The 132,465-nt window shown below is 39.2% G+C and overlaps 1 protein-coding gene across 7 annotated transcripts; it reads right to left on the bottom strand.

Moving 5' to 3' along the window:
- Positions 1-22,171: 22,171 nt before the first annotated feature.
- Positions 22,172-124,109, bottom strand: LOC120552159 (RNA-binding Raly-like protein). Of its 7 annotated transcripts, XM_039789942.1 has the most exons (10): positions 123,371-124,109; positions 123,173-123,273; positions 79,409-79,682; positions 36,627-36,702; positions 35,531-35,578; positions 33,718-33,887; positions 29,268-29,384; positions 27,160-27,329; positions 25,942-25,980; positions 22,172-23,389 (listed from the first exon to the last, which is right to left on the bottom strand). In XM_039789942.1, the coding sequence occupies exons 3-9, from the start codon at positions 79,662-79,664 to the stop codon at positions 25,948-25,950; spliced, it is 870 nt and encodes a 289-aa protein (XP_039645876.1). In that variant the 5' UTR covers positions 79,665-79,682; positions 123,173-123,273; positions 123,371-124,109; the 3' UTR covers positions 22,172-23,389; positions 25,942-25,947. The 7 variants fall into 7 exon arrangements, with proteins under 7 accessions (XP_039645876.1, XP_039645875.1, XP_039645878.1 ...); XM_039789941.1 differs by having other exon boundaries at positions 123,173-124,109; XM_039789944.1 differs by lacking the exon at positions 123,173-123,273 and having other exon boundaries at positions 123,890-124,108.
- Positions 124,110-132,465: the final 8,356 nt, after the last annotated feature.

Here is a 132,465-nt window from a genome sequence, read left to right as displayed (position 1 = left end):
AAATGCAATATTTATTTTGCAAAAAGCTAAAATGTATTTGTTGCCATATGGCAACATTATGCAAATATTGAAGTGAAATGTGTCCACTCAGCCTAATGGGCTCAGATTGAGTTACATTACTTTAGGCTACTCTGACACTATGTTTGCAATTATTTATAATATTTCAAAAGGAAAAAATATTAAATTATTATTATTATAAAGTTATTCCATCCATTTTTTAATTAATATATTATCGGACTTAATTAATTACACATTAATCTAAATGAATTTCTTGCATGTATATAACTGTCTTATTACAGTGTTATTAATAATCATCGCAAACTACAATTAAAACTAAACTAATTTCACTGTAAACACATTGGGCTGTACATTTTAATAAATATAAGTTGAATTTGTTTGGTATTTTTTTCAATTAAAGCATATTTTTAAAGAAATAATGGATTTTTTGGCACTTTCCACGAATGCGCGTTGTTGCCATATGGCAACAAATTACCAACTACCCCCCCCTTTAATTTTGTTTTTTTATTCTTTGTTACATTTGCGTTATTTAAGCAATCTGGAGTCATGAAAACACATCAAGATATTTTTACCATGTTTAAAAAATAATTCATATTCAATAATGTCCCTCACTTCCAATAACTTTCAACAGAAAAGTAAAAAAAAAAATACACCACAATGTTATCCCATATTCCGAGCACAGTCAAGGACTGTTTGCCTCTTATCAATTAAAAACACCTGTGGTTACTAATATGAAGAACTTCAATATCCTGTGGCCAGCCTCGGCCTGAACAATACACCACCTAGTGCTCGGGAGCAAATTACACACAAACCCACATCAGATACATGGCTCTTACAATATGAGTGATCCCTTTTACAATAGTCATTTGATCCATATAGTTGAAATAAAAATACTGATTGCTGCAGCTTTAAGTACGATTGCATTAGTCTGTACATTTAACAGTTCTACAGCTCAAAGTTAAATGAATGCTCCCTGGATGAAGCTACCTGTTAGACTAGGCCTTTTCTATCAGCAAAGTATTGAATAGAAACACTGACATGCACTGTAGTAGTGTCCTTCAGCTGAAGCGAGCACACTCAGAGAACCTGAAAGTCCCTATTCAATCAACTCCAAATGTAAGGTGAAGTGGTACATGTAGGTGGATCTTTGTCAACTAACACACTAGAGAGTTTAAAGCCAGGACCTTTTGCATGAGACTACAGTTTCCTGAAGAGAAGTTTGATTTACTGAAAAGAAGGATAAGGCTGAAAATAACAGCTCATCCCCTCAAAATATAAGTTGTACCTCTTAGATTTTTACACTGACTGACAGCTGGTGTAGCTAAACATAATTATATTTAATAGATGTACACCCTGTTGAAATTAAGAAAGAATCTTTGAGCGACAAAAGGGGAAAATAAAAAAGGATTTTGCTTTATTTTCAGTGCTATTTACATTAATTTAGAGTCAAAGTTCCAAAGCTGTAACTCCTATGGGTTAGATTTCTACATATTGGGGAAAAGGAGGCTTGTGGGAACATTTTGATGTATAATAAAGTATATGAAGAGTGAAAACTGTGGGACTGAAACCACCCCCCTTCTCATAGGACCAAAATTGAATTTGGATATATTACAGTACAACTTTGAAAGCTGTACGACTTCCTAAAATTGCATTACACAATGACATTAAAATGAGAGTTCTACTGTTTGACTTAATTGAAATTACCAGACTTTTGTGTTTACCTCACTGTGCATATCAGATTGACCTTTTCTCTTATGCATTATTAACTTTGAACATGACTCTCAGCCCATTTTAAACTATGTAAACCTGTAACCCACAGCACACTGTTTTGTGATGAATTGAAAAGTCTTTTTATTCTCTAAATTGAAGCTGAGGTCATTCAGAATACTTTGGTTATGAAAAGTTTTTAAAGGTCAAATATACAGTGAATTCAGAAAGTATTCACTTTTTTCAGATGTTATGTTGTAGCCATTTAAATAAATGTTTCTCCCCTCATCAATCACACTTACATCATCAATTGAATTCACTACAGGTGGACTCCAATTAAGGTGTAGAAACATCTGATCAAGAGAAATGGGAGGTAAATACTGATGTCAATGACTACGTTTACATGCAGCCAATAACTCGTTCAAAACCGGAATATTAGCAATAACCCGGTCGCGCACGGCCATGTAAACACGAATATGCTCATATTCCGGTTTTTAAAAACCCGAATATGCTACCTGGGTTACCCCTTTTCTAACCCGAAATTTTGGTCATGTAAACGTGTATCGGCATATTCCGGTCAAAAGGCACATTGATTTGTGTTCTGCGCATGTTCTATTCACAAGGAATCTTGGTCTTTTGAGTAGAGGAACTTCTTGTATGCGCCAGAAAACATAGTTATAATAATAATTATATACTATAATAATATAGTTATATATATGTCAATTCAGAAAACCTGCGCGCAGTATACCGGAAGTAAACAAGAAGTAGAGGTAAACATGGCGAGACGCAGCAAAGCACCACACTTTTGGAGCGAGGAGGAAACCAATTTCTTCATTAGTGTGGTGAAAACCATGAATATAATGTCTTTTGTTGATGGCATAAAGTACCGAGATAGTGAGATTTATAAAAAGGTGACCGAAAAGTTATTGCATCTTAAGGTTGTTCGTAGGCTACGTCCAGACGCTAACCGTGCGTCGCCGTTTACGTCGGGATATTGCCAATTGATTACAAATTCCATACAGGAGTAACTCTCTCTGCTCACGCATGTAAACGGGTTATTCCGAATGTTTCAGAAACCCGAATAGTGACCTTAACCCGACCATCACCCGAAAATTGACAGCTTGTAAATGTAGTCAGTGTGATATTTCTTTTTCTTTTTTAATACATTCTAAAATCCTGTTGTCACTTTGTCATTATGGGGTATTGAGTGAAGATTGATGAGGGAAAACATCTATTTAAATGATCATAGCACAAGGCTGCAACATAATAAAATGTTGAAAAAAGTGAAGGAGTCTGAATACTTTGTATATCTATTTGAGACCTTTTTAATCAGATCTTTCTCTTCTCCATGTTAAATGTGAGGGTCAGTGCGATAGAGCGATCTTGTAAACCTTGTGAAGCACTGACATCTTCTATTTGATTTGATTGCTGGCAATCATGCACAACATATTGATAAGATAAGATAGACTTTATTAATCCTACACTGGGGAAATTCCTGTGCTACAGCAGCTCAAAAGAAAAATTTACACACATCAAAATACACTTTAATTAGACATAAGAGAAAAGATATACATAGACTATAGGAAATGGAAAAATAGAATTTGTTATAATAATAATAGTTATAAAACAACCATATTTACACAATAAACAACCTTATATAAACAGACAGTATATAAACAGATATACAGATGAGTAAGGTGTGAATGAATAGATGACATATTGCACCGTTGGAGGTGACAAAGAGTAATAAATAGATAAATGTGCATAGTGCAGAATATTGTCCAGTGATGGCTCATATTGCAGAAACAGCTAGCAGTGCTACATTATGATGTTGCATCAAAGAGTCTGACTGCTGCTGGAATGAAGGACCTGCGGTAGCGCTCCTTCTTGCACTGAGGACTTCTTGCACATTTTTCATTTTCAATTCAGTAACTGAAACACTGACATTGAATTAATAATGCATTTTTCATTTACATTCTCCATGATGTTCTTCAGCGGCATGTAGATATCGATCAACACTCCAATTAAAATGTAAGGATCAACAGGACATCTGATGCTGAATCTACAGACTCCACAGCACAGAGGATTCATTATTTACTGTGTAAATACTTCAGTGGACATGCAACAATAATATAAAGAACTTACACTACAGGCAACAGCGCTGTCTCTCTGCTTCACAGCTATGGTTTTCAGAGCTACAGCAGACAGTTGTTGTTGCCCATACAGCGCATGACTCACCAATGCGCACACACTGTATTTCCACAATTGTGTTCTCACAAGGCAATCTAAGTAATGAACTGTGTGAAAAACCCATCTGTGTTCCATTTTCAATTTGGCACATCTCTGCGATGCCATTAATGATGTCGCACAGACACATTTGTATGCAACGTGATTTACAATATAACATTTTTTTTCACACACAAAACACAACTCATTGACATGTGGAATCTCAGGATTGGATTTGGAATAAAGTTGACTGTGGTGTGATATCTTCATAAACAAGACATTTAGAAGCCACAAATAGCAATATTCATAAACAGATATACATAAGTCAGTATCATCAATATATGGAGGATCCAGTGTGTAAAAGTGTTAGATCTTATTAACATTTCCCTGCATAAAGAAATTATTGTTTTACTATGAAATTGTATTCAATTTTCACAGTTCAGAGAACCAAGTGTCTGGTAGGAAGAAAAAAAATCGTTCTGCTGGAATAATTCATTTTGTATCTTTAGAAGCAGTAACAGGTTTATTTAGGATAGCGTGAGGAACTGTGTAGTTAAGTTTTTGTTAGTTTAGCATAAGCAGCAATAGCTACGACAGTGAAAATTACAAACTGAAGTTAGCAGCGCCACCTACTCAATTCTCAACGGTAAATCCAAAAGACACAATGGGATATGGAGTGTGAGAAAACAAATTACTGCACAGCAATTAAAACCTCATTATGACACAAAATATAAAATGTGGCTGTTGGTCTATTTCTTAGTCAACTGAAAAACTGTTGAAAATGACCCAAAGTCAACAGCTTGACATTGATTTGTTTATGTCCAATTGGATCAAGTGGGGCAATACTAGCTTTAATGATGACAGGAGATCAATTCTTCATGCATCATTGCAAAACAAATTCACAACATAATCAAAATTGAGTTTATCCCAAGCAGAGCAACAGAACTGTGGTTATATTTATGTATTACATTTGCAGGAAAAATTATACAAAACATAATTCAGCCTCTCTAGAGGCCTATGATTTTGGTTGAAAATGCTACAGGTAAAGTTACAGGTATTTCTAGCCTTAAAATCTTTCATTGGCATGTATATTTTTAGCATGTTGGGGGCAGCACCAAACCGTAAACACAACACTGACACCATATAAAGTTGTTGTGGTGAACATGTTAGCAAACAGTTGCCTATTTGCTCATCCAGCAAACACAGAGGAACATTAACATTTATTTGAAGTCATGTTTCTGGTCACGGAAAGTCTAATTTCCTTATTTTAGTTATGTTTAGGTCTCAATTTAGCTAGTCGCTAACTTTGCTTGTCTTTTTGCTTGATGCAGGTAGTGCGCTGTAGGTTTTTCAGTGTTTTTGTTGTTGCCAAAAACAGCTGCCTGCTGATGCTGGAATCAAGGTTAGAGTGAATCAAAACATGCAGTTGTGGGCCATCAAACCAAAACAATAAGCTGAAAGACGTTAAAATGCTCTGCAGAGCGGAGGGGAACTGCAGAGTTGGGTGATAAGGGTTAGGGAGTTAGGGGGTTAGGGTTAGGGTTATCTGACGGTTCAGAGAGACTCCTTCCACATTACACATCATTTCACATACTGCTAATATGAAACTATTAATTAGTCCAGTAGTTGATAAGTGACAAAAAAATCATTTACCTTTTAGCCTACTCTCACTCTGTATGAGCACATATTCACAAATCCTAAATACCTCATTTTAGAACCAAAGTCATAGATTTTTTTCCCACAAGGTGCTTTGCAAACATGGCACCACAGTGTTGAGGTTGAAAACAAACCTCATTACTCCCCCCCACCCCCCCACCTGACACCGCAAAGCGATTGCAGCTTTGTTTGTTTTAAATTAGAAGAGGTAATGTATTTGACCTGCAGTATTCAGTAATTCCAACTACACCGGTTTAATCCCATCTCAATTAAAACAGCAGCCACTTCACTCGTATAGACGGCCTCGAATCGATCACATCCTTTAATTTAAAAAGTCATTAAATCAGACCAGTCCTCCAGACATTCTCATCGAGCTGTACTGTAGACCATCACTTTGGATCCCTCCCCCCTCGTTGGATTCTGCATAGCTCACTCCATCACCTTCCCATAAAGTCCTCCGCATTACCCTGAGCAGCTGTTTGGGAAAATCAAATTATGCATGGAGATCAGATTTAAATTCAGCAGCCACCCTCAGTGTAACTCATGATTTATTGATACTCTGGAGCAGACATTAATATTGTCGTTAAGATCTGACTCAATTTATCCCCGGCTCCCATTCTGATGTCTTTATTATTTTTCCATCAGTTTGCAGGGAGGTTAATCTTGTGTTGGGGCCACACTGATTGTCAGGTGGTGGGGTTTGTACAGTAGGGCTTCCCTGGTTATGCCTAACCTTTCGAAAGGTTGCACCGTTTCGTTTGACATTTCAGAAACAGCCCATTTGCTTTGACAGGCTCTCACTGAATGACAAAACCTCTTTCTTTGACATGCTGCAAAACCTGGAACAAGAGAAACCACTTGAGAATTTTTGAGGGTCTTTGAAAGTATTGTTGGTGATGAATGTTTTTAATGTTGAAATACCACAGTTCAAGAATTAACTAGATGCTGTAGGTAATTGGAGAAATATTAATCTCAAAGTGGCAAAACAGGTTTTTTTCCCCTCAGTACTCAATTAGCACTTTCTTACCATCTTGAATGCTTATTGTTTTATGAACAAAGCTACATTGCACAACAGCCTAAATAGAGAAAGCCTAGATAGAGAAAAAAAATTAATCTTTTAAATGAAGAGAAATATTTCACAAAATATTCATGTTCCTTCATAATAGCTCAACAGAAAATATGAAACGTGGATAAGATCCGATCACATCCTTGAGAGCTTCAGGAAAACATAATACAATAGCAATGACTTAAAGCTGCACTATAAAAAAATCACTATGCTTAATTAGCGATGTATGTACAGAAAATTACCACAAAACTCTGCAGTTCCCCTCAGCTCTGCAAAGCGTTCTAGCGTCTTTTAACTCATTATTTTGGTTTTAAGGTTTTAATTTTATCGTTTTTATTCACTCTCAAGGCTCTCACGAACATTGTCTACAGATGTCTGAATCCACTGTACTAGTGGAGGGTCAGGTTGTTTTTAATACCCGCACCCAACTGACCAATTATCAAAGCCAATCCGCAAAAATATGCGTTAATCTGAACCCGCAAACCACAAACATTGAACCCGCCAACGGCAAACCTTATGCATTATAGCACAATTATCAGGACTGGGTCACAAGATTGTACACTACCTGCTCAACTTAAAGAAGAGTGAATATTAGGCTTGCATTCATCAGACGGCCAGAAATATAACTCCAAATGGATGTTAATGAATGCTAATGCTGTTGCTATGTGTCTGCTGCATGTGGAAATTGTCTACTGTTTGCTGACAGTTCCTCAAACAACTTAAAAAGTGATAAAGTCAGTGTTGTGTTTCCAGCTTGTTATCCGCTTGCCCCAAGTGGACAAAAAAAATCAGGTAATGCAGGTTTAAGTAGTATCAACTAAATACACTTGAATGTTCTTAAAGTATCAAAAGTGAAACTCATTATGCAGAAGAATGCCGCTCTTATATTATAGATTATGAGGAGTATTATTTTTGGAACATTAAAGGTGCAGTAGGTAAGACTTAAAGGTAGGTAAAACTAACTTTCTGTCATATTTGCTGAAACGGACCCTATGTTCGAGGAGAACTACATGAAGCAGGTAATAAATAAAAAAAATCTGGCTCCTCTGGCACCACCTACAGCCTGTAGTGGGATTTGCAAAAATCCATAGCTCCCTGTTCAGATGCACCAATCAGGGCCGGGGATGTCTAACTGTGTGTCAAGCACTGCTCATGCACACGCATTTATTCTCCCTTGTGGGAGGAGTGGCTTAGGAGACCGTTTTGGGCTTTAGCAGAAAGGGGGGAGGGACTGAGAAGTTGTCGATGTTCAAATTCTTTGGCTAAGTCCTGGATCTTCGCAATCCTACCTACACCTTTAATGTGTTTCCTCACAGGACCTTTCAATAGAACAATGTTGCATTAACCAGCCAGATAAAAACACATCAAATTTGAATGGTGAGATAAAATTGATGTTTGATTTTAATATCCAATATCATTTGGTGTATCAAATAAACACATACGCTTATTCCATTTCATGGTTCTGTATCTGGGAACTTAATATAATACAAACCAAATCTCTGGATGAGATTAGATTTCTTCACCATTAAAACCATGAATCAGAGTTTTGTCGTTGTAACTTGAGCCTGAATGCTGCTAAGACTGTACCCTCACCTTAAATTACCAAGAGGCAAACTACTTTTAAAAATCAATGTGTGGTGTAGAACTATTTTGGAAAATCTCTGTTCTTGCAATCACTTGTCCAAACTTGTCCGGTAGTTGGGTTTGAACAGGAGGGAAAAATATGTTTAAGTTCAGAGTTTTTTTTTTGTTGAAAATCAATCAACTCTCATTCACACCAGTGAAAGCTACAAGGCACAGTTGAAAACTCTTTCATAGAAAAGAGCAATCAAGGTAACTGTTGTTCTCTCACTGGGTCACAGTAGGGGGATTTTGCTTTCTTCTGCTTCCTTATACAATACACAGTAAGTCTATGCACTGCCTTAGCCACTGCTCCATCATTCCACACTGCCAGTATTGATTACATCAAGCCCCTCCAGACGGATGAAAAGAATAACGTTCCTCTCTGTATCCATTCCCTTTTCAACTGATGGCAGTACACAGAGGGTGTGGAGTAGCGTTGAGCCAAAGAAACGGGGCAGAAGGATCAGCTCATGTGGATTCCTGCTCAACTGGTTGTGTGCATCGACTGCCAGGCTGACAGCAACCTCAGACAATCATCCTCAGCCCCTCTCCCATCAACCTTGGTTTGGCCCGACCGACCACAGCTTGCACAGAATCAATCAGCATTGAGATATGGGCAACCGTCACGGCGGAGACCGCATTTTGGCATGCATGACTCTCCCTTAATAGACAAAGAGACGGTGATCAATAGCCAATTTGGCCTTGCAATGAGGCTGGAATGGATCAAGGAAAGACTGGAGAAATCAGGAAAAGTATGATGAACTCTCCCGACTAGTACAGTAAAGAAGTGAATCATTCATCTGCAGTATAACCTTGGCAGTGCAGATAAGACTGCAAGATTACTTTTTTTGTGATCTGCACTTTTGTTATAATGTATAACATGCTCAGAAACTTTGTTGTAAAATTCCAGATTTGCTCATTTTCCCTTAATGATGAGTAATAAGGTACACTTTTGAGGTAGGCTACTTGTACTTTACTTTAGTATTTCCATTTGATTCTTGATTTTTACTCCACTGCATTTCAGTGGGAGATATTGTACCGTTTACTCCACTACATCTACCGGACAGCTACTTTTCATCTTAAAGTTTCTAATGAAGAAAGATAGAAGATCAAACCCTGTTTGCTCTTTCTGGTCAGTCACTGCATGTAGTGGGTGTGAATGTCTGACTGTTAGTTTTGGAAAATCACAGAAATAGTCAGACACAGCCCCCCCCCAATTCTGCAGTTGGGATGAAGTATATGGCAGTTTAAGAGTGATTTAGCCTTTGAATGTCTCAGATGGTTTCATTTAAATTATTTGAGACCAGAAGACATACAACTATGCAATATTTCATAAAAAAAGCAAAAATGCTTTGAAAAAAGACTAAAATATGAATACAAATTTGTAACACAGAACTTAGTTTTTTCTTCTTTGCTAGCCAATTAATCATCTCATAACCCTTCAGATTTATCGTGTGACCTTTTGGAAGGGAACCGACCCCTATAGGGTTCAGAACTTAACTTCAGTAACTGTGTAAAAAGTAGTTAAAAAACCTCACCCTGGTACAGTAACAGTAACATTCTAAACAGGGCCATTTTGGTGCACACTGTATTGTATACTTTAAATGTTGCTACTTTGAATACATTTTGCTCATAATACTTGTTTTACTTAATTACTTACTAAAATATCCCCAGTAACACATGATGAGCGCTGAATTCACAGCCGTTCATCCGTTTTCAAAACACCATGTTACCTTTCCAACCCCATTTTAAAGTTTCGTCATGATGTGAATGACAATTATGACAGTTGGGACTAAAATGACAATAATTTGTGGCTGTGCATGAATGGACAGCGGCCTCTTGAGAATGTAATTGGAGCAGGAGTGGATTCAGTCACGAAACCTAAAGGGTTTCCTTTCTACCCATTTGCTGCTCATAATTATAATGTGACAATTCTCTGTACTATGTTATCATTTCCCCATTTAGACGCATAATAACGTTTTTTTTTCTTCTCCCATTAGGAGTCTGTCTCCATGGAGAGTTATCAGGTGGCGATACTGCTCAGTGTTATCAGCGGGGAGAAACCTGCAGATGCTTCCGTCGCCGTCCCCAGGCTGTCCTCGAGCCTCCTCGGCCTCACAGCAGCACAAAAGAAGGGATTCAATTATGAAGTTACACCTTGAGGCGTGTAGCAAAACCATGCTGCTTCAAAAGAGATCACTCAAAATGTATCCTCTCCCTTTATCTCGTTGTGTCTGCCTTCCTCTCTCTCTCTCTCTCTCTCTCTCTCTCCTCTGCTCTGGAAAGCACATAACACAGTTCATAATGCCCTGAATGTGACTGCGAATGAACTCTTCCTTTGGATTAAACACTTTTTATTGATTCGGAGCAATTAGTGCAGAACTGAAGGGATAACTCAGCCCACACAGCTCCATACTGTAGGTAATGATGATTACTAACTTTTTGTTTCCAGCAGTCAGATCTTCCACTGCACGGAGAGATGTGTTTTTCCAGCTGTTTGCCATTTTAATTTGACTTTCTCCTCTTTAAGTTTTTAATTTCATGTATGAAGGAATTTATCCTTATTGTGATATAATGATTGTTGAATTGATTGAAAAAATATGCCCAGCCCAAAAAGGCTCACAAGACACCATTATTTACAGCAAAGGACCAGATACCAGAATTGCAACATGAGTTACATATATTAAATAAATAAACCTTATTGTTGTTTTTCCAACTTATATACATTAAATTGAAACAAGTATATTTTGTCGTCTTCAGTACACCAAAACATTTCTGGATTTTGAAGAGACAAATCATTTAAGATGGGTGTTCCTAACTCATAATAAGGACAATACAAACGAAATAAGGATACATTCTCAACTTCTCCTAATTCACAAAGTTCATATATACGCTCACCTAAAGGATTATTAGGAACACCTGTTAAATTTCACGTTAATGAAATTATCTAATCAACCAATCCCATGGCAACTGCTTCAATGCATTTAGGGGTGTGGTACAGGTCTAGACAACCTGTTGAACTCCAAACTGAATGTCAGAATGGGAAAGAAAGGTGATCTAAGCAACTTTGAGCGTGGCATGGTTGTTGTTGCCAGACAGGCTGGTTTGAGTATTTCCCAATCTGCTCAGTTACTGGGATTTTCACACACCACCATTTCTAGGGTTTACAAAGAATGGTCTGAAAAAGGAAAAACATCCAGTATGCTGCAGTCCTGTGGGCGAAAATGCCTTGTTGATGCTAGAGGTCAGAGGAGAATGGGCCGAGTGATTCAAGCTGATAGAAGATCAACTTTGACTCAAATAACCACTCGTTACAACCGAGGTATGCAGCAAAGCATTTGTGAAGGCACAACACGCACAACCTTGAGGCGGATGGGCTACACCAGCAGAAGACCCCACCGGGTACCACTCATCTCCACTAAAAATAGGAAAATGAGGCTACAATTAGCATGAGCTCACCAAAATTGGACAGTTGAAGACTGGAAAAATGTTGCCTGGTCTGATGAGTCTCGATTTCTGTTGAGACATTCAGATGGTAGAGTCAGAATTTGGCGTAAACAGAATGAGAGCGTGGATCCGTCATGCCTTGTTACCACTGGGCAGGCTGATGGTGGTGGTTGTGTAATGGTGTGGGGGATCCCTTTCGCCTTCAGAACTGCCTTAATTCTTTGTGTCATTGATTCAACAAGGTGCTGGAAGCATTATTTAGAAATGTTGGCCCATTTTGATAGGATAGGGTCAAACACAGCATTAGTATGGTGTTCTAATCCTTTAGGTGAGTGTGTTTAGTTTTACATGCATGTATTTGAATAATTCCACTATAGACTACTATAAACATAGATACAGTAACATTCTATATTTTTTATACTTTGTTAAAAGCAGAATGAAAGCACTAATGAATGTCTTTTAATGGTGAGTAATAATGAGTCTTTTAATATTGGCAGTAAACTCAATTTTCTGAATCTTTTTTTTTTTCATCTTCTCTATGACATTCATTAAATGTGATTTTTCAGGCTTTGGTTTAAATTTATATGATGAGCAAATATCCCTGAAAGGTCTTTCATTTTTGTGTGTTGCTTTTTGGCAGCATTCATCATGTTATTAAGGATTTCTCAATGCTACACTGCATAATCTTGTAATGCTCACAAGACAGACACCAACAAAAAAGAAAAAAGAAATTAGAAAGCCTGCAAAGGTACAAGTGTGTCCTGTTAGGTTGAATACCAATTAGCAGTTTGTGTCAGCTTTAAAGGTCCTATGGCATGCAAATCTCACTTTATGAGTTTTTTTAACATTAATATGCGTTCCCCCAGCCTGCCTATGGTCCCCCAGTGGCTAGAAATGGTGATAGGTGTAAACCGAGCCCTGGGTATCCTGCTCTGCCTTTGAGAAAATGAAAGCTCAGATGGGCCGATCTGAAATCTCCCCCTTATGAGGTCATAAGGGGAAATGTTACCTCCCCTTTCTCTGCTTTGCCCGCCCAAAGAATTTGGCCCACCCATGAGAAAGAGAGAGGCATCATGGCTTTCAAACAAGCAAGCATGGCAGTTGGTCAATGCCACACCCCCATCCCCACCCCCACCCTCCACCTTGCCCCCCCTCTCTCCTCCTCAATAGCATTTAAAGCTACAGACACAGAATTGGCAAGTTCTAAGGAATTGTGGGACTGGCTCTAGTGGCTGTAATTCTGCACCAAGGCTGAATTTCGGTTGAGAGACTTCAGATACAGTATTAGGGGACCACTAAGGCCTATATAAAAGCTCTGATCTTTTTTATATTTTATATATTATTACTGTAAATTTGTTTTTTAATCTGTATGTTGTCTGGATAATATATGTTGTTTGTATAGCTGGAGTTTGTAACAGTAATAATTTCCCCCTGCGATTATTAAAGTAATTCGGATTCGGATTGTGATCTGACCTTTAATACTGTCTGAAAATCACCTTTTTCTAAGAATGTTTTTAAGGCAACAAGAGCAACTTACAGAGAGATCATAGTCTTAGCGACAACTGCTGGAGCAGCAGTCATTTTGTAGAATTGCATGAACAAACACTGGAAAACTACATTAGCAAACTTAAAGCTACCCTGTGAAGTTTTTACCACTAGTGCTACTGTAATGTAATGTTTTTCTGTGTGACTCCCATCCTGCTGTTAATGCTATTCCGCTGATCTACGTACAAACGTAGCAATGCACCAACAAAGCTAGGGAAGAACAAGGCTAGCAAGTAAATATCACTGCATGCATGGTTTGATATGTCTAAAAGAAATGACATTACAAATGATTTATTAGGAAGGAAATCAACACGTTTGTTCGACCCTTAAGGATACACACAATGCATTTTAGTGAATGACACTGAATGTGAATATAATGTTACAAAAACTACATGCAATGTAACAAAACTACAGCATGAAAAATGATAATTTTATTAGCACCAAAAAATAATTATACACAAAAACCAAAGATAACAAGCTTTATCAAATGTATTAAAAGGTATCCTGTGGACTCTTGGACCTCTAATGTACAAGTAAACTCGACAGGGTACCTTTAACTACGAGTCCATTCTAAGTATTCTTCCGTATTGAAGTCTAAAATAGTAAAATAGAAGTTTCTAAGTTCTCCTACTTTTACTCTTCCAATTGCTGCTTTAGGATCAATGACCTTTCAGCTTTTTGTCTTTTCTTTTTGATTTTCAATTTTGTGACATTTCATTTTCTGCCGAAACTGCAAATCCAAACCACACACACAGTCTGGCTGTCTATTTCTGACTTAGATTTAACAGGATTAACCTTTACGATCATCCTGCTCGCCGCTCCAACTCCTTATACATCCTATACATCACCGTGACGTGTTTTCAATCCCAAATTACCCCATGATGGATATCATCTAAAAAAAAAACTGATGACTTTCGCAGCTCGGGGACGGGAGGAGTGATTGTTCTTCCCCGCTCCTGAACCAATTTCAATATCATCAAATAGGCTTACAATTGCACTGGCAATATAACAATTTGGGAAGATCTAGTGTAGCATTCAAATACACTGCATGTACATACTGCATGTAAATGTCTGTTCATGTAAGGTTAGCACTTAGCAAAATTGTTATGACTATTTGACTTTGAGATCCCCCCACTATCCAACAAGGCTGATATCATGGCCTCTAACCAAACTCGGTGACTTTGCAACACATCATCCTTCACTGCAGTCCTAAATTCTACTGATTTCATTAAAGCCTCTGCAGAGATGAAATTCAGGCCTCTTCATCCTAATTTTGCAACTTGACACTCAGATTATTGGCAACACATGGATTCATTTAAATATTTTTCAAATCAGATGTGGAAAATATGCTCATCATGCACCCCGGAGCTAATATAATATAAATGTTAATTCAGATTTGTGCAGCGAGCTGGGAAAAAGAATATTTGCAATAAAGCAATGCTCTCCAGCTTTAGCAATGGAATACAGTATTAGGGGCTTTTATACTGCTCATATGTATTTCTTCAACTTATAAATTAAAATCAACAGTTAAGAGACCTTGAGTTATAGCCTAAATCTTGCTTCTAAATATGCTTTAAATTTGGCTTTATTTTCCATCACAGTAATTCACTTGTTGTTTATGTAACCGCTTGCTGAAGACATGATTTATTTCCCACATGGAGAGAGTCAAGCAAAAATTAGTGAACGGAATCAGTCAGCTGATATAAACACATGCAAGTTAATGGTTGTGAGCCAGACTGAGTATTAAATTAGTTTAAATTAAAAAAATAATAATAATATATATACACACACACACACACGCATTTCCAGAGATGACCAACAGGCCAGCAGCAATTTGAATCTAGTTTTTATTTCCACAGCTGTGAAAGTGAAAATTCAATATTGCAGAAGCTTAACAGCTCCAGTGGAATTAAAATCGTATAGTCATTTTCATCCTGAGGCTCAATATCAGGGCTGAATATCTTCACTTCAGAAGCTTCAGTCATTTCACTATATATGAATAAACTCCAGTGCATTAAGCAGGGGGGGTGAAACTTGTTCTCACATAGGTTAAACGGGAACAGCTGTGTGCAATCATGCCAGTCACTGGCGCTGTGGACTCGATACAGCGGGCTAATTGTGTGTGGCATTGTAGTTGGCTCTCATTAACCTTACTGCATTACCTTTTACTGTGGATAAATGGTGGAGCTTTAAATCGACCATCTGTTGCCGCCCAGATACCTTTACAGAGTCGCTAACAGAGTGGAAGTGACATACTTAAACCTTCCAAGGACATTAATGTTGTAGTCTCTAATAACACACAAAAAACCCTGCAGAGCTGGTTGAGCCATTTTTAAAGTCACTATAAACGCCATTTATGAAAGGATTTGCTTTTAATCTCAGGAGCTTTTTTTTCTTGCTTTTGGCATCCTGTCTTTTAATTCTTGCTGTTATTGCAGCAGCAGCTGTTGATTTTGTATTTTTAGACCCTTTTTTTTTTAAAACTTCAGCACAATTCAAGTTTCTTTTTTTCTTTTTTAGACCGACAAAATTAAACAAGTGGTAGCTCAGAAAAGTGGTGAAGAAATGTTTTTTATGGAGTGGACGCGATCAAAACAGAACAGTCCATGTGGACTAAATACCTATCCAACTGTGAAAAGGCTGTGAGTCACACCTTGAACTGACTCGCACAAAAGAGATTGACGTTGCTATTTAACAGCTCAAACTACAGAAAAATGCTTCATCCCAGCTGTAACATTCACAGTCCATGCTGCTCTGCTGAGCTTGGTACAGCCAGGAGCAGACCCTTCAGTCGAATCAGGGTGATAATCAGCCTTTAAATCACGTTGTGGGTTCCCAAGTGAAGCACAAGGGCAAGTGTTATGAGTTTGGAGATGGCACAAGTACAAGTTCAATGTGTCCTGAACTCTGACCTTCTTGGAAAGGCAGCAACCAAAAGTAATCTTTCTCTACACGGATCAATAAACCTCTCACCTTATCTTCTTCACCTCTGTCGAGTCCTTCCGCATGTTAGTTTAGCTGTCAAAAACTTGTGAATGGATGTTCATGAGGGCTGTGTCAAGGAAAGGTTATATATATACACACACATACATTTTCTCCATTTGCACATTTACACCATATGTTTTAAGCCATAACAGACTTTTAAGAGAAAAACACAAATACAAATCTTAGTGGAACATTTGCAAATTGTTGTTCTGTGAAGAACATGCATCTCTGAGAACCAGTATCAAACTTGTTGAGCTACAGCTCCTCTAAGAAACCTGTGCCTCTAATTCCCACAGCATAACGCCAGAGTACACAGTGGCATGTTAACCTAGGACACAAACTAATGAGCCGATCATTTCAGGCAGGTGTGTTGATGCTCAGAAACATCTAAAACATGCAGGGAAGGCGTCCTAAGAACAATGGCTGTGGTAGAACAATGACTAGGTATAAGACGGTCACCTTGTAACTCTTGGGGCTTAAACTCACAACCTTTGGGTCTGAAGGCAAGTGCTGATCTCGGCGAGCTATTGGCTGATGACACTTTTAGCTTGGACGGCTAAGAAAATGTAATTATACGTATTAATGCAGACACTCAAAATATGCAGGGCCGTGGCCCGGGATAGCTCATTTGGTAGAGCAGGCCACATACAGGTGCTGGTCATATAATTAGATTATCAAAAAGTTGATTTATGTCAGTAATTCCATTCAAAAAGTGAAATTTGTATATTCTATTCATTCATTCATTAATTACACACAGACTGATATATTTCAAATGTTTATTTCTTTTAATTGTGATGATTATAACTGACAACTAATGAAAATCCCAAATTCAGTATCTCAGAAAATTAGAATACTACTTAAGACCAATACAAAAAGGATTTTTAGAAATGTTGGCCAACTGAAAAGTATGAACATGAAAAGTATGAGCATGTACAGAACTCAATACTTAGTTGGGGCTCCTTTTGCCTGAATTACTGCAGCAATGCGGCATGGCATGGAGTCGATCAGTCGGTGGCACTGCTCAGGGTGTTAGGAGAGCCCAGGTTGCTCCGATAGTGGCCTAAAGCTCTTCTGCATTGTTGGGTCTGGCGCATCGCATCTTCCTCTTCACAATACCCCATAGATTTTCTATAGGGTTAAGGTCAGGCGAGTTTGCTGGCCAATTGAGAACAGGGATACCATGGTCCTTAAACCAGGTACTGGTAGCTTTGGCACTGCGTGCAGGTGCCAAGTCCTGTTGGAAAATGAAATCTGCATCTCCATAAAGTTGGTCAGCAGCAAGAAGCATGAAGTACTCTAAAACTTCGTGGTAGACAGCTGCGTTGACCTTGGACCTCAGAAAACACAGTGGACCAACACCAGCAGATGACATGGCACCCCAAACCATCACTGACTGTGGAAACTTTACACTGGACTTCAAGCAACGTGGATTCTGTGCCTCTCCTCTCTTCCTCCAGACGCTGGGACCTCGATTTCCAAAAGAAATGCAAAATTTATTTTTCATCAGAGAACATAACTTTGGACCACTCAGCAGCAGTCCAGTCCTTTTTTGTCTTTAGCCCAGGCGAGACGCTTCCGACGCTAGGTCTTGTTCAAGAGTGGATCGACACAAGGAATGAGACAGCTGAAACCCATGTCTTGCATACGTCTGTGCGTGGTGGTTCTTGAAGCACTGACTCCAGCTGCAGTCCACTCTTTGGGAATCTCCCCCACATTTTTGAATGGGTTTTGTTTCCTCTCCAGGGTGCGGTTATCCCTATTGCTTGTACACTTTTTTTCTACCACATCTTTTCCTTCCCTTCGCCTCTCTATTAATGTGCTTGGACACAGAGCTCTGTGAACAGCCAGCCTCTTTAGCAATGACCTTTTGTGTCTTGCCCTCCTTGTGCAAGTCGTCAATGGTCGTCTTTTGGACAGTGGTCAAGTCAGCAGTCTTCCCCATGATTGTGTAGCCTACAGAACTAGACTGAGAGACCATTTAAAGGCCTGTGCAGGTGTTTTGAGTTAATTAGCTGATTAGAGTGTGGTACCAGGTGTCTTCAATATTGAACCTTTTCACAATATTCTAATTTTCTGAGATATTGAATTTGGGGTTTTCATTAGTTGTCAGTTATAATCATCAAAATTAAAAGAAATAAACACTTGAAATATATCAGTCTGTGTGCAATGAATGTACACATTATACAAGTTTCACTTTTTGAATGGAATTACTGAAATAAATCAACTTTTTCATGATATTCTAATTAAATGACCAGCACCTGTATAGAGGTTTAGGTTTATTCCTCGACTACTGTAAAAAAAATAAAAAATCATTTCTCACTAGAAAATTCTGAGAATTTGTGTACTTGGTTAAGACAACATAGAGATGCCTGTCACAACGATCAATAAATGACAAACCAATGTTTAAAGATCATCTATTTTGCATTGACTGCAATCGCGTAGATGAGGACACAATTAAAACAAAAACTTTAAATTCACTTTTTGAGATAAAATTCTGAAATTTTGCGCACAAAATCTACAGTGATCTTTGAATGTTGTGATTTTTTTTTTTTTTCATGGACATCAAATATGTAGTTTGGAAGAAATTGCAGAATGTGTTTACACTAATGTATGCAGTAAAATATTTGAATGCACTGTGCACTCAATTTACAGTTTGATGTAAGTTGCGTAGCATGTACGGCTGGTTATGAGTTTTTAAAGTTTAGAATTTTAAATGGCTGTTGTAGCGCCACCATCAGGACAATTATCACACAAATCACAACAGGGTCCACTATGGTCCGCGCAGATTCGCTGCTCGGACCCTAAAAATCGTCAGGTATTATTTATTTATGTTAAGCGTGACTAATCGGCTTCATCAGGAATGCGAGTGTGTGTGATTTGATCATACTCGACAGTGACAAAATAACCTTCCTACTGTCATCAGATTCTAAATCCTGATTGGTGCAAAGAATTATGTGATATCCCCTTTTTCCAGCCCCACCCGCTTCAAATCAACAAGAGAAGGTGTAGAGTGACCTGCCACAGGTGGACATGCTGCTGCGGTCAGATCGCATTAGGAAAACAAGCCACAGTTGAAGGCTTAGTGATATCAGCTGGCACCCAGCGAGACTGGTGCTATTACTAAAATACAAGATGACAAGCTGCCGTTATGGTGTCCACTTTTCTGCTGACTGACGTTAATTTGACATGTATTCAAACACTGTGCTGTATAACTCGTTAAAGTGTCATTTTGATGGCAACTGTGGCACACACACTGCATAATCAACTATATAAATCATGATTAAATGAGCAGCCTGCACTGAAGTAAGATGCATGGTAATGAATGGAGAATAGATATTTTTTTTTTTTTTTTTTTTAAGTGGCACGCTTTAAAGATGCAACAAATATTTACATGTCTTTAAACCTTCTGATAGTAATTATCATGTCTGTTTATGTACAGCACTTTACAATAAAGCCCAAAGGTTTCTTTGTCCTTCAGTTTATTTATTTGTAAAATAAAGTTGTTGATCATTGAAACAGTTGACCAGTTAAACATGACACAAACATTTTATTGATTGATAAGAACACAAATAGTTATGTACAATGACGATGAGTTTTCTAGCCTTACAACAGTTGGAATATACTGTTCTTTTTATACATGAACTGAAAATACAAAGTTACAGTAAACATGCCTTTTGATAAAAATATCTTTACAAAAAAATGTACATTTCTATACAACAGTTGTCAGTTACACTATCTCTACAAGCCCCACGATTCTGGTTAAAACTTGCAACGACTCCAACAAACTGTCAGTATATTGTTTCAGCATTATTTTAAACTTAATAAAATGTCTCTTTCAGTCTTTTGGTATTTGAAATAAACAAAACAACTATTTACAGTGCAAACTAAAAGTGAGTGTTGAGCCAGACCTGTTTTAAAGTGACCCATATAAATTACAACAGTTAAAAGCAATGAGTTTTTTTTTTTTTTTTAGTACTTTAGCAAAATATTTGACACATCACCATACTGCTCATTAAATAACAGGCTAACAGCAAAAAAGATAAACATGTAGCAGAGCCATTTCCCTTACACGTTTTTGGATACAAAAATAGTGCTAAAGATTACACATTATCATCATTCAACAGACACTTATTTTGAATGAGCTGCAGGAAAGACATTTTTCTAATGTATTTTTTTTTAGGCAGCACTGCCAAGTTTGACCGTTGCGTTCATGAAATTGTGCAAGGCGACCTTTCCTTCACATTTAATTTGAATTCTGTTTAAAAGGGTCAGTTGCATCAAATCACAAAACAATATTTTCTTACTTACCCTGGAGGTTTAGTTTTATTTTCTCAGGTGTTGTGCTAATAAGATACAATAGGGGTGAAAAGAGTTTGGTTTATGGTGTTGAAAACATTGCACAGTTTTCATGGCAACTGTTTCCCACCCAAGACTAATTAAAGATGGGGTAGGCAGTTTTTATTTGGCATCATTGAGCAAAAATTCCATAATATATAATTGGTCTGAGAGAAAACTAGACTTCTGTACATCCTCTTGGCTGCTTTTTCCGGCTTTAGAAAATCTAGCTCGTGACAGCAGATGCTAGCCAATCACAGGTCATTACAGAGAGAGTGCATTCCTATTGGCTGTTCTACAAATGCAGATGTGCGTGCACATCCCTTCAGATGGTAAAAGCCTGATTCAACGGTGGAAAATCCTGCAGAAAAAAAAAACTTGCTATTCCAGCATTGGCAACAACTGCCTACACTGCAATGCAACCCCCAAAAAAGGAACAGACAAGGAAACGGACGGGACTTCTCAAAAAGAGCCTAAATGAGAGTGTGACATTAAACACAATAAAACACAAGTCAATATCAATGAAGCGTTGATATTCTCATAGCTATATAATGGCATCGGGATCACAATCATGATCAGGGTGGGTTGAAATAAATGACGCAAATTCGTACAGGCTACTGCATGAAGGAAGGGGCTTGTGGTTTTTTGTACCTTTTTCCAGAAAACTGCCTACCCCAGCTTTAAAATGCCTAGAGGCATGTGTGGATTTCACAGGGTAACTGTGACATTGAATTGAATTCTTCAGATGATTTTTTTTAATGCTTCCAGCACCTTGATTGTACTGGGGTGACTGCAATTCTTAAGAGTCCATATCTCAAAACCTGTGCAAATAAAACCACAACTAACTGCTAGACTAGTCAACAACTTTATTTTTTTATTTGGATAAAACCTTTTACATCAATTCAGGACTTCTGATATTCAGTAAGTTACTCCAATGACAAGAGGTCGGTCTGCTTTCATACTTTAAAAACACCCTCAGGAGGAGTTAAGGTGTGGTCATGCTCATGCTTCAGTGTGTGAATTGAAGCAAAAGAGAGTTCAACACCGTAGTGAAGTCATACAAGCAGCAGAGACGAGAGATGTCGCTTGGCTGCAGTGAATGCAAGGACAACGCTACAGGTTAATGAGCCTAATAAAGTGTTTGATAAGACGCTGTGTAATTTACAGCTTTGATTAATGTTGTTGTTAGCCCACTAGCCTTGCTAGCTCCTGCAGTTTATGCAGACAACCTCGATCTACAGCTAATACATACCGGGTGTGCCAGCTGATATACACGTCATCCCAATTGTTGCAACGGACCAATCCCCACACACACACACACACACACACACACACACACACACACACACACACACACACACACACACACACACACACACACACACACACACACACACACACACACACACACACACACACACACACACACACACACACACACACACACACACACACACACACACACACACACACACACACACGCTGCAGTTCCCAACACCTATCTCTTTCTGAGGATTGGCTTTAAAGGAAGATTAAAATCTTGAGACAACAAGCATACCTGTGTCATTGTTTGGAGTGAATTTATTTCGTTACATATTCGGGGGGGAAATGGGCAAACATGAAGAGAATAATTGACAGTAGAACATGCTGACATCCAGTCACTGGTTGGTTCACTTTGCAATGTATTTATAATCAGGTTAATTAAAAATCCAATGCTGGCTAGTTCAGCTTCATCTCAACACAGTTTGCACTTCACTTTATTATTGACTTTTATGGGTAACTTATTAAAAGAGTAATATGTTATTTAGGTTGTGTTAAGGCAGCATTAGCCATTGTGTCATATCAGATTATTCCATATTTATTTAGAGATGTAAGCAATCTGAATCACATCCTTAGATAAAATCAAGGCATCTCAATATATAATTTAAAAAACCTTGCCTTGCTCTCTTGCCTACATAAGACAGAATCAATGCAGAATCCAGAGGCAGATAGTAGAGGAGAAAGAGAAAGGGCATTGGCTCCTGAACAGCAGCATTGCATGTTGGGATACACAGGCTGAGCAGGGAGTAGCGACGTTGGAGCACTGCTCCCTGGCAGGAGGCATGTGCCAATGTTGGCTCTCTACCACAGGAAGCCCTTTCTGCTTCTGAAACTTGGCAGGTGTTGGAATATATGATGGAACGGCCCCACAGGGCATTTGTGTGATAAATGGATAAAGCTGAATAAAGTTGTGCTCACAGCTACTGGCTTATGCTTGAGTCAAATCCGAACCAGACGGCACCGATGTTTCATTTTGTGAATGTCATACTGCGATCGCAGATTGTTCTGACTGTTTTTTAGTCATTTCATTTTTGAGCAACAACAGAAATTCATTGAAAAACATTGTAAATTGTACATTGCAAACACATGTAAAAAAAACATGTAATTCAATTTATTGATCTGAATAAAAGCGTTCATTTCATTCCCTTCTTTTTTATTTTTTTCAGGAACAGGATTCGCACATGATGTGGTTAGCCTCTTGCAATGAATAAATAAGTTGCAGACTATCCATGAGGTGAACTCAGGCCAATGAATTAAAATGGGTCTTGAATACATTTTCTTTAGAGAGCACATTGCATTTGGTTTGTGCTTCACAGTTGGGCATCTAAATGTGATTCAGCATCACTTGAACACAACTTACAGTCCAGAATGAAAGTCTTGATCCCTCAGAGATCCTGTTCTGTCTCTTGAAGGTGATGATGAATTCTAATACCACTGACCAGGGGTGTCTGCTGCCTCATCCTGAAGTGATAAAGGAGAAAACTGATGAAAACACATTAAAAGGACTAGGTCTCCTTTTCAAACATGTTGGCTATTTATAATGCTGTAAATCTGATGAGGATTAGGCTGAGTTTTAAAGCTTGTCCATTTTGAATGGCCTCAGAAATATCTTGGGAAGTGCAGAAATATTTGCTGGTAGCCAAAGCTGCCTCTCTAATCCTTCTGGACATGACTTATTGAGGTTCTTCTCACTGTAATTTTCTATTCTTGGTGGGCCTGCAAGCACAACAAGGCAGACATATGGAAAGGAAATGGAAAACTGAAGTGTAACGTGGTTTCTTAAGAGGTGGATAGAACTGGGACCACCATACACCTGCACAGGCAGATGGGGGAAAAAGGAGTGGGGTTAGCTGTGAATTCTGTCTTTAAAAGTTCCTATATGTAACTTTTAAATGTTTCCGAAACTGTAATTTTTCCCGCAAAGTCACAAAATGATGTATAGCAGGTAAATGGCGCTACAGAGCACACATTCTGAAGGGTCACAGATTTTTGTGTAACACCGAAAAAGCCTGTGTTATTGTGTCCAGCCAGTTAAAAAGGTAGCAGGCGATTTCTTTATATCGGCCTAATTGTATTTTTATTTTATTTTAGAAGTTATCTGCTGTAGTTATGGCTCGTACTGGGGCAGGGCAGAAAATCACAGAAAAGAAAGAAATTAAATGAAGAACAGCTGAAAGGGAAAGTGAAAGACAATGGGCGAAACCGAGTCAATCTCGGTGGGGCTTTTAACAGATGGAGACAATTACAGGATTGTAAATGATTCAACAACGTCCCCGAAATATCGATTTCTTCATAAAATTACTTACAATGGCTGATGTGGTTGTATGCCAGTAGCCGACAATAAATTACGCCCCCCTTCCATTATGCACGGACGTTTTATTCCTTTTAGTCTGTTTGTGTTGGCCTACTATTTTCTTTTCCCTTGTGCCCCTATACTTGTGTAAAGCATTCTTGGGTTTCGTGAGATGTGCAATATAAGTTATTACTACTTTGGCTCTGGCTCCTGATAAAGTGACAGTGATGACTTTGTTACCTGGTTTAGCTCACAATACATCCAACGGAGGCTAAGTTACCTTATGCAACACTTGAAATGCAATGATGCATCTGTTAACGTATTCCCTTATTGTAAATTAATTATTTTCTGTCTGAGCAAAATATTCGTTACGACTATATGACTTCTCGGTAACATTTACTCAGTTATCTATAGTGGGCAATAAAGCACCATAAAGATAAAATATTTACGACAGCAGTGGCCACTTTAAAGAATAATTCAACGTTTTGGGAAATACACCTATTGGCTTTCTGTCAGAGAGTTAGAGAAAAAGAAATAGTTTCACTTTGTAGTCCTCCATAAAATCAGAGCTTCAGTTTTTACACATTGGTTTTCATTTGGATAAGACACATTATCAAACATGTTTATTTGTGAACTTTAGAGGTGCTGGTGAGCACCTCTTAACTTTGGACAGTAAGGGTACCCATTTCCCTCTGCTTCATATTTATGCTAAGCTAATTGCCTGCTGGCTCTAGCTTCGTATTCAGTGAACAGACTTGACAGTGGTATTGATCTTCTCATCTAACTGTCGGCAGGAAAGCAAATAAATGTATTTCCAGAAATGTCAAACTATCTGTTCAAGCTAAACCTGAACAGAGAATAATATATTAGTGAACAAGCAAATTAATAAGCAGGTACAGTAGCTGCAAAAATGCCAAGTGAGCATGAATGGCAGTGAAATAACCATCTATGTTCAAGCTGCCAGAGTTTAGGAATGAATGTGAAGTTTGGGGGAATGAGTCTATTACCACATTTCTGTGAACTATTTCAGTTTGGTTTAAACAGGTGCACAGTGCCCTTTTTGCCAATTCAATAGACTAGAACAAGACCTGTAACCATGGCAACTGTGCAGTTTAAAGATGGTGACAGCTTAAAAACCATAAACATTAAAAATGCATGACTAAGACTAAACTTTAACTGAGTAGATTACAACTAAGAATATTTAAAATAAACACATTTGTCCAAACACTCACATTAAATCAGAAAAGAAGACAGCTTAACTCTACGTTACATCAACAGTGTGCGACTCATAAACACAGCTAAGCACCCGCGTTACGGCGAGCCAGCCAGCAGCGAGCCAACTGATGATGTGGCTGCATCATTACCCACACCCTCAGAGGCGAGAGGCAGGGAACTCTTTACCTTAGGCCTCGCCATTCATACCTCCTTCCACACAATTCAATTAGATCAATGTTGTTTATGGGCAGTTCTGGCCCATTGTAATGCCATTATTGCTCCCTCTGTTGAATTCGGCATTAGCTGCCCTTCAGTGGAACTGGTCTTCTAAATGTCATCGAGCTTGTGACTTAGGAGATGATTAACGAATGTTTAGAGATGCTCAAGACACAGTTCAGTGTTTACAGCTTTTAATGAGGACCGTTGTAAGGCCTTTAATAAAGACCAGGACCTTTAGCAGTCTTGTACAACAACTACACAGATGCTGTAATGGATTAAACCTTACCTGATCTCAGTTGTCAACATCCGATGCATGGTTCTCTATCTGAAAAGGAGAGAGAGGAAGTTAAAATCATGAATACGATGTAGCGTTTTAAACTGAGCACACAGGTTGTATTTAATCTTTTCTAAAAGGTCATTGCTGATAAGATGAGCAGCCATGCCAACCTGCGAGAACAGTCTTTGTGGTACATTATCACCATCTGTGATCAATGTGACCTTCAGGAAACAAATAAATCTCCTCCACCATGTCTCTGAAAAATAATGTCTTCCATTAGCGTGGGCACCAAGCTTTCATCAAGGATAGCCTGGCCATGCTCACCGGCCTAATGGCTAATAAATATAGCATAATAGAGAAAGCATGGTCAAAAGCATGGCCCCCCTGCACAACTGAACGCAGATGAACGCAAGAATAATAATTTAATCTCGATCGAGCTTCAATTCGAAAAACTGTGTGGACTGAAATAAAACGTGGCCATATGGTTTACTTTCTGGGGGGGAAAAAAGGGAAATAATGTTTAAACTCTCTGTATAATATGAACGCTTCAGTGACACGGTTTTATTATTCAAAGCACAAAATGGAAGAAAACTACATTCTTTTCAAAGAAAAACAACAGACGGCCTTCATCAGACAGGTTCATTTAGTTCAACTCAAACATCTTTCAGCCCATTTGTTCCATTGGAAACATCATTTCTGTAGGTGTCTCAAAGTTAATTGCAGCCTTGGATGGGATATTTGTTAGTCTGGATCGATGACAATTCATTTCCGGCAACGTGTGTTGCAGCTGTCTAACTCCGTTCTCTTCGGGAAACAACAACAAACGTCGAGCTAGCAAGCTACACGCCTAAAATGGCAAGTTTTGAAGAACATTTGGATCATACCAGTCCATGCAGATTTGATCTTAAAAATGCTGCTCTTTGTCTCTTGAGCCATCTGCTTTAATTATATCCTGTGTGTGTGTGTGTGTGTGTGTGCGCGCCTGGGCTGTGTGAGGGCCTGTGAAGAGCCTCGCCGGCACAGTTTGAGCAGGGGTCGACAGGGAGGAACTGTCAGTCCACGCACTCTCACCATTCACTCATGTGAAGCCCCGCTCTCTTAGATCTGTGGCCATGAATAATTCTGGAAAATTAACTCTCGGAGAGCAAAGACTGTCTGCCCACTTGAGATCTCCCAAAGTGCCCTGCTCTCTCCCTCCCGTCAGGCCTGTCAAGACGTTTCTCTTACCAGATGGTGGCTGCCCTCCTCGTCGTAGTCGTCCTCGCCGCCATCGGTCATCTCTCCTGCCTCCATGTCCAGCACCCCCTCGCCAACCTCCTCCACAGAGTTTTCGGCCGTCTCGGACACAGACTCCTCATGCAGGGAATCACAGTTGTCCTCGTACTTTCTCTGAGCTTCTGAGTGAGAAAGAAGTTGTTGTTGAAGAATTTTTTTCTTTAGTTCACACAGCAGTAGAAAAGCTACTTGGCTGCCTTTTTCGGTTTTCAAATTCTGTGCCCCCACTAGCGATCCCTAGAGGCTGTGCTGCTCCATACCCTCAGCTGAACAGAAGTGGTTCGACCTCAACAGACACTCTTATTTTAACCAATGCAGATGTCTACACCAGCTGCTGAATTCTTGAATTTCACACAAGCTATACGAGCACAACTGCAATCAAAAGCATAGCATTAGGTTTCCACTTAACCCATACATGATTGATTAAAGTGTAGACATGGATGAAGGACTGCAGTTGCTACTGCTCCTTTTGCTGTATAGACAAGGTGTTAGTGCTCAATACTAAGAAATGCCCAAATTCTTGGAATTCCACTAAAATGCTACAATTTTGGGGGATAAAAGTGCACTTAGAAAAACTATTAGCTAGGTGTGTTCCGACAAAAAGAGAAGAACATTTTCATGTCGTGTCATTCATATTAATTTGACAGTTTGTATTTATTTGCTCTAAACAGCCAAGTTACCTGTAACTGCATGTTAGCTGTAAGCAACTAACACAACAACCGTGTCTGTGGAAAGGTTTCTGTGTTTGATCAGAACTCTCTTTTTATTCATCTGTACGTTTATGACCTTTTTTGCTAACACTTTACTTGAAGGCATCTACATAAGAGTGACATGACACTGTCATGAACACATGAACCCTAATCCTAACCCTAACTTGTCATGCCAAAAACCGAATGACACTGACTAAAAGAAGCGTTAGGTCATAAACGTTTTTGACTTGATTATAATGTTTATGACAGCGTTCATGACAGTGTCACGTGACTCTTATGTAGATACCTTCAAGTAAAGTGTAAACCCTGTTTTTATTTTGCACGGATGTGTCTTTGTGTGAATTTGCGCCAATTTAGCATGGCAACAGGCAACCTCTTCTCTTTCCATTGACTTTGTATTCAATCGCCTAAATTTTTTTTATTAATACCCATAATAAATTACACCATTATCATGGCATTTTTGTTCTTTAGTTAAAAACAAAACAACAGGGAGTTAAAGGCTAAATTTGATTAAATGCATAAAAAGGAAATGAAAGTTATTGCTGTGGGCAAAATATACCACATAAAGTTGCAAGAATGCATAATGTATTTTCCTAAGGAAATCATCAATCATCTTTTCAGCTTAAGCTTATATAGATAAACACATGAAATCTATGGTTCAATGCTTTTGTCTATCCTGGTCACAGCAAATTCCAAGCTCCCCTGTTTTTACTGAGCCAAAGCAAGAAGACCACATTTCCTCCCTGCACTGGCTACCCGGTGTTTTTCTAATTGATTACAAAATCACAGCCCCAAGTGATATTCAAATACAGATGGGAGAAATCAAATATGTCAAGCAATAAAGATTTTGCGCAATTAAAAAGACATTTGTATGGTAGATGACCATGGCAACTGGCCCTTTTAGCAATTTATGGCCTTTTAAACATTTTTGCATGCCTCTAGCTGCTCGATACAAACAACCTTTCCTTCTAACCAGAAAACTTTGGATTTGTCATCGTTTGTTCTAGTTAGGTTTTATTCTCACTTGGAATCACAGACAAAAGAGAATAACGCATTGCAAACATGCCTGGTGTTTTTCTAAACCATTGCATTAAGTCTAAATGACCGTCACAGTGAGCTAGATTCTGGCTGTCCTTCAGTGTAGGGCATCTTTAAAGACCTCCCATATAAACTGAGCCAGCGTGGTGTTGACACCTGTCTGCTGTTATGACAGAGAGCTCTACTGCTCTTATCTCGCACAATGTCATGAAGACTTATGGCCAGCGTTTGCTCTTAATTTCCCTCCCTCTGTGGTTGGTGTCCTTTCCCTTTCTCTCCCGGCTAGCTCTGATTCGTCTGTCTGCTTCTTACCTGACTCGGCTCTCTGCTGCTTCTCGATCTTCTCCAGGCGTCCCAGCAAAGAGTCGATCTTCAACTTGATCTGAGTGAGCTCCCGTTTAATAGTCTGAAGCTGGTCCGTCTTCACTGCTGAGGGACAGAAACAGATCTATAGTTACTTTAAGTTGAGTTTGTCCTGATTTTCTGTGTGCACTCATTTTAATAAAGCTGCTTCATAAAGTTTTATCTCAGACGGCATGCTGTCATCTGTTAATGCTCTTAGTTTTGGATATCATGTCATCACTCTGAATCACACGTTCCTCCTCAGGGAAGAACATCTCCATCTGGCCGACTGTAAAGTTTCCCTGCTGAAAATGTGGACTTGCTGCTTTCAATTTGAAGATTAGTGTACAGCTTACGCCCACCATGCTGTGCAGTGTTGCTCAAGTTATTCTTAATAATGCCAACATCTGAACAAACTGTATGCTACCTTTCAGTTGGCATTAGGTGATTACATAAAACGTGGAGATTGTTTACACTATAGGATATAACCTGCTTGGTTAGTGCATATTGTATTCATCAGGTGAAAGTGTTGCATCTTAAAGTTATAATCCTTACGATTTTCATGGAAATTATGGCACCATTGAATTTATTTACAGTCTGTTATTACTTCTCTATATATAGTCGTTTTCATTGTCAGGAGTCATGAAGTCATTATCATTTACTTTTGCCTTGCTAAAGGTTATTTTGCGGTCTGTTAATCCAGGATATTTAAAGAAAGACTGAAATCTCACTTTGATGCTCGACACTTGCGTACAGGACACTAAACTAGATTACAAAACACACGTATCACATGTTTCACTTGCATTTTTTTTAATTTCATACACACATTCCAACTACGCCTGATCATTGCCTCATCATTGCCGCATGAGAAACAGGGGGCAGAATCACCCTCCCACAGCTTCTGTTTACTGCCTCATGAATAATTTGCTGAATAATAATCTTCTTTCTGCTTTGTCTTACACTCAGTGCACAATCTACAATAGATATATGAACTTTTGGTAAATGAATAACTGTATCATGCCAAAGTTTATATGCTAATAATAAAAGAAAATTATCTGAAGGATGTTACTATTAATTCAATCTGGCCTGTCTCACGGTTACTAGAACACGTGTGTAGTCCTTAGCAGCTTGAACTGAGCAGATTAAATTTAGACCATAAAAATAATAAGATAATCTTATTCCTTAACCCTCGGCAGCTGAAACGTGTCATCCTTTGAGAGGAAGGGAAAAACAGACACCAGAAGTTGAGAAGAAATCATAAAATTCTCTTTGACACCTTTCAGATTGTGTCAGGGCTGTAAAGAGGATGGATGAGCGCTCGGTAAACAAACCCACAAGTTCCTGTAAAGCTGCAGCCGGATAATCAGAGGCGGGAGACATGCACAGACTCAAACATTACCTGTCTGCTATCATGTCTGCATGCAGCTCTTTAAGTTAGTTTCTTTGATGTATATTTACACCCACAACACATCACAATGCAGATTCCCTCCTATGTATGTGCACCATTATACATGTATGAGCTAAACCAATGCATAAAACATGAACATCTACGGTTAGAGAAGATGTCAGCGTTTGATAGAATTTTCTGACATATTAGCTTGCTGTAAACTAGCTTCCCTGAAAGGACATTTTAATCTTTCACAAGAATTCATGCTGAAACACAACACTGCCCAGGTAAGATCCAATGCATACTGTATAGTATTTGTCAAAATGTTACTTCTTTCAGATGGAGCAGGATGATTAATGTGTGCATGAGAAAGAGAGAGAAAAGGAGTATATAATGCCACACTGAAGGCAATACACAGGTTATGTGTGTTTTGGAAATCACAAGAATGAATCTCATTCTGTTATGTTAAGCAGCCATCAACCCTAAAGCTATAGAGAAGCAGAACATCAACCTTTCTAGGGGAGCAAAAAAGGAGAAAATAGTGAATATACAATGATATCTTGATGGTAGGACACACTAAAGTGTCTCTATCTCCTTCTCAGTATCACCGGCTTCCATGTGGACACACCAACATCCATGAATGCACACACATGCACACTTTCTCCCTTATTCCAATGTTATCAGAGCTCGCTTTGGGCAGCTTACTTGATGATAAGAAAGTGTGGAACAGTTTTTAATTTATCGCTGCCTCCAGGTTTTTTTCCCCCTTTTGTGCTATCAGTCACATAAGCTGCAGAGAGACATACACATCCTAATCAAACATCATTTCATCAACACAGCACCTTTAAATAGCTTGTGTTAAAGAAAAGGAAGACAAAAACGCCATCGTGATTTAATAAGCATTACTAGATAAGGGTATGGGTACTGGATCTAATTTTAGGAACTCAAGATGAGCTGACATTTTTTTTATATTGGGAATAGTGAGAAACTGTAGTCTTCGATGATAATCACAGAGGACAAAGAGTTTTGGGGCTGGTGATGATATAATTCAGACAGATGAACATTAGGATGATTCTAGGAGCTTGAGTTTAAAAGACATGATAGAAGAAAACCTGATTTAGATCTTTATTACTTTTTCATGCACTGATGTACTGTACCTACTAAACAAAATGCAAAATTTAAGTCTGAGTACGAGCAAGTAGGGGGGTTTGTTACATTATTTAGGATGACATACTGGTGAATTTTTATTTATTTAACTTTGACAAACTATGAATCGTCTGAGAGGACAAGGACGCCTCATCATTCTATCCAGTAAACCATTTTGAGATCTTAACCTCACTGTGGAAAAACTTGCTTATTTTGTCACAGGAGTTCATACAAAACCAACCAAAAAGTGGGAAGAAACCTTACATGTTCACCACTTCTGTGCCTCTGTAAATACATGTATTTAGTTTGGTGTATACAATGTCAGAAAATTGTAAGGAAAAAAAATGGTGATGCTTTAAAATTTCTCTAATAGCCTGATTAATTGTCCTGAACCCAATCACATTCAGGTTAGTATTGTAGAAAAGTGAGAAAAACAGAAACGGTTCATATTTGAGCATCTGAAACCAGTGGCTTTTAATAAACAATTAAATTATAAAAAATATTATTCTATTTAGTTTCTGTTGATCAGCTAATTGATAATTTGATTAATCACTGCATCTCCAGTTCAGTATCACTTAAGAACAATTCTGACTTTTTGATAGTGAACTCCAAAAAGTTGCCTTTCAGAGGGGAAGATAATCCAATTTAAAAAAGAAAAATACTACAGAACAATAAAACTATCATATTTTGTCATTTGGGGGCTTGTAAAAAAAAGGGCGCTTTTATTAAAAAGCTCCTTTTTGGGAGTTGAGTTGACAGTTGAGTAAAAGAAAGAAAACACACACTGAACACTACACACTACATTCAACATGAAGGTCTTAGAAAATACATACAATACGATACATATTTAATACGATTGTGTCCCATTGTCAATGCCACCTGCGACTTTACAAAATAGAGCACTGCTTAAAGATGAATCCATCATTCAGTCTTTCTTTAATAGACAAAATAAGCCAAATCCTGTCTTCATAAACTGACGATCAACATTGTGCGTCAAAGAAAGTTTAATGTGGAAAACACAAATCTATCCATCCTCGTGATACCTGCATTTCTCTTTTTTCCCCCCTCGAGTTAATTATCACTTGTTCAGCCCAAGTTGTTTTTAATACTGCCCACACTAACCCACCCTGCAGTTTGGACAAGCTAACATTGTTTTGCTGTGACTTTTCACAGTACCGGATGGGGCAAATTAGTCTCCCAAACACTGCTTAGACAGAGGAGAGAATTCAATGACTCTGTCCAAAAAGAGGATTGGAGATGGGCTCCCCCCCCCCCTTCTCTATAATACCAACTGCAACTGGGTCCTCCTCACAGACCTTACCAAGCTGCTCGTGCTGATAACACAGGCCTAGACAGACAACAATGGGATAAACACTGTAGCCAATTACACAGGCTACAGATAGAGACTAATGTTTAGGAAAACACAGCTGACCGCAGCTCCACAGAGATGGCCCCAATCTCACATTAATTACATTTAGGACATTTTAATGAATCACCAGTTAATCAGAAGAGCGAATGAGATCCAGATAGATCCTGGGTGACAGGAGTAGCACTGTTTGCTAAATGGGTGCTGCTCGCAAAGCTCGGATTATATTTATGTTTGCGCTTTAGTGTTTTGCTCTACATTGCAGTGTGGCTTGTTCTGAGCTGCTGGAGTGAATTAAATATTTTTTTTTACAGTGGCGTAAGTAGCACAGCTGAATCATGCCACTGCTTTCTCCCTACTCAGAGCCGTGGTTTTGAGATTTGCATTAAGCCCTGAAAAGGACAGAATGCCGCTAGCGTAATTAGGCAGTGTCCTTTTGAAAAATAAAAATGAAATAAAAGGAGCATCTGAGTAGCAAAGTGTAAACACAAGATAAGTAAAAAGCACCTTATTGTACGTACGTTTGAGCCCGGATGAGGGAGGTCTGGAGGATGAAGAGGAGGAAGAGGAGGATGTTTTGATAGGGAAGGAGGTCTTCCCGCGGCGGGAGGAGGGCGCGAGCACCCTGGAGCGTTTGACGGGGATCACAGCTCTTGGTGGGGGGGGCACTCTGCCATGGTAGTCAAAAAGCCTCAAGGAAAGAAAAAAAAACTATATTACACTTCGTACACTTTTTCTATAAGTCACTGTCTTTTTATAAGAGGCCCTAAAGCATTCAGAAAGTAACCATCTACTAGAGTTGAATATTTTTTTCCATTTATTTCTCCATCACCTCTTTCTAAAGCCTATTATCTGTTCCCAGTATTGTATTTCAAGATAGATTTTCCGTGGATTTCTCTTGGGTTCTTTCCCTCAAACGGCACACATAAAACAAAAGACAAACATTACAGTATGAAATCTATCACCATCCCTCTTTCTGTACGACTACAGGCCATTACGTGCATGCAAATAATCTCTTCACATCTTTTGAATGTGAAGAGGATGAAAAGAAGAGGGTGCTAAATGTCAAATGAAGGTGTCAGCTTTGACTGTTCTCGGTGACAGCAGATATCTGTCACTGCTCTCAACAAGTTTGACATTCAGAAAATGTCTCCACAGATAAGCAGTCAGATCACTGATAGATAAATGAGAGAGAAAACAAGACTGCTCCTTCATCAGCGTTTGTGTTTGAGTTGCATGCTTCATCTGTATTTTGACAAGTTGACTATTTAAAAAGGACCTCTGTGGGATAGTTATTGACTTACATCTGACATGGGAGACTTTTAATGAGGGGTTGGGGAGTCAAAAATCTATTGATCATTAGCTAAACCCTCTTCCTTGAACAGTCCCATCATAGCTTTGCAACCATAACTAGGCATGCCAGGTCTGTAAGGCTTTGGATTTCTCTGTGTTACATAGAGTATTTTTTCTAGCCTTTCCGAAACTTAAAACACTAGAGAAACAAATGTGTTTCTGCCTTAACTTAACCTGCAATAGTTAGTATGTATGGCTAACTAGCTCACTACTGAAGTAACTGAGGAGTAGTAACTGTTACTTCCATAGCCGTGGAGCACATCACTAACTAACTACATTTGTTTGTGAGGTAACAAGCTACGAAAAAAAGGAAAAATTAATTTAAAAAAAAACATTCACAACTAGCACATCCACTGTATTTTCCAACTGTGTGGAAGCTGGTCCTGGAAGCTATCAGAGTTTAGCGTAAAGTTATCAGCTCTGTCATAAGGTTGCCCGAGATAGCATTACGTTTGCCAAATACATAAGTTAATTTTCTCTTGTAACATCAAAAGTAAAAACTATTTGAAGAAATTAACAAAAATTCTAAATAAAAGCACAAAGTATATAAGTTAAGCAGCCAAACTTATGTTAGCACAAAATGAAAGTTTAACCTTACAATGCTGTTTCTTAATGTCTACGTCTTCAACATGGATCACCAACTGGTGAGGATGCTAACATTTGGCCTGGGGCAAGTGAGTTTTCGCACAAAAATATTTATATAGCTATTAAGTGCATATTTACAGTAAGACCCCTTTTTTAAGAGTGTTGAAGTCAGCTGGAAATCTTCAAAAAGCAACCGAATCTGTTAGCAAGCTAACGTTAGCTTAATTAGCTAGCTATAACTTATAAAATGTGCTAGCAAAAGTCAGTTGTCAGCAGTCAGTTGTTTCCTTGTTCAATCTCAAATTTGATAATAATAATAATAATAATAATAATAATAATAATAATAATAATAATAATAATAATAATAATAATAATAATAATGTGAATGATACATACCTGGTGTAAAAATCATCCCTGTAGTACTCGTAATCAAATTCATAACCGCTATGAAAGAGACAAACAGAGAGATAGAAGGTAAGGAGGGCGCAGAGAGACAGGGAAGAAGAAAGAGATGGGTTTTATTAAGACCAGACATTTTGGATCTGTCAAAAATAAGCAAATCAAACTCAAGTTGTTTTGACTGGAACGGACACGCTGTAGTTAAGGCCCTAAAGCTCACTGCCTAAGCCACGCTGGCATGCAAAGACCAGAGATCAACAAGGAAAAAAATTAAAGTTTCAGAGGGAAAATACAGTCGAAGAACTTTTTTTTTTTTCTTAGACCCTTGAGAGGAAAATCAATGTTAAGTACACGCTAGGGATGGCAACTAATTTATAATTCAGGGAGAGAAATAAAATAAAGAGATGAGGAGCAAAGAAGGAGCTGTTTTGAAATTCTCAGAGGAATTTTAATTAGTATTAATGTATTACTATTTTAATTTAGAGTGGTGTTTTGGTTTTCGCCTCTCTGGTTCCTGTTCCATAATTACCATATTACATCCTGTCTGTTTTCATGGACAGCTATACAATGCAAATGAGGGTTTATAATAACACAATGCACAAACTACAAAATACATTTGTAAAATAAGACGTGCCATGCACATCCACAATTCAGAAATAAATAAATTGGTGGGAATATAGACTTTGCGAATGGACAAACTATCATAGAACATAAAAAAGTGTCCCAGTGAATAGAAAAAAAAACATGTCTGTCCCTCTGTCACATTAAATTGCAGTAAACAAGCACTGCTTTGATCGGTTCGTGACCAGAGATGTGTACGGGCAGAAATTCAGGGTCACGCTTAATGAAGCTTATATAACAGCATCTCCTTTGAGCTTTACAGGCCGGTGCCAAACAAACTCCAATCAAGGCTAAGAAATGTTGCATTAAAAACTCAATTAGAAATTCAAGGTTCAAAAGAATAAGAAAAAAGAGATCATAATATGAATCCTCGCATGCAAAATATTGCTCCACATTTACATCAGCGGGAGGTGCAGCAGGATGTGAAAGCTTTGCATGTGAAGAAGTATGTTACAGGGAGAGCAAATCTTACCTATAAACAGCTGAGAGCGGCCGTTTGGAGCCGGCTTTGGGCCTGTATGGCTTGGGTTCGCCTGCCATGTTTATGTCTGCAAAAACACAAACACAGACAAATCTCTTGTCATTCTTGCATTACAGTGAACTATACATATTTCATGCATAAATAAAAAAATTTACTGGTAACATTTCATCATCAATCTGTTAACACCCCCCTCCCAAAAAAAAGAAGAAGAAACAAACAAAACAAAAAAATGTGCAATTTAAATTCATAAATACATTCCATATACGCTGATGAAGGCCATGAGGTGCGGCTGAAAGCCTCAGTAAAAATCTGGTCAAGAATGAGCCTTCAAGTTTAATATGTTCTGAACACATGTATAAGCAGTAAGTAAATGTTTTATTACGCACTGTGAGAATTTATTAATGTCTTTAATCACATAATTAAATTAGTGCAGTCAAACGATTAAAATAATAAATCGCATTAATGTCATAGTTAACTCGCAATTAATCACATATTTTTATCTATTCTAAATGTCCCTTGATTTCTTTTTGTCCCATTATTTTTTCTCATTTTAATGCTCTTAACATGGAAAAGTGGATCGGCTTGCTTCGTGCTTTTGTCGCCTGGCTTTGAAGAGGGGGCAGAGAATTCGCATCAGCTGTGTGCTTGGCCATCAAGTGGTATTTCAGACTGGACGTGCTGCGATGATAGTTCAGTTCACAACGACAAAACACACAGATCACTTTGGTCTTGTCAATGGAACCATTTGGCAACTTTTAAAAAGTAAACTTGCCATTCAGAATCTTATTGGCATCCATTTCGGCGTCTCTCACTCGCCATCCACTCAAAACGTAACGTTAGCCTACTACTCTTTGGCCGGCTCGCAAGCCCAAACAAGTGTGTGCGGCGTGCCTGTTGTTTTGTTTCCGGTCTAGCTAGATCCGGTGTGGTGTTATAGTTTTTCTAACGTTACTAGTTGTTGCAACAGCTTGTGAAAAACAACTACAAAGTTTGCTAGGCCAAAAACAAACGTTAATCTCGCGATAAAAAAAAAATTGACGCCGTTAAAATGGGTTTGCGTTAACGCCGTTAATAATGCGTTTAACTGACAGCACTGAATTAAATACAATAACAGCTCTGGTGTAATATATAAAGTATAACAGATGATTCATAGGAAAAGTGTCGACATATACTTTGTTACTATATGTATATGAATTCATGAATAGTCTTTACTGGACATGCCCCTAGAGTATTAGTGGCATTATAGGATTTCAAATTTTAATTCCTATCAACACCAATGTGTCCTACGCTGCAGTGCAACCTAATTTAAAAGCAGTAAATAAAAATGTCAATAAAAAATAAAACAACGCCCTTTTTTCAAACAGAGCGACGGCTCATGATGGTAGTGATGGTACTGCATTATAGCTCACAGCAGTGCCGGAGCACAAGGGAACACAAAAGTAATAAAAGTACTACTTAATAATAAAAGAGAGTAAAATATCAGTTCAAGCTCTCCGGAAGCTCTGTGCTATTTCTATTGTAAAACTGAACTAAACTTTTCATGAGACATTTAAATAAGCACAAAGCTACAGTACTGTAGGACACATTCATGTAGAGGTGCACCGTGAGAGACAATTTGACCTTGCCACCATGTACTGGAAAGATTACATAATGAAATTCTTGTTGCAAGGCAAGAGAGAATCCTTGAACACATAAAAACAATTAAAAAGAACAACCATACTAAAGAAAACTCCCCATCAAAAGCTGGATGTTTGGGGAGCTTTGATTTATAGCTGGCTGTTTGTTCTTTGTTTCCATCAGGTGACCAGGAATTTTTTCAATTGCTATCTGTGCATTACCAAGGGTGTTGCAAGGTCCTTTTGTTTTGGTAACAGTCTGGCTACCGGGAGAGGAGCCAGTGGATCATAACAAGACCTCGGTTCAAGTAAAACACTCAAAAGGCGAGAAAAAGATTCCAGAAACTTTATGGATGTGGACATGAGGATATATCCATGAAGTCAAGTAGAGAATGGTGCAGGAGAAGAACACATGTAACTGAGCTTTACAATTCAAAGAAGCATTCACATCCTTATCAGAGTTCCCGGTGAGCTATACAGTAGGGCTGCACGATTAATGGAATCGCAATCGCGATGTCACGCTGTGCGATTACATAACGGCAAAATATGTGGGATTTAGGTAAACAATAAGGTGTGCTGTGCGCGTCACACTCTAGTCTCTGTGTGCACTGTAGTCTCCAGGTCGTAACAGCCCTAACTTTACCAACAGTATTAACAACAGATGTGACACTGTGTCTTAAGGAACTTGTTTTTACTGTTCTGTTAACTCACTTTACATTGTCTTTGCTATCTTTTTCCTCACACAGCTGCTATGCTAATCCCTCTCCCTCCTTGCTTGACCAATTACACACACACACACACACGCACACCCGCCACGCCCGCACACCCGCACGCCCGCCCACGCCACACACACACACACACACACACACACACACACACACACACACACACACACACACACACACACAGTATCAAGTATTGTAAATCGCAATATGAATTTTTCTCCAAATCGTGCAGCGCTACTATACAAACATTATTATTAGTATTATTTTTTCTATTTAAAGAGTGTTTTGTAAGATGCTAAAATCTGCTGCTGGAATTCTAATTTCCTTGCAGGAGTCATCCCAAAAGGATCGATAAAGAAAAGTCTAAGTCTTCTCAAAAAAGATGAATAAACACAGGGGATTCTGATGAATATGGATCACTTAAAGTGCGAAAAAGCTTCAATACCTTCCGACAAAAGGCAGCAGAACCCAATCATCTGTATGAACCCCATCCATCTATCTATCTATCCATCTATCTATCTATCTATCTATCTATCTATCTATCTATCTATCTATCTATCTATCTATCTATCCATCCATCCATCTATCCATCTAACAAAAAACTTTCTAGGCCGATTCCAATTTCATTTTTTAGAACCACTTTACAGCACACGCAAATATTTATTTTCTATCTTTTCTTTAATAGAACATTTTGCACAGAACATAGAAAATTTTCTGAATAGATAATGGATCACTATAAAATAGAACTACGTAAATTACTCCTGGTGTGGGAAATTCACACACATCTAAAGTGCAATGTTACAACCATTTCCTTCTTTTCACATGTAATATCCAACTAAAAAAATTTGATTTTGGTTTTTGGTGTCGTCCCTACTTTTTCCTTGCAGGTGTTGCATATTGCAAACTTGTTTTCTTCTGCACACATGCTGACATGTTGCAGGTTAATTCACGAGGTTCCCTACATGTGCGAGAATAGCGCGGATACGCACGACACACGGCGGAAAAGTTGAGCGAAAGGAAAAAGAGACTGTGCTGTCGCGTCATTTCAAAAACCGAGAGAATAAACTAATTCAACAGGGTGCCCTTGAGAGACGAAACCCAAACCTAGCCTCGGCTAAGTGCCTCATAGGTACATAAATCACTTAAAAAGGCACTTTCTGACCAATTTTTTATTTTATTTTTTGCATGCAGCTATGTTCTCACTATCATTTTGTCCCTTCCAGCAATAAACATTTGCCTAAATAACTTATGTGTCCGCCCTGCCCCCACCTTCATGTGGAAGTGCCTCAATCCCCGGGAGTGGAACCGCACAGGGGGGTAAATAAGCTTCAGACAAACTCTTGCCTCCTTCTCCCAGTGGCTGCTCTCATGAGAAATTGGATTAAACCCCGGTCTGTTTGTATTACCTACTTAGACAAGCTAAAACACAGACTTTATACACAGAGCTGCATGACCAAATGAGTGTATAAGTGTATATGGGTGTGTTTTTGTGTGTGCATGTTGGGATTGACCGTGATTCTGACTTGGGTGATATTATTATGATTGTGCTCATTAACCTGAAGGTTCACTTAGAGAGGAAGACCAACCCTTTGATTAGCCCACATCAATCCTGCTAAATACAATTGGCATCCAAAACCTCAAGCAATCTAAAATTCCCCTGACCCCAGATCTTCTTTTCTGACCACAGACAGTGTTACTGTATAGTTCATAAATGGTTAATTCATATATGATGGATTTCAGTCTCCAAAAAAGTGGAAAGCCCTGTCTTAATGCAGGCACTGCTTTAGATAACAGATGCTCCTACAATAATTCAAATCAGTTTGGACTTCAATCATGACTGCACCTTAAGACTATGTATTACTAATTAAGCAGTCATTTACTTTTTCCAATAATTGTTTCATAATTGAAAAATGCCCAACACAAGTCCCTAACCAAATATGTGACCAAAATCCCAAAGATATTCAATTTTCAAAACATAGAAAAGCAGCAAATCATCATGCTATAATAATCATTTTTGCTAGACAAAGAAATAAAAACTGTGATACGTTTTTTTTGACATCAATTACAAAGATAAAATGACTTAAACAATGAATCCATCCACACTGTTGGTATTTATTGTTTCAGCAGAAGAACTTAACTCAAATATGTTATTCTCAGACAAAAGCATACAGAAACACTTTTAATTGGCTGGTTTGCAAAAACCAAAAGGCATAGTTGCACATAATAATGGCTACCAGCAGCTTTGGTACAAAAGCACCCCATCGTCCTTGTTTGCACACTACTTTAGATGTGATTCTAAGAGCAGGGTTGGCATGTTTACATACATACCTTACTTCTGTTAGTGGGAAAAGAACCTACGAGGAGCTGTTAAAAGATTATCTCTGATGCAGCTTTTAGCAGAATGCTTTGTATCAGTGCAGCACTAAGGACTAAGATTGGTATGAATGAGATGTACCCTGGGTCATGGACCAAATCTGTGTGCTCTACTCTCCTGTTTCCCATTGGTTTGTCTGCTTGCTCAATCGGCAGCTCGGTCAGACAGGGATGGGGCGGAGCTGTCTGTGGTGCTGAACGAAGGGGTTTTTAAGGTCTGTTGCACTGCTCTGACTGGGCAGCGAATAAAACAAAAGGGCTCGACCTTGCAGCTGCGTGAACATGCACATGATGCAATTTGAATTTTGCAGCCGTGAAATTATTCATAGATGTGTTTGAGCTCAACTCCAAGTTTGACTTTTCTATCTCTGAGAGAGGGAGGGTGTCTGTCTGCCTATAGATACTGAAACAAACAACACAGAATAAATATTTAAGGCAACACTGTTATTGGCTGAGGAATGTGGAGAGAAAAGGTTCTGGAGGTAAATCGCAGTGAATAGACCAAGGCACAGAGCGTAAGTAATCACTGAAGACAGACCGGTGTTCCTCTGTCAAGAAAACAAGGATCCGTGACTCCCCGAAGCAACATGCCCATGTGTTTTATTGGTCTCATTTGTTGCCTTACGTCTCTGTCTCCCTCAGACTACTCTTGCTCATGCTTCCTGTTCTGCTCCCGGCCTCACCCGATTCTTCAGCATCTCTTTCTCTGTCTTCATTCCTCTCACTTTCCTCACCTGCCCTTTGCCCAAAACAAGACCGCATCTAACCTCACCTCACCCTCACGTTTCATACTTCTTCCTGTTGCTCTGTGTGCACGGAGGAAGCTCATCATGAGACATTTCAGTGCCGAGCATCACCTGTGGGGCTTTTTCTTTTCGACACCTCCGGCCAACGAAAGCTTTGCAAGTCTTATTTCTCCCCTCATTTCATTAGCGAGGGATGAATAACAGCCGAGCAACAGAAGTCAAGGCTTTGAATAAATCAGGGCTATAAACTCAGCCATATGGCAACATATTGCAGGGGAATCACTGGGATGCAAAAGCACTCCTGTGAAAATCAACAGGACCCAAAAACATAAGGAGCGGGTGAGTCTTTGTGAGAATGCAGGGAACAGGAGGACACCTTATATTCCTGGAAGGAATATGAATGAAATACTGGAGCAGCCACAAAACCTGCTGCTCCTGCTGAAGCCACAGCAAATCAGACCACAATCTTTCCGTTTCTACGGTCTACCTTTTCTCTTCCTCTCACAAACTGAGGGCGGAAAACCAGCTAATAGCCCGAGGCTTCAAGCTGTAGTAAGCCAACAATCACAGGTAGCAGGGGTGACCACAAGGTCAGAGGAGAGGAGAGACGGATAGATTGTATATCAGCCATAGAACCTCTTTGTATTAGTGGGGAGAGAGTGATGGAAGAAGGACAAAAGGGAAGATTCCTGAAAATCAATTTCTTCGGAAAGACACGGTTCTCATCAGCTATAACTCTGTGCTATTGGAATAATGACAATTCAATCACTCGGCTTTCAATAGCTCATTTTGCACAGGCTTTTCTTTAAAATGTGTGGTGATAAAGATTGTTGTCTAAATATATGGCAAGCTACGTCCATCAATGTAGTCAGTCATCATCAAGATAAAACATTCAAACTGCATTGCTCATTAATAAATACAGGCTCAATACCATTTGCATGTAGGGCAGAAATTTGGTGCAAGCTCCTTAGACCAAAGCTACACCAAATTACACCAACTGTAGGGCTGAAAACGCACCAAAATTTGCAAATCATTTGCACGCCAAATCCCATTACTGTTACAGAAAACCCAGCAAGGAAAATCCAGGTGTATTTTGTTGGTTTCTGCTTGGACACCTGCTGTGGTGCAGCACACAAGCTATAATTGACAAAACAAAATAATGTGAGTCCATCATCACCTTAAATATGTCTGGGGCCTCATACAGAGACTGAAAAGAAACCGGTCTGGATTCATCCTTTTGCTTTAGGACAAACATGCCATTTACTAGCAGTTTTGGAGTTGTCTGAACAAGAGATTATATGTTCGAGCGCTGCTTGTACAGAAACAGACGGAATTATTGGCTAAGGGGACAAAACCAGGTCATCGCATCTTGCCCGAAAAGAGGCAAAAATTAGCGTGTCCACCAGGGTGTCAAGTTTCTATCACTGCCGATCAGGGCTGGAGACCATACATCCCCTTTACTACTGCAGAGTCATTTCTCAAGACAAAAGCCATATGTTACTCAGTGTTAGTGGGTGTTTTGTCCAGTGGTAAAGGAGCTTAAGTGAGACTTTGACCTTTTGGTGGACGTAAATGAAAAGTCAGGAGATAACCAAAGTCAGTCGGATTTATCCTCTGGAGATCACAAATGTTTCCAATGCAAAATGATCCAATAAATTGTTGAGAGATGCTGTAAATTCTAATACAATATGTAGCTTACATTCATTTTGTATTATTAGCTTAAAATTGGTAACAAGGACACCATGTTTTGGGCCCAATTGCTGCATCGAAGTGTTCTGAATTCACTAGCACCTCTGACTGGCTTCTTCCCTGTAGCAGTGGCCAAGCCAACAGTGGCTAAAGCTCATGGGTACTGAAGTATTTAGAGCCATGATAAACTATTGCAACAAAACGTGATATCTCAGAAACAAAATATGAAATAATTACTATATATAAAACTGATGGCCATGAAACAAACCAATAGTATCATTAGATTATCCAGAAGCCCCATGTGTTCCTATGTTCAGAAGCATTAGCCATGCAGCTATGTCAAAGGGATGAAACCTGTGATATTAAATTTATAGGACAGTCTTGCTAACCTTAAACACCCTGTCGCCATCAAGGTACAAAAGTCTTTTTTTCCTCCTGATTACCTAAAAAGCTTCGGTGTCGCCTATAAGTCATATCGCAGACGTGCAGCACAGCGACCAGGTGATTGACTGCAATGAACTCCCTTTCAGGCGTATCAGCAAGGGACTTTCAAGGAATGAGGAATCTGTTCTTTTTCCAAAAACGGGGAAATTCCCCACGGACCAGAGCTGACGGCTCTACAACATAATTTGTCACTTTTTCACTTTGCATGTTCTTTCATTTCATTCTCTTCCCCTCGCAAACGGCAACCGTCTATTTGATGAGATAAACATTAAAGGCAGAGAAAGAGAAAAGGCAGAGCGGCATGCAGAGGGGAGCTGTCGATCATCTCCTCATGGAACAAAAAACTCTGGCGACAATCTCCCCAATGTCTTAATTAATTAAACAAAGTATCTAATCATGCAAATTGCTCCTCGGCAGGACGGACGCAAGCAAATAGACAAGAAGGGAGTGAAGGAGCTGAATCAAGCAGGTGATGGGCGTGCAGAAGGGACAGGTAGGGATGTGGGAAATTCGTCTGAGGTCTTTGTACAATCTCCTCGCTGAATTGTGAAGCCGGACCGATCTGTGAGGAAGGCAGGTGGTTTGAGATTAAGGATTTGCAGCATCACACAGCACTGTCATGACCTGCAGGCGAGGCCCTGGCTGGTGTGGGCATCATAAAAACTCCAGATACGCCTTTCATCTTTGCTTCTCGGATATATTTCTGATAAGGCTATTTGGCAGGTATAGGCTGACAACTTTGATTTCCCTCAAAATCTCAGAGTGAATAACACTCAAATATGCTATTCACAATCCATGCTGAATCAAGACCTCAGATTTCATTCACTTCGCTCTCAGACATTAGCCTTGTTTTTTACTTTTCTGGGGCTGCAGAGCCCTCAATCAAGGTAACAAGGCACTGCGGTCCCTTCAAACTGAAATAGCCATTTACCTTTTTCCCTCTCAACACCTGCAGAAAAAGTGTTTGTTTACAGGCACCTCTTAACAACAGGAGAGCCGCAGCAGGCCAACACTGTGGATGGCTGTTGTCTAATTCCATGGAAAAGGAGTGGCGAGGAGACAGAGGGGCTTTCTGCATATCAAAGGTGCTCTTCTTGGAACCTTTGAAGATTAAACATCAAACGGGGCTATTTAGGTGAGCCGGGAAACAAAGTTCAAGGTGAAGTGAGGTGGCTCTCTACATTTTTCAGTTGTGTAAGTCAAGTGTAGTTTGCACATCAAATTCTTTCGCATTAAGTTGCGGCACAATTTTGAAATGGGCCATTTTATTTAAATGACCTTATGATTTCATACCGTGAGACGATATATCGCTTCACGATCTCTGGTTGTACAGGTGTTAGGCCAGCGTGAGCAATGTTACAAATCGACGAGCAACAATGAACTGCTTTCTTGCTAGTTTTGATTTTCATGTGATTTTGGCATCAACGTGATACGGTACTTTGATTTGTCAGGTGTTTTAATTTGTTGAGTTTGCCAAAAACAGAAGTTCTCGTCTTGTTATTTCATCCATGAAGAAATGTATCTAAGTCAATGTTGTGATATGAAATTACGTTAGGGCTGAAACTAATAGTCCATTTATCAATTAGTCAACACCAACGGAAAATGAATCTGCAGTTATTTTAATAATCTCTTTATCACTTCTGTTAGTTTTCTGAGCGAGAAACGTTTGCTGGTTGCAGCTTCTCAAATATAAGGATTTGATGCTCTACTTTTTCATGCTTGACAGTATATGGAATATATTTTACTTTTGGGCTGTTGGTCAGATTAAACAAGCAATTTAAAGATGTCATATTGTGCCCTGGGTTTTTCCCACTATTATCTGACATTTTATAGCCAAAACGATAAATAGTTTGCTTAATCGTTAGTTGCAGCCATATGTTACATGAACTGTGATGTGAGGATTTTACCCACATCATCCAGCCCCTACTCTAATGTATTAACGGCACAATGACATGAAAAATTACATCATAACTTTCTCATTTTGCCAATCAAAAGTTACACTTAGTAAGGTATCGCAAAAAAGATTTGAAGCCTTTCATTCCTGCCGCCATATAAAATAACTTTCAAGGTCAAACCAGCTTCAGCACACTGGTGCATTTTTGTTGAGCTGCAAATATCCCTTTTCATTTTAACTAAGAAAACAAGACTGGGTCTCAGTAGCTAGATTTAATTATTTGCAGAATCTGAAACAAGCGCGCAATGGATAATACACAGACATTTCACGGTGGATTGCTCTACTAAATGCAGAAAATAGACAAGTTGGCTTCACTGCACAATCATCCTATATCAGCTGTAAACTCCACATCTTATTTTCTTTATTGATTTATCTGTGAAAAGAAATGATTTATTTAAAATGTGTAATCCATAAAAGACTGCAAAAACAAACACCAGTTCCCAAAGGGAGAGTCTTCAAAATAGCTTGTTTTGTCCGACCATGATGCCAGAGATGAGGTTCAATTCACAATTATATAAAACCGAAAAGAGCTGCGGATCCTCTTGAGAAATCGGAACCAGCAAATGTTTTATGTCATTCTTCTCTCCTCAGAAAAGCCAACTGTCTATTTCATGAGATACAAATTAAAAGGCAGGGACGGAGAAAGAATGAGAAAACGGGAAACAGGGAGCTGTCGATCATCTCCTCATGAAATGAGAAACTCTGGCGACAATCTCCCCAATGTCTTCATTAATTGAACAAAGTATCTAATCATGCAAATTGCTCTTCAGCAGGCGAGACGTAAGCAAAGAGACAAGAAAGGAGTGAAGGAGCTGAATCAAGCAGGTGATGGATATGCAGGTAGGGATGTGGGAAATTCGTCTCAGCTTAAGCTTCAGCTTGGTCGTCACAGACTCCTCAGTGAATTGTGAAGCTGCACCTGGTCTGTGAGGAAGGTAGGTGGTCTGAAATGAAGGATTTGCCGCATCTCATACACAGCGCTGTACATCATGACCTGCAGGCGAGGCACTGGCAGGTGTGAGCCTCATAAAACTCCAGATACGCCTTTCATCTTTGCTTCTCTGATACATTTCGGATAAAGGCCACACTGCAGGTATAGAATGCAAGATTTTCCTAAAATCGTAGTGAATTAAACGCAAATATGCCATTCACAGTGGATCCTTACAGACGTTCACAACAGCCTTCCTGCCCAATGCCTCACACTTCCTTCTCAGACAATACATTCAAAAGGTTTAATCTATGAAAGACTACAAAAAAAGAAAGGAAACGCCTCACATATACCAATCACAATTTCTCAAAGCCCAAGGTAAAGTCCTCAAAATAGCTTGTTTTGTCCAACTATCAGTCCAAAACACAGAGAGGATGTTCAATTTACAATAATATAAAACAGACAAAAGCCTCATATTTCACCTTTAAACACAGAACCAGCAAATGTCTGTGTGTTTTACTTGGTCATTATCCAAACTCAAGTCATTGGGGAATTTCTATCATTTGACTAATTGATTAATTCACTAATTGTTTCCAAACTAAAAAATAAGAAACCTGAGAAAATTATCTTTCATTGTGGCTTCATTCGTACATCTATGTAAGGCTTCAACCAATGATTATTTTGTATTCTCATCTGCCCATTATTTACGATTTATTCATTTGGTTCATAAAATGTTGGAAAATATACATAACACCCAAGTTGACAAATTCCAATCGGATGTTTGGTCCAACCAATGTTCCAAAGTCTAATATTCAGGTGAATATCATAAAGAAAAACAAGCAATGGTACCATTTTAGAGGCTGGAAACACTGATTTATTCTTTAAAAAAAAAGAAAAAAATAATAATCCATTATCAAAATAGTGGCTGATTAATTTCATTTCTACTTCTATGTTGTAAGCATTTTCCAAACTCATCCTCTTCAGGTTTAACAACGATAACCAGTGCCTCAAAAATCCCATCCACCTTCCACTCTATAATACAGACCAGAGTTCGCTGAACAGCCATTTTATTATATACACGACTACAACATCTCAGTGAACATCCCATTACAAAACTGGAGCATCTCTCCCTCGGTAAACACTCGAGTGTGACTTTCAGTCTGCTGCCCTGCCTCGGCGCCTCTCTGAGGCTGCACGGACCAAAGTCCGAGGGGATCAGCTCATAATCCCCCGGCCCTTCAGGCACCAGCAGAGCAGATAAAGGCATGGCATCGGTTTGAGATCACATCCCTATGTGTGACCTGTAAAACCCAGCAAGCTGTCTCACGCGAGTCAACAATGATGCACTTCAGAAAGGGGACAATTCGGGTGTCTGAACATGGCATGGTGGGGATGCTTAGCGGTGGGGAGCGAGGCCTCAAAACGTACACCTCGCAGTCAGTCACTGTCACATAAGCATTCAGTGTGTCCTCTGAAAAACAAACAATCACGCTGATGATCAGGATATCGCCATCGACTTTCCTTACTGCTAAAGATGGGTCCTTTTTGAGTCTTTAGCGTTGAACCTACAAGAGAAATCTTTTGAGTTGTTCTGACATGCTCCTTAAGACATCTATATTTAAAAATATTAAAAAAAAAAAAAAAAAAAAAAAAAAAAAAAAAAAAAAAATAATTCCACCGAATTACTCAAACTGAGTACAGTCGCTGTAGTACCGTGCACATTAGATCCAATATTAATACAGGCCATTCACCAAAGCCTGTTGCTCTAAATATTCTGCTTCTTCACGATAAGACAAAGACAAATCTGCCATTTTGCAACATTTGTTCCTCCAAAAGCTTATTGCACAAAGTAAAATGGATGATAAAGTGTCAGTGCTGGTGTTTTCTCCATACATCAACGCTTGTATGCGTGCAGATGTCAGTGTGTATGTGTGTCACTGAATGCTCGTCTTTATGTCACACTGATTGGTGCTTCTCCTGGCAACAGTCCCAAACAGCCTTTGCTCCACTAAACGCAAATGGAGCTGCTGGTGGGAGAGACGAGGACTCTGGGGGGGATGGGGAAGGCGACATCTTGTGACAACTCTGCTCACATTATTTCATCATCGACAATCACTCAAGGCGTCTCATTAGGTCCTTTCTGACAGGTAAAAAAATCACATTTCTAGGACAGAGTGGAGTGTGATGTGGGTGCTTGTTCAGGTCGAGGAAGAAAAAAAACAAGCGTGGAAGCACAGCTGGTGTATTTTTGAAACCGTAGCAACTGCATCTTTGGTGGCAACTAAAGTATCTGTAACGGATTATACTCTGTAATTGCTTGTGATTTATTCAAAAGAAGCAGAGCCCAACAGCTCCACCAACGATGGTGTTGATTTGTATTCCTTTCCAAGGACATGCAAACTGAGATTTGGGGCGAAAGGGAGCTAAACTGAAAATAAGTCTAATCTGGAAGGCACAGCCTACATCTGTAATAGTGAACATGGATCATTTTAACACAAGTATACAAATATGGTATTCTTGTTTATCCACGTATATTATGGCATTCATCAACTGTCCATCAAAGGGCTTTTAAGTAAAATATATGTATACATACCAGTATGTATAGTAAAGTATATATGGCTTTTGTATGAGAATCCACATTGCAACCTGCCACACAACCAGCACACCACCCTGCACCACAATAGTGACTTTTTTATATAACATATAACATAAAATAGCCTGTCGCTCTGTGGCTGAGGTGATGGAAAGTAAAACTTGAATTGTGTACACAACTGAAACAAGATGTAAAATAAAAAAATAAAAATAAAAAAATAAAAAAGCAGCAGAGAAAAGTCGAAAGACTGTGTCTTTGTCTAAAGCAAGTTTCTTTGTATGAGCAATTTTCATTTGCACGTATCAGGCTTCAATGTCTTACTATGCTTGAAGATGAAATCACACAACCACATACCATACTACACACATTAATAACACAGACACACATGAACAGGGAACAAATCCCGGTGGTGCAGAGAGCTGGAACCCCCATTTGATCTCCAAAGACTCCTGAGCTGCAAAATCTTAAATATTTATGGACTTCAATTCTCAAACTCGAGCTCATTCTCAGGCACCCAAGAAAAGAGACAGGGAGGTTTTATTTTCCTAATTTAATTTATCACAATAGTCAACACCATAAACATGCTCACAGGCTAAGAGTTCACCTTTTGATAATGAACAAAGCGAACAGCACAAAAGATGAATGTCCCAACGGGTATTACAGTAACTACACAGGGATGTGTTTAATGCAGCACATTTATAACATAAGAGATGCCTACTAAATTATTACTTTCTAATAAAAGGAACAATTGCTATTTGTAAAATGCTTTGCATGTGTTGCATTTTACATTACATGTCATTTAGCTGATGCTTTTATCCAAAGCGACTTACAATTACTATATATATATATATATATCAGAGGTTGCAAGCCACTGGAGCAACTAGGGGTTAAGTGTCTTGCTCAGGGACACATTGGTTGATGTAGCGCAGTGGGAATTGAACCCAGATCTCCCACACCAATACATGTGTCCCATATCCACTGTGCCATCCCCACCACCATTTTATATCTATGTCCCACTGTTAGAGGACATTTCAAAATAAGAGCTGCTGGTGCAAAAAATAAATCTATATATTCTAACTCAGGGGTCAGCAACCTTAGGCAAGCGTGCCTCCATTGGCACACGGCAGCTCAACCAATGGTACACTAGCGATACGTGTGCAATAGAGTTTTTTGGAAAGGTTCCAATCCGATTGCCAAATGACCTCTTTCACAGCCATTGGCAGGAGCACAGCCTGTTATTTACGGTAGTTTGATTGACTTTTAAGTCATCTTCATTGCCTGAAGATCCGCCCTATAATTTGGCTCTGATTGGCTAGTACTCATTGCCTTCTTCACAAAATGCGGCACGAAGGAAAAAAAATAATACTGTCCTGAGCGTTTTAAAAGGTTGCCGACCCCTGGTCTAACTCATAATAGTTACACCTATTTTGCTGCTGAAAAAGAAACACTAACTAAGCCAGCTGTTGAATTAAAGGGGTTTGTAATAGTGAACGTAATGACACACAACACCACTAACTGTAGTTTTCTCATGTTAAAAACCCATCACTATACAATATGAACTCATGAACAGTAGAGCTGCAAAGATGAATCGATAAATCCATTAGTTGTCAAAAAAAAAAAAAATGACAATGTAAATGTGAATATTTTCTAGTTTCTTCACTCCTCTTCAACAGTAAACTGAATATCTTTGAGTTGTGGACAAAACAGGACATTTGAAGACATCATCTTGGGCTTTGGAAAACACTGATCAACATTTTAGACCAAACAACTAAATCGATTAATCGAGAAAATAGTCAACGTATTAAAATCGACAATGAAAATAATTGTTAGTTGCAGCCCTAATCAACAGGTTTACTGTCTGTGATCCATATACATCAGACTCCACAGCACCACACAAAATGTCGCATCCTGTACACATTTCAAGCACCAGCAAGTGTGTTCATTTCTTAAACAGACAGCAGCAGCTTGGACCTGCACTCTATCTCTTGCGGTCTTTCTGGCCTGATAGCTGACAGATAAAGTTCAAAACATCTTCACCAGTTTGAGCCCATATGCACATTAATTGGCTTTTGTTACCATCTCCCTGCTCTTTGGCTTAGGATCTCCTGGATTTCTTCGCCCACGCTGTCTCTTGACACTGGCTTTTCTGTGGTTGGCGTCCAAATTTGGGTTTCCACCCACCTTTGTCTATGTAGCAAGCTGTACATCCAGAAAGTTATGCAGTGCGGCCTATTTGTAGCCTATGCAGTGCACAATGTAGTTTTGCATTTCCTCTGCTGAGAAGAAAATTAAGTTGTCTTTTCTAAAACATCTAGACCACAAACCAGCTCTCCAAATCCTGTGCCACCTGACTGTAGAGCGTGTGTGCACATGCGGAAAACTGTGCCAACAACAATTTAACCAATTGGTAATTAGTGAACCACTCAATCTATGTTCTTTATATATCAAAACATGCACAACAAGTTTGCATTAGATCCTGAATGTATGATACCACCTCTATTATACAGTTATAGGGCCACATCTAACAATTCTTTTCATTATCAGTTAATCTGCTGATTATTTTCTTAATTCATTGATTAATCATATCACAATTTAGTTCATAAAATGTCAGAAAAAACACAAGTAGCAAATCCTCACAATCTAGAAGCTTGAACTGGGTAATTATTGACGTTTTTGCCTAAAAAAACCTGACTTGCTTTGTTAATTAATCTTTCGTCAATTGAGCTGCTTTCATTACGATCATTGCTCCATGGTTTTAGACTTCATATTAGGGCTGGGTGATAAATCGATTTTATCGATTAACTCGTATGTGTAGTTAACGTTGATTTGTTTAAATGAAAATCGGTTTTCTCCTCAACATTCGCCGACACTCCCCTCTGGGCTCCTGTAGTTCCGAACAGGCTCAGCCCTCCCCCCACGCATTTGCCATAGAGATACACAAACAACATGGCAGCAACAGGGACTAACATAAGTTATTTTCTTAACTAGTCATTTCAATGCTTACTTAACCGTAATCTCTGCCGAAATGACCGGCAGCTCGTGGTGCTCTGTCCCCGGCTGACAGTCACCTATTCTCGGATAACTGAACCACCAATTACAGCTGACCTGACCGAGCACTGGAGCCGGTGTTGAGGAACTCCGTTGCAGCTCAACACATCTACTAAATGCCGTTGATACGACCGAGCTGTGAGGGAGGTCTGTAGCGGCTTAAAGAACTAGCAATCGCCGCTTTGTAGCACGGAGCTCCTCTTCAACGTTTTTTTTACCACTAGTTACTACGAAGGAGGTTGCTACAGGTATGCTACATTCATGAGACCATGGGATGTTAATGTACGTTACTCAGCAACAGGTGAAAATAGGGGCAAGGTTGCGCAACTAAAGTCAAAATGATTTGAACGAGAAGTGAATTACCTGTATGTGTGAAAACAGCTTTATCTCACGCATCCGTTTTGTTGTTGTTGAATATATAGCTTAATTATCTAATTTTGTCATCCCCCCCCCCCCCAAAAAAAAAACAATGGTAGGGAAAACACTCAAACCAATTTATATTTCCACAAAACTTGCATGAATAATCATAATGGTATAGCTACATGCCCCATGTGTGTGTGCGTATGAATCAAAACAAAATAAAGTAAAAACTTCATTTGAACAATTTCTTTGTCATCTGCAGATTGATTTTAAGTAGGGGGGGAGGGGGATGGGGGGGATGTGTGTGTGTGTGTGTGTGTGTGTGTGTGTGTGTGTGTGTGTGTGTGTGTGTGTGTGTGTGTGTGTGTGTGTGTGTGTGTGTGTGCGCGCGTGTGAAGCACCACCAAGACAAGTTTTACATGAGACAGCGCAATTACTGTTTATCAGAATTCCCATTTTAACACGGTGGTGGATTCTAACTGAACTTATAACCTTAAAGGAGTCTTTTCATTATGAATAGCGACCTCATAACCTTGATGAATCGACACTTCTCATGATAATGAATGCCAACTTGAGCAGAATGAATATATTACAATAGACAACAGAGCAGCTGCGAGGATGGCTTCCCAAACTAATAGCTTGACGCAAACACTGATCAAGCTACGTGTACCAAAGACAAAAGCGTTGAGCGAGACGGAGAGCGGTGGGTTTACCTTTAACTTTGGCTGAAACTGCGTTTCACGCTAATTAGGGTATAACAATTTCCACACAAAAAGGCCTGCATCCAGTTTAAAGTGAACCGGATGCATCTTGAAATACATGCATCGTACGGCTCATTATTTGCAACTTGTATCGAGCGACATCAGCATGAAGAAAATGTCCTCGCGTGTATCATGTAGCTCTAATGATGCTGTGTAAAACTTACATCGGTTATTGCGACGCTTTCCCTTGTACATGGGCATTGTGTACGGGTCCACCTTTGCGCTCTTTCAGATCCTCTTTCAGTTCCAGCTGCTACAGAGACACGGAGCGTCGAGACTTCGGCGAGCTGAGATACTTTCTGAAATAAATTTCAGCCCTTCAGACGGGGGGATTGGATGCGCTGCTTGAGCGGGGATCATACCATGTGAGACTTGGGGATGGGGGTGGGGGGCCGGACCACAGTGACTCTCATCCACACACACTTCTGTGGAGCGTTAGAACATATCAACACAAATAGGGAGCAACAATCTGAAAATGACAGGAATAAATAGCCACGACTTTGCATAACAACTAGAGTAATCTGGCAGGATACATTTTGGTCACATCTACCCTCAAGATATATATATATATATATATATATATATATATATATATATATATATATATATATATATATATATATATATATATATATATATATATATATATATATATATATCCAGAAGTACTGGAGTTTATGCACCGATCCGATACCACGTAATAAAAACTCTAAAGAAAATCTACATTAAAGTAGTTTATTTATGTTCTCTTTCCGTTATAACTGACTGTCAAACTGGATGATAAAAAGAAAGTTCTGTAGCATTCATTGTTTGTATTTGTTCATGTTTTACAAAGAGTTTAACAACAAAGGTAGAATAATATCACATCCATACAGGGATAGTAGTGTACAGTTGTTAAAACATAATTAAATGTACTGGTATCGGATCAATACCAGTTCAGGTAGTTCAGGTATCAGAATTGGTATTGGGAAGCAAAAAATGGTATTGGACCATCTCTAATATAAAATATAAATAAACATAGGCTATGTGGCACAAGGAATCCTCAGGATTAAAGCTTGTTTTATGGTTGTACGTAGGCTCCAAGCAGAGCTCGGCCTGATGTTTATACTTGTGCTGGTGTGCGCGTCAAGCCGGCATCTGTGTGTGTGAGGGAGAAGTGAGAGAGTGACAGCGATTAGCTTCGGAGCAAGTGAGTCTAGAGTCATAGTGAGAGAAACAAAGTGTCTCCCCTGTGTTTTCTGACCAAGGTGGAAAATCTTAGCAGGAAAATGAAACCCTCTCCTTGATTTCATGTTGTTGTATGGAGAAGGAGAACCAGGAAATTAGCCGGGGGAAAGACAACGCTGCCAAGCCACGGCCGAGTGACATGCGTCGCTGCCACGTATAGTAACATTTTTCGAGAGGTGCGCGTCAGGCTACGGCGTAGGGTCTGACTGGCGTAGACGCAGAGGGGTCTGCAGGGGTACGCCATTGATTCTACGCACAACCATAAAACGTCCTTAACTGTATCTGTGGATGGCTACCTTAGAGACTACCCAACCTATAGGCCATTAATATGATTTTTTCAGAAATAGGCTGATATATATTTGCTTATAATATGTTGGATTCATGTTAAGAAAGTTTAGTTTTTGAAAACAACTTCCAACAAAATTACAATAATTTGGTGGCCCTTATGCAGTAACTCTGAGGACGCCCTAGGGGTCCCGGGCCCCCTGTTGAAGATCTCTTCTTTAGACAAATGTGTTTGGATTCACCGTCAGGAGTTCTTCCTCTCAAGATTAATATACTCGTTATGTTGACCACATTTTATTGTCATAAATCAACATGTAGGAGCTGATTATCTGAGTCAAAGAAAATGTTCCATCTGTAGCTACCAATACAAATTATAGGGTTTCCATTTGTATCTTTTTCTTTCATACACATAAGTTGAACATGTTATATTGTTGGTTACATATTGTACACTTATGTCTGCAGTACAGTTTATTGGTAAAATTTGTCTTAACTATCAGTTGAAAAATGATCAGTTATCCCTTAATAAAAAAGATGTCATCTCTTGATAATGTTAGGAGCGATACTAAAGCATTACACTAAACTATAGGTTGATAGTATTTTTCTTTTTTCGGAGGAAATATTTTACATGCAGACGTTGCAAATTACTGATGTGAGTATCATTTCTCACTGTCAGAAATTGAATATTATTGCATTTAATATGAATATTTATTATTTTATATATTTATTTTACGTCACTCAAGATATATGTTCAATAAAGAAGGGGAGTCTACAGCCGTGCTAGTGGCTCTGTGAGGCTGTACTAAGGTATTTGGTTGAAGATTTTGACCTGATGACAGCGCTAGATGAAGTCGGAAGATCACCAACACTATTAGAATTCATCATGACGGAGTGGGATAAATGTTTGTACAGATTTTCATAGCAGTCCATCCATTAGTTGTTGACATATTTCAGGCTTACTGTCCTCGTCATCCATAATGCCAGCATAGCTAAAATTGCTAAATGAGTTGGCACTATGTCATCCGAGTGTATTTTCGCTACTTACTATTCTTCAAAAGTGCTTAAAATTGATCCCGACTTTATCTTAGGAATAATTCAATTCAGATTGACTCACAGTATGCACACTTTACTTTTAGATTTTCTATCATTCCAACCTTTAAAAGATGACCAAACTCAGAAATCAAGTACCGTCTGTGAGCTTAAAGGTGCCACCGTACACTGTATCAGTGATAGCTCATTTCTGTATTTAGACAAGAAGGAGCTGGCATTCGGCAGCAACCCACTCAATACTGTCTGATTATTATCTTACTTCACATGTGCATACAGTGACATTGGAATTCAAATAATATTCCACTCCCTCCACAACCTCTGGGCATACTTGAGAAAAGGTGCATCTCATCTCACTTGCAAAGGGGATTGTGTTGCTACGGAGACGAGGATAAGGAAGCGGCCTGGATGTTGATTTTGTGCCATCCATTTCACTATATTACATTATTGTTGTGTGGGTTGAATAACAACACGTTTTTTTTTTGGCCTGAGATGAATTGTGCAATGGAAAAAAATAACCCTGAAAGCCAACTCCATGGAAGTAGCAGGAATTCAATCAATATTACTCTCCTCTGAAACTGCGGCGGCTGCTCTAACATGCTCCAGAATGACAAATGGCCTTTTTTATGCTTTTACTTTGAAACTTAGAAAAGATGAAATCCCTCAAATGTTGTGAAAATTAAATAAATCAACAAAGAGGATATTATTACTGGTTCATGCACTGGGCTATATAAGTCATTAGTTGTAAAAAATGGCTATTTATTATCACAGGTTTTCTTCACATTTAAACATTTTTCTTTGAAAAGGAAAGCAAAAAAGAAGGAATAAACATGTTACAAACATCAGCACCCAGTAATGAGAAAAAATCTTTTTTTTTAAAGTATAGCAGGGACATCTGGTGTCCATGATGGATTAATACAACAACTGGCCTCGACAATACAACAGGAAGCATGTAGTCAACATGGTTCACAGCAAAATGAGGACATTTGAATCACTCATAATTAACACTATTCATGTGCTTCATTTTGTGACTTCTCTCTCTCAAAAATGTGAAATTCAGGAATGACTTTACACAATGCCAGCTGTGTTTAGTACTCCCACTTGACTCAATGGCTTTAATAATGAGCGTCAGACAGAGAAAATAATCTCTGAGCAAAGCTAGACTGCCCATTAGAATTATTTTACATTTAGAAACATGAATATTTTGAAATGAAATGCAGGGTTTAGAAACCTTTGTTAGTGGAAAAGGCAGCACTTCCTTTCATCTGAATAGTCCTGATGTTTCCAGTTAGATGGGAAGATCCTCAAGTTTTGTGGTGAATTTCTCAAAACTACAAATCTGACCTTTGAAACCTTTTCAGTCACTGCGATTTGAATAACAATATTCAATAATTTTTCGATCAGGACCACCTCAGCAAGGCAAACGCTTTCAACACTTCTGGGATCTCCATGAGGCTATTAAAGCAGGTATAATCAATATCTGTATATTAACATTGAATCAAATGAGTAATGTGAAACTTACTCATAGGCATGAACCCTCAGGGCATCATGACCCAACTTTGCAGTTCCCCTCAGTTATACGGAGCTTTTTCTTAGCATCTTTCAGCTCATTGTTTTTGGTTTTCTGACGTGCAACGTGAACATTTTTGGTTCACTCTCACTGATGTCCGAGTCATTATCGGCTGCAGCAGGCAGCTGTTCACAATGAAAATGATTTAAAAACCCACTGTACACTACCTGTCATTTCCAAATGGCAGACAGCCAGTTATTAACTGTAGCAGCTAAATAGTCGAGCATGTAGCAGCTAAAGAGCCAGATAACCACATGAGCTTACCAGACGCCCCATATAATGATATAATATAAAAGTATGAATATATAATATATCAATTTTCACAGCTTGTTTGCATTGCCCCCTGATGGCCAAAAAAATAAAGGTTTAAACTCTTTCTTTGGTTCCATATATTATATGATTAAAATCCCCAATATTTATGTGGGAGAAAGTGTAAAAACTTGAACATACACATCTTAGCAATGGCCTGCTCGCAATATATTAACACCTCTTCTAAGCAGCCACTGTTATTTCCCTTGCTATTGTACTGCACCACAGGGCTGGTTAAATCCAGTTAAACTGATTTCAATTAAAGACCCGGGTGCTGAGGTTTCCTTAGCGAGGAAGGGAAGATGAAGACAAATTACCGGTCAACTTGGACATGGCGATTTCCTTAAGAAGAATACACCCTGTTTCTAGGAACTTCGTGAATTCTTCAAAGAACTACGCACATCATTACCCTTTTTAAGATACTAAGAGCTTCCTAGAAGAAGTACATGCATCAACCGGATCAAAGTGCTCTGCATTCTCAGACAATCTCTGCTGGCATTTGAAACACACTGCCTGTTAACAAATGACCCTCATTTATAGCCGAGATGGAGGGATGCTGCGGATGCCCACAGGGAAGATTTTCTACATGATGGATATAAATCTGCTCAAGCCATCACATATCATTGGCCTACTACTTACAGCCTCTCTTAGCTCATTAGACACGCACTGCTTTTGGCATTGAGTAATTGCAAACGTATCTAGTGTGTCAACTCCTGCAACTGCTTAGCAGTCTGTGATTTTTTTTCTCAGCATTCACAGTGAAAACTGTAATCTCTGATGCACGCTATTCTAAAACAGTGTCAAATGATTGCCTTGTTAGCGGTGCTTTCGTATACATTTTGTGACCTTCTCATTTCACTTCTCCAAGTTTATGCATGCAGATAAGCCTCAACTACTCAAAGGGGCAGTGTGCATTATACTGGGAAGAAGAACAATGCCCTGGGAGAGTTTTTCAAAAATAACATTATTAAGGCACGCACGCATGCACGCACACACACACACACACACACACACACACACACACACACACACACACACACACACACACACACACACACACACTTTACTACCAGTTTCTGAGTTACCTCCTCTAAAAGCAAAAACTGCAGGAAACCTCTCAATGGGTTTTTCAACACCAGCATCCTTGTGGTTCAAGTGGTGATTGCAACCCAAACCTGGGAAGGAAAATTGCGCACTCTAGTGGAGCACAAACAGCAATGCCCGCTTCCAACTGAGAGATTTAAAGGGAACATCTACTCTAAAAATAGAATTTACGGTACTTGTTATTTCTATATTGCCGGCTTAGTTTATGGATTTTCTTTATAAGCTGAACATCAGCGAGACAGATGTAGTGATAAAAGCTGTCCTGGGGACTTTATATGCCTGAGTGCATTTTCCTATTCGGCTGATTAAGCTCTAGCTCCCTTGGATACTGCGTCTTTAAGTAATCAGTGTCAGTGGGCCAATCTGTCACCTCATGTTTTGCTCTAATTTGTTAGTTTAAAAACATAATTTTCTGTGTTTGTACATTATGGTTTTATTGTCTGAAATCACAGGAACAGAACAATGTAAAGTCTGTAGTAGGGTGGATTTAGCATTATTAAAAAATTGCCCGGCTTACTTTATTAAAATGTATAAATGCTGATCATTCATCCATTTGTTTCCCATCATATTGAGGACGATAGTCTATTTTAGCATGTCTCGAGCAAAAGGCAGAGAACCAGCTGGCTTCCAGTCTGTTCAGAGCATAAAATATAGATAGAAAAAAAACTATAGAAAAAAAACTGAAAGTTAGTTGGAGTCTCCAGGTTAGACATGTCTTTGGACTTTGGGAAAAAATAACTGGAGTAATTAACGGAAGATCATGTAAATAAACTTGACCAAGCCTCTAAAATCCACAGATCCTCAGTAAATAAGTAAATAAGCAAATACACAAGCAAACATTTAATTTTTAATTACATTGAGCGATTATTTTCTAAAAAACGCTGGGCAGGAAAACGAAACCCTTCTAATCATCTTCATTTAATCATTCATCTTTTTCATACACATCACTGGAATTACATTTATCCAGCCTACATCCTCTCAAGTAAGACCTCATTTATTTCTTTTATAGGCCCTAATCTGCATTATCCCTCCCTCCTGCTGACTTGCTTTCCCTTATTTTTCCTCCCTCCTCCTCTCACTGTTTTACCTCTCTTTCTGCTTCACGCTCTCTCTCTCTCTCCATCTGGCAGGGTCGGCAGAGTGCAAAGAATTACATTAAGAAGTATTCAAATGTTGAACTAGTCACAATTGCTATTCATAAAGGCTGCCAAATCTAATTCAGCTCCGACGCTATCAGTGCCACGGTATTTCACCCAGAGATAATACGGAGGCGACAGTTTATAGAAACCTGATACATAGACAATAATGTCTCCTGGATGTAATGGAGCCACAAATGACTGAGCTATTGACCATACCACAGAAGAAAAGAGGCACCAAAGCGGCCGGATTTTTACTTCATATTTGATTCTACCTACTGCATCTGCGATTAACAAGGCTGCGATTTCTTTTCCATGATTTAGAAAGTAACACTCGTAAAGAATAGAGTGATTAATGCACCAAGGATGACAAATGGCAGCTTAAGTGAAAACCTTTACGAGACAATGTCGGACACATTGTCATGCTCTACATCTGTAACTGTTCAGAGGACTGAATGTTAATGCTTCTGCTCTCACTACTAATCCTAAATGTTACTTCTGTGATCACTTATTCCAATGTTTCTATACTTTATATTGACAGCACAGAACTGTTTTACAAAATCTAACAAGAACATTTCAACTCACAAACACTTTTACAAACTTCTTGGCTGCAAAGAGTCAAATCCGGACGAGGAAACAGACACAAACGCCACGTACTTTCTTTTTTAAAAAACTTTTGCTAACTTGTTCTAACCACAAACTTTACATTTACATTTATTTACATAATACATGCATCAAAAACATGTCAATCTGCTAAAATACCAGGACTAAAACTTTCTTCTATCAAGTACAGTTTTGCAAATAAAGACACTAACAAACAGCAGCATTACAAATGATTCATATTTCTATGTCATGGGGGGCATGAGGGTACCATCATACACACAAGTCATATGCAGCATAAAGCAATTACACATAGGCCTATACAAGTAATACAATGAAGAATTCCAACACTGTAATATCAAAACGCAACTTAAAAGTGCTTTTTTCACAGTATACATACAGTAATTAACTCATTTGGCCACACCAGCGTCACACCTACTGTATGCTCTGTCTGAGGTAATAATCCCTCTGCAAGTCTGTCCCTTTTTATAGCAATCTTCAACTGATATGTAAAGCATCTCCTCTTGTGTCCTGAAGGGCCAAAGATGTCCCCTTTTCATAAACTGTGATGAAACTGACTGCAGGTATTCAGTTGAGATGAAAATCAGCTATGGTTCCTCTACCTATTAGATTTCAAATAGATTATGAAAACATTTGCAAAGTAGAAATTCCCCTTTAGAAAAACACTTGTTGGCAGCGCTTAAACTTGAGGGATAATCATTTTAAAACATGTATTTTTGTCAAAACATTGGAAAAAACTATTCACGTTTTGGTGCTCACCGATTATCCTCACTGCAAATTTCAAAAAGGATTATCTTGTCTTATCTTTGCAACAATCTGTGATAATGTAAGAAGATAAAATGACTGTGATGAGCTTTGAAAATAAGTATTTCCAGCTTCACACATTTGAGGACCCATGTACTGACATAATGCATTCCATTAACTCTAACCTTAAAGTTAGACTTTTACCACAAGTGACAATTACAGGATATTATTAAATGCTCAGTTCTAAGACCAAGCAAGGCTGTATGAGCAAACCCCTGAGAATATTGAATTGATTAATGGTGAATTTTATTGCATATATATTCAATATTTCATTTGTAATAGAAATAATGTGTTTTTTCTGACATAATCTCACTGTAACTAATGCCTAATCCTAACTTTAAACACAAGAGTCTTAAGCCTCAAAACAGCTTTTTAAAGAAGTACAATACAAATACATTTTACTGTACTGATTGATAATAATGACCAAAGTACATACGCATAATAATGCTGCTAATATTGTCATTAACATAGACAGATGCATAAAAACATCTCTATAACACCCTATATATGCTATATACATGCACATTTTTTTGATTCTGATGAATTTCCCCTTTTGTTATAAGAAGAGCTCGTCTTGGCCAAGGCTCAAATTTCATTTGACAGGACGGCTCCCACAACTAAATTAGATTTAGCAAATGACAGGATAGACGTACAAGAGTCAATTAACCTCTTTAAGACATTTCAATTGATATAACGTAATGTTATGCCCCTCTACCAGGCCTTCAATATGATGTGTGTCAAATCCAACCGCATCAAAATCCAAACTTGTCCACGGTTTTTAGAAAGTCACACATAAGCACATTAAGACATGACCATTTACTCTCAACAACAAAAAGAAACTGAAACCAACTAGATGGGAAGTCATTAAAAAATAGAAAAAAAACTGTGAGGCACGATTGCAACTTTAAGCACACTTTATTGGTTATGACAGTCACAAGTGGTAATAACTGCTGTGAACCACAGTGTGGCGCTCAGTGACCACACAGTGGAAAAGTGCCCTTTTACATGCACACTTCTGACTCCATGATTTTCATTTACTCCATGTATGAGACGAGAGAGAGAGGAGACGAGACTGACACCGTCGTGACCCGTCAAACCAAATGAACACTTGATGAATTTCCCCTTTTGTTATAAGAAGCACTCGTCTTGGCCGAGGCTCAAATTTCATTTGACAGGACGGCTCCCACAACTCAAAGTAATGAAGGCAGCCCATCTTCCCCTGTTAGATGAGGTGCATAAATACAGACACAGCTCATTAATAACTCTGTCACACAGGTAGGCTACAGGAAAAAAAAGGTGACATACTTTACAGCTCAAGCAGTCTGAGTCCCAGAAGATGCAAAGCCCCACTTAAGTATGTGTTCACATAGTGTACCCTGAAAAGTAAGATGCTTAAGACCTTGGCACAGATTTTACATCACATGGGACTATTTAGAACCATGCTTTGAGTTATCCATCTTTCGTGTGTAACATTTACACATTTTTTGTCATCTTGTGTGAATACTCCTTATGAAAGCACGTTGTATTTACTAGTGTGTCAAGACCACCTAAACCGAGACCAAGTCTTCACCAAGACCAGAGTGTATCGAGAGCAAGACAAGACCAAGACTTTGAGGGGTTGAGACCAAGTAAAGACCAAGGCCAAGGCAGGGCGAGACCGAGTCCAGACCAGACCAGTGCCAGACAGCCAGAGCTTCTTCTCCTGTCTCCCTTCTCCTGAGTCAAGTTATTGGTTGCATTTGAAGCAGGAAGTTTTACATCCAATTACAGCAATGATGTTAACACATAAATTAAGCAATGCACTGGTAGTTTAGTGATATCCCTGCAGTTGTGGTCTTGACCTGTCTTGAAATAAAATCCTACACTGAATAAAATTGCGGTCGATTCTGAGACGAGACCGAGACCTTCAAAAAGTCTTGAGACTTAGTTTAAGAGTACTACAACACTGGTATTTACCAATAAATGTTCCTCCTTTTAAATTATTTTTTTTGGCCTTTTTTTTCCCCTTTTTTTTTTTTCCAAAACCCCCCCCCCCTTTTTATTTTTTTTTAAAAACCACCCCCCTGTTTTTTTCCCCGCCCCCCCCCCCCCCTCCCCCCCCCCCCCCTCTATTGAAGACAACCCCTCCCTGCGCGTATTAAGCTTGCGTTTGTCAATTAGTCCTTGGAGACATGGAGCAGACAGCTGTGTGTTAGGCTTCCTCTCCCTCAACAGCTGCAATAGACGTTTTAGTCATCCTGTCAGCTCAGTACAGTGTGCACCTTTCCATCTCTTCGGCTCAAGCAACTTAAAGGGTAACTACCGTTTTTTTTCAACCCTATTGTCCTATGTTGTTGTGTCTAAGTGACTGATGGGAACAACAATCTTTGACATGGGTCCAGTATTAAGCAAGATCGCTGCAGTCGACAGCGGCGAAACAAGCTACATTGTAAGTTAATAGGGCAATTGTCCAGCTTGTATTTACCTTCACAAAAGTGCTCGTTTTGCCACTGACAGGCTCAGATTAATATTCTAAGTGTCTGACAAAATTATGGAAAGGATCCCTACAGAGATAGACCTTTACAATCTCTTTAAGACCTTTCTGTTTAACCAGAAACAGCTCTGAAGTTGCTAGCTCTAAACCCACCAGACTCCATTTAAAAAAAGCTATATTTTTAGCGTGTGTATGTTAACATGTAAATCGGTAAACTATGTGTTTATTTCAACCAAAACTAGAGTTGTGATGGTTGGAATAGTGGAAAGAATATTAATCTGAGCCTGTAAGTGGCAAAACAAGCACTTTTGTGAAGGTAAATATGATCTGGACAATTGCCCTATTGACTTACAATGTAGCTTGTTTCGCCGCTGCTGACTGCAGCGATCTTGCTTAATACTGGACCAATTTCAAAGATTGTTGTTTCCATCAGTCACTTAGACACAAAAAACATAGGAAAATCCAGGTTGAAAAAAACGGTAGTTACCCTTTAACTCTTATCCAATTGAATTTCTCAGAGCGAGCAGGCAGTTCAGTGTTTTAATCAAATCTTCACAGAATATGCAAAATATTCAAGACAGGTCAATTCAGGTAGAAGTCATTATGCCGTTCTGATTTCCCTAATTAAATCTATACCAGCCACACAGGAGGAGACTCAGATAAAACGAAAGGAAGCAGAGTTTAAGAAAAGAGTTTTAGGTTTTGAGATAGGCGAGATTGTTCGAAAAAGGGCTGCAAAAATATCAGACCAATGTACCAGATGCTTTGTTTAATCAGTCTATATTCAATTAGATATATGTTTGCATGTGGATCTTACGTCAGGAACAAATCTGTGCCCTCTCAGACAGTGGCGGAATTATCCTTCTAGTTGCACTCCCTGAAATAGCACAGGCTTGAGGTCTAAGAAGGCCAAGTGGCCAGTTCTGGCTGCAGCTAATGCAAAGTGTTGACTGCAATAAACTTGAGGTAGTTAACCGCCATAATGCTCAACGTGACCTTTTACCGGACAGTGGACCCCAAGGCTGGCTCCCTTCCTCCAGCTATGAGTCAGTATTCCATGCTAACAGCTGGATGTAATGATTCACAAGCAGTCAGATTTGTAGCGTAATTGGCAAGGAGGCCTTGTGAGTAAGAGGATGAAGGGAATGAGGAAGGGTGGAAGCAAAGTAGCGTGAGAGAGCGAGGAGACGGAGGGAGAATAAATGCGGAGTCAAATGAGGAAATGTGAGAGGAAAAAGTAAACACTTGAGAGAGCAAGAGATTGCTCCGGGCGTGGTTATGGGGCTGTTTTTAATGTTATTTTGTTCATACTGTCCGTCTTCATTCAGGGCGGAGAACTCCCCTGTGAGTCTGTCACAGTGATTCTTAATTCGCACACTAAGCAGGGGGGGAGTCAGAGGGGTTATGCTGCAGAGTCCTGTGAGCAGGGGTCCGCAAAAACCCTCCGGGGTTGCAGTAATTATCACTGCATGTGTAATCACAAGTCACAAACCATTACTCGCACAATACGTCACCCTGTAATCGCCTGGATTTCTCTTTTGTCATTCAGCCTGAGGTGCATATCGACGATTACGGCGTGAATTAAGAGACAGACATGACTGACTGAATCAATAATTGTGGACTGTTAAAGGGCAGATTTTCCATTCGGGGGGGGGGGGCTGATGTTCCGTGTAAAGGTCGCACTGCAGTGGTCTATGTCATAGCAAGGCTTCGCACCTGGCACAAACAGCTTTGTTACTGAAGTATTATCTGTCAGCATGCAGTAGAGCATCTGTAAGAACACTAATCCTACACAAAAGGCTCATTACTCTTGATACACATCGCTGCGACGTGTAAAGCCGAGCCTCTTTAGTTGATGTCATTATTCCAAATATGTTGTCTAATCATAAACATGCATATCTGTTGTACATTTTTGGATTATAAAAAAAGCCCTAATCTCAAATTTCAAACAATGACCATTCATTCGAACCCATCCTGTCTGCATCAGCATGCCCTAAATGTGAACCTAAGCTAAACTGGCATCTTTGATTATGCATGGGGAACAATTATCCAACTCTGTTCTTCTTCAGTGGTCCAAAGCCATTTTCCCTTTCTGCCTGTGCCTCTCTCTCTCGCTCTCTCTCTCTCTCTCTCTCTCTCTCTGTAGATGGATGTAATATTAATGAACACATCTCAGCCAGGATGCTTGTTAGGCTTCAAGCTAATCCTATTTCTCACTGTCCCCACTGTTCACCTTGGACTGGGCTCCCATCATCTTATTTACTAACTGCTAAAAAGCTACAAGAAGGGACAGCAGCTTCAGGGATCCTCGGTCTGACAAAGGAAAGAAATGCAGCTGAAGACTCTGAGGTGCCTGGTCGGTCAGATGGAAGATATGAAGACAGGAATTAAGATGGATGTGTCCTCTATACTTACTGACTCATGTCGGCATCAATGTTATATTTCGGATCATGTCATGACCAATGGTAGGGTTCTCCTTAAAAACTAAAAAGTTGCAGTGTTTCTCCAAAATAAATGTGTGTGTATATACTCTCTCACAGACCCCACTGCTGCATGTGAAGAAAAAAAAACCCATATTCTTTTCTTTTCTTCTGACCTTATTAAAACCCAAAATACTGAAGTAATAAGTAATTGCCACAAACTTTGCTTGCACCTTTGCTGAAGGTAACAAAACACAGAGATTACCGTAAAGCATTGAAGAGGGCCCAGGGATCTCCAAAACAAAACATTAGGGTTTAAGTACATTTTACTCTTTTTTTTTATAAAGGATTATCTGCAGTTTGGCTGTCACTTTTTTTTTTTTTTTTATAAATGTGATGCAAGATTGTGGCCCTGCTTCAGAAGCAACAACAGTCTTGTTTGTATTAAGCAGACTTTGATTTTGTTTCTTATCATCAGCCTTTCATCTGTGCCAGATTACATAAGATTTTTCTGTTTTTGCTGCTGTTTTTATTTAATTTATGCTAACATAAATAACTTCTAAAGTCACACCATTTTAATTGAAATAAACAAATCAAAATAAAATCAATGTAGTTACATGAACTACCATGTAATCTGTACCGAAATTATTGCTAAGTCACTCGTTACTCCTAAAAGCCTCATCTACGTCTTTTTCCCGTTTAGCTATTAAATGACTATAAGGACTGAATTATTAACAGAAAGTCTGCATCTTTAACTTTTGCATATTTCTCACTTGATCATAGTTGAAAAAAAAAGTCTGTTTTCCAATTCTGATTATTATTACAGCCATAAACAATACACACTTCGCATGATAACACCTGTTAATCAATATGGAATTGATAATCTTTTTTTTTTGGAATACACAAAGAATTTCTAATAAGGGAAGAAGTTCCACTCTCTCAATACTTCCGGCTTCTGAACTGGTTGCAGTTCCACCAGAGTTCGATATAGGGGGTGCTCACGGGCGAGTGCAGAATGAATGGGACTCTATGGAGCTATACCCCTCAAAATCCACTTTTCTCAGGATATAATTTTTTGTCTAGTAATTTGAATGTTGCATTCGAAAGGGGAGGCTAAGGAAATACACACTGCTGGATGTTAGATTTTTTTAAAGTCACTTTTTTTGTTCTAAAAAGCCTTTTAAAATGTCAATGACGTCATACACATCGTACGGCCAGAGATACTGCTTTACGGCAAGCTCTGAGTTGTTTCCTTTGTTCTCTCGAGGCATCAACAACACAGCTAACAGGTTAGACTCTCCCTATTAATACACGTGCTAGAAAAAGGTTTGCTAATGTTTTAAAGACCACGCCGAAATATTCACTCTGACATTCTGATTCCGTTTCGGATACAGTCAAGCGGGATCTCCGGTCGTAATCAGTCCTTCACTGACCAATCAACATTCATTAGCAGAATGCTAGCGTGTTATGGGCAACAACGACTCACACTGTAAGAAATCAAAAGGACATAAGTACTCGTTCATTCAACTTTCGACCTACAACCCATGTCGAACTTGCAAAAACTACAATCAAATCTGAGATTTCTCAGACAATCAGGTGTGGATATTACATTTTTCATATTCATATTCATATTCATATGTTTTCAAATTTCTTTTCAATACTGGACGTTAGATTGAGAATAACAGCACACCATCAGCCTCTATATACATCTGTAAAACTGAACATGGATAATTTTAACACAAGTATACAAACGAATGGTATTCTTGTTTATCCACGTATATTATGGCATTCATCAACTGCCCATCAAAGGGCTCTTAAAAAAAACAGAAAACTAAAATATATGTATACATACCAGTATGTATAGTAAAAAAAACAAAAACAATTTGGCTTTTCTATGAGAATCCACATTGCAACCTGCCACACAACCAGCACACCACCCTGCACCACAATAGTGATTTTTTTTATATAACATATAATATAAAATAGCCTGTTGCTCTGTGGCAGACCTGATGGAAAGTGAAACTTTGAATGGTGAATTGCGCGCGCGCACACACACACAACACACACACACACACACACACACACACACACACACACACACACACACACACACACACACACACACACACACACTCAGATGCACAGCTCAGTGTTTCTCTGCCTTCTGAACCCAGATTTCTAATCAGAGAATTAGCTTCAGTTTCCCCTGCCAAAATCCACACAGTAATCCATCTCACTTTGTCCACACAGTGGCTCATGCCCCACTAAAGCATTTGTCAGTATGGTTGAAAGAGAGAAAGGGATGGAGAAAGAGAGAAAAAGACAGACAGAGAGACAATAAGATATCCTGGCAGCTGGGGAAATGTGCTTTCCTGGTGGCTTTATTAAAGCCTATAAAGTGCACAATGACAATCTTAAAATCTTCTCAGTACTGTTTCCACAAAAGAAACACGTTCTTATATTCTGAATACATTACAGCTCAGTTAAATCCTCGGCTTGGCTATACTGTTGATGTTATTGTATGACTGCGAGCCTGCACACTGCTCTGTTCCTGGTGTTATGGATGCTTTTGTCAAGTGCTGGGTCAGGCCAACTGTGCATTCAACGTCCGGCCCAGTCGCTCAGAGCGTGATTAATGAGGGAGGAGACGGACAACCAGGGTGCATTCTAATCACCCACAAGGACAAGGAGAGATATCAGAAGAAAGGAAGAAAGGGAATAGGAGAGCAAAGAGAAAGAAAGAGATAATGTTTTGATATTACAGTTTGTGTGAAGTGTCCTCACTTCCTTTTCTGTGCACAAACCTGAATTCCCAACTCAACATTTTTGCATCTGCAAGCACACATCGACCCCCACATACGAGCTCACACACACACACACACACACACACACACACACTGAATACTAGGGGTGCACGATCACACACTGAATACTAGGGGTGCACGATTCAGAAAATGTCACGATTCGATTCAATATCGACTTTTAGGGTCAAGATTCGATTCAAAATCGATTTTCGATTCAAAAATGATTCTCGATTAAAAAAAAACAATTCATGGGCGCCCGGATAGCTCAGTTGGTAGAGTGGGTGCCCATATATAGAGGTTTACTCCTCAACGCAGCAGTCCCGGGTTGGACTCCAACCTGCGGCCCTTTGCTGCATGTCATTCCCCCCTCTCTCTCCCCTTTCATGTCTTCTGCTGTCCTATCCAAATAAAGGCTGAAAATGCCCCAAAACATAATCTTAAACAAAAAAAAGATTCACAGTATGTAAATGTAGTTACTTTTCCCATGTGATTGCAGTAGACATACAATACAAAATAAAAATAAAAAAATTGATTTTGATTCGGTAGAGCTTGAATTGCGATACGAATGTGAATCGATTTTTTTGCACACCCCTACTGAATACTCTCACAGCGTCAGAAGCAAACACAGGGACATGAAAAAAACACAGAGGGGGCCTTATGGGGTTAGCTTTGGCAAGGCTCAGTCCAATGGATCAGGAAGAATTGGCCGATCTAGTTGCATACTGCAATACCCAGAAGGCCTCTCACTCATGACTGTTCATGCCTCTGAACCTGGCTCTGAAAAATAAAGTTACTGAGCTGTGCAGTTATTGTAGACATAGTTGGAATTATCTATGCAAATTTCAAAGTGAAAGTGAGCCTGTGAATACTAATGGTGAATGATAGAGAGAATTACAGCAGCCAGGTGGAGAAAATGCAGAGGATTGCTTTGGATAGACATTAAAGAAAAAAAATCCCCTTCGGGTATTCACTTATACTGTTAAGCCTGTGATATTCACAGCATTTAAGGAGTTGCATGTATTTTGTGAGGAAGTGTTTCAATTTACATTACAGCCTCATCTTTGTAAATGTGAGTTACACATTTCCTTTTTTTTTTTACCAGGATGCTTTTGAATCTGCAAAATGATGAGTCCAGCCAAAAAACTTTGCAAAAAAATATTCTTACACCAAAAATGTGGTTAATCACTTTCTTGCCGAGAGTTAGAAGAGAATATCAATACCACCCATCATAAAACCAGAACTAGTTTTTAAGTTTTTTTTGTAAAGATTAAACAAACAAGATTGGTTTGTAGGACTACACTGTAAGAAATGATTCTGTGGTCATGTAGATTTTAATTATTATTATTATTAGGTAAAATATATTCAATATGATTGTGTTTTTGATTTTGAGGCAAATATTTAATTAAATTTCAAATAAAAATGTTTGGAATAAAATCCACCCATTTAAGTTAAATAAAACATAAGCATTATATTTATCTAATCCCAAATAGAGAGAATATTGAGTTAATTCAAATGAATGTAATCAGGCAAATTTTAATTGAAAAGCACTTCCTGTCAACCTAGCTAGCTAGCAGCTATAATGTTACCCAGCATGCCGTTCGGCTGTGTAAATGTAAAATTATTAGTGTTAGAAATTGTTAAAGTCACAAATAGTTGTGTGCTATGGTGTTTTATCATGTTAAAGAGTTAGTTGTGGGTTATTAATTTAATATATATATAAACAAATATATATGTCTATATAGGCCTATATATATAAAGTTACAACCATGAGTGAGAAGGGTACGAAGTTAAACGGGTTCCCGTTCTGAAGTCACTCACAGATTAATTTGGCCGTAGTGTTCTCTGCGGCAATGCACTGGTGTTACGGTATATGAAAAATTCCTATCAAACGGGAAATTAATACCAGTATAGCCCAGCACTACTACAATGGGTCGAAAGCACAAAAGTGAATTGTTAATAAAATAGACTAGTTATTCCTAAGAAAGTAGATTTAATTCAAATCGATGTGCAGATTAATGTAGATGATTATTACTCAATTATATCATATATCATTGATATGTAGAATTAAATTAATTTCTTTTAGTAGTACTTACACATTAGGGAGTTAATCTTTTTCAAATCAACTCAATATTTTTGTTTAGGTTATAATTAATTCTGTAATGTTTTCTATTTGAATCTACTCATTAAATGGATAACTATTAAGGGCTCATTTAATTAATATTTACTCAATACCAAACCATGTGAAATTTAATTAATAATATTGCTTGTAATCTGTTGCCTCATTTTTATTGAGTAGATATGGTGTATTTTTTCTTACAGTGTAGGTGTTACAATACCAAAGAACCAGCCTTAGTTGGCCTGGCTATCCTGACATAGGGACGCTGTTGAACACCACTGGTTAACTGGAAGACATCATCCGTTGTGTGCCCCAGCGTCATTGGGTGTTTTGGCCTTTTACTCACAATACACTCATCAGGGCAGGCCCACCACCACAGGTTGATCAGACGTGTGTGTGTCCCAGAGCCAATATATATTTGTGTTAATGAGTGAGCTTTAGAGGGGCTGGTTACAGGATTGTACAGTATAACCTTCAGACTGAGCCATGTTATCTATTTTCCAGAGAAGTCTTTGAGCTAAGCTAACCTAACTAAGCGCAGGCTGTGGCTTCATACTCAACGTACAGGTATGGCAGTGATATCGGTCTTCTCTCACAATCTAACAATCAACAATAAATCAAACTGTTGTTATCAGGCACTTATAGTGCGATAACAACAATCTTGCATGTTCATTGTATGCCACACTGTGCGATGAGAAGGGTCTATGGTTGCAATCTGTGTCAGACTGTATGATCAATTTTGGAATGTCAGTTGAAGCCCGGATTGCCTGGTGAATCATAGTACTACAATTAAAATGGAGAAAAAGAGTAAGAGGTCGATGAAATTATGAAGCTTATCGTGGTCAGCAAAGGTTGGACAACGTGAAATTCTGAATGCATGTCTTTTTCTTTTTTATAGGCACAGAATTAACCTTGCTCGCCAGCGTATTCAGGGTTATTTCTTGTCGTATTTTGATAGGTTGCTTTGATTGATTAACTTAATTATCCCAAAGGGAAATTGGTTTTCAGTGGTAGAAAGTCAAACAATAAAAACAACCAAAGACATAGTCCACACATGGCAAAAAACCTGCATACATGGCTTCATACCAGCAGAGGGAAAAGAATACAGTGATAAACCGTTGATCTAAGACTATATTTTCCAAGGTTTTCACCACATATCGCATACATTTGTGTGATTATGGCCTGTCCTATTTGGAAATTTGTGTAAAGGGCCTTCAAGAGAATAAAAAAACATTGATGCCATTAAAGTCCACTGTAGGAATAATGTATTATTCCAAAATGGCATTGCATGCCATTTTGAACAACAAGACACTCCACACTACACACTGAAAGCAATACTCCCTGCACACTCTCCCTCTACCTGTCCCTGCTCCGTCTTCTCCTTCTTGCCAGTATGCTTCAGTTTCTGTGTCCTGCGCTCCTTGCTATGCATCATGTTGGCCCAAAATGACGATTGATTGCAGTGCCACTGCCTTTGTAATCCGCTTAGGATGGATTTTGCATCTAAATCACTTTATTATTTATGTGCCTAACTCTTGCCAATGCCATTTGGAGGCAGTATGATTGGTGATCCATCACGCATTATCCTTCACTGTGGTCATTAATATTGTATGAATGGACCTTCACCATGAAACTTCCGGGTGGAAGGGAATGCAGATCTCTTCTGGGAGGGGGTCAGGGTACTCAAAACAGGAGTCAACAGAGGGAAGATTATCAGGTGTGCTTGCTACTAGAAGGAATCGCTAGAGAGGTTGTTAGTTCACCCTCTCTCTGCTATTAACCTCTCTCTCTCTCTCTCCCCTGCCTCTCACATTTTGCACAGCAGCCTATATCTCCATGCATGGCCTCTCTTAGAAAAATGTGGGATGCTATTCTTTCATTGTCCTTTTACATCAGCGCTTCAATCACCACCTGCCACACGCATCAGACACACACAAGCAAACAGTGCCACATCAGGACATAGTTGAAACAACCACCTCTGTAGAAAAAATAATAAATAATAAAAGCGAGATCTTCATCTCACCACATAAAGGGCAAGAGTGGTATGCAGTCTTAGAATCATAACTCTTCAAAGAATCTCAGAAAACTTTCAAACACCTACGTTTGATTTTAGCTTGCTGCAACATACAGCAGTGGATGTTCAGATAGCATTCGGGTTACTGCCAGCTGTACTTGCATACATGTAGCTTTGGAGACTCAGCAGTAAAATGGTCATGGTTTAGTGCATGCTGGTACAGCTGAGGGCAAAAACAATCTGTCACTCTTTGACTCTATGGCAGCCCACTGAGTCCACTGAAGAGCAAGACCACAGAGATACAGCAGACAGATCTCAGTGGGTGAAGAAGGAAAACTGCTCAGATGCATTTAAGGTTCATGGATGCCAGCAATCATCATGTCACTGTATCACGAGGAATTCCCCCCAGTCAGCTTTTAGCCGGAGGGAAGGGAACACACAACAACATCAACAACAAATGAGAGGTAGAGCTAGTTCTACTTAACGTGACTTATGCCACAACTGAGCAACTGACCTTAGATGATTATGATACAGACTGTAAGTGATTTTATTCTGAACTCCACCTACCTGAACAGAGTCTAATCAGCCAGAATAACTGAAAACACCTATGTGGGTTTGCAGTGTAAAACTAATACGGAGTAATGGTGACACATCTCCGTGAACATCTCAAAAAAGAGTATTACTAAATCTAGAGTATCTAATATATGCGTGGTGGTGATGGCGCAGTGGTTATGACACATGCCTTTGGTGTGGGAGATCTGGGTTTAAATCCCACTGCGATACATCAACCAATGTGTCCCTGAGCAAGCCTCTGACATACATATAGCAATTGTAAGTCGCTTTGGATAAAAGCGTCAGCTAAATGACAATTACATTACATGTAATATTAAATGTAGGTGTAAACATTGTGCAGACATGAAATTGGTAGTGCTCCAAAATTGTTTGATTGATGTTTGCATGCTTGGTATCATTTCCAGTAAAGTGTTTTTATTTCCAGCATACTAACTCCCAAGACTATGCATATTTGGATACCCTATAGAATTAACTGGAACACAGCCTGTGTTTTAATGTTTCAGCACCATGGAGAGAGAAAAGATGGCAACAAAATTAAAAGAAAGTATGTATGCTTGATTTTTGCTAGGTTTATGTTGTCAATAAAGAACCAAACCGGTAAGCAGTACTATTGAGTAAAGTGGATTCATTTCTTGTATATCTACTGCCAAAACATACCATGCAGATGTGTATACTTTATAATATTAACTGGGACACTGTCGGGGTTTTCAGCCCCATGGAGAGAGAGACAACATAGGAAACATTTCTCACGTCTGCTCTGCAAGACTCAAAATTCAACATCTGCGTTCATCTGGGGTGCTTTTAGAGAAATGTCTTTATGCGTAAATGTCTTTTACCTCTGAACTGCAAAGAGACACTGCACTTACGGCATTCAGAATAGCATTGCATGCACTGCTATTTAGCAATGATTGCTGTGCTCACAATCCTAGATGTGATCTTGTGAACTCCTATTCATATTTGATAGGGTAATGGAGCATCCACTTTTTTCACTTAGGGGCGGGGGGAGGAAGGTGCTGCCAGCTGTGCTATTATAGAATTTTTGCATTCGGTCATTAGCTGTTTTTCATCCACATGCACACACACAGACACAGACACACACCGAGTAACAGTCTTTTCTTCTGCGGTGGCGGCAGGCTATGACCTTTGACACTTGCGTATCATTGAGTGCACAGATTAGTCATCACCAGTACATCGGAGAAGCTCAGGTGGATCTGTGCAGTTGCAGTATGATGTGATTAGCCCACTGTCTTTCTTTTCCAGCGACCACTGCTAGCAGAAAACAATGCTTTTCAAATGTACCTTTCCCTCCACAACATGTTCTGCTTCTATTTATGGGGGCTGCGGATGATCCCAGACATCAACGTATCTGAATGCAGCAACACAGCAAAATTTAATGATACGTCGACGACTCCTTTGAGGAGGTCATACCTCAACTCCAAATGATTATGTGGCTGATACATTCCTCCGCTATGTTAATATAAAGAGCATGAGCTTGAGAGGATGAGATGGAGGGTGTTCTTAATTGTCAATTAAGGATGCATCTCCCAGTCATACTCCCGCCACATGAATTGTAGATTGAGTGATAACAATGTGGGCAGGGTTGCCTTGCTGCGATGTTTTTGAATTGAACTCTTGAGTAATGAAAATATTTTTGATTATGTCTGCTTTCTCAACCAAAAACAAGCAATCATACGTGAAGAGAGTCAAATGATTTGCAGACAAGTAACAAATAAATCACTAGCACCATTATTATGGATATGGTAGAGTGTTCACTGGCTCTGACTGGCGATGGTCCTGCTTGCGATTAGGTTTTAATAACGGATGTGTTTTTCTGCTTATGCACTGATTACAACATCCATAATGCCAAATATAAAACTAATGAAAGATTTAAAGAGCAAAAACACATTAGCCGACATTAATCAGGAGCTCATCATTACATCTGTTTGTCTTTATATTGTCAATAGATTGAGATGCATTAAATGTTTCATTAACCGTTGATGCTATATTTTTCAGAAAATCAGTTTTTAGAGTAAACATCTGATATGTTAAGTGTGAAAATGTAACATTCTAATAATCTAATAAAGCGAGACATATCTGTATGTAGGTACATGAGTATGTGTCCAATGTGGTTTTGAAGAATTCTAAAAGCAGCAATACCACAGGCCAAGCAATCGGCCCGTTCCAAACAGGCACATTTTCAACGGGCACTGTACTAGTATAATTTGAATAATGAAAAAAAAAAAAAAGATACTAATCAAATGCTGAAATTACTATTCCAATGTGTATTTTTTATTAATGTGTTGGCTAAAGTTAGCAAATCTCACCCTTCTTGCCTTGGCCTTATAATTCACCTTTGAATATAATTTGAATATTAAAAGAAACAAACAAATGAAATTCGAATGAAATTCGAATGGTATTACAGAGGAAGATTGACAGCTCTAATAAACACCTATCCAAACCATAGAGAGTTTATAAAGATGGACAGCTTAACAGCTCCCCAAAAATGAAGCCAAAACATCTCGATCGCCTCCTGGTGTCCCAACTACAGTATAGGTCATAAATCCCGCACATGTTAGCGAATAGGACATGGACCAAACTAAAAAGCGAATGCCACATACATTTTTTTCAGGAGATTTTGGCTTCACTTTTGTACAGTGGGAGGAAGTGGACACATGTCCTCCATCTGTATATACAGTCTATGATTCACACAGACAGGCCTTCATAAACAGCCATCATTTTTACAATAGGAAAGATAAATAAGGAAACCACTTAGGTCTCTGCAGCTGGATGGATTTTAGAAGAGGCTGGGCCAGTCAAGTCAGATTATTGGTTTAGTGTTTAAGTTGATAAAGGCAGACCGATAACCTGCAAGGCTGATGCAGAGGAGACACAACAACCTTCATATGAGCTCTGTATTTTCTTATCTTTCTTTAAATACACAGTTTTACCCTGTATATTAGTTACAGCTAATGTTGATTAACATAGGAGTTAACAATCTGGGGAATTTTGTTTTTGCCTTTGAACTGGGTGTTCATAATCTTATATAAAACATTCCTTCTTTAGAACTACAAAAGTCTGCCCTAAGCATAATGTATAATAGAGTATAATAGAGTGTATGAGCTCTTAGAAAGATCATCCTCAAGCCACAGGACAAGAGATGACAAACGCGAATGTCCACGAAGACACTATCTTTATACCAAGACCACGGCTGAACCAACACTCTTGCTTCCCTAAGATTGGACAAACACCCTCAATTTAGTTACACCTTATAATGACGCAAAGCCCCCAGGCTAGTTCTGTCAACAAAAGTGTGTTGCACCTCACCTGCACCTCAACCCTCGTGTCCACCTGTATATGGTAATTTATTATCGTCACTCCCCAATGCCTGCGGTGTAGGTTGGGGCTAAATGCCAAATATCAACTACTTCACATAATAATCTCAGGCCCAGGAAGTGCACTGGACTTTGAAGCCAATTTGACATAGTGGGCAAACAGTGGAATAACAACTTCTGTGTGTGTGCTGTGATGCCATTAAGACCAAAAGAAGACTTTTTCCGATAGACTTAGATGGTGAAAGAGGCGTCTGTAAATCAGTGGATGTATTTTTTTGAGCGTCACAACCAACACAAAATGATGACTCGTTTCACTATCAGAACTTCATTCATTCAGCACGATAACATTTGGAAAGTCTAGAAGAGCCGCAAGATTAAATCTTTTACTCCCAATTTAAGTTAGACGCGCTAAACCGTCTCCGCCTCAAACTCTGTATCTAGTTCTCTTTATACATCCACTAATAATCTACTTCAGTTCCTAACTAAACTTCCATCTTGTTGTACTACTCTCTTTGATCAACTCATACTATATACATTTTAATTTGTAATATGCTGACACCTTTGCAGCTTTACTCCCTGGAACACATTACCCGGTTGAAACACCAAAGATGTTGCTCTCTGCCACGCCTCCATGTCCACCTTAGGGTCCCCTTGTAGGTTTCAAATCTATGTTCCCTTTGGGTCAAAGTTATCATCATCACTCCCCAATCTCAGCTGGGTAAGATTGGTGTATCACTGTAGAGAGTGACAAGGTCAGAGCCTAAATGCCAAATATCAACCCATCCCACATTCGCATAATAATCCATTCCAGTCCCTCACTTAACTTTCATCATGTATTTCTACCTTAATCATCTCATGCTGATATTTTTTAACTGTGTAACTGATATTTGCACTCTTTCCACTCTGGACCCCAGGTTCCCTAGTTAACACCAAAACACGTTTCAAGTGCTTTAATCAAAGGTCTGTTGCCTGCATGCAGTATTATCCAGTCGTGATTATTTTAATTTAAGTTTTAAAGCAGTAAGGTCTAGGAATGAGCTCTGCTGCATCTTTGCAATGCATCCCCAGGCTTCACAAAAATGTTTTAACAAGATAAGGCTCAAGACGATGCTCCTCACAGTCAAAACTTATTCTGATTGAGCAAAACAAATGTGAATAAAAAAACTTTCATAGTCAACATCCACAAAATAACAACCCGTTACAAAGTGCATGCACAGTAGAAAAATCGATGCTTGCACAGCATACTGTAGGTGCATCCCAATGCCACTTAACATATAGTGCTCTAAGTAGTGTGTCTCAGGAACTTTGACATACTTTTTGCAAGTTGCTGCCTGGTAGATGTTAAAATCAAACTGTGCTTACATTCATTAGCGGATCAGTTACAGGATTCACCAGGGATTTTCTCCAAAAAGGTGTGACTACAAACACAAGACACGTCAGCATTTAGGAGCCTAGGGAAGTTCTAAACTAAAAGTCTGAGAGATGTTCGAGGCATTTTGTGTTCCCGAGAGAGACCATCCATTCCTCTAGCAAAGAACAAGCTTTAATGAAACATTCTGTATTTCAATGGGATATTCTTTTTGTGAAGTGACGTGTAGACTGTATCTTACTTGCCCTTCATGAGTTTCTGATGGAATCTGCAATGCAAGCAATACAGAAAAGTTCTCACTAAAGAGAAAACAAGAGAAAGCTAAAAAGACTCACCAAGAGGCTGTCCAGCGATGATACGGGCGTTTTCTCCCGCCACAGCTGCTCGGGCGTTCCTCTCGTTTAAATACTGTACGAAGGCGTAACCTTTGTGCACAGAGCAACCCACTATCTTGCCGTACTTGGCGAAGATGACCTCTATGTCGGTCTTCTTGACGATGGCTGTGTTGAGGTTGCCGATAAAGACTCTGGAGTTTAGGGAGCGCGGGTCATTCTTGTTGGTCACGTTGCTGGTCTGGAGTTTACCAGTCATTCTCCTCCAGTTGCCCTCCTGGGACACAGACAGAGGGGGAGGGGAGGACACAGCTTTAGAGGTATGGGGCAGGCCAACTCCAGCTGAATCTGCTAAACACTATGGAACCCCAAATTGAAGATATTACATTGACAATAAGACATTATGAAATAATCATATAGAAAAATATATATAAATTAACCGCTAAACTACTCAACTAAAAAAACAAGTGTAATTTTATCATTCTTATTTACATATTACATACCGTCAGCATCCCAGGTGGCCCACCAACCGCCCTGTAGCTTACTAACATAGCTAACTCTGTTGGCTAGAGAAACCACAGAGAAGACTGGTTTTGCTCTTCAGAGTTATGTGATTTACTGCCAATAAAAAAAAGTTTAATTAACCAGTTAACTTCTTCCATTAACATTGGCTCTTCACTTTGAACTCATGTTACGCTAGTTAGATGGGGAGGTAACGTTAGGTAGCATGTAGCCTACAGAAAGCAACAACTGCCACAGTACCACATTTAGCACAATAGCTCATGTTAGCTAGAGCAACAACAATGTCAAAGTAATTCTGAATGAGCAAACTAGCTGCTGCTATAAATAAACACAATACAATAATAACTAACTTCTCTTTTTTATTAACTTTACAAGGCTTTACATGCTACCTACTGAGCTAGCTAACTAGCTAGCTAAGCTAGTTTGTAAACTTGGGTTAACTGGTTAATTCAGAATGTGTTGTGAGCAGTGTTGTGATTTCAAAGATGTTTCTCAGAGAAATCACACAACTCTGAAGAGCAAAGACAGTCTTTCTCTATGCTGTCTGTGACTGCCTGTTCCATACCGAAAAAACAATTTGTTCTACGCATGGTCATAGATGTTTGAGCCTTGAGGTTAGGCATTGATGATGAGGGTCAGGATAGCCTATTGGTCAGGGGATAGGCCACTGAACGGATTGGGTTTTGGGTACGGAGCAGGTAGTGACTCTAAAGGTTAGCCAACAGGAGCTAGCTAGTTGGCTAGCTGGCAGTTGCTGAGCCTACTGAGAGCATGTGACTGTCATGAAAAGTGACATTATGAAATAAATATGTCACTGGTAAAAGTGGCATTAATAAATAAAAACAGACTTGAAAAGGGAATTTTGAAATGGTAATTAAAGTGAATTATGTAAAAATTAAAATAGAATGATAATAAAACAAACAAATTTTAATTTCTTAAATTACTTATTAGATTAAACTAACTTATTTATAGGGTACATTTATTCATTTGATTGTTTATTTCACAATGTCTTATATATTGTCTTTAATACTGAACACTTTAGGGCTCCATACACACAATGTATGTACTTGAATTTGCTGTTTGAATCTAAATCAATTTATTTTATATAGACACTTTATTGTTGATGAAGGCTTTTGTTGATTGTTTACCTTATTTCATTTATGTACAAGGTCATCTGCCAGTCAACTGCTTACCTAGGCCACATTTTCGCATGTTTGAAATATTACCACTCTATGGCTGAGTGAGAGAATTAGAAGGAGCAACAATATGTGAATGGCACAGCAGTTTCCTCTGCTTTGTGAGAAACCACATACAGTAGCTGCCAGTGGAAGGACAGCTTTGCTATCTCGATACCCATATTGTTGCATCCCTAATGCTTTGTGTGTCGTTTCACAGAATGCGGAGGCTGTAATTTATGTTACTGTTTTATTCAGACTTTTTGTGCTGTCGAGTTATCAGTGCACATTACCCTCAGCTTGTGTAGGCCTACCCTGCAATTATTTCTAAGTGACCTTTTCATCACCCGAATGTTTTTATACAAGATGATTGGCTGCAGGATCAGAGAAATGATATATCCCAAGGAAAGGATGCACTATTTCTAAGTCTATATTTTATCACAGTAGGCATAAATTAGATAACAATGTAGATATATCCCACAAATTTCTATTTGCTTTTCCCCTTGAATTTCTTTTTTTATGCACACACATCATTTCGTTTTTACATCCCAGTTTTGATTACAGTTTATATTCCAAAATGGATTACACCTTGTGCATTAAATACTGTGAAATATTGTGAAGAAAACACTGAATATTCAATATTTGTCTCCTCTGAGTCTCTGTCCCTGACACACGGTGATAACAACTACTCAGCCTTGAGACGAAGAACCTAAATAATGGATCCAATCCTCAGTAAATAGGATTAGTAACCAAGGTAACACTGATGTTGTTGGACACACACACACACACACACACACACACACACACACACACACACACACACACACACACACACACACACACACACACACACACACACTTTGTTACAGGCACTCTTTTTCCTTGATCCAACTTAATTTCCCGATTGCAAGAGGCTGTAGATCCTTACAGCTCAGCCTCCCTGACTTGACACTGTGTGGCCTCAGTATCTCCACAATTACACAAAGTAGTTTTATTGTGAAGTGCTACACTAAAATGGGTTAATTTAGCTAATTATAGCAGGGCAGGAGATTCTGTTAAAAAAGACTAGATGATGTAATTAACAAACTGAGTGATGCTTACATTCCATCATAAAGCCGCTCGCTCTGTACCTACAGTAGATGATGAGGAAACTGACCAGTCATCCAGGAAATGTGTGAGCAGCCAAGTGATTTACAGAGAGAGATATTCTCGCTCAGGCATCCATTACACCTGAAACTGAGATCATGCTAGACATTCAGCTGCTCATTCATGGATAAAAATATTATTTCACTTGGCAGCACATGTTTTTAGCATTACATCACATACACTATAACATCCACTGCGGGTGTGCGTGTGTGACGACTCGCTGTTTACTGTGCTGCATTGGCTTGTGTTAGTTTCTGCGTGTGGGTGTGTGTGAATAAATGCTGCTCGCCATCTCTCAAATGGCCTTGACATTTATCAGCAGCAGACACTGGAAATTAATGTGGCGCCAGCGCACACACATACATGTGCTAACTCAAATGAGCCCCACAATAGCCACCTAACGGTAGTTTAAGCCCACGATCTGACACCCATCCCATATTGATGTCTGTGGACAGGTCACAGGGAACATGACAAATCAGTGGAGGAGCATTAGATTGCCTCTCTCGTCAGATAAATCAGGAGTGGGTAACGGTCACAGAGCCCTTTTATGGCTCCTTACTGTTATATTTCATGTTGTCTCCTCTGTTGTTTTCTTTAGAACAGGACACTAATTTATTCCATCAGTGGTTTTCCTGCTGACCTTGCCATTTAGTTTATTTACAACCTCCATTAAGCTTCTCATCCCATGAGGTGATAGCGTCATGAGGAGAAACATGGGGAAACAACACAGGAAGTGACAGGCACTGGGAGTGTAATTGGCATAATAATTGTTCCGACTTGACATTTGTTATAAGAAAAAAAAAACACAAAGAAGAGCTTCTTCCCAGAAATGCATTCTACAAACGGCTTCTTTAAAAGGAAAAAAGGATGACCTGGTGTTCAAAAGCCCACTCTTTAAAAATGATTACAACTTATACAGTACTGCCTTTTTGTAGGTAAAGAGCAAAACGTCTTCATATTCACTTTCATGCTAGTTTGATCATGTCAGAATAGGTGTCACATTTTTCAAAAGGTGGATGTCTCCTTTTAGAATGAAACACTTGGCTCTTGTGGCATTACAGAAAATTCTGGCCTCTAATACACCATAAAAAAGCATCCCGATTTCATGCCAATGATAAAGAAATATGGATAAGGTCAGCAGGAAAAGCACCAAGCTTGTGCGGTTGACAGCGCTGCTGGGTTGGGAGAGGGGTTGAGAGGAAAAAAAGAAGAAAGGATTTAGTAGAATAGTAGCCATATTACTGAGTTGTACCTTGCTCTGTAATGCATTGTGCCTCGGTAGACAGGCTCTTAAAAGGTTGTTGTTTGGGTCTGGCCACCTGCCTGATTTATAGAATCTTTTTTCATGGAGGGTGGGAACTCATTGAATTGATTCCTTCTGTAATTTCCTACCACTCCACCATTGTACATTTCTCTCCGCTATGCCTCAGCCACTCTGCTCTGAATGTTGCCAAGGCAGCTTGACGGTTTGAGAAAAGGCTGAAGAAGCTGCTCAGTGAGACTGAACAGAGAAAGTTACCCTGATACACCTTTTCCAATGGTGTTGCTGCCATGTACTGCAGAGGTGGAATAATTGCTTCATGGATTCCTTCATTTATATCTTGTCTTAAAACGTGTCTCTCTGCTGGTGAAAGCAACGGCAAAACCGGGAAATATATTCACTCCATTTTGTAAATCAATGCCACTGTTTGTATTGTAGGCTGCAGAGCATTTCTGTGCTGCATCCAGCCAACATTTTTGTGAAGCGTGGTTAGAAGGCGAAGCTGTTCTACTGCACAAAGACAAACTGCAATCACAACATTTTGTCTGATTTGAAGGGAAAATAAATGTAATTGAATATAAACAGGATAGTGGTCTTAAATGCCATATCCACGGATTAACCTGTCCCTTGAAAAATGTGTTACATTTTCATGATAGAGTGATAAAAACCTAATTTTCCCAACATTTTTAATAAAAGAAAGCAAAACAACTTTAATTCTGCCCATCAAGGGTGCTTGAAGCAAGTAAATTACAGAATTAACATCCCTATTTATGTCTATCACAACTGAGCGATTATTTTTTTCTGAGCAACAACATCTCTCGATTTAGTGGAGTTTTTTAAACCTATAATGATGTGAAGGGATGGCAAGGGTTGTGTGCTTTTGTATACTGTACTCAACCATAGAACCCAAGCTATTAAAGTCTGAAAGGTCTTTCATAATCTTTTTCCATGCAGGCAGGTCTTTCAACATGAAAGCTCAGATAAACGCACTGTATACTCCCTATCCAGCACCAAGCCTGACAAAGTTAGTGACTAGCTTACTGACATATTAGAGCATTTAGCAGCTAAAAAAACAACAGAAAAGATATGTTTTTCATGAGATAGTAGAGAACAAATCAGAGCTAAAAGGGAGTGAACATTGGATTGATATAGCCAATGTTCCTTGCGGTAAAAGATACTGTAGTTTTCTTCTTTTTTTTTCTTTAGACATTGAAATCCCCACAGTGGCTGAATCAGACTGTCCTCTGTGAAAACCGCCCCCATAAGTCGCTTGTTCATGCAGCAAAATTACGATCCATTTTTACGATTTTAGTGGCGGTGTCCTCTAGTGGCTGCAGTAAATATGACAGGAGCAGAGCAGGAAGTAAGGTGGATGAGTCAAACAAACACAGGACTTTCACCCAGTAGACCAAGGTTCATGTCCTGTTTGAAAATAAAAAGTAAACAGTATGTTTTTTTTAACTTTACTGATCTACGTTACTGGCGTTGATGGCAGTGGGAATAAGATTGAGCTTGGGCTATACGTTACAGCTTAATAACATACTTCATTCAAAAACTTGACCTACTATGTGGACTTCATGTGCAACAAGGTGCAACAGAGGATTTATTTCTTAAGGAAGCTCAGGTCATTTGGAGCCAGGGAGGAAAAACTCAGTCTATTCTTCTGCTCCACCATGCAAAGTATTCAGCAGAACGGAGGCTCAGTCGGATTCAGTGGCCTCTCAGTCCAACTGAAAGCCAGGATACTATGGATCTGCTCCAAGGTGGTGGGTCAATATGTAGAAAACTCCTTCTTAAACATCTGCACTAAACTCCCCACCCTTGGACTGTGCTCCCATTTAACTCACAGACTGTGATCATACATCCCCCCACCGTGACTGTGATCATAACAATCAATACATGTTTAGATGTAGGATGTATGAATGTGCGTGACACGGGAAAGAAAAATGTTTATGTTATTCTGTAGATTGTTTGGAGAATGTGAAGCAAGACACATTTCCGTGCGAATGGACAATAACGTTTGATCTTATCTCTTGCTACCGTTTTTTTTTTTTACATACTTATTAAGAATACTTTTAACTTGTATGTTTACCGTATAGTTATGGTCTCTGGACCATATAACATATGTCCCTCATACGTTTTATCACAGTCTTTCTCAGCCTTCTCTTACCTGCAGCTAACCTGATTTCACTACAAATAGTGGCTATATGTGCTTTGCAGCGCCAACCTTTTTTTCTTCCTTCCAAACTCTGCTCTCAGAAAATAAATTAACTATATAAAAAAAGCCTGCAGCAATGATACAATTAGCTAAGATGCAAATGGAGCCATTTCTCAGTTGGCCCTCATTCACCTGCAGAGGGGAAACTGGATAAAATGAGGTGGGAGAAACTCCTGTGTGCCGGGGCACAGAAGATGATATACGAATGGAATTTGTTATTGTCCAGGGGGGAGTCTGCTGTTTGTGATGGACAGGGGAACACCTCAACTGCAATGACAAGATTTAATTTCTTTCCATGGCAGTATACAGGTGCACAGAGTTGAAACTAATCTGGTCAAACACAGTGAGCTGTTGAGCGCAAAATAGATCAATCTCTGTCTGCTCTCAATCCAATTTGATCGGTAAGGAAAGCACCGGGGTGTTTTATGACATAAAACCCACTCTGCATGATTGTTTTGAAAGCTTCCTCTCCACTATAGAACTTAGCTCCATGGGATGCTTAAAAGCTTTCTCTGCACAGTGCAGCGGAATATCCCCATCTTCTCAAAATAGGCAATCAGACCAATTGCTAATATCTGTTTCTGAGCTACCAAACACAATCAGAGTGCTTATGAGCACATCAGGCATATGTTGATTTTTTTTAGGACAAAATCAACATATAAACAGGTCGGGTAGCAAGGTGGTTAATGCATATTCTGTTGGTTATAGCAATGCATCATCACTTATTAGATGTTCTGAATGCAAATTATTATCTTTGAGACGTGGTGGAGTGTAAATGAAGGATCACAAAAGGAAGAAGAGTAGCAGTGCGAAGTAAACTGAAGTACACTCCTCTGGGAATAAAGTGTTAGTAAAGCTCTGCACTTTTTAAGTAGCAAACTGCATTCACTTTCAGACTTTCATGCCTATTGAATTCGCTCAAGTTATATGCTACAGTAAACTCTTTCTTGAGGGGCTGCAGACTGATACAATGTTATGATCATCTCCTGTATCACCCTATATCATATACAGATTGATACCAGCAGTAATATTGTAACTACAAGAGTAACTTAAACAATGACTGCAATAACTGCAAAGATACACAAGTTTGCATGCTGTCATGACAAAAATGATCTTGGGCCTAGTCCACATGTACACAGGTATTTGTTTTGGCCTTTTGTAAAACTGCGTTTTAGGTCACTGAAAATGGATCTTTTGGAGAACTCCTGCCAGGGTGAAGATTTTCAGAAACTCTGTTTTCAGCGTTGTCATGTAGACTAGAGTAAAGTTTATGGCTTGTTAAAGGTCCAGTGTGTAACGTTTTTAAGTTGTTCATTCTCAAAATCTGTGTTGCCCGTTCACAAACTTGTCCTTTTCATGAATATTTACCACCACCATCAATACCAAGTATTCCTATTGGCTTGAAATGTTACATTTGTGTTTGCATGAACTAGACGCTCCATATTTATGCGCCATCTTGAAATACGTTAGCCGGTAAGGGACATAGAGGATAAACTGCTCCGCCTTTCAAGTTTTCGCTGTCACACGATAAACTCACAGGTGCTGCTAATGCTGCTAATGGGTATCGTCGCTTCCCGGCCCCCGGCAAGTTTGAAGAAGGAAACATGGAGGACCACATGTATTCAAAATCCAATTTTCAGGAACAGGAGTCTTCTTCTTCGCCCAGAAAAAGAAAAAGGATATTGAAAAGAGCAAGAGACCGGCGTCATCAGAAAAAAGTGCAAAGGCTACCGTAGCTTTAATACGTACCTTGAACTGTGTGGCGCGAGAGAGTTGATTGCGATATATGATCTCAACGCTAGACGGGTGTGTGCTGTGTGATGTGGCCAAAATAGCGCTGGTTCTAACACACTAACAGGATTTTTGTTTACATGTTTACACATAATTGTACAGTTACTCTTCCACTGTATTGAGGAACAGAGGTGTCCCAATGCATTATGGAGCGATCAAAGTGCCATTGCAGCCAGGTAGTCTTCCGGTAATAGTTTTTCTTCAGGCTTCTGCTCAGCCAACATGACTTTAGGGTTAGGGTTATATCGCCGTCTTTTGTTTTGGCATGCTCTTGACATTGCATTAACGTGTTTTTGTGTTTTTATTTGGAAGAGATATTTTGAAACAGTGCTTGTGTGGATGGGATTTTTTTTAGTACGAAGGAGGGAGGTCAAAAATACCTGGCTTTGTGTGGACTAGGACTTAGACAAATGTAAATGTAGTGTATCAAACTACATATTACTGCGCACTGTATACCAGCTGTATACCTCAAATGGTCCGTGTTAATCAATTTTAAACGTGCAACAACTCAATTTCCGACAATTTCGGGGAGCTGAAACAAGCTGTAAACACAACACTGACATATATAATTAATTAACTATACAAAACTTACTTTGTCTGTCTGCTGCCAAAACCAAAATAGTAAAGTTGCAGGTCAGAACTAAAACAATTAACTGGATAGAGTCGGGTGATGATTCTCTGTGGGTTCATCACTACGGGATACCTTTTCCATTTGTAAAAATAGTGATTATAGCTGCTATAAATCAAATAATATTGAAATGATAGCAAGCACAACAGATCATATGGTCCTTTGTTGACATACTGTAGAGGTGCAATGACAACATTTCACTGAATGTTAACAGGACAAAATAATTAGACATGCAGTGCCCCGCTGTTCTGATTGTTGCCACTTGTTGCCTCTTGTAACTATGGCAATTCTGCAAATGAATATCCTGTCTGGTGCAATTACATTATAACCAATAATGATCAGTAAACTACATTAAAAATGTATACGGAGAAACTGATGAAAAATGTAAAATGACATAACCGAAACCAAAGTGTTTAAACATGCTAAAATGCTGTAGAGACATGCTTTGATTTGCTGAGTCTAATGTATTTGGCCGTTGACCGTTCTGCTCTCCTCATTAAATCTTGATGTGTCATCATTAGCGCTCCAAGTTGCAGCTGCAGCTGGGACAAATTTTTAATAGGGGCACATTAGCATTTATTAACATCTACTCTGCAGGAGAGGTAAGACAAAGTTCCAACTCTTCATTAGGAGTATTAATATACACTTTAAAAAGTATTTGACTATACTGAAAACACAAACTGCAGCCCAGGCTTCTGTATCTGAAAGAGTCATGGAACCAAACAGCAGTGTGTTTTGTCAGAGAAGGAGACATTGCATTTAATCTTGTTCTCAGCTCACACAATTAACAGCAGAAGGATATTTCTTATTTATGGGCACCCCTGTGAGCCACGCTGTGCTCAATAGCCTGTATTGTAAGAGGATGGCAGGCAATTTTTTTTGGCTTCAAAGGCTTGGCAACAGCTCAGTGGAATTTAAATGACCTTAAAATTCACAGGTTTCGTTTACGGAGTTATTATGCAGAAGAATATTATCTGCATAGTGTAATCAAAAACTGCACTTTGCTCATACTGTGGACTATGCATATTATGTTTTGAGTCAGTTTCAAAGAGGTTATAGAGACGATATTTTTGGCATGGCCCCTGTATGGTGGTGTTACACAGAGGGGCTGGTCGGCCATCTGTAGCCTTGCCATGACCTACAGTATGTGTCGCCTAGCAGCAGCTTCCCTTGCCCATAGCCCCGCCTGCCGTTAAAACATTTTGACGAGAAGACGCTTGCCCATCACCCTCCTCGGGTTTGCGTACACATTTCTGCTGCTGGTGTAGCACCACGTCTGCTGTGAAGTGCAGCTGCCCCGACCACACGTTCACACCTCTAGCAACACAATCAATCAAGTCACCGGAAATTCATTAATTTCATATTGATGTAAGCAGCCAGGGAAAGTCAGCCTACACATGGAGAGTTGGCCAAGAAAAGTTGGCCAAAGCTCTGCTTTATGTGGCCATCAGGCGTCGATGGGCAGGTTTTTCTGCTTTGCTGTTTCCAATGTCACTTTCATTTTTATTCATATCCACTTTGCCTGCCAAGTGCAAAATGGAGGATAACTTTATTCTAATCATTCATCGCTTTTCCACAAGACAGGAATAAACATCTCAGAACTATTAGTATTCAGAGCCATGGGTAAGTCATTTTACACAATTAGAGTTTCTCAAACCACTTGTTGGGCAACTTAAAGACTACAATATGTGAAAATGTGTAAATATAAAATAGGAAAGAATCCACATAGTTTACTTTCCTATTAACTCCCAAAGAAGAAGATGTTAATCACAGAAAACAGCATTGACAGTTCTGCGTGAAGGGACCTGTAGGATACGTTTGCCGGAGACATCGGTTTGAAACATCCCTCAGATGGACTTTGATGATACAAATCTCCATCATGTTATGTTTGTTATTGCCTGGCTAAATGTTCAAAGGTAGCAGAAAATTTGTGTAACGCATTGACAAGGAAAAGAAAGCTAACTTCAAATAATCCCCAACACTTCAAAAGCTTCTTCATGGTTCGGTGACTAATCTTCAAAGTCATGCCAAGGATTGAACCGATAGTGCCGCTGTGTATAGCGGGTACAAACATTCCTGTCAGCACCACTGAGGTGTGAGGTGTAGAGAAAGGGAGAGAAGATAAAACCGAAAGCTAATTGAGACAAAGTCCGTCCCTTGCCTGTGTGAAATACAAAGCCCCTGGCTGAAGACATTCGGTAATTACAACTGCCAGAGAACCAATCAGTCAAATGAATACGTCATTAGAGGTTGCAGCCACACATTAAGGTAAATTAGGGAATTATTGGTGATCCTGGAGGTTTATCCCAGTCATTGTGGATCTTACTGTAGATCTATTTTACCTCGTTGCTGCCTTGTGCATCACAGTAATCTCAAGAAATTAGCTGGAGAAAAATGTTACGCCTTGAGAGAAATACTTGTTACAGACTAAACTTTTTCTGCACCTGTTGAATCAATATTCCCCTGCTAACTGAGATCTGATGCATCCTTTGACCAAAAGAGGCTGAAATAACTTAACCACCAAATTACTTTAGTTGTTATTAGGACTTTTAATGGCTCTTTTATTCCTGCATGAAGTACAGTGGTGTGGCAAATCACATCTTCTCTGTGACTGTCTGTGTTAATAGCAAGTGGTATCAAAATGGTGAGTTACTGGTTGATGCAAATACTGTCAAGATATAGTCCTTAAGATAACAGTTAGTTAGTAGTTTTTTTCAAATTCATTTGGCATTCAAACTCATAATTCACACACCAAAGTTTGTTTCCTCTGTGGAGAAAGGCAGACTTTCTGTGCATGGTTTGTATGAAAGGCCTGGACCACTCGTGATTTTCATTCATACCTAAGAGGAAATTCTAAATACAAGGAAAAATGTGAATGTGACAAATTATCTTAAATGACACAAATAACTCTGTTTGTGTGAGTGGAGTTGTCTTCTGCATTTTGTGAATCCTGCGCATGATACGTCTTTGGTCGTCCAGTAGGAACATATTTTAAATCCCATGCATATGTGGCGGACTCAATTTGTTCATTATTATCAGCCTCCCTCCATTCATTCCTCCCAAACACAGGCAGACATATAGATATGAGCTAAAACATATAGACTACAAGATAATAAGTTCAGAAGGTCTAACACATTGTGTGCATGTTTGTATATTTATTGTTGGCTTTGCATAACCCAAGAATAACCAATTCACGTGTTTCCACCCCTCTTTAGTTTTATACAAACAGGTGTAAAATCTAATATTTTCTTGCAAGCATGGAGGGATTCGAGACAATAGCAGGGCTGTTCAATTCATTTGACTTCAATTTAAAATGTGCATATCAAAACAGCCTCTTGTAGTTAAGGGCATGATTCCCAAAAATCAAAGGAGACTTAGCAGGACCTGCTTCTAAGGGCTGAATCTCAATAACCCACAGGTCCCAGAAGAGCCACAACACTACTAAGAATATGACACATCTCATATTCTCACTAATGCATGTTGTGAATTTAGTGTCTTGCAGAAGAGCATAAAGAAATAAATAACATGTCTTAGAGAGGGAAATTTAATGTTCAACAGCTTCATTTAATTAGCTGGTTGCATCTTGTGGTGTCTCCATTAAAAATGGCTCCCACCCTCTCTTTCTGTATATAGACAATTCATCACACCCCCCTCAACCCCTCCCCATTTAATTTCCCTTTAATTGCACAGTGTTTGTAGTTTAACAGTAAAGAACAATTAAAACCATCTAAATGTTTGCTGACAGCCACACTCTTTAAAGAGTTCACTTACTGTCTAAATAATTCAGAATAAAGATGAACTGCAGCGACAAAAAGAGAAGCTTGATGAAGGGGCTGATACCCCATTTTTTTGTGTCTCTTAATATGTAAACAAAAATGCAGCAGGTTGTAATTGCTCTAATTGTACCTATTCTAAACCAGATAAACCACAGATCACTTACTCCAAGTAGTAATTGCAAGGCACAGTTGCAGATTTTTTAAAGCGTTTGGTAGTTGGAGCCCAAGGGAACCCTTAAGGGCCTCCCTGGGCAATGAAGCCGTCATCATGCTTCATGAAGTCTAGCAGTATTTTTTTCTTTTTCTTGCCTTGGCATATTTCCATTTATCAGGTCTACTGACGTGCAGAATTAGAGCAGCAGACTTCAGTAAGATGGAGTCTAATGTTTGTCGAAAATAAGCAGACATTGAATATACACACAAACATGGATACACACTCAAATGTGGTGAAATACACAAACACAAGGATATGTGCATACACAGATGTGGAAACACACACAAGCTGACGCATAGGCACTCACATAGAACACCGCAGACAAAAAGCGATGGAGAACCTCACACGGCGGACCAATCACAACCCTTGAAGTAGAAGTTTTGACAGTTTGACAGCACATGCTGCCTTTGGTGTAGCAGAAGAGGCTTATGGAATCTGTCTGCTGCCCTCGACACTTTTTCTCCTCTTAGAGTAATAACATATGGCTTTATGCATAACACTACTCAAGCTTGAAAAACTTCACTTCTATGAAGACAAAACAAACACAATATAAAAATAGACATTAGAAAAATATCAACACAGTGCTGGGGTTCAGAAAGCGGCATTATCATATCCATTTGAAGGGGTTTCTTTTCAAAATAAGACATCAATCATTTGGAAAATAAATGACACACTCTCTCCGAATGATTTCACAAAAAACAAGGCTCAGAGGTTACTTAAAAAGCTTTTAAACATCATATCTGAGAAGGTATTTATATCTGAGCAAAGAACCATGTCTGTGTTAGAGGTAATAACTGAATATCAAAAAGGATTTCATGCACTTGAAATGACTAAAACCCTTCATTTCCTCTAAGCACCATACTGACATGTAAGCCTTAAAGCCAGAACACATGATGACATAGTAGCTGTGCATGAATGCTCACATCCTCATAGGAGCAATATATGAACTCAAACATTCAAAAGGCAAAAGTTCTTATGAGGGGAATGTTGCTTTGAGGGTGACTGGCCACCTTTAAATGGAATAACCATTGGGGTTGTTTTTCAGACAGCCTGTCGGTGTGACAATTATTTCTCATTCCCAAAATGAAATCCCTCTCAATGTCCCACATTCTACATAACGATTACTTAAAATGACTCGTCCCAAAAATATCTGTAGAATAAAAAAATAAAAATCTGGAGAAAAAAAAAAACGGTGACACATGAAATCTTATCCACGACGATTAGGGGCTCTATATCTGTCAAATACTAAAATAACTTCAGGTGAAGTGAACTGCTACACCTTTGATCCTCCTCTCTCTGTCTCCCTCTCAAGCCTTATCACATCATCCATTTCCTCACTTGTTTGTTGCTGTGAGTGACACCTCATACTCAGCATTATACAATATCTGTCAGATTGCATTATTAATGCTGATAGAGTGCCGGATGAGTCGTCATGTGAATAAACCGCTGCGGCGTAGGAGGGCGGAGGAAGGGGTGCCGAGAGGTCACAAAATGATCAAAGAATTGTGAGGAGATAGATGACAGATGGGGCGGGGTTTTTTTCTCCTCGCCACACCAACCCCAGAGAGTTTTAAATACATAGATAAACAGCTTTCTCATGGAAGAGTGAATCCTGTTAATTGTCATGCTGGTGAAGTAATAGCAAGTATTACACAACAATAAGCCTCCCTTGTGGATTCTCTTTTTTTATGACACAATCCTGAGATCACCGTAAAAATGAATCACAAAAAAAAAAAAATCTAATTCCAGCTTCTCACGTGCTGTTGTTGCAAAGTTATGGACTTACTTTAATAGAAACTATAAACACTGTCATGTGATAATCATTGCGTGCTGATTCCCTCCTTTGACTTGCAGAGTTGAAGAGGATTAAGCCTGGGATCCCTTCATAGCTAACCCAATAATACGTGAGACAGAGCTGCAGGCGGCTTACTGTTAACTGTCTCACATCCCTCTGAGGAGCTCGGACGTACTGCATGGACATGCCTGATGTTTTTCTCTTCATCACCTCTGTATCACTAAATCTACTACTTACACATCTACTGCACCCCTCCTTCAGCCTCCACATCATGGCTGTACCTACACCAACAGCTGAAGAACGTGTTTGTTACAAGCATGTTGCTTAAAAAGCTTGTTGTTTCTGACCTGTGAAAACCATGTATCTACAAAATGCCACCTTTCCATGAGCTAATAAAAACAGACATGTTTTCAAGCTTTGTGACAGTTATTATGTAACTTAAACTGCAATTATATTTTCTCAGTCCATAAATGAACACGAAATTCTAAATCACCAAATGTGGAGATACATGGTGACACTAGCCACTCTCTACAATTTTTGACCATATAAATGTATGTTCCTGGATACCCATACCCCCTCTTTAATGACTCAAAAAAACATACTTATTTTATCAGCTTGATACGTTGTATCTTTTACTAATTCTATGATCATTTCTTATGGACATGATTTTGAAGGAATGACGTTTCAGGAAATATGCATTACTCAAAAGGTTCTCAGAGCCCCAGTTGTAAATCGTGGTTATACGGGGTGTAGTTTCATAAGCTCTATATCTGTACAGTAATTGGTGTTGACAGTGGTATTTATGCAGCACTAGTGGGGCAACTCTTTTGTTTATATGTGGATCATAAATTTAACATTTCACAACAAAGACGAAATGGCACTGGCCGAAGAATTCCTCAGTTTACAAGGAATATCTTGACTTGTCAGCTAAAAATCATATACAAAAGTTGACCAAAAATCACCCATAAACATGGGTTGATGTTTAAGTTATTTGTTCATTCCATAGGTTTCGTAGAAGCAGTATTGTATACTATCAAAGCCACGGCCCCAGTCGGCTTAGCAGATAAAGAAAAATAATAAGTAATAGTATAGAACTGCAGCACATCTCCCCTTGCTCCCTGGCTTTGAAAGTGTTTTGGTTGTTGTCTGTATTCCAAGTTAGTCATCAGAAGTCCTTGGCTACATGACATACATTTTCAAGTCTATCACTCATGACAGCAGCAAAGCGTTCACAGTCACGGCACACACAAATTTAACCTAAGAGATTTTTCCTCTTCTCTAACAAAACATATGATGCTGTCCAATGAGTGTGAAGAAAAAAGAGAAAAGAAGTGTGAACTGCACTTCTTTCTTAAATTCTGATAGTCTACCACAAGCATGCACAGTACAAAAAATCTGACTTTGTCAACAGCGACAATCAACATTTCATTCCTGCTTACCACAGATAGTGGCGATGTTTTGTCAGGACAACAACAGAAATAAAGAGAACATGATTGGGTCTTGGGTAGGTGGAGTTAAAACTTGAAGGCAGATACTAAGATTGTCCAAAACAAGTGAGAGAAGCTACAAAAACAAGTGTTGTTAATATGTGTCTTCAGATGTTCTTGTTGGCATGGAAGTCTGCAAACCTCACAGCTAATAACATCCATCAATTTAAATGTCTCTGCTTTGGTTATGAAACAACAGAATCCAACAGAGCAAAGAGTGAAATGTTTTTACTGAGAATCTGAAGTATCCTGCTTAATCCATTTGGTTATGGCGCGTTTTGGTTATGAACATTTTAATGACAAAGCACACGTTCCATTATTCAGTGTGTGGAAGACGTGTGGTGACTTTTCCTCATTCTAATGACTCACGTGATGAAAGTGTATTTGGGTGAAATAGACGGGAGATGAAAAAGAATATGAAGAAAACTGAAATTGAATGTCACTTTCAGAACAACATGAATAAAATAACAGAAAAGAAGTGTTTTCTTTTTCCATTAATATTAAAGTGTGCCCACTTTGGTTTATAATCTGTATGCCTGTGTCATTTTTCTTACAGTGACGAAAACCTGATGTGGTGCCCAAAAAATGCTGAAACACCATTTACCAGTGATGATACTTTGGGCCGTTGCTTTCCAGTGGCTTAATACAGTCACAATTAATAGCTTAAAGCGCCCATATTATACTCATTTTCAGGTTCATAATTGTATTTTAAGGTTGTACCAGAATAGGTTTACATGGTTTAATTTTCAAAAAACACCATATTTTAGTTGTACTGCACAGCTCTCTCTCACTGCTGCAGCTCCTCTTTTCACCTGGTTTCTGTTTTAGCTACAGAGTGAGACCTCTTTTCTTCTACTTCTTCTGTACTATCTTTGATTGCACTCGCACATGCTCAGTAGCTCAGATGTAGATCATGTCAGTTAGCTAGCTCCATAGAAGCAAAAGACAGGCTGTTTCTCCAACTTCAGTCAGTTACAAGGCAGGATTAGCTGGGAGACTTCTAAATGAGGGAGCACATGTAAGTAGTTCTTTTGTAGATTATGGTGAACTTGTGTGTGTTGTAGCAGTGCTTTGCTATTGAGAACGAGGTACCATGCTAGTGTTAGCATTAGCGTTAGCATGCTAACGCTAACGCTAAGAGCTAACGGTTGCTGTTAGCCACCTCGTTTCGGATTGTGACGTCACAGTCCGAGCCGATTTTGAACAGCTCACTAGTAGACTGAAGGCAGGATACATTCAGAAACCGTATCTCACTCAAAACAGCATGGATGGATTTTTTTCAAAGTTTGTATGTGTGTGGAAGCACCAGAGACACAAAAGAACACCCCAAATACCAGAAAAAGTGTTTTTTTCATAATATGGGCACTTTAAATTTTCCCAATGATGTATCCAATAATTTTGTACCCAAAGCATTGTGAGACTGATGAAGTAGTTTAATGTCCATAAATGGGTTTCCTTAAATCATCTTATTCCACACTGTCTGACAGTATCATATATATTCTGTATCTGCTTGTTCCTGCTCTTCGTTGGAGCTAAATGAGTTTAAACTGAGTGAAGTAATTAAACCTAAGACTTAATTTTTTTAATTGTTTGTAATATTCTATCAATTAAAATAATGATATAAAAAAATGTTTTTGAATCATTTTATACACACTTGTTTGAAATGTTTAGATTCTTTGGAAACTTTGGGATCTCAGCAAACAGTCCAGCAGTCAAATTAGCGTGAGTGACGCAAGGCCAACATCTGCATCACTTGCTGTCTGAAAACCCCTTTAAATCTCATGCTAACATGCTAATATAGTCACAATGACAATGCTTACGTTTTAGTTCATCCTGTTAGCATGCTAACATTTGCTAATTAGAACTAGGCACACAAGGAATTTGGTCAAATGTATTGAACAAATTAAAATGTTAAAAAATGATGGCAATTCCTTAGCTGCTAGCGTGTCTAACAATACAAATGTGCTTTTTAAACATGAGTAAAACACCTTACAACCTAAAGATTCATCCACATATAAACATTTTCTTTCATTCTGTCTGTGTCCATAATCTTCTAAAAGAAGTTTGAGTTTTATACAAAGACCTGGAGAGTTTTATGTGCATGCAAACTGAACATCTGAAACTGAATTGCTGGTGAAGGACATGTAATGTGTTCACTGTAGATACTCAAACAAGCAGATTTCTCCAGACAAACATCTTCAAGGCTCACAGAAATACATGGGCTTAAGGTAACTTTTTTAAAAAGACACACTTACAGTACGTTTTATTCCCAATGGATTCAGTAAAGTACAAAAACATTAGCAGGGGGGGCTTCTCATTTTGAGAAACTAGTCAGTCAAATAAGCTTGCTTTGAGTCATCTCAGTCATCCAGGTGGTAAGACATCATAAACCAACAGAAGCAATACAGTCATGTGTGGAGTAGAAAACATTATCTTCTAAATGGCTTCATGTGACATCCGATGGTAAATCCTTTGTATTAATAACCCACGACAGCCGCTGGACGAGGATGTGTTGGAGGACACCTGCTCACATTCATCACCTTCTGCGTGTGATGTCACGGTTCCAGGTCGTGTCCCAATTCCTCGGACTAGGCAAGTGGGGCGAGTTGGAAAAATGCCAAGCTATTGATTTTATGGCAGTTGTTCGAGTTGAAACAGAGTTGTAAGTAGCAGACTATTGTTGCAGCACCCATTCAGCCTCCAGCCTGACATACAGCACAGTATATGGCCTCTTTATCACTTCTTTAAAAAAAAAATAATGTTTTCATTGTAATTCTTGAAAATGTATTTGTCATCCATGGGCCCACCAAGTCTGGATGCGATAGATTTTACTCCCCTCTACAGTGAAATGGTTGCACAAATACTCACAACAAAGAAGATGTTGTTTTTCTGGTGTTCAGTTATACAGTCTTGGTCTTTGTTTTGAAAGAAGCATCTCAATCCCCTGACTTACCTTATACTTTTCAAAAAACTCCAGCCAATTAGGGATAGGAATTACAGAAGTGTGATTTTTGCTTTTGTGTGATATTCTGGTGTATTTTGGGTCTGCTTTTTTTTGTCAACCTTGTTTGTGACCAAGGCAGTTAACTGTTTTTGTTGTGCTTCTGTTCTTGGTTTTAGATTTTGCTGTTACTGTAACGGAAGGTTTGGATTATACCCAGTTTTTGTTCAAACAGGATGGTGAGATTCTCTGAGGTATCGGTGTGTGGGTTTTCTAGACACCTCAATGACAAGGTTCTAAAAACCGAAATGTGTTTCTCTTCAAGTGTTGCAAAAACTCAAGTCTATGTAGTCATGTCTGAGAACATGATAACCAATACAGGCAGATTAAGAAAATGTTACTCTATATTTCATGTCAACACCATACCCTTGTTTGTTAAAACCAGGAATACACACATTTAAAGCTATATCATGGAAGTACAATAAGCAAATTCTCAGGCTATATGAAGTTTCATGTACCAACACTAATACTAAATTAATATACAGCTCATATGTTGTCAGTAAATGTAAAAGGTCAGTTACATTGTGTGAAAACCAGTAGAAAAAATATTGCTTGTTTGAGAATGCACAGTAAAAATACATGATGTGGCTTGTAGCAGCAGTTCTGAGACTGTACAGATCCAGTCATGACTCAATAATGTACTGAACAATTTGGTGGAAATTAAACTAATTTACTTCCCTTACAAGGACATTATGATTACAAAACAATTGCATAGGTCAGTGCAAACATTTAGGCTCATACTTGTCTTTATACAGTAAGCATATGGAAGGCTATGCCCCAAAGAGTTATCACTAACACCCCTATGTGTCTATTAAATGGGCACTATCCCAGGTGTTCTTCAGTGAGAAACAATGTTTTTTTTTAGCCATTTCAGTAGAAATATTAATGGGTTTAATTAAAAATGGATGACAATAAAACAAGCATTTCCCTAGAGATGTTTTCAAAAGATGCCATATTGTGCTCTACAGTGCTTCAGAAAAGGATTGAATCTTAATGTTCAGCTGAATTTACCAGCCAGTGTCCAAAGGGGGTATGTGTATCAAAACCCAACTGTGTCTCCAGATGCTACATTCTTTACCCCTCTGCCGGTAATCAATATGAGTGCTGAAGTCTGCTGGTTTGTGCCGCTGGGTCATGTTTACTATGCAGTGTATATAGTAGAGACAATTCTCTAGTTGCTGGCGTAAAGAATTCTGTTTGAATAATACAGAGCAGGCAGAAACTGATGCTGCGGCTACCGTTCTGTAGTTTAGTGTGTTGGTAAGTACTGCACTTGTTGTCTGTTGACACTATATGGTAATGCTACAGCGACAACACATGTTTTTGAGTATGACAATGCTATGGAAATAGAAATACAGGTTATGTTGACACCACAGAAAGTAAAATAACACTGCAATCATTTGGTTTTCAGTGTTTGCAGTTTTTCGTATCGCCTTCATTTTTCACAACTTGATTGTAAAACGTATATTTGTCTCATCATACGAAACATTGTGGCCCAGGCTTGTTTAAAAACGCTAAGGTCAAAGTGTTTCAAACTGTTTTACTTTCTGTTTCTTGGCATGCATATAATCAGTTTTATTCTTTTATTTTACATTGTTATTCAATGTCAATTCAGAAGCGTCAGACTTTCTTTGAAGTGTTAAGGTATTAAAAGGCTGACTGAGATGTTAACATGCAAGCAAAGTTCCCTTGGTCTTTAGAGTTTTCTTTGTGGTGTTACAGAAATTATCTTAAGTTTGTTTGGTTTTAAAGGAATATTGTGGTAATTTGGAAAATAAGCATATTCAGTTACATGACAGGATCGACGCCACTCCGATGTCTGTGCATTTACTGTGAAGCGAGAGCTAGTAGTTGATTAGTTTAGCTTGCCATGAAGACTGGAAGCAGGGGGAAACACAATATTTTGTAGTTTCATGGGGAGTTACATGCTACAACTATTTCTTGTGACTTCCTGGAGCCTTGTTATCACAGTGAGATTCTAGCCACCGGTCCCCAAGAAATCACACACAGCTGGTGAATGCGATCTGATAAGATCCAAATGCAGACAGACTTGTAAAGTTCAGGGATTTATTGACCGAATGAAGGTACAAAAGCTTATGGAAGCAAGAGCCAGGCAAGGGTCAAAACTGGGAAGGCAGTCCAAAGGAACAAACAAATCCAAAGAGGGCAGGCAGAAAGTAAAAAAAAAAAAATAGGAAAGTAACAAGTCTCAGGCAACAGATTTCAGAGGCTAACACACAAAGGCATGAGATACATAGCAACTCCAACTATCTGGCAGAATACAAGTGGAAATGAACTGCTAGATGTACTACTGGGCTGATTAGTAGAAATGGGAAGCAGGTGAGTGGGCGGGGAAGGTCTGGTACCTGGGACCGCAGGGAAATGGGGTGATTGCACGGCTGATGAGGGAAAGTGGAAACAGGTGAGGAGGTTGACGAGGGCATTAGGCATCTGGAGCAGGTGGGAAAGCCTGAGGACATATGGTCGACAGGTAGAGAATGTCAATGAACAGGTTTATACCCCGTTTACACGTACATGGTTATTTCGAAAAACTGAGACATTTCCCTCCGTTTGTGCCCTTTGTTTACACGCACACGCAAACGGAGAATTCGCCTCGATTCGCCTCGAAACGATTCTTTCTAAAAACTCTGGCCAGAGTGGAGATTTTGGACGTCACAGTCCAAAATGAGCTGGCTAACCACAACCGTTAGCTCGTTAGCATGCTAACCGTTAGCATTAGCATGCTAACGCTAATGCTAACGCTAATGCTAACGCTAGCATGCTACGTCGTTCTCAATAGCAAAGCACTGCTACAACACACACAAGTTCACCATAATCTACAAAATAACTACTTACATGTGCACCCTCATTTAGAAGTATCCCAGCTAATCCTGCTTTGTAACTGACCAAAGTTGGAGAAACAGGCTTTCTTTTACTGTCTCTAGAGTTAGCTAGCTGACATGATCTATATCTGAGCTACTGAGCATGTGCGAGTGCAATCAAAGATAGTACAGAAGAAGAAGATGAAAAGAGGTCCTCACTGCAGTAGCAAAACAGAAACCAGGTGAAAGAGGATCTGCAGCAGTGAGAGAGAGCTGTGCAGTACAACCAAAAATATGGTGTTTTTGAAAATTAAACCATGTAAACCTATTCTGGTACAACCTTAAAATACAGTTATGAACCTGAAAATGAGCATAATATGGGCGCTTTAAAGTGATGGTTCGAGTATTTTACCCTAGGGTAAGCTTTTTTACGCTCGGGTCTAACACTGGGCGGAGTTAGCGTGAGTGGCGTTAGCTGGAGTAGCTTAGCGCGCGCTAATGGACCACGTTTGTATCTCCTAAATGACCCACTAATAATGCCCGAAATGATATCCAAAGGTCTACACTAGTATATATAGGTTATGCTCTCATAAAACGATGGATTGTAAAGTTTGTAAGTACACCAGAAGTTTATGAACACTGCCTGCTCTCTTCTGCTCTCGGTGGCTGTTGCTGCTGCTGCTGCGGCTGCTACCTGCAGTTAGAGCGAGTGCTTAGGGCCATCTATAAATTACTACACGGAAAAGAGATACAACAAAAATATGTATTAATTTAATGATTAAATAAGGTAATGTCTCCAAACTTACCTCCAATTATTACTTGTCTCCTGCTAGTTATATTACAGCACTTACTTTAAAAAATAAGTTAAATTAAAAATATTTTGTTTGCAGCTCTTTTCGGTGTGGTAATTTGTAGATGTCCCTAAGCACTGCTCTCACAGCAGCAACAACAACAGCAGAGAGCAGAAGCCAGCAGGCAAGTGTTATTTACATAAACTTCCGGTGTAGCCCACAAACTTTCCAATCCATCGTTTTATGAGTGCATAACCTATATATACTAGTGTAGACCTTTGGTATCATTTCGGGCATTATTAGTGGGGTCATTTAAAAGATACAAGCGTGGTCCATTAGCGCCCCGCTAAGCTATTCCAGCGACTGCCTACTGTGCTAACTTCGCCCCAATGTTAGACCCAGGTGAAAAAAGCTTCTGGGGGGGTGTTTGGCTCGAGGTCATGGTGCGAAGGACCCTAGGGTGTATTACTCCGAACCATCACTTTAACAGGAGCTCTACCTCCTGGTAAAATAGGGATGCTTGGGCAGTGGCTCTCAGCGTCAGATACGTTGTAAAAAGCACCCATCAGCATGTGTATGGAACGCACTGGGCAGAGCAGCAGCGCCACCGTGGCGCTGTAAAATGACATTGCAGTAAGAGCGACAACAGCATGTTTCTTCTTCTTCTTCCTCTTCTTCTTCTTCTTCTTCTTCTTCTTCTTCTTCTTCTTCTTCTTCTTCTTCTTCTTCTTGTCCTACTTGTCACAGAAACATACATTTTATAACCCCACCCACGATCTTTTCCCTAAACCTAACTGTCCTGTTCTTGTGTTGCATGTCAGTCAGTACATCCCGACCGAGAGTGTCAAAAGTGATGTCAAGAGTCCCGACGCTAGAGGAGACTTTTAGCATTAAATTTAGCATTTTTTATCATAAATAACAAACGCCAAAGGACGCCAAGAGTCCAGACGCTAAAGGAGACTTTTAGCATGAATAACAAATGCCAAAGGCACATGACCAAGCATCCATATTTTACACGATGGGAGAGTGAGAATGTGTTGACTTGCGACAGGCGCTGGATGTGAAACGGGCACAGTTTTTAACACGGTTAACCCGAATTAGTTAATTTTAATTTAATTAGTTTTAGGTTAAGTTGAGGAAAAGATTGTTATGTACGCAAGTAAGTAAATACGTTTTGAATGTGACACAAGTTAAGTATGTTACTTAAGTTTACATACATATGTTTCCACCCTACGCAGACTTCGATTCAAAACACATTTGTGATATGTCAAAAACAAAGGCAATCCGGGACAAAATATGTTGCCCTCTAAACGTAAGATTGCAGTTTACGAGACAGGGCTGGTATAACTGAAGATTTGATTCACATTAGCAATCACTTGGAGAAGTTGTTTTATAAAGTGCTTAAGTAAAACGTTACTTTTAACAGGATCCATGTGCAACAAAGAACATGCAACAACAGCTACAGAGGTTTCCAAGACTGGCAATAGTCAGGACAGAAAATCACAAGTACGGGCCCCAGAAGAATTCAATAGTATTGTTAAACAACCACAGCAACTGCACCCCGTTGCAAATATATTATAGTAATTTTCTATTTCTATCTATATTTTCTTTTAGTCTTTCTAAATCCATGAAACAGAGCTCATGAAATATTTATGAAGTCAGACAAACAACAGGATGTGTAATTATCATCAAACACAAGTGTACACAATGGCTGCAATCAAGCCACTTCTGTCTTTCTGTCAGTCAACCTGGGGAAAGGTTAAGTTTCACTCCCACTCTGCTAATTTCTGCTGACCTTTCCTGGGTGATGTTTCAAACTCTGCCAAGATTCTCTACATTTTCCGACACTTATTAAATCACTCAAAATGCAATCAGCGTTGGGCTGTCTAAAATTAAACATTGTCCTGATGCTGTGTGTGCAGAACTCAGCCAATCCTGCACAAACAGGGAGCCTTTAACAGATTCCTTAGAAAAGTGTGACGATGACACATCCTGACATATTACTATGACACTGGCACATATCCAAAGCGGGAGAAGAACCTTGAAAGCACAACAAGGCCATGAAAAAGCATTTTGAGAGTATTTCTGTTGCTTTTAATGTGCTGATTTTCCATATGAGACAGCATGATTCAGCACTGCATGAATATCTTTTGCATTTTTTCGTTTCGGAGACAGTTTGTCGAGCTACTGCTTTAGATTCAAATGTGGGCTGCAGGATTGCCAACTCTGATCCTAATTGTAAAATATGCATCCCTACATGTACAATGACATCATATATGTGTCTACAGTAAGTGAATGTTGTACAAGCTTTTTGTGTAGAGTACAAACAGAGGTTTGAAGGTCTAGTTAGATAGAACAATAGACTTTTCCATTCTTTTTTGTCCACCATGTGCCAGTGCAAGATATGGAGGACATCTTACCCTATTAACTATCGATATCCCTGTAACAGCAGGGCTGTATAGAGGTCATCAGGTCCTCAGTAATAGCTACTTTGTGATTCCAGCGTTTCTAGACTCAAAGAGTTTCAATTTAAAACAGCATTTAGACTTTCGTGTCGGGAAATAAAATGTACATGAAGCATAACTAAAAGCTTTACAGAGTAGTCTATATCCTCGACCTTCCACAAGCGTGCCAGAAATTCCGCCGGAAGTCCTTATTTTTGGCTAGATTTCTGTTACCTAACGCTTCATTTGTGTTGGATTTCTGAGGACTATGGTTAACTGCTCCTCAGATCTCTGCAGGGTAAATCCAGACAGCTAGCTAGACTATCTGTCCAATCTGAGTTTTCTGTTGCACGATTAAAACAACTTTTGAACGTTCCACCAAAACAACTTCCTTCCCAAGGCTATTTTGCAGCAGTACCGGGGCTCCGTGCAGCGCTTACTGCTGCCCATGACGATTGTGATTGGTTTAAGAAATGTCAATAAACCAGAGCACGTTTTTCTCCCATCCCGGAATGCTGTGGGAACTAGCCAGACCCTCCTCCGCACCGCCGTGGAGGAAGGTCAGAGACCATATTTTTTTATTCTTTATGGTTGTGTATTGTTGACACGTGAACCTTATTGTACCCTTTGTATTGTAACCTTATTTTAAATGCTGGCCACAGCCCTTTAGTGTGACAAAATCATGTTTGCAGCGTTGGTGACAAGAACATGATGAAACGTTCAAACGGATCAAAAAGTTGAGTTGGGACAGACTTGAAACCTTCCCTGAGTTTAATTCACATATCGGTTTCTTTGGAGAAAAACTATTTGTGTACAGGACTTAAATACAGAACAATCAAATTATATAATACATAAAAGATATTATACAATATACAATACACCTTTAACTTTTATTTTTTTGTGGTGGTTAACTAATTACTTAAATAAATAACATATTTACATAAAAGAAGAAATATGGCATGAAGTCCAAATACAACATTTATTTGATTCGATTTCAATATTTGAGACTGAGAAGTTTAGATATATGGAAGTCAGGGCCAATCCCAGCGACCCCTCTGGCACATTTCTGGACCTGCTCTTGGCTATATAACACTGCCCTGGGTAAAATGACTGCCTATTTAGTTTCTACACACCACTCAGACACTGAATGACCCTCCAGTTGATCTGAATTATTCCTTTGCAGTGCTCTCCAGCCTTAAACCCCACTACATTTGAGGGAATGGAATTGGTCACAAAAGAAAACCAGAGAAGAATTACTTTTTTTTTAACCTTATCCCTCCCCGGCTATCTCATTTGTATTACTGTTGTTTCAATTCGCTGCATTCCAAAGCAAGAAGAAACTTCTCTTATACTTTTTCCTAACATGTCAGGGCATTATGATTTATTAGCAGAACTATTATACAGTAAGGTGTGTGGTAAATGTGTCTTGTCATCATCGCTACAGAGTTAAAGCTGTTAAAGCCTGTACTCGATTTTCAGCACATTAATATAGCAGCAAACAAATATTGTCTATGTTAAGATATAGTTAAGTAATGGCGTCCTGAGCAGAGAATGAACTCACACTCCCTCTGTGTGTGGTGTAATCTGAGCTTCTCTGTTATTTGTTCTGATAGCCGGTCCGGCTGCGAGTACATGTACGTGCCTTGTGCGTCGGTATCTGACGCAGAGGGCCGTGACAAAGGGTCGGTATTTAACGAGTTGAAGATCGGTCTGTGAGGACGCAATCCCAGACCACTTTGTCTCTGAATATCCAGCATCTAAAGGAATAGTTTGACACTTTGGGAAATACACTTCACGTATATTTGAAGCACTTAGCGCAAAGCGTGGAAACAGCTAGCCTGGCTCGGTCTTAAAGTATCAAAAAGAAAGCCGATTTTTTTTTACCTTTGGACAGAACGAGGACAGCTGTTTCCCCTTTATTTCCAGTCTTTAGGCTAAGCTAAGCTACAGTACGCAAACCTTATGCTAGCCTTAGTTCCAAATTTAGTGTACAAACATGAGAATGGTATCGATCTTCTCATCTAACTTTCAGCAAATCTCAACTATGCCTATACTGTGAAGCTCTCAGAGTGGACCAAGCTGCAGTGCAGTACTGATACCAGGTTTAATCTGAAACTCCTATTCACTTATTTGAAGTAGCCTATAACATTCATTTTGGAAGTATGACGTATCTCAACAGCTTTTACAGGCACACATTTATTACATATTTATGTCAATCATGTTTCCCTTTGAAACGCTGAAGAAGGTATTTGTTTGCCTTGAGTGAACAAAAACAAGAATGTTGTCATCACACATTGTAAGAGTTACTGTATGTACTGCAGCCTACACCCCTGCAGTCCTCATGGTACTCTTTCTGCTCCTTATCCAAAGCCAAAGCAACGGCCTTCCATCAGCTGCCAGCGTGGAGATGTCCTGTATTGCCTCTGAATTGAAAACAACTCTGTCAGTGTCGTTCGGTTCAAAGCTTTTTTCTTTTGCACTTACAGGCGGTAGTCGGTGCAAATATTATTAAAGTGACCTTCTCAGCTTCCCCCCACTCATGCACTTCACGCCAAGTAGCTGGAAGGGGACACGTGTCAGCCAGGACTTATTAGATGCCACCAATAGCAGCAGTAGGAAAGCAATAACACTATGGCAACACATTAAGCCTGACTATATATATATATATATATATATATATATATATATATATACATATATATATATATATATATATATATATATATATATATATGTCTTGCCTTGTCCTTTTTTCCTTCATGCATGTGGAGTTTTCAGGTCTATGCTGGTGCTTCTCATTTAACCAGCAGTTAGTAACAAGACATGTTATGCTGACATGTAACTGTCTAATATAGTGCAGCTGTTTGTTAAGTTATTGCTTGGGCAATTGGATGTTTAACACTAGGATATGCATAAAAGAGTCAAAAGAGAGATGCACAATAGACTCCCACTAATTACACCATGTGTTCTTTAAACATTGATCTGGGCAATTTGTGAATCACAGCAGCGTCACCTTTTCCTCCCTGCCATCAACTAACTGTCGCTACACCTTGCTTCAATAGCATCTCGAGCCACTTTCGACCTCTTACACACCTCCTATAGCACCCCACACTCTCCTTTTTGCCACTTAATGCTAACAATCTCACTTGAAGGATGATGGTGGCAAATCTGTGTGTCAAAATCAAAGAGTGGCGAGACCAGGTCCTTCACAGAAAAAACAGGAAGGTCTGCTCAGGATGAGACAGCTGCAGCTAGAGAGTGAATGAGACAGACAGCGACAGAAGAGACGATTTCTTGTGTGCTTGCAAGTGAATAGTTAAATTGCTGCTTTGCCCATCTGCAATTACAGCTGGTGATGCTGTGATTTAAACACAAAAAAGAAAGGGGAGAAATAAAGCCCAAAGGCATTTGTTCCCATTTTTCGAATAAACTAACGTCATGTTTTCACAGTACACATGCTGTATTGTGATTGTAAAAGGCTACATAAAGGCTACATAAATTGATTAATTGCTTCAGCTCACCAATATCACCTTCCATATGTTACTGTTTGGATTATTCCCATATTGTATCGCTCTAATAAATTCATTATGTCCAATGCAGTTTAACACTTTGGATTTGTTTGTCAGTTGTGATAAAGCGATTATTATTATTTTTTGGCTCCATGAATGGGAGCTAAAATCAATTTAAATCTGGCAGGTTAATCCCTTTCAACTCTTTTCATTGTTTAACTCAGTCAGGATGGTGTTACTGGATGTGAGTCTTATCTGTGAATGTGCCCGAATCAGAGCTAACACGGAAGAAGTGGCTTGCCAATAGATAAAGAGAAGGAGACAGACAGCTAAATAATCAGTCTGCAAAGACCTGGCAGGGGAATGTAATTACTGAATGAATGGACAAAGCATCGGTCTGTCTGGAGGCTTCCGGTGGGATCTCTGAGGATGGAGAGATGGACAGCGCTGTTGGAAGGTGGAAACTGAGAATGGAGGTAATGTAAAAGGTGAAGAGTCTCCTCACAAAGTCCCATCAGGGCACTAGTGTACTATTGTAAATCTGCTTTGGGTGATCTAGCAAAATAAAGACAAAAAAGCCTTTCCAAAAATATTTCAATCTGCACAAAACTGAGTTCCCGCCCCTTTCTGTAAATATGTGAATACTGGAAGTGCGTAAGGCCTAGGCTGGAAGTTGTAATAAGTTACCTACATTATGTCATTTTATGTGTTGAATTGTTTTATACTGCTATTTACACTCCCCGTATGTATACATTTATCTGCTAAATAAATATATTATAATTTGATTATATATATACACTATAACCATGTACCTAAATTAATCAAATAAGAAAACATGATTTGTATTTGAATCCTAGAAAGTGCATCTAAATTGAATCTAAGAAAAGTTGTGTAAGTGTTGAAAGTGAAAATAGAACAGGAGGTCAGAATTGCATTTTTGTCATACTGCATTATTTTTCTCTAAAAACTGGGGTTTTTCTATATAATAGGAGAAGTCCCAGATTAAAGTTGGTCTGCAGGATCAAATAAAGATCCTGCCGATCCTTGGTTTTAAGTGTCTCCCTGTAGCTTGGGGCTTGAGGCACCGACCATGAACTGCACCATCCCTGGATTGAGTCAGACATGGACCTTTATTGCATGAAAAATGAATATAGCATTATTGCCACAGTGTCTCTCTCTCCCTGGTTACCTCTCACATCGATTGGAGCTGTCCAATAAAGGCTTGACAAAGAAAAAGCTGCTGAAAACTGAAGAAAAGTCACTGAGGATGAACCTTACTAACTGTCTGAATACTGAACTTAAAACTATGCATGTTTCCTTGTTTTAAGCCTAAAGCCTATTTGTTTGGCAATATTGCCAATATATTATATATTTTAAAATATTGCTTTGAGTATTAACAACTCCTAAAAAGTTTTGATCTAATGATTATGAGCCAAGATCTGAAGTTATATGGAGCATATATTTTCTATGATTCCTAACCTTATTTATGGACATTTATCTTTGATGGGAGGATCCTGAAGTCTGCGTGTTTCAATTTGCGTGCAATGTAACTCTGAGAAGAAGTGGTGTCATGTTTGTGTAAATCAGAGGGGACAAAGATGTCTGCAAAAATATGGATGCTGTTAATATCCATTCAGAGGTCATTATCCGCCCGCACCGTTTGTTTGTCTGAAAATGAAGAAGACAATATTACTTTTATTTTTAAGTCCTGTTATTGATGAATTTAATTTGAATTGACATTTTAAAGGTGTAAAAAAAGTTAGGAATTCAGCTTTCACCATCCTAGAAATGGGACGACGCCTGCGAGCTAGTTCAGGCAGCCAACTCGAGCTGTACTGCGTACACACACGTGACATGCCTCACTCTTCACTCCATTTACCAAACACACCCCCTCAATTTGGCAGTCTATTTAAGCTGCACAATTTCCCTATCTCTGCCTTGTCAATGCTGCTGCTGCCCTGCACCTGTATCGCTGCCCGCTGTTAGCCCCAGCACCACCCCAGCACCACTCCAGCATCCACCTGCAGGCTCCGGCCAGGAGGAAGCTACTTTATCATCACTCCCCAATATCTCATGTAAACCCATATACATGTGATGAGGTTGGAGTCTGGCCACCAAACACAATGTTCTGCTGTTATAATAAACATTTCAAACGTGAGTTGTCTGACTGAACTATATGTTTGCCAATGTCATATATATTGTCATTATTGTCTCGCTTTCGATTTAGCCAAAACTGTTATAGTATCAAACTGTGCCCCAGTATCATGAAAGTGTTTGTTTTGTGTGTTTCTGAACATGGCATGCACTCTCTAGGTGGTTATGAATTCTCCTGAAGTGGTTTGTTTTGTATCAGAAATGTGAAAGAGTGTTGGGCTTTCATCTGACACTGCAGCACTGAATAATGTCACTGAGATACTTCCAATACAGACTGTCACATTGGCAAAAACACACAACCTGACCCAATGGATCTTGACAAATAATAACTGCTGAAGTTCAGGTTTTAAGGTGATGTGGTTTATCTAAGTCTTTCCGTATGCTTCTGTCAGTCTGCTCCTGTGTTGATTTTCTTAGTGTTGCTTCCCACATTTGCATCCTATATCACTTTCATTCTCTTAGTCAAGAATTAATTGGATAGTGAAATTGCTTTTCAAATTGTTTCAACTTGCATTGGCTGACCTAATTAGTTCAATGATTACACTCGCTGGGAAGAGATCCCTGCCTAAATGATGTGACTAATTTAAATGAATATTTCAAACCCATGTCTGCAATTAATGGCATTTACATATGTAATGTGTCTGTTTGATTACTTAATTATGTTTGTACTCCCTGATGATGCCACTGACAGGTGCTTTTAGAGTACTCATAGTAAAATAAGAAGAGACCTAAGCAGATGTCCTAGTTCAGTCACCTCGTACGAATGTTGCAGCGCATGCAGATGATGTTAGATGAGAAGTTTGATACAACTCGAGTCCAGCATAGAGTCACATGACATGAACATAACCCCCATTAACATAAAACCCAGAATAGCTGTTTTTGCATTTCGTCACCTCCTAAAATAAATTTTTTAACAAAAATGATTTTGTTGCCTAAATCCTCTCCTCATGGTGCAGGCCACCTCTGGTAAAATTGCCTACACCCTCAGTTGAGCAGGTCATGTGATTCTACACCTTTTAGTATAATTGCCTATGTCAAGCATGTGACTTAGGCCGTTTTATTTTTTGTGTTTTCTGAAAAACCTGAAAAAATGACTTAGGCAATTATTTTAGGAAGGTGACGATTTGGGGTTCTGTACAGATGAAAATAGTATTACATGTTAAATAGTGAGCTGTAAGATTTTGTGAATTTGGGACAGAGACAGCCAGGCTAGCTGCTTCCAGTCTTTGTGCTAAGCTAAGTAAACCAGCTAATGGCTCTGTAGTTAGATATTTAATCATTCTTGTATTCTAAAAATGATGGCATTCATAAACAACTATATATACAACAAGATATAGTTTCAAAGAATTGTAAGAATCATTGCTATTAACATAATGAGAAATTGTTGTTCATAACGCATATGGCAAGTTGCTAAAAATGTTGATATTAAAAAAATCAGTGAAATGTTCACTGACAAGATGTCATTTGTGACATCAAGTGGTTCGAATCTACACTGTTTTGTTATACATCTATGATCTACACTAGCACATTCACGGCCCTCAGCCCAGTTAAACCAATGCCACGTACCAGTTTTAGAATAGCCTACTAAAATTGCCCCTCCTGCTAAAATATTATGACCCAAAGGATTGATTAACACACGTTTGATAGCCACATTCCTCTCAAGCAACTCCATTTATTATACAGTTATAGTTACAGTTACGTGGAAATAGATTTTTTTCTTCATCGTTATTTCTAAGTCTTTACTGGTGCAAAGTTCAGTCAAAAACTGTCTCTGATACAGTGTATCACAGATCACAAAGATCATCTGTAGGTCAAAGAGTGTAAAACAAGCAGCCTGTTTGTGGTAGAGTGAGCAAATGAAGCCTTGAGAAATTAACCCTTTTGCAAATCACTTTCCTGGAAAGCTTCAATGTTTCATGAGGCTTCATCTCACCATCACTACTTTTCCGTCACTCAAAAAAAGTTTGCAGGCGCCTTGGTAGCTCACCCGGTTGAGTGCGGGCCCCATGTACTAAGGCTCAGCCCTTATCGCAGCGTCCGCGGATTTGACCCGCGGCCCTTTGCTGCATGTCATTAATTATTAATTACGTTTTCCCCAAAACCTACTTGGCAAAACGAAATTAGAACAAAACAATGTCCCCGAAAGCCTTAAATCTTGAGGCCCGGTCCTGTAGAGAGGACTTGTGTCAATATCTAGTTTTAGTTCATAATGTGCTGTTCATACAAGTTATCATATTATTAATCAATTTCAGCAAAAATTATTTGGGGAACACATGGGGCTGAATGGGGCACCCAGGTCCCACTATTGGGTTTGTCCTGCGCTGCTGGGGATTTGTGACACAAACTAAAAAACTCTTGAGTTTCTTTTTTTTATGTGCTACTCTGTTTATTCACATGTCTGGAAGCTGCAATGTAGTCTACTGTGAACACTAAGTGGGCACCAAAATGAGTAATAAACATAATCTGGAAAAACATATTACTATTAAGGGGCAGGGGAATTCACAAGTCAGTAAAATCAATATCCTCTAATAGTAGCAGACCAGGCTGCCTGAGTGATACAGGTGATTTGTAATAAATGGAAGAATCTTTTCCCCAATAAGGGCAAAAATCCAAACCATGTATCTGCACAGCGAGTGCAGGCTCATAATGTTTAATAGAGAAAGTGGATGGAACAGAAGTAAAGGCTGTAATAGCCACCAATATCTGCAAAAAGACACACGGCAATGAGCTCCATGATTTCCTCTGATGTCAAAACCTGGAGGAAAAATCAATATGAAGAATGAAGCCTTATTTACACACTCCACCTGATTGACTGTGGCTCACTGCAAGATGTCAACAAGCTCTTAATGTTTCAGGAGAAGATTGCTTTTTGAGGGTAAGTGGGGAATTAAATGATGGGAGTTCTATTTATAAACATAAACACACTGGTGAGTATAGGGCTACATTTTAGCGTGACAGATGTTTTTTTTCCAAGTCAGATTTAGCTTAGAGGGCCTCAGTAGACCTGTAGAGTGTAATCAGAGAGACATTTGCCATTCTTAATCTCAATCCAGCGAACGTGCAATCCTGTTAAAGACGCATAATTGCAGGGATGTGAGCACGCACACAAAACACACAATTGGGATAACAAAGTAAGGTTTGGGTTTGCTTTGTGTCCCATAGTCAGGGTGCAATTTGCCGGCAGGGGGATGTGTGGGATTTCCCCCTTTCTGGTCTACATATCCATGCCTCTGCTGAACAAAACTAAGTGAAGCGCTGTAACGTGAACAGTCTATAGAGCGATAGAATGATAAAATCTGAGCTTCAGTTGCTGGTTGTGTTTAGCCGTTACAGAGCTCCGGGACGCTGGCTACCAACGGCAGTTGTTTAGGCGCCAATAGGTGACTGTGAGCCGGGTACAGGCACTGCCAGAGGACGCTCCTTTCAGGGGCCACGGTGATGACAGTTAAGTTTAGGCACCAAAACGACTCTTTAAGTTTAGGAAAAAGATGGTTGGAAAGTGGTTTGGATTAAAACACTCCATAGGAACGAACGAGCGTTTCCTGTGTGAAAGTATTTTGTTTTCGTCGTGAAGTGAACTCCGCTCTTCAGCTTGAAAGCGTTGTGTTTTATGTTGACACGACGTTGTGCTCTTTCACATGAGATTATTTTTCATTGAATATTGAAGTTCACAAATAAGTGTTTTGGCATGGCTGGCCGAGTGTCACTATATCTATGGCATTGAAAGGGGGATTTAATTCTTGCATGTTTTGTTGTGCATCATTGTGTCTGACTGACATTTCTTCTTGGATGTCCACACACCATCTGAAACTCAACCTTGACAAGACTGAGCTCCTTTTCCTTCCAGGACAGGGCTCTCCTACCTAAGACCTGACTATAACAATTGACAACTCTTTGGTAGTCCCCACCCAGACTGCTAGAAACCTGGGTGTGACACTTGACAACTACCTCTCCTTCACTGCCAACATTGCTGCAACCACCCGATCGTGTAGATACATGTTGCATAACATCAGAAGGATACGTCCCCTTCTAACGCAGAAGGCGGCTCAGGTTCTTAATCAGGCTCTAGTCATCTCACGTCTAGACTACTGCAACTCCCTCCTGATTGGCCTGCCTGCATGTGCCATCCGACCCCTGCAGCTCATACAGAAGGCAGCAGCTCGACTTGTCTTCAACCTCCCCAAGTTCTCTCACACTACACCTCTCCTCTGCTCTCTTCACTGGTTACCAGTTGCTGCCCGCATCCGCTTCAAGACACTAGTACTTACATACAGGACCACGAATGGATCATCCCCAGCTTACATCCAGGACATGGTCAAACCCTATACCCCAACCCACCCACTTCGCTCTGCATCAGCCAACCTGCTTGCTGCCCCCTCACAGCGAGGGAGAACTAATCACTCAACGAAATCCCGACTGTTCGCTGTCCTGGCTCCCAGATGGTGGAACGAGCTCCCTATTGACATCAGGATGGCCGAAAGCCTACACATCTTCCGCCGAAGGCTAAAAACACATCTCTTCCGACTACGCCTCAGATAAACAAAAAAAAAAATAAAATAAAGAAATTCTTGAACCTGCACTTTCATATGTCTCTTTGTAGCTTTGCTTATTTAAAGCTAATGTACTTGCATTTACTACTTGTTGTCTGGAGTTTGAACATTCACAGTTGAAAGCACTTAATTCTAAGTCGCTTTGGATAAAAGTGTCAGTTAAATGACATGTAATGTAATGTAATGTAATGATCAAAAAAATTTCCCCACCTCTGCTTTTTTCACACCCTGCCCATAGCGATACGCCAAGAGCTGAGGAGACTGTAATGAAGGTTCTGCAGAACAAAGCAACTCAACGAAGGCAGACATCATTTAAATGCCTATGTGAACCTCTCTGAATGAAAAGCCCTAACTCTGTCCATATGCTAGTCAGTTAAGCATTCCCTGTCAGGGTGTATCAAAGTTTGAATGTGGAGCTGAATACATTTTTCGCCATCACCCACAGTCTCTTGCTACCCCTGAGTGAACCGTTTGTTGAGAGAAACATAAAAGGTTTGCTCGGTGGACATGTTTTTGCCCTCAGGGGTACACAAACTCAATAGCTAGCACGCTAGCTAGCCGTCTCTCCTTGAGTGCACCTGTTCTGTCCTAGTGGCAGACACTGAAAATTGAGGTCATGATCCTTGTGAGTATGTGAGTCAAAAGGCCTCTGTGTTGAAATATCTTCTTCTTTTCTTCATTTCTGGCTACATCGGCTTGAAATAGCTACTCCGGATATTTCTACATATAGAACTTCTTCCTTTAAACACAAATTATAAGGAGTGTTTTCTTTATGTGAATTTGCACCTCACCTCAATCTTCTGTATAATGTAGATTTAATACTGCAGTATTGCATCTATCAGCAATTATATATCTGTATTAACAGGCCATTTATATCTACTATTTTACACTGATGAAGTTAATACAAATGGGATGCACCTGAGCTCACTTGGGAGGGCTGCAGCAAAGAGTTTGCACACTTATGTAAATGAGAGAAGTATTTTTTTTTTATATTTGTAATAAATATGCATTCATTAAAAATAAAAAAATAAAAAACATTTCTAAAATGCATATTTGTCATTATGGATTATTGTGTGTAGAAGTGTAAAAGTATAATGCATTTTGAATTAAGTATATGACAAAATACAGTGTGTAAAAGGTAATAGGGGTCTGAATACTTTCCGAAGTTTAGTTTAGTGGAAAGACACCTGATCTATCCACTTAAATCATCTGCAGCATTAAAGAGAACCATCTCAGTTAAACCTACATTGTGTAATTTTTGTAGTTGATTCTTAGCAAAAAAACCTTTGTTCTTTCACAAATATGTACTCATTCATGTGTAATTACTTCCACCAACTAATCAAAGTATTCTCGTAAGCGTAGAATCTGACATTTAGAATCACTCAGAATACATACGAGCGAGTCGCTCGAATGACGCCTGGTATGTTGCGCCTCCATCTTTAAAATACATTAGCCAAAGAGGGACATACCTTCGCCTTTCGCCTCTTTACTCTCAGTGGTACCGTGACAAATGCCAGTGGGAGATTACTCGCCAGGGAAGTGAAAAAGAGAATTAAAACGACAACGCAACAGGCAATGCAAAAAGACCAAAGTTAATATTGGAGTGGCTAGAACAGCTGCGTGTAAACGATGGGGATACTAAGAGTTAATTTTGGGTTCGGCCACCGATTGGAATGGGAGGGGCTAGAAAGTAATATTCAGTTAGTTCCCATCCATCCATCGTCAACCACTTATCCCGCGCACAGGGTTGTGGGGGGGCTGGAGCCAATCCCAGCATACGTCGGGCGAAAGGCGGGGTACACCCCGGACAGGTCGCCAGTCCATCGCAGGGCCACACACAGACGAACAACCACTCACACATGCACACCTACGGACAATTTAGGGACACCAATAAACCTAGCCTGCATGTCTTTGGTCGGCGGGAGGAAGCCGGAGTACCCGGAGAGAACCCACACAGACACGGGGAGAACATGCAAACTCCACACAGAAAGGCCGGGCCAACCGGGGTACGAACCCACAACCTTCTTGCTGTGAGGCGACAGTGCTAACCACCGCACCACCGTGTCCCCCATATTCAGTTAGTTGTCATATACAATTTTACTGTTAGATGGGAGAAATTCTTACACAATGTAGCTTTAAGGTTTGGTGTCAGTTTCAGTCCTACCGACAGAAGAAGACAAATTGAAACTTCACACTAGCTCCTTAACAGCAGTAGTAACAAGCGAGCACACTGTCCAGACAAAGCAAATCAACAATAAATATTTGACTTTTCCCAACACTTCCCACAGACTGCCAGGCTGCTAAACATTGTGTGCACATTTATGGATATAAACTTCTTTGTTTTTAAACCTCTGACTCCTGTTTCAAACTACCTTATGAACATGGACAGATAATGAGAATGGGCCTCTCGGCACAGACATGTAAAAAGCCCCCTCACCCCTCCTACATAGGGGGCAAGACACCCAGATTGAAAGAGACGCAAAACTACAAATGACACAGCCAGACTGAAACAGATAAATACATTACAAACATTGTGGCTGCATGGTTTTGTGTCTTTATGCCGTTATTTTGTGTCTTTTTGCATCCCTTTGTAGTCACTTTGTGGTAATTGTTCACGTCTTTGTGGTTGTTTTGCGTCTATGTAGTAAGTTTGTGTCTTTTTGCGGTTGTCTCTTGTCTCGTAGTTGATTTGCATCTCTATGGTCTGTTTGCAGTTGTTTTGATTCTTTGTAATCAGTTTGTGTCTTTTTGCAGTCGTCTTGACTTTATTTGTGGTTGTTTTGTTTTCCTTTATATGTGATTTAGATATTTTGTGGTGCTTTGTGATTATTTTGTGGTCAGTTTAAGTCTTTTGCATTCATCTTATGTCTCTTTGTAGTCATTTCGAGTCTCTTTGTGGTGGTTTAGCTACTCTTTGTAGTACAGTTTGTGTCTCTTTGGATTTTTTTTTAAAGATCATTTTTTGGGCATTTTAGGCCTTTATTGTATAGGACAGCTGAAGATGTGAAAGGGGAGAGATAGAAGGGGAATGACATACAGCAAAGGGCTGTAGGTCGAAGTCGAATCTGCAGCTTCTGCGACAAGGACTGAGCCTTTGTACATGGGGCGCATGCTCTATCAGGTGAGCTATCCAGGCGCCCCAATGCTAACAGTCACTTCAAACAGAGTCTGGTCTGACCCAGGGGACTTCGGTCAGCGGGACCAGGAGGCCCGCTCAGTAATCCTTCCACGCAAAGTGTCTTCATGTAGATGTAGTCAAAACAATATCCAAACTGTCAATAACTGTGCAAATATGGCTGTCACTACACATGAGGTACAGCACTGTATATCGTGTCTGTTGAGACTGGGTTTCAGTGTGTCAACGCCTCCACAACTGGTCACAAGCAGGTGAGAGACAGCTGAGGCCAGCAGAACGACAGCGAGAACAGCTGATCCCTGCAGAACCAGCCTGGAGCTGACCCAGATGAGGACGCTCCACTGTAATCAGGGTCCCTGAGGTAATCTAGGCAGGACATTATCTGCTTCGCTGCTTCTCTGCAGCATCTGGAGGGCTCCGCCACCTGCTCTGGAAGGCCTCACTCCGTTCTTCTGCTTCTTCTTATTTCAGGTTTGTTTACTTTTTTTCTCCCAGACTCAGCGAACACCACACGGCAACTTACAGATGTGTGCCTGAGAAGTATGGATCTCCTCGTCATGTCTGTTTGTCTCAACCTCTGTCTCCGCATTGAAGCCACGGGGTCCTAATCTTACTGATACATGAGTCACACTAAGACTCTTCTGCCCTAATTGCCATGAGGAATGCTCGACTGCTTATCTAGTAGCAAACAAAAATGATCTCCCCAATTAAATGTCCCCCGTGCATGTTTCTACACTTATTATATTCATTTATATTCATGCCCGGGTCATTTCTAAATTGCAACTGCTACTCGCTTTTGCATCTTAATGTTAAATTAATTAGGCTAAGTATACCGTATGGGTGGCAATCAAGAATGGTTTTGAGTCTTTTGTTCCAAGTGCAATCAAAATTTTAAACTCTACACATTGATCTGCTCTGATGTTTTATCTTGTATCTATTCTATTAATTATCTTTTTTTATGCTGCTTTTAGCATTTTATAGTAGCATTTGTGTGATGGGGCTCTTTTACTATTATTTGCACTCCTATGTTTTATGTTTGGTGCTTTTTTTAATGTTTCATTCTGTAAGGTTAGTAAAGTAAAGTTATTTTAGGAGTATTGAAGTAGATATTGCTAGCTCTCGCTATTTGCTGGAGACCTTAAATGCATTTCATGAACATAATCTGATGCTACCAGGTATCAAGAAACTATGATGATGTTTTGTTATCACTGGATTTAAAATAAAGCGCACACACAACTCAAAAACAATCTTAGTATTCAATCTGCCTCTGAAAGTTGATTTGCCTCTATTTCGTTCTCCTGTTCCTGGTCTGATGATTTTTTTTTTTAATCTATATATAGGTGAGTTTGTGTATGTATTTTATTCATAAGGTTTTATGGAGCCATATTGTTGGGATCTGCCAAAAGATTTCTTCCACATTTCCATAATTCTGTATATACCCGAGCTGAGACTTTCTATTGTTTTCAGAAAAAGAAAGAAAACAGGCAAGTCATCTTTAGTATGGTCATCTTCCTGCCTAAGGGTTAAACTGAAATTATGATGCCGCTCCACTGACGGATTTGAAAACATGCCAAAAGTTAAGTGTGTTGAAACAAACTTATGTGCAAACAGGGAGACTCACCATTTTCTAGAAGGATAGTTTATTGAGAGGTTTTACTTTCGAAGTAAAGTAAAACAATACACATATGTATCAGGCAAAAACATATCAGAATCTATATGCAATCTGAAAACTAGTTCTGGATGTTTAGGTCCCATGTGAAGCTGCATGTATGAATGTAATTTGATGAACAGCGTGATTAGAAAATGTTATTGAATACTATGGTAACTCGACCTGAAACAGATGTTGCCTGGAAGCTATCGGGGTTGGCTGGATCGATATCTGCACACAAAGTAGTGAAACAGCACCAACTCTGCTTCCTTTAGTAAAACATCTCACTGTAACATTTGGAACATCTAACATCCATCTTTCTTTTATCTTTGTGAGTTTAGGTTTTACTCCTTATCAATGAACCCTAATTCCTTCTATAAATAGAAGAAGTAATTCCTCTGTGAGCCCCAGATAAGGAGAAATGGAAGTGATTGAGGCTTAATTGCCTCCTTTTTAAACTGCATTTAGTGAGTTACTCGTCTTACACAAACACATGCGCACACACACACACACACACACACTAATTCTCACTCTTGTTTTCTACATTTTAATCAAAGGTCGAATAAAAAGAATCACTGCTCTTTTAACGTCCCCCCAATGTCTAATCTTATCAAGTTACAACTCAAGGCCGAATGTTAATGAAATATAACAAACACAAAACTTTCATCTGAAATTCTGAATAGTACAATCAGGTCTCAGCATGTCTGTGCAAAAGGCTCATTAAAGTGACGCACTATAACTCAAATGGTTCCCATAATGGACACTGGAAAGTCATTCAGCCTGACCCTATTCTTCAGATATGGGTTTAATTGCCCACAATATGATGTGTAAGATCGCCTCACTTATCAAATTAACAGCTCAGAAAAGGACAGTAAAGTACTTAACACTCGTTTCAGTAGAATGAGTCATGCCAAAGGTAAGCTGTTTATCGGTTAAAAAGGGGGGAGCAGGAAGAAAAAGTCTCATTGAGAGAGTGAAACATGTCAGTCTTAGTTTGTGACTGCAATGCAGGAGCTAATGAGGATCCTAAATAAACAATCAAACAGACATCTGCAAAAACAGTCATCTTAAAGTTACTAGTTAAGCTTGTTTCATCGTTTTCTTCGGACTGAACACTTGACATTTAGATCGTAAAGTATGCATGTGCATGTGTACTAAAACAGACACTAAACACGCCGGGCTGAGGCGAAGCCTGTTTAAAATATAACAGAAGATGCAATTACCAATTATCTATGTGGGTTAGAGTGTTCACTGAATCCAGCATCTCATAATAATTACACACACCACGTGTATGAAAGATGCAATACACAGCATATCAATTATGTTTTCCATTTGTCCAACCTTGTCATGCTGAAAGCTAAACTGTTGTTTCAGTCACATTTAGACCATCAGACATGCAGACGCAGATACACTCTGATAGTTAAGAACATGCTTAGTGTATACAATTTGCTCTTGTGCGATGTTTTATTCATGGTAGCAGAGGTATATCCATTTATGAGCTATCATACTTCTCTGTAAGTCTCCTGTGCAGGTCGGGCTTGGCCTAGATAACAGGAAACCCGCCTGGAGGGGAGACACAACACCGCAGGACGTAATAGAAGCTATCATAATGCTTAGCAGGAGAGATGTCCAGGAGCTCATACTGTGGCGGAGTGGCAGAAACACCTCTCAACTAGGGGCGTGAAGAAATGTTGAGGTGTCGTGATGCAGCGATTTGAGCTTCGAAAGGCAAGATTTGACACATTTATAGAGAACGTTACTATTTACAAAGCTAAAAACATGTATTGTATAAGGCTCGGTTTGATTGAATTGAGCAGATGATTTTTTTGCTGCTGAGATGAACAAGAGGAAAGTGTGTTGCTTTGGAGAAGTTGTTGAAAATATAGACACAATACGATGCTGTGGTTTGAGGCTAAAAATAAAGGCTTTGAAAATGAAAGTCTTTCTTTCAACTAGTGACTCAGTGGAAGGCTTAAATGTGTTTAATTATTGACGACTGAATACATTTAGCTTTTTAAAATTTGTGGAGCTTTGTTTTGCAGATTTAATCAAATCTAATCATGAGCAAAATAATTGTAACGGTTTGAATCACTGCAGCAGAATCAAACCATTGGATTGTTACACCTCACCTCTCAATAATTAACAATGATAAATTCCCATCTTGAACGTGATGGATGACAGCTCTGTGATACAATCAACACTGAATGCAATGACTATAAGAGAAGTATACATACTGTTTCTAAATTGTCTCACAACTTGAAAACCATTAAAAGCCTCCCTGGAGCTCTTTATCTGCTTTATGAGCTGACTAGTTTTGACCGGAGACAGGGAAATCAATACATGATAACAGCTTTTCAATACATGATAAAAAACATATTATCTTAATTGCCTCTAATCACTTTGCTTTATTAAAAGTTTAACTATAGTTTCTGCACTCAATATTTATCATTTCACCACATTAAGCTGCACTGATTCTGATCCACCACGTCAGCTTGTTTAATGACACTGGGACTCAATGGTCTATACCCAGACTTAATGGTCCACTCTCATGTATTTTATCGGCCTACAATATTGCACTGACAAAACCTCTGTTCTGTTAAAGTGAATACCTATGGATCAAAATAAAGCAAATCCATGAGCTTTCATTTACAAGCTGAAATCCTTTCTTACAACAGAATAGCCAATACTATAGAAAGCATTTAAGGTAACAGGAGATTTAGATTAGTCCTGGAATAAAAATATTAAAAAATCAGATAAGGTTTGTGGAGCAGTACTTTTTGACCCATTGGCCTCGATGACTAAACTTAGAAAAGGTTCATGGACCCACAGTGATGTTGCAGTAGCTCACATCTACTCCCAGAAAATACACACAGCAGTACTGTGGCCTACAAAACACAGAAAAATAATGCAACCCATGCCCTTTTCTTAGACTACATGACAACTGTTTACTCATGTTTGCATTTCCTGCGGCACACCAATAATCTGAAGTTAAACCTGCCTCTTGGAGGATTAATTTACTCTTAAGTCCTCTTCTAGTTGTGTCAGTGGCTTTATTCATGTTTTCTTGCAAAATCAGATTTGACAAATCCAAGAGTATTTATGAATCTAGGCCTACAAAAGCAGATTTGAGTTTGTCTAGCAATAAGGAGGGCACTTAAGTGAAGTGTTACACTTGACATAATGTAGTGCAAATTGTGGTTATCCTAATTATTTCCCCAACTTGGTAGCATATCCTACTGCATCTTACAGCTTGCTGCAGCAAAGGAAATTGTTATTTCTGCCCCTGTCAAGTCGACATATGGATGGAGTTTGACTTTATCTGTGGGAGATCGTTACAGTCGTTACAGTGCATCCTTCCGAGGGACCTGCATGTAGCTACTTACATTTACTCCTCAGCTGCGACGGCTTGAAGATTGTTGAACTCAAAACAAAGAACACATTGTGATCAAAACGACCTGCGTGTGATTTCCAATCCTTGTTCTTGAATTGTTGATCGCGTCACTTTTTTATTTTTTTATTTTTACGGACAGATCGATCAGATCAGGTAACCTTCAGATAACATTGATAAATAATGCCTTCTCTAATGAGCAATTTGGCCAGCCTTACAAAAGAACACGTCAGCCACAGGTGCATATTTCTGTCACCTTATTCTTTATTGTATATACAGAAACGTGTCACTTATGCACTCATATTATATACCTGCAAAAGGGAAAATGTCTGTTCATCCTCGTTGATACCGAAAACAAAAACGCATTGAACTCCCCCAAGAATCAAAACTCCCCTCGTCCACCCAGCATCATCTAGTCGAAAAACGATAACATCCAAAAATACTTGACACTGCCACCAGCAAAAGTATAATGAAATCGAAAAAAAGAGAGAAACACAAAAACAACAAACCTGAGAGCTCAGCTACAAGAAAAGTATCACGTTAAAACGTCATCGGGCTTTAAAAATGACTCCTTTTTTTTATAAAGAAAAGTAAAAGCAAAGGGGTTGATCGGTGACATTCACCGACACACCAAAATCACAAAACTCGAAGGCAACAAACAACACTGCAAAATGCAAACCAAAGCATAGCAACAGCAAAAGTCGACAGAAACAAAAAAATAAAAATGTTTCAAAACCACCAATAAATTGTTTGAAAAATCTCAATACTGACAAAAGCTGCTTGGTTTCGACCCTCGAAACAAAACTGCAAGCAAGTAAAGGCTTTCTCAAGACCGATAACGCACCGATTACCCTCTTCTGGATCAGAATAACTGCATGCTAAAAACTTGAAGCCTGGATGTGAAAAACGCTCAAAACCACCATGTCAATGCTCAATTCAAACACCAGCAAAAGAGAGAAAAATTAAAAAAAGGGGGCAATTAAAAAGACAAAAAATGCTTACAAAAAAGCCATTGGAAATGTACTCACCGAGCGGGAGTAAAATGTTGCAATAAAAATGTGATATGGCTCAAAATACAGTATGGCGGTGCAAGCCGAAATGCTGTGCCTTTTCTCTAGATCTCTGCCTCCAGTTCTGTCATGTGACTGATTCAGCCCCGACGTCCAGCAATGAGAGACCAGTGTTGAACAGCTGATGCTGAATGCTCTCCTAACGGCTTGGCTCTCTCCAAAAGTAAAAAAGAGGTAGTCCTTATCATCTCACAGTTATGACTGAGCTGGTTGTGTGTTTTTCTTTGGCTTCTTTTTTTTTTCTTCTTCCTGTTTTAAAGATGCAGAGCTCACTCGGTGTCAGCACCACGTCCGCGATCCGGTGTGCTTTCATTCCATTCAGTAGAAGCACGCATTGGTAATGCACTGCGTGTTTCTGCTCTCTTATGAGGAATGAAGGGACAGGCGTTGTGTTCGGTCAACACATATGTAGCACATCCAGGACAAACAAACAGTATCATATCTATATGATATACAGCATATGCTAGCACTGTCCATGGGACTGTAGCAACGGTATCAGGCCAGCCCTGTCCATGGTGCTGAAACTGTACTGAGAATGTACAGTAGTACATTGAGGATAAGTAAACAGTAAAACGTCATCACATCAGTAATATTAGTAACACCATATTAGTAATATCATCCAGCCCTGTCAATGGGGCTGAAACTTAGGGAGTGTGGTTCATTTTAGAACAAGCTAGTTTCAATAGCTGTGTGTCCATTACATGTTGCTTTCTAATTCGAATCAGGTTTAAGGATTGTAGTACTTTAAATTAAGGAGATTCAAAAAGTAAGCATGCATGCTATAAATGTTTGATTTTTCAAATGGGCTGCTGGTGGACATGATCTTCCCATAATGCATTGCATGAAGATCATAAAGGAGATGCTTATAGCTGATAAAAATGTTGCAAAATTGCACATGGTGGTAAAACTGTCTTGTGAGCAGCTCAGAAAACAACAGAATAACTTAATACATGATATCCCTTTGCTGTTTATTAGCAAAGTTTAATTGGCAGTGACATTCTGACATCGCAGTTCGATTGACATGCTTTGTCAGCACATATTGTATTATTTCCTGTTTGTATAAAACGGTTAAGTATGTTGATTTTGTTGTAATCAAACTACAAAAACAGCAAGCTATGACAAATAGCACAGTAGGCTACATACATACAAAAAAAGTATGTAGCATGGAATATCAGCATACAGCTATACTGTAATATCATGGCGTCCTGTTCATGGTGCTGATACTGAGGAAGTGCAGAACATGCTTTCGCCACTATGTCGGTTATATTGGGTTTGATAATTCTCACTACTACAAAATGGTGAACACACTATGAATTGGACTTTAATAGTGATTGATTATACAATACTTTTCAAGTTGCATTATAAAATATTCCTTTTTTTAGACATTCAGACAACATTGCAAATCAGTAAGCATTCTATAAAGTGAACCATATTGTTAATGGTGAACAATTTTGGACATGACATACTGTTAATTTCACCCATCCCTGTCCATGGCACTTCAATGTAGGGGTTGTTGCATGCCTTAGAACAAACAGTCATATTCTGTATTCTGTAAACGGAGGGGGTGTTGTAAATTTAGGACAAATGCCCACCAGTATCACACTGGTTTAAAATCACTGTGCGCTGTCCATGGTGCTGAAATCAAGATAATTTAGCATACATAGGGGCACAAAATCAGTATTAGCCCCATCCATGGTGCTGGAACTAAAAGAATGTGTAGCATTATTTAGAACAAAATAACAGTATCACATTCTTAATGTTGTCCAGCTCTGTCCATGGTGCTGAAACCAGGTAGCTTTCACCCTACACTCACTGTGCCTGAATCCTCTTCAGGCATTAACATAGAGAGACACTTCATGTGTATATTTACGGCCCAAAGAGGTGACTCTCGTGGTAGGTTTTAGTTGCATTTTGGATTTATAGCACCTACATGACTTCCTGACTACTCTCTCTCTCTCTCTCTCTCTCTCTTTCACTCTCTCTCTCTCTCTCTCTCATTTCTTAAATAAATACACCTAAAAAATGTAGGTTATGGCTGATTGTGCCAGACAGGAAAGTAGTAATGTGTTATTGATGCATTAGCGTCTGACTGCAATTGTCAGACAGAATTCAGTACAAGTCCATGTAACACACAGTGCTGGAGACAATTCAGCGCTGTCACCATTCATTCATCATAACCGTGGTTGGTGCACTGTTTCCACCTTAAGCACTGTCTAATTTAATTTACTTTTTAGATCACATCCAAGCATTTGGGAGGCACAAGGTAAAATGCTTTACACTCTCTAAAGAATACATTGAGTGTCCAAGAACAGCGATCAACAGCTTCCTTGAAGCAAAATATAGCACCTTATCACCGAGTGTGTTTAAATCTTCTTTCATTTAGCCAAACATAGTAGAGTTTAACATTAGTAAACATACTGTACAGCACTGTTTTTCCCATATCATTTAGCGTTACATGTCAACAGTGTCATAGCACATTAGCATCTGTGCCTATAAATGAAGCTTGACGGTCAGCGTGTTGCCGTGCAGGACATGTCAGGCCTTAATTATAAATGCCTGGGGGTGTCCAAGACCTAACTCACTGTCACTGAGGTGATTCAGAAAGCTGCAGAGGTCTAACTTAAGACTTGGATAGTAAATAGATAGAGATTGGCGCCAACACATGGGTAGAGCAGGGGTGAGTAATATGCAATTAAACCACAGCCAGCATAATTCCTTGTAATCCAATACCACACTCCATAATAAACTATGACTAATGCATGACATCGTTATTGACAAACAGTCATTCTGTATAAAATCAACCTTTCGCCCACTTAAATACTGCATGATGTTTAATGGATGTTTTGTAAGATATGCAGGTAAATAAAGAATCTATGTCTTACCCGACATAATTCATAAATATGTGACCATAAACACGGAAGATGCTGTCTGGTTCACTGCAATACACACTCTGTGCTTTTTATCAGCCATGCCGGTGCATCAGAAAGAGACTCGCAAGGTTAAACGAATGCCCTTTATCAACATCTGAAATAAGAATTATCAATCATATCAACCTTTTGATATGGTGGGGCTCTTTGTATAAATCAGCAGCCCCAGCAAGGCCAAACACACAACGAAAAACACACTTTTACATTTCTGTACTAAGCTGAATCTCTGTGTAATTTCCATTGGTAGTTTTAAAAATTAAATAAGATAAAAGCTAAACAGAATCATAATTCATTGCCTAGAATGATTATCCCTATTAGTATATTAATGTGCAAGGACCACTCATTGCCTTTGGCCATAAAGAGCCAATCTGAGGCAGAGCTCAAAACATGTGGGCCTTTGGTCCTTTCCACACATCCGAGTTTCCTCTTGAGGTGCATTAATCAATATTTCTTAGTACATTATTTATTGTCTGAACTCAAGTGCAACATGCTGCTACAGCAATGTAGAAAAGACTATTTTATTTATTTTTTATTTATTCAGGGGAGGTTCACTGAGAGGCAACCTCTCTTTTGTAGGAACGCCCTGATCACATTCACACAGTTGCACACATTCACACCTGGAAGCTGCCCAGCACAACCACAGTCTGATCTGCTGGCCACTGAGCAGCTCCACTGGAGCGGTTGGGGTTAAGGACCTTGCTCAAGGGCACCTCAGTGGTATTAATGAGGGAGGGACAAGCGCTGCTCTTTCACTTTCCCCACCCAGATTTATCCTGTTGGTCTGGGGATTGAACCGACGACCTCCCTCCCTCTCTTCTCTGACCTCTAGGCCACCACTGCCCAGCCCCAAGAAAACCTTATAAAATAATGATTGTCATCGTAATTCTGTTATACATCTACTAATAAATGCAAAATCTTTTGGTGATATTTTGTCATTTAGTCATAGGATTGAAAGCCACACTTCAGTGTGGTAGTTTACAGGATCTGGTGGTAATACAAAAAAAACTATTGACTGAATGAATTTCTGAATTCCTTTATGAAAGCAATGAGAGGATTTGTATTCTTTAATTACCATTTTGTCAGGGAATCTGCAGAAATTGTGCGGGATGTTTTAATCAAAAATAAATGGAGTGTGCACACATAACTGTAAGGGGATTTTATGCTCATTACAATAAATGGGTTACATTTACAAATCTAGAGCTTGAGGTGGAAGGATTATATCAAATAATTCAAAATGACAATGTACTTCAAAGCCTTTTTTGCGTCGCCTGTGTTTTCTAATATCAGCAATGAATATATGGGTTTTGTAAAATCATTGCAGGGAAGGATTTCTTTCACCAACTTACGTGTTTTAAAGGTTAGAAATGTGCTTGTCTGGGCTGGGTCAGTTAGATAAATCAACCCTTTCATGCATGAATTATGAAAACCTCAGTCAGGATTTCATTTCCTAAGTGTTTTTATTGTTCTTTAGGCATGAACAAAAATAGTTGAACTTAATTGTTTTCAAACATGCATTTTTTCAAGTAGATTTTCACGTCACATTTCACTGCATGCATTTGAGTTATTGAAATTTAGAAGTATGTATTTAGCAAACCAATAAATATAATGATATATAATGAGAAAACTATAAAATAATATGCAAGGTGTTAAACTAATGTTTTCACATATAACATATTCTAATACCATTCAAGGCAATCCAAAAATGTTGAATCCCGCCCCTTTGAACTGAATATTTTTTTATATTTTTACGAGTTTCATTCCAATAACATAAATGAATGGATTTTCTGGCAAAACAGTTACTGCAGATTAAGTATTTTCAAGAATAAAAGTCACTGTAATAGTATGAATTATAGTTCAAACATAGCTGGCAACGCATGACTTAGTGGACAGATGATTAATCATAATTTCCTCCAAGCAGGCAATCAATACTTGGAACATTTCACAACTGTATTACTCCTTAGGTGTTACTTGTTGTTAAAACTCTGTCGTCTGTCTGTCAGCCATCTTGGATTTGTGAAATTTGTGTGGCACTTACAGCACCTGGCCAGTGGGTGGCCATCAAAAGCCATGCATATGCACGGAAATTGCGTTTGAATAGCTGTCCACTGTAGTGACCACTATGCGTGAAAAGGTCAACCATGCATTTTAGATATCAGGCTCAATTGAATGGATCTCCAATGTGTTTATGTGACACCTTTATTTTATACTTCCCTTTGTGCCCTTCAACGGATGCACTCTGTCCAAGCTGACTGACCCACAGCAGCCTGTTGGGACTTAAAGGAATATTTCACCGCTGGAAAGCTGAATATATCTTTAAATTGGGTCACTTATGTAGCAGAAATGTGAAAACAAAATTTAAATTGGTGCCTTCTAGGCCGAGAAAAGCCAGAAAATGTGTTTTGGTCTTGAAAACATTTTGGATGAAAAACACCAAATCCCAGAATGCACCTGCTTCGTTGCTTTGAGTCCACTCCCAAGCCACGCCTACCGCTTCACAGACAGACCGAGGCATTCAACTCAACTCAAGCGTGTTTTATTTCAACCATATACATGAAACAACGTTTCATCGTGACTCAACGACATTATATAAAAACGACATACGAAACAGGCTACATTTAGTAAACACACTTTATAGGCTCCGCAAAGTGCAGCTAACACATACTAGCATTAGCGCTTGGTGGGCTGTAAACACCGAGCATAAACACAGCCGTGAATTAGCGTGCAATGTAGAATGGTCGGCATTTAACAGTCACAAACTCCACCAGCAGTTAGCAGTTAAATGGATACAAATCACCACATTTCTGCGCCACTCGGTGTTAACACAGCCCACCTCTTTTACCTGGCGACAGAGCATCTCTAGCTCGGAGGGCTTGCAGGCCTGGTAGCTGGACAGTCCAGTACACTATTCAGGCAGGTTTCCACAACAACAAAAACACAGCAGTCTCTCAACTCACGTTGGGAGTTTTGTTGAAGTTGGATGTAGTCCAGTTTGTGGTCTAAATGAGCGGACACTCCACCAGCAATTAGCAGTAGCTAATTGGATTTTATTTCTACACCAGTCCGTTTAACACAGCCCACCTCCACGGGCCGGCGAGAGCAGCCTGGTAGCTGGATAGTCCCGGTTCCGGTACACTGTTGTTCAGGCATGTTTCCACAACAACAAAAACACAGCAGTCACTGAAATCACGTTGGGAGTTTCGTTGAAGGAGGATGTAGTCCAGCTTGTTGTTTAATGAGCAGACACTTGCAAGCAGGATGGATGGGACAGGTGGACAGCTAGCGTTAGCTTTCCACCTAGCCGATGAGGATGTCCCCCAGCCGACTAGCGGCATTGAGCGACACCGCTGGTCTCCGTGCAGGCGAAGCTCGCGTAGTGTGCCGAGTATTGCGTCTGTAATAATGTTTCCTGCATATTCTCCGATCTGTACCGATGTATCCTGGTGGTACACACGTCCGGTAGTTTGAATGCAGATAATTGTTGTAAATGTTTTCTGCTGAAAACCGAGAGCCTGTTTAGCGAAGATTCAAGATGGCTGACAGTCGTTTTCATTCGGAATACCTCGGCCAGACTCGGCAGTCCAACCCCCTGTGGGCGTGTTGAAAACATACGGAAGTAGATCCTACTACTGGCTGTAGTCCTTGCCTCTGGCCCAAAAATCTTCCGATGACACAAAAATCGTCATTTTACGTCATCGGAAGATTTTTTTCCAGGCCCCAAATGCAGAGATCTCTCGTCTCAGGGGGACATGAGGGAGGGAGGCACGGTCATTCAGAAATACTATCGGGTTTCTACTGATACAAAGCTGAATGCTAAATCGGTGAAGTATCCCTTTAAGGCAGGCTTACTGACATGAACAGCAGTCACCCTGCAGAAAATCATCATGTTTGACTCTGAGAGGTTTTAAAAAAAACTAAAAACCATCAACATCTGGTACCATCTAAGTTTCTAACAGTTTAGGGTTAAAGCGATAGAAGACTTAATTGAGTTAATTAGGAGATAATCTTGCATTGCCAGACCTTACTCCACAGCACTGCGAAGGAGGATCTGGCTAGTTCACACAGCATTCCGGGATGGGATAAAATGTTCTCTGGTTTGTTGGCATCACAATCATCATGTGTGGCGCTAAGCGCTGGACGGAGCCAAGGTGCCGCAGCAAAATAGCCTCAGGAAGGAGCTTGTTTGGTGGAACATGTTCAAAGGTTGTTTTAGTCATGCAACAGAAAACTAGCTAGCTGTCTGGATTTACCCTGCAGAGATCTGAGCAGCAGTTAACCATAGTCCTCACAAATCCACCAGAGTTTAAAATTACAACACAAAGAAAGCAGAAAGTAACGGACATCCGGCCAAAAAGTACATCCGGCCGAATTGCCGGGGCCACCGGAGCAATCCCGGAAGTGGAACGTCATGGATATAGACTAATCAGGAGACAAATGGCTAGTTCTTTATAATATATAGAGATATGAAAGCTACTATATATAGTCTATATAGTAGTTGTCATTGTTACTGGCGGAGCCCGCCATTTATGAACAGGATTTAAATTACCTTTACATACAAAAGGGATTCATAGGAAACGATGCATACATGTAATCCAGCATTTTACTGTTTTTAATTCATCTCATTGATAACAGCCTCGTCCGTTACTGTTCACTCTCTTTACACTGTGTCAGAGCTGCATCAAATTATCCAAACCCAACATTACCTACTACCTTTCCTACTGCCAAAACACAGGGTGGCTTTTATTGTGAAGCAGTCACAGAAAATGCAATTTATGCCAATTCCTCCGCTAATGAACCAGTCAAGTTTTTCTCCTTTCAGAGTTAACACACAATGGGAGTGTGCTCTTGCTAAGCAGTATACTATTTATTGGGATTGTCATTAGTATGCAGATACTACAAAGGACTTTGTCTACTCTATCAGAGAGAGAAAAGCAAAGTGAAACTTGAGAGCTGCTTTATTATTTACGGGACAGCATGTTCCGCTATCTTTGTTCCTCTGTCTAACCTTCAGATGAGGCTTGTGAGATCCAGAGCTTACAGTCTTGTGAAAAAAACGGCTTATTATAACAAGAGGATGTTCTTATTGTAACAAGATACTGTGGTTGTGCTGCAGCTGTACGGCATGTTTCTGTACATTTATAGCTTTTATTTATACGTTGAAATGGGATCTAATAACAATAAAGCAGATGTTAGAACTACTACAGAGTATAAATGAGATAAACTATCTTTCAGATGTACGCATGGAAGTCAAAAAGACAGGGTCATCAAAGTCACAAACTGAGATATATGTATGAGCATTTGGAGATATGGAACATAAGCTCCTAACTCCATTAATCCATAATCTTTTCCTCAAGTCAGGCAAATAGAGTAAAGCCTGTTATGTGAAACTTTTGCAGTGGTAATATTATATCATGTTGATTAATAAAAATCTCCAAGGATATAGTTTGTTTTAGATTTGTATTATACCACGAATGTGAAAGATCATTTTAATGATCCATTGAACCTGACATTCAGAAGGTCACACTTCAATCTGTTTTCATTTTAATACGCTAAATATACCTAATGTTTAAATGACTTTGCCCAAAGAACACTTACTTTGGGATAATTGGG

The sequence above is a fragment of the Perca fluviatilis genome, chromosome 22 (genome assembly GCF_010015445.1).
Source record: "Perca fluviatilis chromosome 22, GENO_Pfluv_1.0, whole genome shotgun sequence".
NCBI lineage: Eukaryota > Metazoa > Chordata > Actinopteri > Perciformes > Percidae > Perca > Perca fluviatilis.
Note: the sequence above shows the minus strand (reverse complement) of the source record. Positions and strands in the feature narration are given on the sequence as shown.

Excerpts from the sequence above, each read along its gene's own strand:
- LOC120552159 (XM_039789941.1), bottom strand. The coding sequence starts at position 79,664 with ATGACTGGTAAACTCCAGACCAGCAACGTGACCAACAAGAATGACCCG. Across the intron at positions 35,579-36,626 it reads CCGCTCTCAGCTGTTTATAG|CGGTTATGAATTTGATTACG; the intron begins GTAAGATTTGCT and ends TCTCTTTCATAG. Across the intron at positions 27,330-29,267 it reads GCAGCAGAGAGCCGAGTCAG|AAGCTCAGAGAAAGTACGAG; the intron begins GTAAGAAGCAGA and ends TTTCTCACTCAG.